At 45.7% G+C, this 141829-nt stretch overlaps 1 protein-coding gene and 1 long non-coding RNA gene across 8 annotated transcripts; both read left to right on the top strand.

Annotated features, from left to right (window-relative positions):
• The first annotated feature begins 1356 nt into the window (after positions 1–1356).
• Positions 1357–102127, top strand: MTSS2 (MTSS I-BAR domain containing 2). Of its 4 annotated transcripts, none has more exons than XM_082269659.1 (15): positions 1357–1813; positions 66016–66077; positions 70789–70862; positions 71337–71421; positions 72120–72211; positions 72545–72619; positions 86793–86804; positions 90521–90678; positions 92829–92936; positions 93288–93385; positions 93865–94063; positions 94162–94236; positions 95539–95700; positions 97365–97530; positions 100398–102127. In XM_082269659.1, the coding sequence occupies exons 1-15, from the start codon at positions 1742–1744 to the stop codon at positions 101180–101182; spliced, it is 2223 nt and encodes a 740-aa protein (XP_082125785.1). In that variant the 5' UTR covers positions 1357–1741; the 3' UTR covers positions 101183–102127. The 4 variants fall into 4 exon arrangements, with proteins under 4 accessions (XP_082125785.1, XP_082125787.1, XP_082125786.1 ...); XM_082269661.1 differs by having other exon boundaries at positions 93937–94063; XM_082269660.1 differs by lacking the exon at positions 86793–86804.
• A 15959-nt stretch (positions 102128–118086) lies between these two features.
• LOC309566079 lies at positions 118087–119411 on the top strand. Of its 4 annotated transcripts, none has more exons than XR_014225845.1 (3): positions 118087–118154; positions 118535–118580; positions 118745–119411. It is a non-coding gene; the product is annotated as an uncharacterized lncRNA (long non-coding RNA). The 4 variants fall into 4 exon arrangements; XR_014225846.1 differs by having other exon boundaries at positions 118088–118154; positions 118535–118648; positions 118722–119411; XR_014225847.1 differs by lacking the exon at positions 118087–118154 and adding an exon at positions 118440–118489 and having other exon boundaries at positions 118535–118648; positions 118722–119411.
• The last annotated feature ends 22418 nt before the right edge of the window (positions 119412–141829 follow it).

Raw genomic sequence — 141829 nt, forward strand, 5'->3', positions numbered from 1 at the left:
TTTTATTATCGAAAATAAAAGAGGTTAATAAAGTTACGAAAATTCCCATACGACAAAATAAAAATTTGGAAGTGATGTAATGTATTATATTTTCAGGCGACCACTGTACTGATTAAACAAAAATCGTTTGATCTTGTATTGTGCGAGATCAATTTGAATGCTTGTCCCTTCGGATAATATCGGATGAACTGTTGTGATCGGCTCTCGAAAGCTGTGTACTAACTCAGATTATAGTGAGATTGCTTTGATCATGTGTGCCTTTAGTGGGTGACCTCCCTGGTACTTTGTGTATGACCCCCCCTCCTCCATACTCTGTGTATAATCCCTTCGGCACTCGGTAAATAACCCCCCCGCTACCCCCGGCCATCAGTGAATGACCTACCCCAGTACTCTGTGGTTAACCCCCCCAGTTTTCTGCAGAGGACCGCTCAGGCCCCCCAAGGTGAATTACACCCTGATATTCTGTGGATGATCTTTCTAGACTCCCCCAGCACCCAGAGAAGGAACCCTCCATACTCTGTAGATGGTCCCCCAGCTCTGACTTCCCTATCAGTGAATGACTTCCCCCGGTAGTCAATGGATGTCTAGCTTCCATTAAATGACCCCCTCCTGCACTCAACCCTCTCCCCCCCCCCCCCCAAATACCCAGTAAATGACTATTCCCAGCACCCAGTAAATGTAAATGACCCCCTCCTTTACTCAACCCCCCCCCCCAAATACCCAGTAAATGACTATTCCCAGCACCCAGTAAATGACCCCCTCCTTTACTCAACCCCCCCCCCCCAAATACCCAGTAAATGACTATTCTCAGCACCCAGTAAATTACCCTCTCCTTTACTAAACCCCCCCCCCCCAAATACCCAGTAAATGACTATTCTCAGCACCCAGTAAATTACCCCCTCCTTTACTCAACCCCCCCCCCCAAATACCCAGTAAATGACTATTCCCAGCACCCAGTAAATTACCCCCTCCTTTACTCAACACCCCCCCAAATACCCAGTAAATGACTATTCCCAGCACCCAGTAAATGACCCCCTCCTTTACTCAACCCCCTCCCCCCCCCCAAATACCCAGTAAATGACTATTCTCAGCACCCAGTAAATGACCCCCTCCTTTACTCAAACCCCCCCCCCCCCCCCAAATACCCAGTAAATGACTATTCCCAGCACCCAGTAAATGACCCCCTCCAGTACTCAGTAAATGACCCCCCCTGCCCTCTCAGGTGGCACATTGTCTGACAGCCGTCTGCAGGTTGGAGATGCAGCCAGTCCTCCTGTCCCCCCTACCACATCTCAGTGTGTCCCCCCCCTCCCTCCTGGTCCATGTGACAGATCTGTACCTCCCCTCTCCTGTAGCCCTGTGTGCTGCACTGCAGCCTCTCCGCCTGCACAAGACTGCTACATCCTCCTCGGTGGGCAGCCTGCACTCCTTTTCCCTCCCCATCCCTGCCTGGTCCATGCCTATCCCAGGAGCCAAGGCCACCTGTGCGGGGATGATTGTGGGAGGCTCCCCCTGGACATGGGGCATCTGAATGCTGCAAGTGACATCAACTAGAAAGGACTGGTTGGGGGGGACAGAAGGGGTGGGGGGAGGTGGGTGACATCGATTGGCGGGGGAGGAGGTCCCAGCAGTTGTGGATTCTCAGGAATTTGCTGTCTATTTCACGCTCTGATTTCCCATCTGGATTTGGCCCAGAGGGGCGCACGCTGGATTTCACCCCCTTGGCTGCGGCTGGATTGTCATGATGGAGGCGGTTGACAAGGAGTGCGGCGCTCTGGGGGGTCTCTTCCAGGCCATCATCAATGATATGAAGGTAAGAGATGCTGAAGGGGGTGGAGGGCGGGAAGACGCCTCCTCCGATCGATAAATATAATCTGCATAGCGATGAGGAATACATTGGAAGAGCTCTGGGGACACGGCGCCAGCGGGGGGCCAATGCCCACCTCTGCCAGGAGACGCCGGTGCCATTTTCTGGGGCTTTGTCACCCAGCGCTCTGTGATGTGTCATTTCTTTTCATTTAAAGTCCTGGGAGATTGGGGGAGGGGGGCTGCCATCTTTGTGTAAGTTCTGGAGGCTCTGGAGGAGGCTGGGCTCCCTACCACAGCTGTAACCCCTTCCATGCCAGCGGGGTGCTGAAATCTGGGCAGATGCTCTGCAGAGCCTGGCAACACCAGAGCATCAGCCTGTAATCCTCCGCCAGTGGCCCCTAAGCACAGGGAGCTTAACCCTTCCCTTCCCCAGACAATGCTGGAAAGAAGGGGGGGGGGAGTGTAACCCTTCCTAGACAATGCTGGAGAGGAGCACTGACTGCAGAACACAACATGTTATTGTAAAGAAATGTCACCCGTAAGATGGAAAAAAAACTCTGTGACAAGACCTGATTAGAGCGTCTTCATTACCCTCCTGATCTGATCCTTTCTATTGACCCCCCATACACTGAGCGTACATAATATACGTAAAGTGGCAACAAAGTAGCGAAAAAGCAATGGCCTCGCGCCAAGTGTTCTGTACGCTGGATGTACACACTAAAAGAAAATAAGTGTAAGTGATGGAAGGTTGGTGGGCAAGAATGACGCTAAGGTGTGCAAAAAGGCTGATGTTCCAGTTGGTGTCTATAACATGGAATGTGATTTGGCATTGATATACAATTGGTCAAAGAAGCGGAAACTGCAGTTCAATGTTTCTAAATGTGAAATAATGCTCTGATAAAAATGGTACCCTGGGTCAATATTGGGGGTACAGTGCTGGCCAGATCTACAGAGGAAAAAGATTTGGGGTATTTATTTCAGATGGTTGCCAAATGAGCAAACCGTGTTTCCAGGCAATGGGGAAAGTGAATAGAATTCTGGGGTTGATCAATATAGGGGTCACTATCAGCAGTAAGGAGGTCCTGATTCACCTATAATAGATCTTTAGCTGTCACAAGAGGGATCACCAGCAGGAGGATGAAGGTCCTGATTCCTCTATATAGATCTTTATATCACCAGAGGGATCACCAGTAGGATGAAGGAGGTCCTAATTCTCCCATATAGTTCTTTAGGTATCACTAGAGGAATCACCAGTAGGAGGAAGAATGTCCTGATTTCTCTATATAGATCTTTATATCACTAGAGGGATCACCAGTAGGAGGAAGAATGTCCTGATTCCTCTTTATAGATCAGTGGTTCTCAACCTTCCTAATGCCGTGACCCTTTAATACAGTTCTTCATGTTGTGGTGACCCCAACCATAAAATTATTTTCGTTGCTACTTCATAGCTTTAATTTTGCTACTGGTATGAATCGTAATGTAAATATCTGATATGCAGGATGTATTTTCATTGTTACAAATTGATGCAGGGGCTGCGGGCATGGTGCAGGAGCTGCAGGGGCTGCGGGCATGGTGCAGGAGATGCAGGGGCTGGGGGCATGGTGCAGGAGCTGTGGGAATGGTGCAGTAGATGCAGGGGCTGCGGGCATGGTACAGGAGATACAGGGACTGCGGGCATGGTGCAGGAGATGCAGGGGCTGCGGGCATGGTGCAGGAGATGCAGGGGCTGGGGGCATGGTGCAGGAGATGCAGGGGCTGCGGGCATGGTACAGGAGATACAGGGACTGCGGGCATGGTGCAGGAGATGCAGGGGCTGGGGGCATGGTGCAGGAGATGCAGGAGCCGTGGGCATGGTGCAGTAGATGCAGGGGCCGCGGGCATGGTGCAGGAGATGCAGGGGCTGTGGGCATGGTACAGGAGATACAGGGACTGCGGGCATGGTGCAGCAGATGCAGGGGCCGCAGGCATATTGTAGGAGATGCAGGGGCTAGGGGCATGGTGTAGGAGATGCAGGGCTGCGGGCATGATGCAGGACTGTGGGCATGGTTCAGGAGAGGCAGTGATTCGGGCATGGTACAGGAGATGCAGTGCTGCAGGCATGGTACAGGAGATTCGCAGCACTGCATCTCCTGGAGATGCAGGGGCTTACTTACCGTTTGGTGAGGCGCCTTTCATTTACAACACATCACCACGCATACGCCGTCTGTCCGAGAATAGCCGAGCGTGTACGGGCTTTCCCGAGTGGCTGTGGCACATGCGCAGTGTACCTGTCGGGCTGGCCGTGGCCATTTTTTTTTGCAGGTGGCGGTGCATTTCCTGCCTAAGACCATTGGAAATATGTGTTTTCCGATGGTGTTAGGCGACCCCTGTGAAAGGGTAGTTCAACCCCCAGATTGAGAACCGCTGATATAGATCCTTATATCATTAGAGGAATCACCAGCAGGAGGAAGAATGTACTGATACCTCTATATAGATCTTTATATCACTAGAGGGATCACCAGCAGGAGGAAGGAGGTCCTGATTCTTCTATATAGATCTTTATATCACTAGAGGGATCACCAGCAGGAGGAAGGAGGTCCTGATTCCTCTATATAGATCTTTATATCACTAGAGGGGTCACCAGCAGGAGGAAGGAGGTCCTGATTCCTTTATATAGATCTTTTTATCACTTGAGGGATCGCCAGCAGGAGGAAGGAGGTCCTGATTCCTCTATATAGATCTTTATATCACTAGAGGGATCACCAGCAGGAGGAAGGAGGTCCTGATTCTTCTATATAGATCTTTAAGTAGATCAAATTTACAATAACTTTGTCCAGTTCTGGAGACCTCACGGGAACTTCAAGTGGTTCTAAAGGCGGAAAGTTTTTTACCTTCATGCATTCTATCCATGAAGGTAAATAACCTGTGTGCAGCTCCCCCCAATCCTTACCTGAGCTCCCCCCAATCCAGCAATGTTTCCGATAGCCTCAACTGTCCCAGGACTCTACCTTCTTATTGGCTGAGAGAGCAGCGGAAGCCCATTAGTTTCCAGTTCTGTCAATCACTGCCATTGAGCCAATAAGGAAGATGGGGTCGAGCCACAGCTCTATCTGTCTTATGGACGCATAGGGCAGCGGCTTGGAACTAAGCATGCAGCAGTGCCCCCAAGGCAAAAGGATTTCTCTGGGGGTGCTGCTCAAGGGGGAGGAGCCAGGAGCACCGGCGGGGGACCTGAAAAGAAGAGGATCGGAGCTGCTCAGTGCAGTATACCATGTTTGTTATTGAACAAAAAACAAAAACAAAGCTTTAATACCACTTTAATATGTAAAGTCTGGAGGAAAGAAGAGAAAGGTGGACATGCCGAAACCATTAAATACATGAAGGGTGTGAATAAGGTTTAGGAGGGCAGGATTTCAGAACAAAATGAAGATCAAGAACACGGGGACATGACCTCAAACCAGTAGGAGGAATGTACCAAACTAACCTTACAAAGTATTATTTTACAGAAAGAGTAGTTGATGCGTGTAACAGACTTCCAGCAGAGGTGGGTCAGTCAACAGTAAGAACATATAAACACGTTTGGGACAAATGTAGAGCTACACTTTTCTTTTCAATATCTTTATATAAATAACATGGAAAATGGCCCTTCTCCTCCAGCTCAAACTGGAGATCATGAATCAGTACTAAATCACTGGCACATATTAGTGAGTGAGGAGTGTAGAGGAGAGAGATACATAGTAGTGAGTGAGGAGTGTAGAGGAGAGAGATACATAGTAGCGAGTGAGAAGTGTAGAGAAAAGATGTACATAGGAATGTAGAGGAGAGATGTACATAGTGGTGACCGAGGAGTGTAGAGGAGAGATGTACATAGTAGTGAGTGAGGAGTGTAGAGGAGAGATGTACATAGTGGTGAGTGAGGAGTGTAGAGGAGAGATGTACATAGTGGTGAGTGAGGAGTGTAGAGGAGAGATGTACATAGTAGTGAGTGAGGAGTGTAGAGAAGAGATGTGCATAGTAGTGAGTGAGAAGTGTAGAGGAGAGATGTACATAGTAGTGAGTGAGGAGTGTAGAGAAGATATGTACATAGTCGTGAGTGAGGAGTGTAGAGGAGATATGTACATAGTAGTGAGTGAGGAGTGTAGAGGAGATATGTACATAGTAGTGAGTGAGGAGTGTAGAGGAGAGATGTACATAGTAGTGAGTGAGGAGTGTAGAGGAGAGATGTACATAGCAGTGAGTGAGGAGTGTAGAGGAGAGATGTACATAGTAGTGAGTGAGAAGTGTAGAGGAGAGATGTACATAGTAGTGAGTGAGGAGTGTAGAGGAGAGATGTACATAGTAGTGAGTGAGGGGTGTAGAGGAGAGATGTACATAGTAGTGAGTGAGGAGTGTAGAGGAGAGATGTACATAGTAGTGAGTGAGGAGTGTAGAGGAGAGATGTACATAGCAGTGAGTGAGGAGTGTAGAGGAGAGATGTACATAGTAGTGAGTGAGGAGTGTAGAGGAGAGATGTACATAGTAGTGAGTGAGGAGTGTAGAGGAGAGATGTACATAGTAGTGAGTGAGGAGTGTAGAGGAGAGATGTACATAGCAGTGAGTGAGGAGTGTAGAGGAGAGATGTACATAGTAGTGAGTGAGAAGTGTAGAGGAGAGATGTACATAGTAGTGAGTGAGGGGTGTAGAGGAGAGATGTACATAGTAGTGAGTGAGGAGTGTAGAGGAGAGATGTACATAGTAGTGAGTGAGGAGTGTAGAGGAGAGATGTACATAGCAGTGAGTGAGGAGTGTAGAGGAGAGATGTACATAGTAGTGAGTGAGAAGTGTAGAGGAGAGATGTACATAGTAGTGAGTGAGGAGTGTAGAGGAGAGATGTACATAGTAGTGAGTGAGGGGTGTAGAGGAGAGATGTACATAGTAGTGAGTGAGGAGTGTAGAGGAGAGATGTACATAGTAGTGAGTGAGGAGTGTAGAGGAGAGATGTACATAGTAATGAGTGAGGAGTATAGAGGAGATATGTACATAGTAGTGTAGAGGAGAGATGTACATACTAGACATGTATATAGTAGTGAGTAGGAAGTGTAGAGGAGATATGTACAAAGGAGTGAGTGAGGAGTTTAGAAAGATGTACATAGTAGTGAGTGCAAAGTGTAGAGGAGAGATGTACATGATAGTAAGTGAGCAGTATAGAGGAGATATTTACATAGGATTGTAGAGGAGAGATGTACAGTGGGTACGGAAAGTATTCAGACCCCCTTACATTTTTCACTCTTTGTTATATTGCAGCCATTTGCTAAAATCATTTAAGTTCATTCTTCTTCCTCATGAATGTACACATAGCACCCCATACTGACAGAAAAACACAGAATTGTTGACATTGTTGCAGATTTATTAAAAAAGAAAAACTGAAATATCACATGGTCCTAAGTATTCAGACCCTTTGCTGTGACACTCATATATTTAACTCAGGTGCTTTCCATTTCTTCTGATCATCCTTAAGATGGTTCTACACCTTCATTTGAGTCCAGCTGTGTTTGATTATACTGATTGGACTTGATTAGGAAAGCCACACACCTGTCTATATAAGACCTTCCAGATCACAATGCATGTCAGAGCAAATGAGAATCATGAGGTCAAAGGAACTGCCTGAAGAGCTCAGAGACAGAATTGTGGCAAGGCACAGATCTGGCCAAGGTTACAAAAAGATTTCTGCTGCACTTAAGGTTCCTAAGAGCACAGTGGCCTCCATAATCCTCAAATGGAAGACGTTTGGGACGACCAGAACCCTTCCTAGAGCTGGCCGTCCGGCCAAACTGAGCTATCAGGGGGGAAGAGCCTTGGTGAGAGAGGTAAAGAAGAACCCAAAGATCACTGTGGCTGAGCTCCAGAGATGCAGTCAGGAGATGGGAGAAAGTTGTAGAAAGTCAACCATCACTGCAGCCCTCCACCAGTCGGGGCTTTATGGCAGAGTGACCCGACGGAAGCCTCTCCTCAGTGTAAGACACATGAAAGTCTGCATGGAGTTTGCTAAAAAACACCTGAAGGACTCCAAGATGGTGAGAAATAAGATTCTCTGGTCTGATGAGACCAAAATAGAACTTTTTGGCCTTAATTCTAAGCGGTATGTGTGGAGAAAACCAGGCACTGCTCATCACCTGTCCAATACAGTCCCAACAGTGAAGCATGGTGGTGGCAGCATCATGCTGTGGGGGTGTTTTTCAGCTGCAGGGACAGGACGACTGGTTGCAATCGAGGGAAAGATGAATGCGGCCAAGTACAGGGATATCCTGGACAAAAACCTTCTCCAGAGTGCTCTGGACCTCAGACTGGGCCGAAGGTTTACCTTCCAACAAGACAATGACCCTAAGCACACAGCTAAAATAACGAAGGAGTGGCTTCACAACTCCGTGACTGTTCTTGAATGGCCCAGCCAGAGCCCTGACTTAAACCCAATTGAGCATCTCTGGAGAGACCTAAAAATGGCTGTCCACCAACGTTTACCATCCAACCTGACAGAACTGGAGAGGATCTGCAAGGAGGAATGGCAGAGGATCCCCAAATCCAGGTGTGAAAGACTTGTTGCATCTTTCCCAAAAAGACTCCTGGCTGTATTAGATCAAAAGGGGGCTTCTACTAAATACTGAGCAAAGGGTCTGAATACTTAGGACCATGTGATATTTCAGTTTTTCTTTTTTAATAAATCTGCAACAATGTCAACAATTCTGTGTTTTTCTGTCAGTATGGGGTGCTATGTGTACATTCATGAGGAAGAAGAATGAACTTAAATGATTTTAGCAAATGGCTGCAATATAACAAAGAGTGAAACATTTAAGGGGGTCTGAATACTTTCCGTACCCATTGTACATAGTAGTGAGTGAGGAGTGTAGAGGAGAGATGTACATAGTAGTGAGTGAGAAGTGTAGAGGAGAGATGTACATAGTGAGTGAGGAGTGTAGGGGGGGAGATGTATATAGTAATGAGTGAGGAGTATAGAGAAGATATGTACATAGTATTGAGTGAGGAGTATAGAAGAGATTTTTACATAGGGGAGTGTAGAGGAGAGATGTACATAGTAGTGAGTTAGGAATGTAGAGGAAAGATGTACATAGTAGTGAGTGATGAATGTAGAGGAGATATGTACGTAGTAACGAGTGAGGAGTGTAGAGGAAAGATGTACATAATAGTGAGTGAGGAGTGTAGAGGAGAGATGTACATAGTAGTGAGTGGGGAGTGTAGAGGAGAGATGTACATAGTAGTGAGTGAGGAGTGTAGAGGAGAGATGTACATAGTAGTGAGTGATGAGTGTAGAGGAGAGATGTACATAATAGTGAGTGATGAGTGTAGAGGACAGATGTACATAGTAGTGAGTGGGGAGTGTAGAGGACAGATGTACATAGTAGTGAGTGAGGAGTGTAGAGGAGAGATGTACATAGTAGTGAGTGATGAGTGTAGAGGAGAGATGTACATAGTAGTGAGTGGGGAGTGTAGAGGACAGATGTACATAGTAGTGAGTGAGGAGTGTAGAGGAGAGATGTACATAGTAGTGAGTGAGGAGTGTAGAGGAGAGATGTACATAGTAGTGAGTGATGAGTGTAGAGGAGAGATGTACATAATAGTGAGTGAGGAGTGTAGAGGAAAGATGTACATAGTAGTGAGTGGGGAGTGTAGAGGAGAGATGTACATAGTAGCGAGTGATGAGTGTAGAGGAGAGATGTACATAGTAGTGAGTGATGAGTGTAGAGGAGAGATGTACATAGTAGTGAGTGAGAAGTGTAGAGGAGAGATGTACATAGTAGTGAGTGGGGAGTGTAGAGGAGAGATGTACATAGTAGTGAGTGATGAGTGTAGAGGAGAGATGTACCTAGTAGTGAGTGGGGAGTGTAGAGGACAGATGTACGTAGTAGTGAGTGAGGAACATAGAGATGTACGTAGTAGGGAGTGAGGAGTGTAGAGGACAGATGTACATAGTAGCGAGTGATGAGTGTAGAGGAGAGATGTACATAGTAGTGAGTGGGGAGTGTAGAGGAGAGATGTACGTAGTAGTGAGTGAGGAACATAGAGATGTACGTAGTAGGGAGTGAGGAGTGTAGAGGACAGATGTACATAGTAGCGAGTGATGAGTGTAGAGGAGAGATGTACATAGTAGTGAGTGAGGAGTGTAGAGGAGAGATGTACATAGTAGCGAGTGATGAGTGTAGAGGACAGATGTACATAGTAGTGAGGAAGGGATGTAGAGGAGTGATATACATAGCAGTGGGTGAGGAGTGTAGAGAAGAGATTTTCATAGCAGTGATGGAGAATTTCAGAGGGATGTTACACCCCCGATGTTATTTTTACACACCCTGTAAATAGAGGCGAGTGCTGTCACTGCACACTATGCTCTTTCTCTTTGCACAATGTGGTGTCTGTATAATGTCTTCATTGTATTCTCCTCAATGAGGAACTGCATAGTGTAAATAGTTTGGGGCGCGTGTTGTGTTGTTTCACACTGGAAAATGACATCCTGAGATAAATGTGATAATGAGTGACAGGACGTTGGGGGACGATGATTGGACTGCGATGAGCTCCCATCTAGAGAACCGGCCCCGTAGATGCTCCTTGGAGAGGTTTATGTAAGGACAAATTCTAAGGCCGCTCTGGCATAACATTGAGCAGATGGGTCAAGTCAACCAAGAAATTTGGATCTATTCTGACAGCCAACCATACGCAAGTCAAATCTACGATAACATCACTGACATCTCACTTAATGAAGCAAAAGGCAATTTGTAAAGTGTGGAAACCAACAGCAACAGGATCTCATCTCTGGCTAGCGAAGGCTGGAATGGCACTGTTGGCAGAAGTGACCCCCACGTTTCTTACAGGTCATAGAAGCTTGACGACAGAACAAATCTTCATCACAATTTTCTCCTTATGATACCATTATTTTATGATGCTCCCCCAAATTAGATGGATTGTTCATATTAAAAGTTATAAAACTATAATTTGGCTTTTATTTTAACAAAAAATGATGTGCAAAATGTAGCAAGCTGAAAAGAAACCGGTTACTGTGTTTAAAGCTAATGTGTAGCCTCTCCACATTTTCTCCATTGACCTCAACCTTGGACTCGCTTCTAGTTCTTATTTCAGTAAATGTGACAAGTGAGGCTCACAAGTGCTGCAAAGACTTTTTACTCAAAAACAGCCAACATAAATATGGGTACCTGTAGCTGTAGAGAAGACTTCTTGTACTGGAGGCATAAAGTCAGTATGCTGGGATTTCCCCTTCAGATGCATTGGTATGGAACCATCTCAATGGAGTCACTCTTCCAGCATCAAATTGGCTCCACTTCCTTCACTAAATGCTGCCCCTTTAAATATGGCCACAATGGTATGGTTGGGTTTTGGAAGAGTCTGGTGTCACAGCTGAAGTTCTGAGCTGCTAAACGACAGTTGTGTTTTTCTGGAGCCCATCCTTCAATAAAGAGAAAGTTTGTCCTTCATTGTAAAGGGATTATGGAAGTTCAAGAACTAGACATGGTATGGAAGGTGAGGTCTGTCCATCACTGGAGATAAAGGAAATCTGAAGGATTGGACATGGTATAGAAGGGTAATAGGTCCATTATTCTTTGTAGATAGAGAAAAAGTTGGATGACTAGACATGGTATGGAAAGTGAGAAGGTCTGTCCTTAATTGGAGAGTGATGAAGCAAAGGTGCATCACTGGACATGGTGGGAAACTAGAGAACATCTATACTTCATTGGAGATAGAGAACTGGACATGGTATAGAAGGGTAATAGGTCCATTCTTCTTTGTAGATAGAGAAAAAGTTGGATAACTAGATATGGTATGGAAAGTGAGAAGGTCTGTCCTTAATTGGAGAGTGATGAAGAAAAGATGCAGGACTGGACATGGTGGGAAACTAGAGAACATCTATACTTCATTTGAGATAGAGAAAAGGTGGAGGACTGGACATGGTGGGAAACTAGAGAACATCTATACTTTATTGAGAAAAGGTGGAGGACTGGACATGGTGGGAAACTAGAGAACATCTATACTTCATTTGAGATAGAGAAAAGGTGGAGGACTGGACATGGTGGGAAACTAGAGAACATCTATACTTCATTGAGAAAAGGTGGAGGACTGGACATGGTGGGAAACTAAAGAACATCTATACTTCATTGAGAAAAGGTGGAGGATTGCACATGGTAGGAGAGTAGAGAAGATCTGTCTATCATTGGAAATTGAGAAAAGGTGCATGACTGGACATGGTGGGAAACTAGAGAACATCTATACTTCATTGGAGATAGAGAAAAGGTGGAGGACTGGACATGGTGGGAAACTAGAGAACATCTATACTTCATTGGAGATAGAGAAAAGGTGGAGGACTGGACATGGTGGGAAACTAGAGAACATCTATACTTCATTGGAGATAGAGAAGAGATGCATGACTGGACATGGTGGGAAACTAGAGAACATCTATACTTCATGGGAGATAGAGAAAAGGTGGAGGACTGGACATGGTAGGAGAGTAGAGAACATCTATACTTCATTGAGAAAAGGTGGAGGACTGGACATGGTAGGAGAGTAGAGAAGATCTGTCTATCATTGGAAATAGAGAAAAGCTGGTGGGCTCGACATGGTGTGGTAAATAGGGAAGGTCTGTCCTGGCAAGATAAGGAAAGCTGTAGGACTAGGCAAGGAAGAGAAGGAGAGAAAGTTTATCTGGCACTTGAGGGAGTTGTGGAAAACAGGATTCTTGAGTATGGCAGTGAAGTAGAAAGGATCTGTCCTTCAATGGGGAAAAATGAAGGAGTGAGAGAGATTGGGGACTGGACTTGCTCGGGGAGCAAGAGGGAGACTGACTGTCCTGCACTGAAGTGAGTTGAGGGCAGCAGGGAGACTGGACACAGTGAGCAAGGTGAGGGGTCAACCTTGTAGGGTTATACAGTAAAGAGAAGGAGGAGCATTGGACAGGGTAAGGAAGAAAAGGAGTCTACCCTGCACAGGCAATGGGAAACTGAGCAAAGAAAAAAAAAATCCAATGTCCAACAATAACTGCAATTAAATATATGACATCTGGGTGGTATTTCTGGAAATTATGGGTGTTCTCATCAGCTGTAAAACTTATCAGTAGTAGTTGTAAATGTCCATGGACATTCTAAAGTACTCATGGATGGTCTTCCTTATAAAGATTAGGATTTGGTTTAGTTCCAGACTGGACAAATTCCAGAAGTCAGGACATTAGCACACCTTAAAAGTAAAGCTGAACTCTCCTTACAGGCACCCATGTGACAGTGATAATGTACCACATTGCCACAAGGAGCTGGTGCTACTTCAACAGCACTAGCCACCTTCCAAGTCCACTACTAGCCACCTCCCTAGTCCACCAATAAAACTCCCCAAAACATCAATTGCAAATTCTGACATTTTTAAAAAGAGCATGCACCCCCCCCCCCCAAAGACAGTGCTCAGGTAAAAAGGTTTGAGTTTTAGGAGGTGAAGTGCACTGTGTATGTGTATACCAGGGATGTGCAGTCAGAGGAGGCAGAGCCTCATCTGCCATGAACATAAAAAAAAAAGAAAAAAAAAATAGATTGAGCTTCGAGGGTCATGAGTTGGCAACCTGGGGTCACAGAGAACCGAAATTTGGGAAGTAGGTACCAGAAATCCTACCCCACCACTGGTCTGCTCCTAGCACCTATGGTTCCAGAGATGCAGGGCTCCGTGCGCAGTCCGTCAGAAGTGATTTGTAGTAGACTGAGAGGATGAGCTCACAGTGCCTCTGATTTCTTCTCAGAGCCACTGAGCTCAATGGACCGCTTCAAGCCTTGGACCAACGGTAAAGCACCCATGGTCCAAGCGGTCTTAAAAAAAAATTCTGCAGTGGAGGCTCTCTAAAATACATATGCTCCCTTCCAGCCCAGCCCTCTTATCTACAAAGAAAAAACATGGGTTTATGGGTATAAGGTTTACCCATAATTCCATGTTTTTCTCACACAGCTAAGAGGGAGAATCTGCCGCTTACTGGAAAGGTAGTTTTTTAATCAAGCAAAATAATATATTATCATGATATATGTTAAAACATAATAATTTATTATTTATCCATTTACTGTGAAATTACTGGTTTGAAGTTATAACTCCAAACTTCAGTAATTTGTCTGTTAAGCCAACTGCTTAAGTGCAGTTTTTGAAAATATAGTAAATTACCTTAAAAACAATATATAATATTTATTTGTAAATTACTTATGGTAATTAACCACTTGCCACCCAAGCCAATTCTGACACTTCTGTCCTACATGTAAAAATCATCATTTTTTTGCTAGAAAAATACTCAGAACCCCCAAACATTATATATATTATTGAGCATACACCCTAGGGAATAAAATGGTGGTCGTTGCAACATTTTATGTCATGTATTTGCGCAGCAAATTTTCTAGCGCATTTATTTAAAAAAAAAAACGATTTTTTAGTATAATTTGAAAGATAATGTTACACGGAGTAAATAGATGCCTAACATGTCATGCTTTAAAATTGCGCACACTTGTGAAATGGCGGCAAACTTTAGTACTTAAAAATCTCCATAGGCGACGCTTTAAAATGTTTAACAGGTTACATGTTTAGAGAGTTACATGGTTACAGAGGAGGTCTAGTGCTAGAATTATTGCTCTCGCTCTAACGTTTGCAGCGATACCTCACATGTGTGGTTTGAATGCAATTACATATGCTAAAATAAGTTCTTATGCTGGTTAAATTAGTAAATTATGAGAACTAATGAAGGTGCCATATATATTCTCTATAATCAGAGAATGGTTCAGATTCTATTTATTTTATTATATAGATTATATATGGCATTTTCATTAGTTTTCACAGTTTACTAATTTAACCAACATAAGGACTTGTTTTAATAAAATCAGGACTGTTGGTGGCTATACGTATAGAGCTCAGTGTCATTTTTATTTAGCCCTGTACTTGACCAGTGAAATCTCAGCATTTACAGAACTGTTACAGAATGCAGAAATAAAAAATAAAAATCTGCTGTCCAATAGATTCCTTTCACCAGACACTTATATGTCTGGGGGAATCTGATTGACTGCCTGCGTCCTGACATGCGGGTTTTATATTGGTTGGAGATGAAGATGAAATTTTTCAGCTCACATCGCTCGGCTATGCTGTGGGGGTTTATTCACTAAATAATGTGGGGGTTGTATCTGGCTCTGATACTGGTCAGTGCCTCACCAGCCACTGACCTCACCGCATGTCCTTGGTGTATACTATATCTGAAGTTTGTTAAATTAGTGCAGCCTCAGGTAAGAGTATACTAATGTTACAGAAATGGTGACATCATTCCTTGAAAAAGGCTTCTTTTAGCCGAAACGCGTAGGGACGCAGGAATTATCTCTGATCAAACTTCCAAGCCACATAGCATGGAGGGACAGAGACTTATTTTCCTATAAAAGTCACCCAATAAACACATGTCACAATCTTTCTTACCTACAAGCACTTACTCACTTGGGTCTATAACCCACCACCAACAATGAATATGTACACCACCTCGTATATGTGATGCAACAAATTTATTTTATTAAACAGTAAATAATTTTATATCTGGTATATAATTTACCTGCCTTTAAAAGTCCCACATAACTTGGCGTGAGGTACCAACCCATATACACTGAATAGCATCTCTTACTTTGCTGCCTATAAGGAACTTGACTATATAAAGTGTTACAGGTCAGGCCTTTTCTCTTGTTGACCATATATTAAACCTGCCTCTTTATATTAAACCTGCCAGAAACATCAAGGTCCTGAGAGGATTGTGACAGTACACTGCAGGTACTTTGTGGTGCCTGCAACTAACTTTAGACAACCCCTCCAGCACACTGAAAATAATCCATGCCAGTTTTAACACTTGAGGTGGCATGGATTATTTTCACCTGCCTTTGCCCCCCCTATGTTTCTATAAAACAATGAGTTTGGCCACCATAATAAAAGCCAATGGGAACATGTGAGAGGTGTCAAAACGAGCATTTTCCAGTTGCCAGGGATTGTAGGGCACTGGAGGGTAATACTTTGTACTACCGCAACCTTGTGTGCATTGCCTAGTTTGGACTGATTGGCTCCTAAGTGGTACATTAAGTTGTGCATTTCCGATATACTGTACATCATACAGTCACAAGTATGTGAACCCTACTCCCAATGATGCGTTCAGGTATATTCAGTGAGGGGTATTCCTAATACTGCAAAATACGCTGCTCAAAAAAATTAAAGGAACACTTTTTAATCAGAGTATAGCATTAAGTCAAGTAAACTCCTGGGATATTGATCTGGTCCATTAAGTAGCAGAGGGGGTTTAGTAATCAGTTTTAGGTGCTTTGGTGTTAATGAAATTAACAACAGGTGCACTAGATGGGCAATAATGAGAAAATCTCTAATACAGGAATGGTTTTACAGGTGGAGGTCACTGACATTTTTCTCCATACTCATCTTTTCTGACTGTTTTCCACTAGTTTTGCATTTGGCTAGGGTCAGTGTCACTATTGGTAGCATGAGGCGATACCTGGACCCTATAGAGGTTGCACAGGCAGTCCAACTCCTCCAGGATGGCACATCAATAAATGCCATTGCCAGAAGGTTTGCTGTGTCTCCCAGCACAGTCTCAAGAGCGTAGAGGAGATTCCAGGAGACAGGCAGTTACTCTAGGAGACCTGGACAGGACCGTAGAAGGTCCATAACCCATCAGCAGGACCGGTATCTGCTCCTTTGTGCAAGGAGGAACAGGATGAGCACTGCCAGAGCCCTACAAAATGACCTCCAGCAGGCCGCTGGTGTGAATGTCTCTGAGCAGACAATCAGAAACCGACTTTATGAGGGTGGCCTGAGGCCCGACATCCTCTAGTGGGCCCTGTGCTCACTGCCCGGCACTGTGGAGCTTGATTGGCATCTGCCATTGAACACCAGAATTGGCAGGTCCACCACTGGGGCCCTGTGCTTTTCACAGATGAGAGCAGGTTCACCCTGAGCACATGTGACAGACGTGAAAGGGTCTGGAGAAGCCATGGAGAACGTTATGCTGCCTGTAACATCGTTTAGCATGACTCGTTTGGTGGTGGGTCAGTGATGGTCTGGGGAGGCATATCCATGCAGGGACGCACAGACCTCTACAGTCTAGACAATGGCACCCTGACTGCCATTAGGTATAGGGATGATATTCTTGGACCAATTGTCAGACCCTACGCTAGTGCAGTGAGCCCTGGTTTTCTCCTGGTGCAGGACAATGCCCGGCTTCATGTGGTGAGAGTATGCAACCAGTTCCTGAAGGATGAAGGAATTGATACCATTAAATGCCCCCCACGCTCGCCCGACCTAAATCCAATATAACACCTCTGGGACATTATGTTTGGGTCCATCTGACGCTGCCAGGTTTCACCTCAGTCTGTTCAGAGGCTCAGTGATGCCCTGGTCGAGATCAGGGAAGAAATACCCCAGGACACCATCCGTCATCTCATTAGGAGCATGCCCTGATATTGTCAGGCATGCATACAAGCACGTGGGGACCATACAAACTGCTGAGTACCATTTTGAGTTGCTGCAATGAAATTTCAGCAAAATGGACTAGCCTGCTGCCTCATTTTTTCACTTTGATTTTTGGGGTGTCTTTGAGTTTAGCCCTCTGTAGGTTGATAATTTTCACTTCCATCAAACTATGTGGCATCCTTTCATTCCTAACACATTACCCAGTCCATATCAGTATAGATATCTAGCATGATATTTTTCCCCATTGAGATCTGATGTGTTTTCAAAGTGTTCCTTTAACTTTTTTGGCTCTTTAGGGTTGGAGATCGTGCTGGACTGGCTCACTTAGTTGAGGGTCTGTGACTGGGTGATGGTTGGGGCGGGTGGGTAAAGTTCATTCCCAGTGGTTCTGGCCCAACTGAACGGAAGGATGGTGGTGAGCCCCTTTTGGGAGGACTTAGGCTGCTACCTCTTGGTACGGCCTTGAGGGTCATTACTGCATATATTTGTAAAGGTAGGTGGAAGGAGCGCCTGATATCCAATGAGAAGCAGAGTGGAGGTGATTTTATAGTCGTTTTATTGAAAGAAACAACAAATGGTCGATCCAACACGTTTCGGGGGAACAGAGACTCCCCCTTCTTCAGGGCTGTTGTTGTGTGCTTTTGTTGAGTGGGGATATATCCCAAACTGCTGTGTCTATGACTGATAGGTGAGCACAGCCAAACCACATATGTGAAAGGAAACAGGGTTGAAAAACACTGCAGCAAGGAGATTACAGTGTCAAAGACACAGCAGTTTGGGATATATCCCCACTCAACAAAAGCACCCAACAACAGCCCTGAAGAAGGGGGAGTCTCGGTTCCCCCGAAACACGTTAGCTCGACCATTTGTTGTTTCTTTAACTTTTTTGAGCAGTGTACAAAGACTTTGTAGACAGTTGTGCTCTTCCAACCTTGTGGTAACAGTTTGCGGAAGGCCTTCTTCTGTGCCCCTGTATAGAAAGCCAGCTCCATAAAGACAGAGTTTGACCAGTTTGGTGTGGAGGAACTCGAGTATCTTGCACAAACCCTGACCTCATCCCTACTGAACACCTTTGGAATTAGTTGGAACACCGATTGTGAGCCAGGTTCTCTCATCTAACATCAACACCTGATCTGACAAATGGTCACAACTTACAAAGGCACCCTCCAAAATCTTGTGAAAAGCCTTCTGAGAAGAGTGGAGGATGTTATAGCCATAAAGGGGGCAACTCCATATTAAAAGCCATAGAGGGAGGGGGGCAACTACATATTTATGGCCATGGGGTGGATTGGCAAATGCCTAATAATGGCTAAGGTGTGGGAGGAAACTGCAAATTAATGGTTAAGGAGAATGCGGCAACTTAGTAATAATGGTCATGGTTTTGTTATGGAATGTCCAACAAGCTCATATAGATATGATGATTAGAGATCCACAGGCTTTTGGCCATCTACTGTAGTTTATAGATACAGTATACATTGTACACTAGAATATACCTTTTGTCTTTTTTTAAAGAGATTACCACATGCAGAGTCCACACAAGATGTGGCTGGGGTGGGTGTACAGCTCAGCCTCACCGATGCAGAAAGGGTTAACATGTATTGCATCAGATTATCTGCGGCAGTGCCGGCTCAGCCACGTTCATTGACTGCTTTTCACACGAATTCTGCTTTGACAAATGTCAGGATCGCTTGGTGGCAGATGGAGACTGAAAACACATTCACAGCCATGTCTGGCACATTTGGCAGCAGACATCTAAGTTGTGATACGTGGGCTCAGACATTCCTTCTCTCCAGTAAAAATATAAAAAAATAAATACATGTGTAATCCAGGAAATATGAGGAATAGACTATGTCTGAGCTCAAATACGCAGAGATAAAGAACTGGGAATATTGGGCCCGTACAATCAAGTTGGCGTCATCAGTCCAGTCTCTGGTACCAGTCTCATCGCAGTGCAATTCCCATCGGCTGTAACCCCTCTCCTAAAAATAAAAATGTGTGTAATTCCAGATTATGCTGAATAAATGACAGGGCATCACAAAATACTGTCAAATGATGTTATTAAAATGCGAGAAGGAGCTTAGGAATACCCTTAATGTTCTTAGTAAATGTGGAGCCTGACTAAATCTAGTTTTCACCTACTTGGTGTACCATAGTGTTCACCAACCTGGCATCTCATAGTATTCACCAACCTGGTATCCTATAGTGTTCACCAACCTTGCGCCTTTTAGTGTTCACCAACCTGGTGTCCTATAGTGTACACCAACCTGGTGTCCTATAGTGTACACCAACCTGGTATCCTATAGTGTTCACCAACCTTGAGCCTTGTAGTGTTCACCAACCTGGTGTCCTATAGTGTACACCAACCTGGTGTCCTATAGTGTTCACCAACCTGGTGTCCTATAGTATTCACCAACCTGGTGTCCTGTAGTGTTCACCAACCTTGCCCCTTGTAGTGTTCACCAACCTGGTGTCCTATAGTGTTCACCAACCTGGTGTCCTATAGTGTTCACCAACCTGGTGTCCTATAGTGTTCACCAACCTGGTGTCCTATAGTGTTCACCAACCTTGCGCCTTGTAGTGTTCACCAACCTGGTGTCCTACAGTGTACACCAACCTGGCATCTCATAGTATTCACCAACCTGGTATCCTATAGTGTTCACCAACCTGGCATCCTATAGTGTTCACCAACCTTGCGCCTTGTAGTGTTCACCAACCTGGTATCCTATAGTGTTCACCAACCTTGCTCCTTGTAGTGTTCACCAACCTGGTGTCCTATAGTGTTCACCAACCTGGCGTCCTATAGTGTTCACCAACCTGGCGTCCTATAGTGTTCACCAACCTGGCGTCCTATAGTGTTCACCAACCTGGCGTCCTATAGTGTTCACCAACCTGGTGTCCTATAGTGTTCACCAACCTGGTGTCCTATAGTGTTCACCAACCCTGCGCCTTGTAGTGTTCACCAACCTGGTGTCCTTTAGTGTTCACCAACCTGGTGTCCTATAGTGTTTACCAACCTGGTGTCCTATAGTGTTCACCAACCTGGTGTCCTATAGTGTTCACCAACCTTGCTCCTTGTAGTGTTCACCAACCTGGCGTTTCATTGTGTTTACCAACTTGCATTGCATAATGTTCAACAACCTGGCGTTCCATAGTGTCCACCAAACTGGCACATACCACATCCTATGTTCCTATGTTACAAGCCTGGGATACATTGGACTAAATCTTCCAAAACACAATTAGTCTTCTGGATGACCAATTAATGGGGAAAATGGGGCATTTGATACCAGCATGTTTTAAGTTTTCTGAGTACTACTGAAGTGTCAGTGGAAAATGAAGAATGGATTCCATTGTTATATAGTATCATAGTATCACCTGGTAATGTACATGGAGAAAAGTGGTGCACTCCAAATGTTGTCTGACCTTTAAACAGCAAAAGAGCCAGGCGCATGGATGTGTCCAGAAAACCTTGTGAATGTGAAGGGTTAAAACCTGGCAGCTGCTGCCAAACTCATAAGACCAAATGAGAAAAGGCAAAACAATTCAACAGGGGGAACGATGTTTCGGTAAACAGATCAGGTAGGTTAATTCAAACATTTAAACCTGCCTGATCTGTTCATTGAAACAGCGATCCCCCTGTTGAATTGTCTGACTTTCAATCTTCAAGTGCTTCAGGCACTGGTGCTCAAAATTTTTTTTTGGGGGGGGGGGGGGGGGAGGGCACAAACAGAAAAATGCATAAGGCATTGCTTTGCGGCAAAAAACGCTGTAAAAAATTGTGTGACTTTGAGGTCGCAAAAGTGTAAAAGGGGCCTTCAGTGATTAAGGTATAGTGTGCCCCCTTTCAATGCAGAGAGACCAGCGTGCCCCCTTTCAATGCACAGTGACCCCCCTTTCAATGCACAGTGACCAGCGTGCCCCCTTTCAATGCACAGTGATCAGCGTGCCCCCTTTCAATGCACAGTGACCAGTGTGCCCCCTTTCAATGCACAGTGACCAGTGTGCCCCCTTCAAAACAGTGACCAGCATGCCCCTTTCAAAACAGTGACCAGCGTGCCCCCTTCAATGCAGTGACCAGCGTACATGCCCCCTTACAATGCAGTGACCAGAGTACATGCCCCCTTTCAATGCAGTGATCAGCGTACATGCCCCTTTCAATGCAGTGACCAGCGTACATGCCCCCTTTCAATGCAGTGACCAGCGTACATGCCCCCTTTCAATGCAGTGATCAGCGTACATGCCCCTTTCAATGCAGTGACCAGCGTACATGCCCCTTTCAATACAGTGACCAGCGTACATGCCCCTTTCAATACAGTGACCAGCGTACATGCCCCCTTTCAATGCAGTGACCAGCGTACATGCCCCCTTTCAATGCAGTGACCAGCGTACATGCCCCTTTCAATGCAGTGACCCGCATACATGCCCCCTTCAATGCAGTGTGCCCCCCCCCGAGACCAGTGCACTTACCTGGAGCCCCCCTGGAGCAGCCGCGACGGCGCCTTCTCCTCAGTGTCCCGGCAGCAATTTCTCTTCAATCCCCCGGCGTCTCCACAAGTCCTCCCGCTCCCGCCAATGGTATGGGGTTTGCCTTGCGGCCAATCAGGAAGCGCGTATCGGATGCCCTCCCTGATAGGCCAGGAGGAGGATCCGTGTCACAATAGCAAATTTTCATTCACTATTGTCACACAATGGGCGGGCTTGGGACGCACTGCTCTGCGCCCCGGGTCCACCCTTTGCATCGCCTGATTAGAGCCTCTGGCTCTAATCAGGTGATGCCAAAAAAAAAGCCTAATTGAACTCCATGCGTCCGGCGCCCCTGCATGCAGATTAGGGGGCCTGACGCATGGATAGGGGGGCAGCGCCCTTGCGCCCCCAACGCACTGGCCGCCACTGGCTACAGGGATTTACAATGGATGGCGCAGTTGCAAATTCATGAAGTGAAAGTATATCTCCAGAATATTACCCACTCTTGTTATTCTTCATTATTTGCAAAAACCTAGCTATGTTTCCGAGCTCCTCGGTCAGGTCCTTCATCAGGTAACATTAACAATTATGGCATAGACCAGTGTTCCCTCAATAGCACACACAACCAATCAGATAAAAACCCAACCCCACAGGCAAAGTATCCACTCCAAAACAACTGAACAAACCTACCAAATACATGACCACATATATTGCTAAGGTCTTTTATGGTTACAGGAAGGGTATGCCAAATGTCTCAAAGTCCATGCAGGCAAAAGTGTGATTTGAAATATTTGATCAGTAAGTAGCCAGGAGCTGGCTAAACTGCCTGTGTTATCAGAAGACACTCTACAGCATCTGCCACAGTGAGGCTGATCCCTCTAGTGCTCAGAGTGAGTGAGAATTTACAGAAGAGCGGAGGATCTTGGGATATGTAGTTCGGAAAGCCAAGTTTACATTGAACCTGGATCATTGTGGACTACAATTCCCCAGCCTGCTGGAATAAAAGAACAGAACCCTGGGAGAGACAATAAAGAGCCTGTGTTTGGGAGGAGTCGGTCTCTAGGGACCACGGCCTTCATCTGGGAGGAGTGGTCCGGACGGTCAGGAAGAACGCGACTGTGCTGTGGCCTAGGCGGCAGGGAAGAGCCTCCGAAGAGCGTGTGTGGATGCACCTGTTGTCGCCAGGGTCTAGTCATCGGGTGGCACCTGGGAGGTCACCCACATCACTTGCATCCCCCTACTAGGGACAGGAACATTGGTCATCTATCTGGCCCATATCACCTAGGACAGTGATGGTGAACCTTCAACCTTGGCACCCCAGATGTTTTGGAACTACATTTCCCATGATGCTCATGCACTCTGCAGTGTAGTTGAGCATCATGGGAAATGTAGTTCCAAAACATCTGGAGTGTCAAGGTTTGCCATCACTGACCTAGGAACTCCCTTTATTTAGAGACCAAGGTAATAGACTTTAGATACAACTTGCTATACTGTGTTAAAGGGGCTGTGGTGTCATGAGATTAAAGGGAGTAAGTTTGATTCCAGGTTGGTCATTCTCCTACCTTTTTCTAGCCTGCAACCATAGACCATGTTTGGGAAGCAAAAAATCAGCAAGCTTAACCAAAGAGACTTTGTTGATCATTCATTTGCTTGTTCACATAAGAATAAAACAATAACCGTATTTCTCCTGTCTGATCCATTTGCTGTTGAGGGTATTAACTGCAAAATCCTAAGTAAAACGTAACTAGCTTACTTTGGACTATTCTGTGTCTGCATCCATATTTATTTACTGAAATGTCTTAACCCAGGGTGTCAGAAGTGTCAAGAGACTTGCAAGGTCAGGGCAACCGATGGGGTACAGTATATTTAAGCGGCCCTCACAGGGGTAGCGCTACAAGTATAAAACAAAAATACAGCCAGAGCAGAGCTTTTTTACCAACATTTTTATGGTCAGATATTGATCTATTCACCAGGCTACTGAATGCAACAGCCCTCATTGGGAAATGGCAACAGCATAGGTGACTCATGTAGATGCACATCTGGTACTGCTCAGTGCATATATGGATGCACTTTGAGTTTGGCCTATCACAGATTACTGTGGGCTGTCAAGCAACTAAAGGATGCTACAGTGGGGCAACAGGATCTAGGGACTACCAGGGGTAAGCAACATCGGCACATCAGCTGTATTGAAACTACAAGTTCCACTTTGTAACTACAAGGCATTACAAGACTGACAGCCAAAGACATGACTCCCAGAAGCAGAGGCATGATGGGTTTGGTAGTTTCGAACACAGGAGTGCCGAGGTTTCCAATCCCTAGAATAGACACTTACAGCCAGAGAGTCTGGCTAATCAAGGCTACCAATTGGCTGCCCAGCAACCAAAAATGCCAAAGCAAGACATAAATTAGTTAGGGATTTTGAAAACAGCTCTGGACTCAATGAAAGAGCTTTAGAGAGCAGAGAGAGAGAGGAAGGTGATCAAATTTATGCAAAAAGCTAAAGAAACAGAACTAATTCAAGCTATTAAACCATGTTATAATAAAAAACGTGAGAATCACCATATCTAACCCAATAACTTACACTGTGTCCTGTAGTTTACCTGGACACAGAGCAATATACATCAACTCTTTCCTGCCGGCTCAGGCCATCCACATGGCTCCCACAGGTTCTCTAGCATGGGGCCCACCACAGTACTCATAGTTACTGGACAGAAACCTACGGACCTCATTGCTCTTAGCCACCCTGTGGGCAACCTATGCTGGCATGACCAGAACTTAGTATCTCCATCCTGCCCAGTCTGCCTGCTGGGGCTTTGTCCTGTCTCTTTCCATGGACACAAGTCTAAGTACAGGTGTAGTCCCCCATAGGGCAGAATAAGTTTAACCCACACCAAGTTTGCTTTAGAAACGGTGGAAGAACTTTGCTGTACAAGGATGTGGCAGAGACAAACGACCAGAATGATTGCAAGAGCCTGGTAACATTTTATAAACAATCCTCAAAGAGGAGTGAGAGACCCGCATTACACAACTAGTAAATAGTCATTATCCCTGCTTACCCCTATATAAGGGGAACCTGAAGGATTATCTTTCAGTGGGGAGTCACCCTGGGAGTCTCCCAACAAGGGGAAGAGTGTACTGGAGAGCCCTGTTTCTACATGGTGTCCTCTGGAGTGTCTCAACACAAAAAAAATAACTAAACTGGCCCCAAGGAGAGATGGCTGCTTCCTCTGCCCTCATTCCCACCAGCCACCCACTGTATATACCCCCCTAAAGGGCCTGCATTCCATTCTAATAAACTGGTGTAAAATGTGCGAATGATGCGCTGGTAATTTACATTTTTCTATCAGGCTGGGTTAGGCATGGTGATCCCCACATTACTAAGAATTGGGTTAGGCATTGTGACCTCAAATTGCTCATGATTGGGTTAAACATGGTAATCCCCATATTACTTAGGATTGGGTTAGACATGGTAATCCCCACATTACTAATAATTGGATTGGGCATGGTGGTCCCCGCATTACTCATGATTGGGCTAGACATGATGATCCCCACATTGCTCATGATTGGGTTACACATGGTTGGTGATCCCCACATTTCTTTTTTTTTTTTAATTATTTTTATTTCAATATGTGCATAAAACGTCCTTTCAACAAAGGGACAAAACAGTATAAAATAAAAAAATTATACAATATCCAAATAATTATATGTTTACTTAGTATTCATAATCTCTTTATGCCAAGGTATATCCATTTAGCTTAATTGATCGCCGTTGTCCCGGTGTGCCCCAACCCCTTGCTCCATCGCAATCATAGATTTATTTCCTCATCATACTATGTACATCCCTCTATATCCTCTTGGTTATCTCCTTATATTCAACCATTGGTCAATGTTAATTGACACCAATTATCCCAAATTATATTATATTTCGTTGAGCATCCTCTATGCATATACAATACTTTTTCAAATGGTAAAATCTGATTTACCGCTCTTATCCAGTTCTTAACAGCAGGGGGTGATCCCCACATTTTCTAAGGGTTAGGTTAGACATGGTGATTCCAACATTACTCATGATTGGGTTACACTTTGTGATTCCCACATTACTCATGATTGGGTTACACATGGTAATCCCCACATTACTAATGATTGGATTGGGCATGGTGATCCCACATTACTAATGATTGGGTCAAACAGGGTGATCCCACAATAGTCAAGATTCGGTTCGAAATGATGTTCCCCCACATATTATGATTGATTGGGTTGGACATGGTGATCCCTACATTACTAATGACTGGGGACTGGGTTTAATATGGTGATACCACATTACTTACTAATGATTGAATTGGACATGGTGATCCCCACATTACTAATAATTGGGCTAGACATGGTGATCCCCACAATATTAATGATTGGATTAGACAAAGTTATTCCCCCATTATTATTAATTGGGTAGGACATGATGATCCCCACATTACTAGTGATTGGGTTAGACATGGTAATCTCCACATTATTAATGATTGGATAGAACATGGTGCCCTCCATATAATTAATGATTGGGTTAGGCATTTTGATCCCCAAATTACTAAAATCTGGGTTAGACAGGGTGATCCCCACATTATTCATGATTGAGTTAGACATGGTGGTCCCCATTTCCTAAGTTTTGGGTGGTAGAGAAACATTTCTAGAGTTCTACACTAACAGGACGATTACAAGCAATGCCTGGAGAGCCTAGGGCTGCATCAGCACCAGATGGTGGGACGCAGAGGAATTCAGAGGGTGATATAATAACCGAGGGTGCAGAGAATTTCAGGGGGTGCCGAGAGATTCAGGGGTTGCAGATGGATTAGCGTACAATATTAGGGTGTGCAGAGAGATTCATGTGGTTGCACATAGATTAGAGTACAATATTAGGGGGTACAGAGCGATTTGGGGGTGCAGAGGGATTAGAGTACAATATCAGGGGTGCAGAGAAATTTGGAGTTGCAAAGTGAATCAGGGGGTGCAGAGGAATTCAGAGGAGTTTGAGTATGTAATAACAGATCGTGCAGAGAATTTCAGGGGGTGCAGAGAAGTTTGGAGGTGCAAAGTGAATCAGGGGGTGCAGAGGAATTCAGAGGATTTTGAGTATGTAATAACAGATCGTGCAGAGAATTTCAGGGGGTGCAGAGAAGTTTGGAGGTGCAAAGTGAATCAGGGGGTGCAGAGGAATTCAGAGGATTTTGAGTATATAATAACAGATAGTGCAGAGAATTTCAGGGGGTGCAGAGAAATTTGGAGGTGCAAAGTGAATCAGCGGGTGCAGAGGAATTCAGAGGAGTTTGAGTATATAATAACAGATAGTGCAGAGAATTTCAGGGGGTGCAGAGAAATTTGGAGGTGCAAAGTGAATCAGCGGGTGCAGAGGAATTCAGAGGAATTTGAGTACAATATCAGAGGGTGCAGAGAAAGTCAGGGGATGCAGAGAGATTCAGGGGGTTCAGATGGATTAGCGTACAATATCAGGGTGTGCAGAGGGATTTGTGTGGGTGCACATAGATTGGAGTACAATATAAGAGGGTACCGAGAAATTTGGGGGTGCAGAGGGATTAGAGTACAATATCAGGAGTGCAATGAAATGTGGAGGTGCAAAGAGATTCAGGGGGTGCAGAGGACACAACTGCCCCCAGCATAAGAGGGACATGCAGCCCTGTGCGGTGGATTTGTCTTCGTCTTCTGGTCTGCTGGCTGAGGAAGAAAGTGGACCCCATTTTATTAGTTGGCACCAAGGACTAAATAGAAACCATAGAAGAATCAGCCTGAGCGTTCAGGGTCCGTCTGACTGCCATTTTCCTCCTCTTGTATTACGGGCTCTTTATAGGATTCCAGTGTGGATCACAGTCAGTATTTATTTCTGCCTGATCTCCCAATGCCGTGACAGGCAGAATAGGACTTTGACAGCTAAAGCCTTTACATGCTCTCCAGATGAAATGTTCATAGATTATTCATCAAGCGGCCTGATATCAAGCAGCAATCCCAGGAGAGCTCTGCTGCCTCCAACTCCATCTCACCACATGAATAGATTTATTATCAACAGAGCCGCCACTTATCCCCAGCTTCATCTCCAGGCATGCACTGGAAAAGCGGGGACAGCCTGGAGCAGCGGCCGCTGTATTCACGCACTCACTGCGTCAGAGTGTAAGCTCCTCTGGTGCAGAGACTGATTTGACTGGCTAAGTGTTCTCTGTACAACACAGCGGTATATGTCAGAGCTATATAATGTATAATAATAGTGCGCGACTGTGGGGGAACATTAGAGTGTAAGCTCCTCTGGTGGAGAGACTGATATGAATGGCCCAGTAATCGCTGTACAGCACTACCATATTTTTCAGAGCTAATTAAATGTCTAACAGTGTGTGACTGTGGGGGGGGGGGGGGGGGGGGTAGTTTGTAAGCTCCTCTGGTGCCGAGACTGATATAACTGGCTCAGTGTTCTTTGTACGGCACTGCAGTATATGTCAGAGCTATACAACGTATAATAATAGTATGTGACTATGAAGGGACATTAGAGTGTAAGCTCCTCTGGTGCAGAGACTGATATAAATGGCTCAGTGTTCTTTGTACGGCACTGCAGTATATGTCAGAGCTATATAACGTAAAATAATAGTTTGTGACTATGAAGGGACATTAGAGTGTAAGCTCCTCTCGGGCAAATATGTATATGAATGGCTCAGTATTCTCTGTACAGCATTGCGGTATATGTCAGAGCTATAGAAATGTATAAGGAATAGTGTGTAACTGTGGTTGAACATTAGAGTGTAAGCTCTTCTGGTACAGAGATTGATATGACTGGCTCAGTGTTCTCTATACAGCACTACGGTATATGTCAAAGCTATAAACATGTATGAAAATAATGTTATTGACTGTGGTGGGACATTAGAGTGTAAGCTCCTCTAGGGACCGAATATTATTCGTTTACTGGACACCTTCCAATCAATACACATTAACCCTTCACCGTCTAATCTCTGTTCCATGATCATTATTATCTCTCTACTCTGTAACCTCCACAGCTCACTAACCCTTTACTGTGCTATTTCTATGCATTGTACAGTAAGTCAGTAATCCTTTGTTGTCCAACTCACATTCACTTTACATTAAACTCTTTTCCAGCCTCTTTCCATAATCTTTGCATAAGACTGTAGTGAGCAATTCACATTCACTCCATCAAACATTTAAAATGCATTTTACATTCATGATATATTTTATATGCCCTAAAATGCCTTTACGCTTGAAACTGCATATGTCACACTGATCCACTGTATACACTATCTGCTGCATATTATATGCTTCACACTGGAATAATTATGCTGTATGTTACATACTCCCATGATATTGACTGCGCACACTGTGCTGTGTATTATATATACTCCACACTGCTCAACTGTATATATTGTGCTGTATATGATATACTCCACACTACTCAGCTGTATATATTGTGCTGTATATGATATACTCCACACTACTCAGCTGTATATATTGTGCTGTATATGATATACTCCACACTACTCAGCTGTATATATTGCGCTGCCGCTGTATATGAAATACACCACACTGCTGAACTGTATGTATAGTGCTATATATGATATACTCCACACTACCCAGCTGTATATATATAGTGCTGTATATGAAATACACCACACTGCTCAACTGTATATATAGTGCTGTATATGATATACTCCACACTACCCAGCTGTATATATAGTGCTTTATATGAAATACACCACACTGCTCAGCTGTATATATAGTGCTGTATATGATATACTCCACACTACCCAGCTGTATACATTAGGCTGTGTATATAAAAAAAAGCATTTCCCTGCTCCAACGCATACACTGTACTGCATATAATATACTCCACACTGCTCAGCTGTATATATAGTGCTGTATGTAATATACTTTACTCTGCTCCAATTTACGCACTATATATATTATATACCCCACACTGCTCAGCTGTACAGTATATATTGTGCTGTATGTAATAGTGATCGACCGATATCGGTTTTTTGTTGCCAACACCGATATTTTGGTTAATGCATATCGGTATCGGCCGATACGGGCCGATATTTTCGTTCATTTAAAAAAAAAATATTTTTTTTTACTTTGAACTGTACTTTTGTGGAGGGATCTGGGGTCTAAAAGATCACTTCCGGGTTTTTGCATGGAGACCCGATCAGAGCGAAATGCGTCTTTGATCGGGACTTCAGCTGCCGTGCAGGCTGGTTGCCCGAGTCTCCGGGTGGGACGCGAGACCCGGGCGAGCCGTGGAAGGTGTCGGGAGGGGGGGACGGACGTCCCCTCCCGCTCCTTGTAATGACAGCCGAGCGGCTTCATAGCCGCGTCGGTTGTCATTATAAGACAGCCGTCGGTCGGCTATGGACGCCGGTCCCGCGGTGATGCCTCTAGCTGCAGGCATCACTCCGGTACAAGCACTTTCCCAAAATATCGGCAATATCGGTCACCTTGGTGGCCGATTCCGATATATTGGAGAAAGTGCAGATCGGCCCTCGATATATCGGCTTTGCCGATAATCGGTTGATCCCTAGTATGTAATATGTATGTAATATACTTTACTCTGCTTTAATTTATACGCTATATATTATATACCCCATACTGCTCAGCTGTATATATTGTGCTATATGCTATATACTTTACTCTGCTCCAAATGATGCAATATATATTATATATCCCACACCGCTCAGCTGTATATATTGTGCTATATGTTATATACTCCACACCGCTCAGCTGTATATATTGTGCTATATGTTATATACTCCACACCGCTCAGCTGTATATATTGTGCTATATGTTATATACTCCTCACCGCTCAGCTGTATATATTGTGCTATATGTTATATACTCCACACCGCTCAGCTGTATATATTGTGCTATATGTTATATACTCCACACTGCTTAGCTGAATTTACTGTACTACACATTAAAATAAAATACAAAACTCACTGTGCTCAACCCAGGTACCCCAAATGAGGCTGGGAGAGTAGTCTGTACTGCGGCTGTAGCTCCTGTGCGCTAACAGGAATAACTGTATGATAAAAGCTGGTACTCAACCTCGGGTTGCAAACTTCACTTTAGTGGAAACCAGGTATAAAATTCATGCAAAAAGAAACAAAGAAAGGGCGCACCGACCTAGCGCATTATCCTTAATAATAGGCTTTATTAATGCAACATATAAAATGGCTACTCACAAACACAGGTGAAAAATTATCATATCAAGCTCAATTGCTCCAGTGTCAGGAGTAGTCCATATGTAAGTCCATAATCCGATAAGATGACGGCTGACGCGTTTCGAGGCTCAGCCTCTTCCTCAGAGCCACCAAAAAACAACATAAAATTCATGCAGTACAGCTGTGCTAACGCATTTCAACCTAAAGAGACTTTAATAATTTGATTAAGGCCTCTTTTGGCTGAAACACGTTAGTGCTGTTAGTGCACGTTAGTACTGCATGGATTTTCTACCCTATTTCCAATAAAGTGAATTTTGCAGCTGGAGGTTGAGTTCCAACTTTTATCATACTGCACATTATATATTCCACATTTCTCTGCTATATACATTGTATGATAATGTCAAAATGATAAGCAGTTTTTACTGTGCTGTACATGGATTTTGCAGAAATTATGCTGTATTTCACATACAGAAATGCACCCACACAATATTATCCTGCAGTAATACCATTATTTTTATTACAAATTTTTCCCCCTATAACATCCCCTCCTCCATTCATGATTTTTAAGCACAGCAATCAGTGGAGGGGTCGTGATATGACTGTGGCTACAATGCAGGAGCGGGGCGTAGAACTACCTTTTCCAGCATGATTTTGAGCCTATACTGCATGTTTGTCTATTAGGATAATAATACAATATAACTGAACTGACAGAGTATGTAGAAGTATACTGAGGTGTCACTGGAGAAACTGGCACCATTTGTAGATGTTGTCACCTGGCTGGATGGTTAGGAATGGGGATCCCCACATCACTAATAAGGGGATTCTGGAAACAATGCCATTACCTTTACGATCAGTACCTGAAGGGTCAAGGACTGGATCAACATAAGATACCGATAGACTAGAGTAGAATTTCAGGCCATTGCGTTGGGTGTCAGATTGATCCAGCATACCAAGGACAGCTGTGTGCCCAGAATACATTCTGTACAGAACAAAGCTGCATTTGTCTTCTTCACATCCCTTGTCTCTTCATCTGCTGGCTGAGACACACTGCTCAGTGCTGTATATTATATACTCCCAAGTGTCCCCCTTTATACACTGTGCTGTATATTATATACTCACCACAGCTCTTCTTTAAGCCCTATTGTAACGGAAACCCACAATGTATTTGTGTGCTTCTGTCACAATACCGCTTCCTTCAGTCTTGAACATAGATATCAGATATTCTAGCCGCCCCCCTACAAAACTAGTCGGGAATAGCTTGTATAGATCTGGGACAACAACTTTTATTTAACAGACTCACACACAATATATACCACACAGGAGGACATCCCCCCTCCTGATCAGATTACCCCACCAGGTCAGGTGCCTGATTACATTACCACATGCAGATGAAATTGTGTACAGAAATAAAATTAACATATCTAAGGAACAACCAACACAAACAGTATTCTACTTTCCCCTCAGCAACTAACAGATGACAGGGATTTAATTAACTTGAGTTAATTAAATAGGTGAGTAAATCAGCACAATCAACAATATGTGGAAGACGGGTGGTTGAGCTGATCATATTAGGATCTGCAATGAGTCTAACTATGCGGGGCAGTCCCCTATTGGCAATAGGCAGCTAGGCCTTTAACATGGATCCTAGGCCTAGAGCCCCAGAGTCTTCATATATTCCTTTAAGTATATATACTGTCCCATTTGAAGTAATCCAAACTATATTCTCAGTGTCCATTAAGTACCTGTCCATCATTGTCTCAGTCATCCTGTGCCCCTAATAGAAACAGGGTGACTTACACATAAGAGGGGCCTAGAGTGCTGAGAGAGAGATTTCTCAACATCTCGAAGGTAAGCTGGGTTCCACGGGAACCCCAACCAAAGTGACTCCTGTCACACCTGTGCTGTACATTTTATACTCCCCTCTGCTCTGCTTTATACCCTGTGCTGTATATTATATACTTCCCACTGCTCTTCTTTATACCCTTTACTGTATATTATATACTCCCAACTGCTCTTCTTTATAACCTGTGTTGTTTATTATATACTCCCCACTGCTCTTCTTAATAAAATGTGTTGTATAATATATACTCCCCACAGTTCTGCTTTATACTCTGTGCTGTATGTTATATACTTCCCACTGCTCCTCTTTATACACTGTACTGTATATTATATACTCCCCACTGTTCTTCTTTATAACCTGTGTTGTTTATTATATACTCCTCACTGCTTAGCTTTATACCCTGTGTTGTATAATATATACTCCCCCACAGTTCTGCTTTATACCCTGTGCTGTATATTTTATACTCCTCAATGCTGTGGTTTATACCCTGTGCTGTACATTATATACTCTACACTACTATGCTTTATACCATGTGCTGTATATTATAGACTCCCCACTGCTTCTCTTTATACCCAGTGCTGAATATTTTATACTCCATACTGTTCTGCTTTATACCATGTGCTGTAAATTATATACTCCCCAATATACCCTGTGCTGTATATGAAATACTCCTCACTGCTCCCCTTTATACCCTGTGCTGTATATTAAATACTCTTTACTTCTCTCCTTTGCTGTATATTATATACTCCCCTGTGCTTCCCATTATTACCTGTGCTGTAAAATATATACTCTCCACGGCTAAGCTTAATGCCCTGAGCTGTATATTATATAATTACCACATTGCTGAGCTGTATACTCTGTACTGTATATTACCGTGTATACTTCCCATTGCTCAGCTTTATACACTGTGCTGTATAGTGTATATTTTACACTGTTCAGCTTTATAATTTTGCCTTTGCAATGAGCAACATAGGAAAGACAGGGAGAGATTAGAGAGATGAATGCATGGCTAAAGACCTGGTGTAAGAAGGCGGATTTTGGGTTTTTAGAGCACTGGGCTAACTTTTCATTGGGGTGCAACCTATGTGCTAAAGATGGTTTGCACCTAAACGGAAGAGGGTCTGCTGTGCTGGGGTAGTATTTAAATTAGGATTGAGGGGGGAGGGTGAATTAGATTATAATGGGGCAGACAGGTCAGCCCCTATTGGTGGATGGAATGGGGAAAGATGGGGGAGAGCTACGGCAGAGGATAAGAAGGTTCCAATGTTACAAACAAACATTGGAAATTGTACTATATGTAATAAAATAAAAAATATGCAAAATAAGTGTGCAAAATGTGACAATTAATTCAAGTGTTTGTTCACTAATGCCAGAAGTCTGCCAAACAAAATAGGTGAATTGGAAGCTCTGGTTGCCCAAGGAGAACTATGATTTAATTGGTATTGCTGAATCTTGGCTTTATTCATCACATGACTGGGCTATTAATATTCCTGGCTATGCTCTCTTTTAGACAGGGTAAAACAGAGGGGTGGTGGTGTCTGTCTCTATGTGAGAAGTGATCTCAAAGTGAGTGTGAAAGAGGACCTAGTTAATGGAGAGTGTGATGAGTCTGAAGCAGTATGGGTGGAAATGTACATGGGTGTGCGTAATACAAAGATTATCATTGGAGTTTGTTATAGACCTCCCAGTATTAATGAGGAGGTGGAGATTCGGCTCCTTGTACAGATAAAAAAAGCTGCAAGGGCTGGGACAGTGTTAATAATGGGGGATTTTAACTACCCAGATATTGACTGGAGTAATGGCACTGCTGGAACAGTTAAATGGCAAAAATTTGTAAAACCTATCACCACAAGACAATGTTATGGTGCATTTTATTGAGACCCCGTCTAGAAATGATGCTCTGCTGGACCTAGTAATATCAAACCATGCAGAGCTTATTACCAATATTCATATAAAGAAACATCTGGGTAGCAGTGACCATAATATGATTTCATTTAATGTTAGCTGTAAGCAACAAACGCATACAGGAAATATAAAAACACTTAACTTTAGGAGAGAAAATTTTCCAAGGATGAGGGTTTCTCTCCAAGATTTAGACTGGGAGAAAGTATTGGAGTGGATGAACACAGGACAGAAATGGGAATTCTTAAAAAAAAAAAAAAAAAACTGTATGTGAACTCACTGCAAAGTATATTTCCATGGGCAATAAGTTTAAAAGGCTAAAAATAAAACCTATGTGGCTCATGGCCAAAGTTAACAAAGCTATAAATAATAAGAAAAGTGCTTTTAGAAAATGTTAGAATGAAGGAACACTATCATTGTTTAATTGTTACAAAAAATATAACAGAATATGTAGAAAGGGAAAAATTGAAAATGAAAGATTGCAAAAGATAGTAGGACAAACCCCCAAAAATTTCTTCAAATATATTAATAGTAAAAAGTTCAGGTCTGAGCATGTAGGCCCTTTACAAAATAATCAGGAGTGAGTGACTGGGGACAAAGAGAAGGCAAATTAATTTACATACTATCTTCAGCTCTGTGTATACAATGGAGTAAGGGGAAGCTCATTACCATAATGAGGATGTATTGACACAACACCAAATGATCAACAATGGCTCAAAAGTGATAGGGTCCCGAAATATTCAGACAGAATAAAGGTGAATCTAGACCAGATGGCATCCACCCACGCATCCTAAAAGAATTGGGCTCTGTCATTTCAAAGCCTTTGTTTCTAATTTTTAGGGACTCGTTAAGGATTGGAATAGTACCACCGGTTAGTTTAACTTCTATAGTCGGGAAGATACTGGAGAATTTAATAAAAGACCACATAGATGAGTTCTTGCTGGAAAAAAATATTTTAAGCAACAGACAGCATGGATTCATGAAAGACAGAAATTGTCAAACAAACTTCTATTTATGAGGAGGTAAGTAAAACCTTGGACAGAGGGGTGGCTGTGGACGTAGTATACTTGGATTTTGCAAAAGCGTTTGACACAGTTCCACACACACGGCTAATGTGTAAGGTAAAGTCTACTGGCTTGGAAAGATCAGTTTGTAAATGGAAGGAAAACTGGCTAAAAGATAGAATTCAGAGAGTAGCGGTTAATGAGTCTTACTCTGGATGGTCTAAGGTTATCAGTGGTGTACCCCAAGGTTCAGTGTTGGGACCCTTACTTTTTAATATCTTTATAAATGATATAGGGTCTGGGATTAAAAATACAATTTCAGTCTTTGCAGATGACACCAAGCTATGCAGTGGAATAACTTCTTTACAGGATGTCCCCAACTTACAAGCCGACCTTAATGCACTGTTTCATTGGGCAACTATGTGGCAAATAAGGTTTAATGTTGACAAATGTAAAGTTATGCACTTGGGGGCTAAGAATATGCATGCATCATACATACTAGGGGGAGGACAACTGGGGGAATCCATAGTGGAGAAAGATCAGGGTTTTCTGGTAGATCGTAAGCTTAAAGTGACTGTAAAGTCTCCTTAAAAAAAAAAATAACAAACATATACTTACCTCCTCTGTGCAGTTGGTTTTGCACAAAGCAGCCTGGATCCACCTCTTCTCAAGTCCCTCTTTGCTGCTCCTGGCCCCTCCCTCCTATCGAGTGTCCCCACAGCAAGCCGCTTGCTATGGGGTCTCCCAAGCCGAGCTGCAGCTCCATGTGTCTATTCAGACACAGAGCTGCCAGTCGGCCTGCCCCCTCTCTCTCCTGATTGGCTCATTGACTTTGATTGACAGCTGCTGGAGCCAATGGTGCCTCGGCTGTATCTCAGCCAGTCAGGAGGGAGAGTCTCAGGATGGCCAAGGGACTCGTGGACATCGCTGGGCAGAGAGGGACACAGGTAAGTATTAGGCGTGCTGGGAGGCTGCTACACACAGAAGGCTTTTATTTTAATGCATAGAATGCATTAAGATAAAAAATCTTCCTGACTTTGCAACTCCTTCAATAATAGCATGCAATGCCAAGCTGCGGTTTCCAAAGCAAGCAAAGTCCGTTCTTGTATTAAGGGAGGCATGGACTCCAGAGAGAGAGATATCATTTTGCCCCTGTACAAATCATTAGTAAGGCTTCATCTGGAATATGCAGTTCAGTTTTGGGCACCAGTTTTCAAAAAGGATAAAAGGAGAAAGTGCAGAGAAGGGCAACCAAACTGATAAGAGGCATGGAAGAGATCAGCTATGAGGAAATATTAAAGGGACTGGATTTATTCTCTTTTGAGAAAAGGAGATTAAGGGGGATATGAATACATAAGGGGTTCATATAGTGAACTTGGTGTTGAGTTATTCACTTTAAGATCATCAGGGGACAGGGGGGCACTCTTTATGTCTAGAGAAAAAGATATCTAGTCTCCTAATACAGAATGTTTTTTTCACCATTAAAACTGTGAAAATGTGGAATAGACTCCCTCCAGAGGTGGTTCTGGCCAGCTCAGTAGATTGCTTTAAAAAAGGCCTGGATTATTTCCTGGGTGTACTTAATATTACTGGATTCTAATATTTATAGGTAAAGTTGATTCAGGAAATATCCGATTGCCTCTCTGGGGATCAGGAAGGAATTTTTTCCCGTGCTGTAGCAAATTGGATCATGCTTTGCTGGGGTTTTTTGCTTTTCTCTGGATCAACTGCGGGCATAGGATTGTGTATATGGGATTGTATGGTTGTGTTTTCATTTTTGTTTTTTATTGGTTGAGCTAGGTGGACTTGTGTCTTTTTTTAACCTGACTAACTATGTACCGTAACTATACACTGTGCTGTATATTATATACTCCCCACTGTTCTGCTTTTTACCCTGTGATGTATATTATATACTCCTCACTGCTTAGCTTTACACCTTGTGTTGTATATTATTTACTCACCACTGTATGCTTTATACCCTGTGCTGTATATTATATACTCCCCACTGTTCTGCTTTTTACCCTGTGCTATATATTAAACATTCCACACTGCACTGCATTATACCATGTTCTGTATATTTTATACTCCAGGTTGCTGAGCTGTATACACAGTATGGCACATAATATACTGCACACTGCCCATCTATATACACTGTACTGTACATAATATACTGCACAGCCCTTAGCTGTATATGTTGCACATCACATTTTATATCTCCCACTGCTCCACATTTTACTGCTCCACCATAAATGTTGCTGCTGCTTCGGTACACAGGTTCTAAGCGATGGTCTTTCATTTGATGTAATAAGTTCAACATAAAAGTTTACAGCTTTGGGACCAGCTCAGTATTCTCACTATAGCACTGTGGTATATGTCAGAGCTATATCAATGTATAATAATAGTGTGTGACTTTGGGGGACATTAGAGTGTAAGCTCTTCTGGTGCGGAGTCTGATGTGACTGGCTCAGTGTTCTTAGTACAGCACTGTGGTAGATGTCAGAGTTATATCGATGTATAATAATAGTGTGTGACTGTGGAGGGTCATTAGAGTGTAAGCTCCACTGATACAGAGGCTGATGTGAGTGGCTCAGTGTTCTCAGTACAGCACCGGGTTGTATGTCAGAGCAATATAAATGTATAATAATAATAGTATGTGACTGTGGGGGGACATTAGAGTGTAAGCTTCTCAGGTGCAGAGGCTGATATGAGTGGCTCAGAGTTCTCTGTACACAGGGCTGCTGTTAGAAATCATGGGCCCCATACAGCCTACCTGACACCCCTCCCCCAACCCCGGCCGAAAGTGACTGAGAACATAGATTTATCAGTCCCTTTTTCTACAGCCTCAGCTGCACAGATGAATGAATAGGAAGCCCTCTGAGGCTCCCGGCTCATTCACAAACTGAAGCATAGTGAACACAGTTTACCATGCTTTGGTGATGAATAAACACAGGAGTGATTGGAACCGATCACTCACTGTGTTCATTCAGGAAAGGAAAGGGCCAGTAAATGACATCCTTAGTGTGTCTGCAGCAGCTGCCGGCAGCGCTGTGGGAGAAAGTGGGACACAGGGGGACCCGGACAGCAGAAGGAAGGGGGCATGTGCTAGAACTGATCTCCTTGCAGTGCAGCTGTAGAGAGAAAGAGGAGGAGAAGCTGGCAGCCCTGTAAGGGGAGGAAGAAGAGGATCGGTGTCTGCAATAAGACAGTACAGCCAGCCTTTCTGCTCAGCAGGTGCCTGGGCCCCCCCTTTTGAACTGATAGGGCCTGGGCCCAGTACAGGAGGGCTGGCTGTACTGCCTTATCAACGGCCCTGTATGCACAGCACTGCGGTATATGTCAGTGCTCTATCAATGTATAATTATAGTGTGTAACTGTGGGGGGGGGCATTAGAGTGTAAGTTCCTCTGGTGCAGAGACTGATGTGAGCTGCTCAGTGTTCTCACTACAGCACCGTGTTATTTTGTCAGAGCTATATAAATGTATAATAATAATATTAGTGTGTGACTGTGGGAGGACATTAGAGTGTACATTGTTGTTTATTAAAAAATTTACAAACATGATAAAAACATATTTACATATATACAGAATAAATAAAATCCTATATAAACAAAAATAGCTTACATCAGCATAGCAACAGAAAATAGCTTTTTGCCAGAAAAAAAAAAAAAACATAAACAAAACTAAATATACCAACCAAGACACATTTTCATAATATTATTATTACCATGATTTAACTCAACAAAGCCCTACCCTCCATCTAAACACCCCCTCAGGCTAAGAAACAATTACACATTTATCCCTTGCATGCAGCCTTTTTACAAAAATCTGAACTTATAAAAAATCTAGGGGATGTGAAAAGGACAGAAAGAAAAGCTGCACACCCAGAGACTGACAGACAGACAGCAGCTGCGGGGACCTGACATTCCTCCACACCTTTGTCTAGGCTCCCGGCCGCCACCTGTCCTTCTCAAGACCCCGAATCTTCCCAACCTTACTCAGAATGTTGTGCACCACTACTTTGACAGGAAGGACTTTTTTCCGAGTGGAAACCTGACGCCGTGCATTCCACAAGAAGTAACAGACTACAAAGCTAACTAGAAAAAGTGTCTCAAAATCAAAATCCTGATGCATCTCAAATTACCCGTATGACCACTCTGCATAACTCAAGGAAGGAAAGGGAAACCCAGAGCCCCACTCACCCACTTATAGACATCTATATTAAAGGGACACTGAAGAAAGAAATGGTCCACCATCTCCTCCACACCACCACACTCCACTCTTGGACAACCATGGTTCTCCGCAAAGCGATGCTTCAAGTTGCCCTTCACATAGAGTCTGCCATGGAACGGAAGCCAGGCCAAATCCCAAAATTTCGAAGGGATTCTCTCCAGATTAATGAAACACAGACCCTCCCTCTTAACAGGGCCTGGGCAATCCCTCAAGGCCAGTGGCTCGCTACAGGCAGATTTAACAACCCTCCTCTCCAGGGACTTCCTAGGAAGAGACTTAATTTCCTCCACCATCACTCGCCACTGCCAAAGCATTTTCAGGCATGGGGCAACCTAAACTGGGAGCTTACTATGTCAGACCTTCAGGATTTTCACTGGCCCACCATTCTCCCAGGTTTGCAGTCCTGAAACAAGACTGAAAAATATCAACCCACATTCCTATGCCAGCATGTTACCAAAATTATGTTTCAAAAACAGAGAAAAAAATACCACTAGGCCACCCATCCGCCTGGGAAGGTAGGTTACAAACCTCTTAATGAGGTTCAGTTTGTTCCCCCATAACAGCTGGAAAAAAACAGGTGTAGATCTTCGAATAAAGAGACACTAGCAAAACACAGACAAAGCTGACATACAGAAATATCGAGATCAGGTAAGTTTTAATCAGGTCACTCCTTTCCCTCTAAGAGAGTTTTCATTCCTTCCAGCTGGCAACCTTGGCATCGGCATCCTATAGCCTGCTTTCCCCATTTGCTAGGCTGTAATCGCTGGAACCAAATTTGATTAATTTCCTGTTGGGCCTCTGGGAAGGTGTCCGGAAGCTCGGAGCTATCGCCTTCCTCTCCCATCCAGAAAACTTCACTTTTACCCTGCTTCATCTTTGAGCCGGATGCCTCAACATACTGCTCCATCACCGAGACCACCTCCTCTACCTCCTCTGTCCCAGAGATGAAAACAGACATGTCATCAGCATAGGCCAAAGCCCTCAAAGGGGGCTTACCAGGAATGCCCAAAGGCACTGATGAAGGATCGATTGTGAACACGTATAGCAGAGGACTCAAAGGACACCCCTGACGCACACCTGAGCCAACCTCATAGAGCCATCCGATTCAGCCCCTCTGTACAAAGTCTTCAGCCAATCGATAAAGCCCCCCCCTTGTTACTTGTGATCCCTCTTCCATGGAAATCACAGACTCATCACCAGAAGAACCCTCATCCTCCACCTCAGAAAACACTTCAAACTTATTGGACACCTCCACCCTCCCAGGTTCAGGTACAGGGACATCCTTCTTACATAGTAGGTGAGGTTGAATAAAGACAATAGTCCATCCAGTTCAACCTGTGTAGGTGTGTGTGGCCGTAATCATCTCGCATACCCCTGAATGTTCTGATTCTTGAGATGTACGTCTAAGAGTCTTTTGAAAGCCACCATACTTCCCGCAGAAACCACCTCTTGTGGTAGAGAATTCCACAATCTTGTAGCCCTAACAGTAAAGAACCCCCCTCGTTGCCTGAGGTTAAAACGCTTCTCCTCCAGATGCATTCTATGCCCTCTAGTCCTCATGCAATCCTTTCGACTGAAATTCTTCTTTTTCTTCTTCCCAAATGTTTTTTTTTCCTCCAACCATACCATATCTTCATGAGACAACTCTGACTGCAAAGCCCCCCCCCCTCCCCTTCCATTCTATCATTACCCACAACATCATCTACCCCATTCGCTCCACTCACCATAACAGGCCCCCCACCCTTCACCCCAGCACCCCACCATCATTCACTCTATCCCCCCGGCGCCTCCCCCCCTCCAGTCTTCAGACGCCAGGGAGTGGGGGTCAGTGCAACCTTGCTCACAGGTCCGACTCCCTCCACAGCCCCCACTACCTTTGTGGAAACTGACACAGGAGGATCAGACACAGCATCCACTGACACCGACTCAGGGGGCATGACCCAAGGGGATGACACAACATTGGATGGACCATCAGACACTGATTGCACTGAGACAACAGGGACAGAGACATTGGGGACCCCTGGCACTCCTCCATGTTCAGGCGAAAAAACTCTTCCACCAAAGCAGACTGATTATACAAGGCCTCAGGACACTGGCTGTACGCATGCCCAAACTTATCACAAAGATTGCATTAAACATTAGAGTGTAAGCTCCTCTGGTGCAGAGACTGATGTGAGTGGCTCAGTGTTCTCAATAAAGCACTGTGGTATATGTCAGAGCTATATCAATGTAAAATAATTATAGTGTGTGACTGTGGGAGAACATCAGAGTGTAAGCTCCTCTGGTGTAGAGGCTGATTTGACTGGCTCAGTGTTCTCTGTACAAAACTGCTGTATATGTCAGAACTATATACATGTGATTTATATAGTGATGTACATATATGAGATTAAATAGGCAGTAGGCGGCATACAGCACGGTTATGGTGTGGTGCAGTGTTTGTATGTGATGTGCATTGTGCAGCACACAGTCACCCTGGAGATAATTAGAGATGATAGGTATGGGTACCTGGAGATCTCTCTGCACTCTTATAGAAGGTGATGGAGAAACGCCCAGCCTGGTCCCCCTGGGAACCTCAGAAAAGCCCAAGTGTACTCATCTACACAAGTCAGGAATCCTTAGCTGATCATACAATGGGATAATATTTTTTTTTTAATTCTTTTTATTTCAATATGTGCATAAAAACGAACATTCAAAACGTCCTTTCAACAAAGGGACAAAACAATATAAAATTAAAAAATTATACAATATCCAAATAATTATATGTTTACTTAGTATTCATAATCTCTTTATGCCAAGGTATATCCATTTAGCTTAATTGATCGCCGTTGTCCTGGTGTGCCCCAACCCCTTGCTCCATCGCAATCATAGATTTATTTCCTCATCATACTATGTGCATCCCTCTATATCCTCTTAGTTATCTCCTTACAGTATATTCAACCATTGGTTAATGTTGATTGACACCAATTATCCCAAATTTTATTATATTTCGTTGAGCATCCTCTATGCATATACAATACTTTTTCAAATGGTAAAATCTGATTTACCACTCTTATCCAGCTCTTAACAACAGGGGCTTCACTTGAATCCACTTAACTGGGATTGTTTTCCTTGCCATAAACAGCGTTTCTCTAAGCATTATCTTGTGATATCTAGACCATGTTATTTCATCTAATATACCCAGCAAACAGGTTTCTGGTACAGGCATATTCAGGACAGAGGATAATATTTGAATTATTTCCAGCCAGAATCTTCTGGGATAATATCTGGGATAAAATTTATACTGCCTATTGATAGCACATTACCAAGTGACCCTGATGTGATCGGAGGATGATAGAAATTAAATAAAATCTCTACAATTCAAATCCAAAGTCTGCCCTGAGCACAATGTCCAATCTGAAGGACGATATGAAGAATCTGAGCTTCATGGAGCGCATTCAAAGCTCAATTCTTATATATACTAAATCCTGTATTATAATAATAATAATAATAATATACTGTAGGCCTGCCATTGTTTGATGATCCTCAGAGAATAGATACAGGGACTCCCCACTTTTGAGTCTCCCCTGGTCTCCGTCCCTACCCACCTCTGGCCACCGTCCCTTGCTTCCACCCCCTACGCACCTCCCAGTAACCACCTCTTTTAGAGAATGCAGAACCAAGTATAATTTTGTGGTGCTAAATCATTTGTATGAAATTTGCTAATAACAAGAAAAGCAGTAAAACAGATCCCCTCCAGTCAGCAACAATAGATAACCCCCAGCAACAATAGATCCACCACACAACAATAGACACCCCCAGCAACAATAGATCCCCCACACAACAATAGACTACCCCAGCAACAATGGACTCCACCCCAGCAACCATAGATCCCCTGCAGCAACAATAGATCCCACCCCAGCAACAATAGATCCCCACACAGCAATAGACCCATTCCCCACACAGCAACAATGGACCACCTACAGCAAAATACCACACTCAGCAACATTAGACACACCCCAGTAGCAACAACAGATCTCCCAGCAGCCAGCATTAGGAGACCCTCCAGCAGCCAGCAACAATAGACCTCTCCCTCAACAGTAGATCCATCCCTACTAGCAACATAAAAACAGATCCCCACCAGTGACCATAGATGCCCCAGCACTAGCATCAATACACCCTCCAGCACACCCCACACCCTTTGCTATTACATACATTCAGAGCTGGAGGTGCTAGAACTGCGTTCCTGCAGAAAAAAAAAGCCATGGATGGTGTTGACTGATATCTGTGCGGGTTTTGGCTGGAGAAATGTATTACTGTCCGAATTTCTGATCAGCTCTACTGATGACCCACCAAAACCAAAATCCAGATCCGTATTCTGTGATCAGCTTCCTGGTCTAGGACGGAGTTAGATCATTTTTACTTCTCCAGCAGACATTTCCTCCATTAGGAGAGATTTATCAATCATAGACGAAGGTAATTAAAGAAACATTTCTAAACATTTTCAGCCGAGGAAACAATTAAATCCAAAACATTTATTATGTTAAAGACTAGAATTCAGGTTTACGGAGAATTTAAATAGAATTATTGTTTTAATTGTAATATTTAAGTTAGTAAAAAGGTTTAACCATTTAATAGTAAATAGAAATCTGCCAGAAATGACAGAGAAATAAATCCTGATCCCAATAAGGGATTCCTTATCTGGATTTAAAGAATTCAGAAGCCTTATTACAGTCCTGTGCTTCCATAATCTCTGATATAATCTCTGATATATATACATCTGTCTTTACTATGTTGACAAAAGTATGTGAACCCCCCTTCAAATGACTGACTGAGTTGAGGTGTGAAGGACAGTTGTAGGTAGGTGCAGTCTGCTTTCTTCACTGCAGGTAGTGCTCAACTGCAGCAGCTTTGCAGAGGGAGAGGAAGTCAAGAGGAACTTGGTTCCTCTATGGTTTTTCTGGGTCACAGGGGGCAGCTATCCAATTGGATGCTGGCGCCCCATGTGACACTGGTTGCCACCTTGGGTCAGGCAGAGTCTATTTAAGACTCTGGCTCCCGGTCTTGACATCCATTTCTCATGTGGCTAAAGTAGGGACAGGTCAGCCGTCTGGCAGGGAAAGTCTTTAGCGTCAGGGAGAGGTTTCCAGAGGGGTAGGAAAAGTGCAGGGACCCGCCATCCTTGTTGGAAGCCTCATTACTTGGGTACGGACCAGCCAGACTGTATTCCACCCCTCGAGACAGACACTGTCAGCACACCTGAGACTTACTTCTAATGACACTTCGCTGTTACATGCTGTCAGTGTTCCTGGTCAGGATAAAAATAAGTTATATCGGCGCAAACATAGAATAAAATCAAAGCTGCTGAACACCCAGGTACAAAAAACAACACCAGGTCAACTGCAATGGAGAAAATATGGTGCAGCGCTGCATACACAATAAGGATAAATAAATACGTATATATAAATTAATTCTTAAAAGTCCATAAATAAATTAGGCATAAATAAATAGCTGAAATCTCCAATGAACAAGAGAGAGTCCATCCAGGTTAATAAGACCCAAAAGTGCGCAGTGCTGTAATCTAGTCCAAAAGGTGCTCACACACAGTGAATATCCTCCACCTGAGAGCTGTGTCAACACAGCATAAAGTAATATCCACACACTGGCCTCTGGATGTGACACTTAACCGGTTACCGACCGCCGCAAGTACATATACTGCGGCGGTCAGCCCCCCGGCCAGGCAAAGTGACGTACCGGTACGTCACTAGCCTGTCACTAGCTTGTGAGCCAATAGCGGGCGAGCGAGTGCCCGCGGAGGCGCGCGCCCGCCCCGGCTCGTTCCAAGTCAGTGCGTGTGACCGGCGGACCCGATGTCCGCCGGTCACTCGCGATCGTTCGCCGTGAAAGGAGAAAGGCAGGCGGCTAATGTAAACAAAGCCGCCTGTCATTCTCCCCTGTGTAAAAATGGAGATCACATGGTTCTACTATGTAGGACCGTTGATCTCTGTTCTTACACCAGTAGCCATGTCCAATGACAGTTAGAAACACTCCCCTAGGGACATACTTAACCCCTCCTTTCCCAATAAAGTTAACCCCTTCCCTGCCAGTGTCATTTTTACAGTAACAGTGCATAGCACTGATTACTGTAGTAATGTCACTGGTACCCCTCAAAAGTGCCAAAAATGTCAGTCAAGGGTCCGATCTGTCCGCCGCAATGTCGCAGTCCCACAAAAAAAAAAAAAACGCAGATCGCTAGTTAAAAAAAAAACAACAAAAATGACAAAAATCTTTCCCTTAGTAAACGCAATAACTTTTGCGCAAACCAATCAAAATACGTTTATTGTGATTTTTTTTTACCAAGCATATGTAGCAGAAAACAAATTGGCCAAAAATGTTTTTGATTTTTACATTTTTTTGGGGGGAATTTCATATAAAAAAAAAAGGGAAAAATATTGTTATTTTTACAAAATTGTCGCTCTTTTTTTGATTATAGCGCATGATCAAAAAATCGCACAGGTGATCAAATACCACCAAATGAAAGCTCTATTTGTGGGAAAAAGGACGTTAAATTTGTTTAGGTACAGCGTCACACGACCGCGCAATTGTCCGTTAAATTCACACAGTGCCGAATCGCAAAATACCCCCTGGTCAGGAAGGGGGTAAAATCTTCCGGGGCTTAAATGGTTAAAATGGTGAGAACGCAGGTATCCACTTTCCAAAAATTGGCTCCTTAATCCTCTTGTAAGTCAGCAGATCATGGTCCCCCATAAGATGCAAAAATAAGGCAGAACCATAGCGTAATATTGTCAAACAATACAACTTTATTAAATAGGTTAAAGCCTCTTACTTGCATTCAGAAGTTCAAAAGCGTATCAGCATATATAGCCTGTCAGCGTATCAGGTGCTCGCAGTGCGGCCGGCTACTCTGGCTTCCGTCCGGACTGCGGGTGACGTCACGTACTCCTCCCTCCCTCCGCACGTGTTACGTCCCTAGGGGCGGGACTTCCTCAGCGGTCCGCGTGCGGAGGGAGGGAGGAGTACGTGACAACTGCATATTCTTGACCATGGGGAGAAGGGCAACTCAAATCGCCATGGGGGAGCAACTGCATATTAAAGGAAATGGGGAGGGCAACTCCATTTTAATGGCCATGGGGAATTAACGCTATATTAATGGCCATGGGGAAGCCCCTCCATATTAATGGCCATGGGGAATCATCTCTATATTAATGGCAATGGGGGGGGGGGATCCATATTATTGGCCATAGGGGAGCAATTCAATATCAACGTCATATTTATGGCCATGGTGGAGCGCCTCCATATTAATGACAATCGGGGGGGGGGGGGGGGGGCAAGAACAAAATAATGGTCGTGTCGTGTGTGATAGTCAGGTGGCCATATAGCAAGCCTCTTACAATAATGAATATTCATCAGTCATAGTGGGATATTTCTACCCCGCTGACACAGGTTCTTGAGGCCATATCTTAAGGTGTCATTTTAAAGGCTGGAATGTTACATTGTTTTATCTATCATACAGAGCAATCCAGACATGAGTTATGTGATAAAAACATTGTAGGCAATGAATTCTAAGCCTGGTTACTTTATAGTGGGGGAACATAACTGGTTGATGTACAATGTTGCAGAAAAAAACACCTTACAAGCTGATATATAGCATGGCAGGTGAACACATTATGTAACAAAGTATTTTAGATTTGGTAATAAATAGGGATGAACAAAACTGGAAATGTTTGCTTTGCCGAAATATCAGCAAGTAATTGGGACATTCTGACAAAATTTGCCATTTCCCCAAAATGCTATGGAGTCATTTGGGGGTGACCAAATAAAATGTATCTAAACCCAGGAACAATAAATGTCATATATTGCAGTTTACCGGACCTTAGATGTGATGGCTACATTAGTGTTCTTTTTCAGGATCCTATTTCCTTAACCACTTAAGCCCCGGAGGATTTGGCTGCTCAAAGACCAGGGCCTATTTTGCGATTCGGCACTGCGTAACTTTAACGGACAGATGCTCGGTCGTGCAACACTGTACCCAAATAAAATTGACGTCCTTTTTTTTCCCACAAACAGAGCTTTCTTTTGGTGGTATTTGATCACCTGTGCGATTTTTACTTTTTGCGCTATAAACAAAAAAGTGTGACAATTTTGAAAAAATAATAATATTTTTCAAATTTTTTTTATATGAAATCCCCCCCCCCCAAAAAAAAATGTAAAAATCAAAATGTTTTAACATTTTTGGCCAATTTGTTTTCTGCTACATATTTTTGGTAAAAAAAATCACAATAAGCATATTTTGATTGGTTTGCGCAAAAGTTATTGCGTTTACTAACTACGGGAAAGATTTATGTCATTTTTATTGTTTTGTTTTTTAACTAGTAATGGCGGCGATCTGCGATTTTTTTTGCGGGACTGCAACATTGCGGCGGACAGATCGGACCCTTGACTGACATTTTTGACACTTTTGGGGGCACCAGTGACATTACTACAGTAATCAGTGCTATACATATGCACTGTTACTGTAAAAATGACACTGGCAGGGAAGGGGTTAACTTTATTGGTGATCAAGGGGTTAAGTGTGTCCCTAGGGACGTGATTCTAACTGTGGGGGGCGTGGCTTGTGATGTAACCACAGAGACATACGATCCTACATAGTAGGATCGTATAGTCTCTGCAGTTACATCAGGGAGAATGACAGGCGGCTTTGTTTACATCAGCTGTTTGATAGCCAGAGGACATGTCAGTGGACTACAAGAGCACCCATCAGCACCACCGCAACCCATTGAAGCTACAAGCCCGTCTGCCATGGTGGTATGGATGCACATATCTTTGAATTGCTGTACTCCTTTGTACTTGTGTAAATGCTCTTTTTTTTTTTTCTTGCATTGCCATTTACAACGCATGCGCGTATGACATACTCCCCAATATGGCCTTAATGTTCATCTAAAAAGAAATACACTAAAAACATTTGTTATATTCTTTTGATAGCTCAGCTCCCCATAAATGTCTCCCATGGCAGTACTCATCTCCACATAAATGTCCCTATGGCAGCACCCAGTTCCCCATAAATGTTACCCATGGCACAGTATGCAGCTCCCTATAAATGTCCCCCATAGCAGTGCCCAGCTCCCCATCAATGTCCCCCATGACAGGACTCATCTCCCCATAAATTTCCCCCGCATGGCAGTACCCCTCCCCCCTAAAAAAAAATGACCCCCATAGCAGTACTCAGCTCCCCAGAAATGTCCCTCAAAGCAGTACTCATCTGCCCATTAATGTCCTTGATGGCAGGGCTCAACTGGATTCACTGCTAAGTTCAGGTTTTGTAAATTTTAACCAGGATTTGATGACCCCCCCCGCACATGTAGATCCTGGGCATCTTCACCCATCTCCAGTTTGTAGCAGAATTGCAATGTCAGATTTATGTCCTGTGCCCTCATTATATTCTCTGTATATGATCGCAGATGATGTGTATAAATGTGGGGGGGGGGGGGGGGTGGAATAAATATTTTCTGATTAAATCAGCAGACGTGGGTGATTTACACACACAGCTGAGCGCCATTATACAGTATTAGCTGCACTCCCAACCTTGGCCCTCTTTACATCACCATAAATGGGCCGCGTGACAGCTCCACCCGTAAATCTTCATGTTAATACAGACATACAACGGAGATGATGACTATAAAGTAAACTGAAATGATCCGTCATGTTAATGGACTTCAGATGACAAATATATACGGAGAATCAGATCCCATCATTGGTTCTGCCGTGACAGCCATAAAACACAAGACGGCAAAACAAAGTTCTCCTATCCACACAAAGGGAATGGGTGGAGCTATGACATCAGTGCGTTGTACACGGCAATCTATGCAATATATATAAAACTTTGTGCGTTCATGTAGTATGGCACCCCAACATCCTACTATGGTGGTTGTCCATGCACTGACTGTGCCGCATGCGGTGTTACAAAATGGGCGCAGGTAATTTTTTTTATATAAATTGCGATCTGCTGGGAACCAATTGAAAATGAACAAACCTCTTCGACAAAATGCATATTTTTTAGGGATGCACCGAAATGAAATTCTTGGCCGAAGCCGAAGCCGAATAATAATGAAATGCTTGGCCGAAGGCCGAAATACCGAACGCGGTGTTTCGCATTTTTTCCATTTATTTTGCCAATTTTTAGGGGGCAAGCTGATGGGCACATTTTATGTTAGGGGGCACGCTGATGGGCATATTTTGTTAGGGGGCACGCTGATGGGCAAAACAAAACATTTAAATCAGCGTTGCTCTTAACATAACATATGCCCATTAGCGTGCCCCTGAACATAAAATATGCTCATCAGCATGTCCCTTAGCATAAAATAAGGGGCACGCTGATGGCCACATTTTATGTCAAGGGAGCACTCTGTTGGGCACATTTTTTTTCTTTTTTTTTTAAGGGGCACTTTATAGGGCACTCTAATGAGCATGGCAAGTGGCAACATATGGCAAAATATGCCAGTCTGCACACTAATGCTTGTGCAGCTACCGTATTCTCCCCCAAATGTGCTCCACATACCTGAACTGCAGCCAGGTCGGAGCCAAAAGCCGCGAACAGGTGGGCGGGGCGTGCACATAGTGTCACGCTCGCTGGACCGAGTGTGAAGGAGCCGCAGTCAGGAGCAGGGGGCGGGACGCGCGCGTGACGTCACACCCCCTACTCGCGGCCGGACAGGACACCGGCGGCATGTGAGCAGGGAGCTGCAATGAAGAAGGGGACTGAAGGACTCCTAGGTAGCGGGCTCGCGGTTCGGGCGGAAGCATCGCGCGGGCCGCCATTTAGTGACCGCCGCTGACATTGTTCGGCACAAATATATTCGGCCTTTTTACTTATTCGGCCGAACACCGAAAGTGCTATTTTTTCTATTTTCGGCCGAATAATGTTCGGCCGCCGAACATTCGGTGCATCCCTAATTTTTATAACACACAGCAACACCGCAGAGAAATACAAAGAGGCCTCAATGTATTTCTATATGGAACAAATGTGGTATCAGCCTCTTTCTATGCCTTATATAGCAGTACCTACACATTGAAAGGATTGGGGTGAGCTAGGAGACATCCAAATAGGTAGGGGACATGCTAGGAGCAAACCAGATTGGGAGGGGATGTGCTAGGAGCCAATCAAATGGGAAAGAGATGTAGCACTACTCCCAAGGGAGCTGCTGAGTGTGGGTTACCATTAGCAACAGCAGAACATTCTGACATATTTCCAAGTGTTTTACCTCAGGCAAGGACCAGTCCAGTTTCTTTGTTTTTTATATTTTTCATTAGGAACTTGGATAGGAGAAGGGATGAGTGGGATACTCCAACTGAACTGAACTATCACAGTAGGCAGGGACGATCTGAAAAATTGCTGATTAACGCTGGTTAACGCTATGTTGAGCTAGTCACGGCTAGGCCACTGATTCACTTTGCCCTTGGCTGTGAAAGAGTCCTTTAGGGCCCTTTCACACGGGCGCTCCGTATGTACGCAATTCGTCCTATTTTTTTGCGGATGATTTGCGGACATAATGTAAGTGAATGGCATTGCGGATGTCAGCGGAATATCATCCGCTGACATCTGATTTTCTTCCTTTCAGTTCTGTTCCGTTTTTTGGAAATGAACAAAACCCTATTTTTTCCTCCGTTCAAAAAAAACGGAAAGGAAGGAAAATCGGATGTCAGCGGTGTCATCCGCTGACATGCGCAAACCCCCATAGACTTACATTATGTCCGCATATCATCTGCAAACGGATGGGATGATATGCGGGCATACGGAGCGGATGACAGAAATGTCATCCGCTCCGTGAAAAAAAAAAAAAAAAAAAGGACCGCATCGGAGCTCTCACACGGAGCGGCCGTGTGAAAGAGCCCTAAAGATTCCTGAGCAGTGGCGGCTGGTGCTCAAAATTTTTGGGGGGGCGCAAAAAGAAAAATGTAATAGGTATTGCTTCGCGTCAAAAAACGCAGTAAAAAATTGCGTGACTTTGAAGTCATGGTACAGGCATGGCACAGGTGATGGTACAGGCATGGCACAGGTGATGGTACAGGCATGGCACAGGTGATGGTACAGGAGATGGTATAGGCATGGCACAGATATGGTATAGGCATGTCACAGGTCATGGTACAGGAGATGGTATATGCCCCCTTTCAATGCAGTGACCAGCGTACATGCCCCCTTTCAATGCAGAGACCAGTGTACATGCCCCCTTTAATGCAGAGTTCAGCGTGCTTGCCCCCTTCAATGCAATGAACACTGTGCTGTGCCCCCTTCAATGCAATGAACACTGTGCTGTGCCCCCACAATGCAGAGTTCAGCGTGCATGCCCCCTTCAATGCAACTGTGCTGTGCCCCCTTCAATGCAATGAACAATGTGCTGTGCCCCCTTCAATGCAATGAACAATGTGCTATGCCCCCTTCAATGCAATAAACACTGTGCTGTGCCCCCTTCAATGCAATAAACACTGTTCTGTGCCCCCTTCAATGCAATGAACACTGTGCTATGCCCCCTTCAATGCAATGAACACTGTGCTATGCCCCCTTCAATGCAACTGTGCTGTGCCCCCTTCAATGCAATAAACACTGTGATGTGCCCCCTTCAATGCAATGAACAATGTGCTATGCCCCCTTCAATGCAATAAACACTGTGCTGTGCCCCCTTCAATGCAATAAACACTGTTCTGTGCCCCCTTCAATGCAATGAACACTGTGCTATGCCCCCTTCAATGCAATAAACACTGTGCTGTGCCCCCTTCAATGCAATAAACACTGTTCTGTGCCCCCTTCAATGCAATGAACACTGTGCTATGCCCCCTTCAATGCAATGAACACTGTGCTGTGCCCCAACAACGCAGAGTTCAGCGTGCATGCCCCCTTCAATGCAATAAACACTGTGCTGTGCCCCCTTCAATGCAATAAACACTGTGCTGTGCCCCCTTCAATGCAATGAACACTGTGCTGTGCCCCCTTCAATGCAATAAACACTGTTCTGTGCCCCCTTCAATGCAATAAACACTGTGCTGTGCCCCCTTCAATGCAATAAACACTGTTCTGTGCCCCCTTCAATGCAATGAACACTGTGCTATGCCCCCTTCAATGCAATGAACACTGTGCTGTGCCCCAACAACGCAGAGTTCAGCGTGCATGCCCCCTTCAATGCAATAAACACTGTGCTGTGCCCCCTTCAATGCAATAAACACTGTGCTGTGCCCCCTTCAATGCAATAAACACTGTTCTGTGCCCCCTTCAATGCAATGAACACTGTGCTATGCCCCCTTCAATGCAATGAACACTGTGCTGTGCCCCAACAACGCAGAGTTCAGCGTGCATGCCCCCTTCAATGCAATAAACACTGTGCTGTGCCCCCTTCAATGCAATAAACACTGTGCTGTGCCCCCTTCAATGCAATGAACACTGTGCTGTGCCCCCTTCAATGCAATAAACACTGTTCTGTGCCCCCTTCAATGCAATGAACACTGTGCTATGCCCCCTTCAATGCAATAAACACTGTGCTGTGCCCCCTTCAATGCAATAAACACTGTGCTGTGCCCCCTTCAATGCAATAAACACTGTGCTGTGCCCCATTCAATGCAATGAACACTGTGCTGTGCCCCCTTCAATGCAATAAACACTGTTCTGTGCCCCCTTCAATGCAATGAACACTGTGCTATGCCCCCTTCAATGCAATAAACACTGTGCCGTGCCCCCTTCAATGCAATAAACACTGTGCTGTGCCCCCTTCAATGCAATAAACACTGTGCTGTGCCCCCCTTAATGCAATAAACACTGTGCTGTGCCCCCTTCAATGCAATGAACACTGTGCTGTGCCCCCTTCAATGCAATAAACACTGTTCTGTGCCCCCTTCAATGCAATAAACACTGTGCTGTGCCCCCTTCAATGCAATAAACACTGTGCTGTGCCCCCTTCAACGCAATAAACACTGTGATGTGCCCCCTTCAATGCAATAAACACTGTGCTGTTCCCCCTTCAATGCAATGAACACTGTGCTGTGCCCCCTTCAATGCAATAAACACTGTGCTATGCCCCCTTCAATGCAATAAACACTGTGCTGTGCCCCCTTCAATGCAATAAACACTGTGCTGTGCCCCCTTCAATGCAATGAACACTGTGCTGTGCCCCCACAATGCAATGAACACTGTGCTGTGCCCCCTTCAATGCAATAAACACTGTGCTGTGCCCCTTCAATGCAATAAACACTGTGCTGTGCCCCCTTCAATGCAATAAACACTGTGCTGTGCCCCCTTCAATGCAATGAACTCTATGCTGTGCCCCAACAATGCAGAGTTCAGCGTGCATGCCCCCTTCAATGCAACTGTGCTGTGCCCCCTTCAATGCAATAAACACTGTGCAGAGTTCAGCGTGTGTGCCCCCTTCAATGCAACTGTTCCGTGCCCCCATCAATGCAGAGTTCAGCGTGCGAGCCCCTTTTAATGCAGAGCGCCACAGCATTGTCCCCAATCACTGCAGAGCGCCACAGCATTGTCCCCAATCACTGCAGAGCGCCACAGCATTATCCCCAATGATTGCAGAGTGCGCCACAGCATTGTCCCCAATGATTGCAGAGTGCCACAGCATTGTACCCCAATGATTGCAGAGCGCCACAGCATTGTACCCCAATCACTGCAGAGTGCCACAGCATTGTACCCCAATGATTGCAGAGCGCCACAGCATTGTCCCCCAATGATTGCAGAGCGCCACAGCATTGTCCCCCAATAATTGCAGAGCGTCACAGCATTGTCCCCCAATGATTGCAGAGCGCCACAGCATTGTCCCCCAATGATTGCAGAGTGCCACAGCATTGTCCCCCAATGATTGCAGAGTGCCCACAGCATTGTACCCCAATGGTTGCAGAGCGCCACAGCATTGTACCCCAATGATTGCAGAGCGCCACAGCATTGTCCCCCAATGATTGCAGAGCGCCACAGCATTGTCCCCCAATGATTGCAGAGCGCCACAGCATTGTCCCCCAATGATTGCAGAGCGCCACAGCATTGTCCCCCAATGATTGCAGAGCGCCACAGCATTGTCCCCAAATTACTGCAGATCGCCACAGCATTGTCCCCCAATGATTGCAGAGCGCCACAGCATTGTCCCCCAATGATTGCAGAGCGCCACAGCATTGTCCCCCAATGATTGCAGAGCGCCACAGCATTGTCCCCCAATGATTGCAGAGTGCCAGCATTGTACCCCAATAATTGCAGAGTGCCAGCATTGTACCCCAATTATTGCAGAGTGCCCACAGCATTGTCCCCCAATCAATGCAGAGTGCAGCGTGCGTGCTCCCTTCAAACTTACCTGGCGGCGGCGCGGCTCAGCTTCTTCCTCCTCTTCTGCGGCGGGTCCTTCTCCCTCGTCTCGGCGGCGGGAACCGGCGGGCGGCCTCTCCTCTTCTCTGAGCGGCGGTGACGGTAAATGACTGACGCACGCACCGGCACCGCCCCCATTGCGACATCAGCGATATCCTGGATGATGATTGGTCCAGGCTGTAGACTGGACCAATCACAGCCAGGATATCAGAAAGTGGGGGTGTCCAATCGCAAAGACTTGCGCCCAGGTTACCCCCAGGCACCTTCTTTACTGTATCATTCTGGGTTAGCTGGCTACTTGATCCTCTAGACCCCGAAGGAGTGGTTCCCCTCTCTTAGGCAGACCCCTGGGCAGATGCTCAAGTACTCACAACACTGTTTTTCCAGAAGTATTTTGCCCAGCAGCTCCACTTGGTCAGCACACACTGGATCCTTCTGCAGCACAGCTCAACCCCTGGTCCCTCGGCCGACTGCCTGGACCACCTTCCTCACTTCAGCAGGAGGAGAGACAGCCGTCCACCTCCTCCTGGGACTTTGCTCCCGCCAAAAGACACCCTGTCACATGCTCCTTCCAGATTTATTTCCAATCCCAGGATGCATTACGGCAATGCCCACCCACTGGGACAGTCATAAACCCTGGTGTGCTATTGGCTAGGTTTCCTCCAATGTCCAACAAGGTCCCTCATTGGATACCATGACTCAACAGTCACACCTGAAAGCATGCAACATGCTAACTAACAGATCAGACCCTCCTGATAAGCAGAACAGGGCCACACATATGCTTTGCCTCGCACCTACCTGGGAGGGTGCTGCAGGTTTGCTAGGAACCAATCAGATGTGCTGTAGTGCATATGGAGCTTTCTGACAAGAGTAGAGAGCAGAGTGAGAAAAGAGAGGATATTGATAGGGGCCTAGTCAAACCCTTAGAAAGGGGCATTCCACCCACAGAACACCCAAAGGAAGGGGTACTATTCCACCCACAGAAAGAGGTGCAATACTACCCTCGGAGAGGGGTCTAATTCCACTTACAGCGGATCCACAGAAAGTTGACACTATTCCAGCGGCAGTAGACACACAAAAATGTGGCATTATACATCGCAAGTTCACAAGTATTTTTTTTTTCATTAAATCAAAAAGGCATGACATGCAGTGCAAATTAAATAAAAACATCGGCTGAAATTTACATCAAGAACTTTATAAAAAAATAATATTTTAAACATTGTTTACAAAAGTGCAACAATGGAGCAACCATGACAATTTCTCCAGCTAGAAGTGACCTCTTCTAGCTGGAGATATATATATATATATATATATATATATATATATATATATATATATATATATATATATATATATATATATATATAAAGTTAAACTTGGATAGGAACATAAAAAATAAAAATGTTTAAAAAAAAAATTATATATATGTATATATATATATATATATATATATATATATATATATATACATACATATACACACAGTGTATATATATATATATAAAATATATATAGTAAAGTTTTCTTTCGTTTCCACAACATAAACATAGGCAGCAGCATAGAATTGGGCCAAAAACAGAACAATCTAGTAAAGAGCACTTTCAACCGCTCTAGTAGGCCATACATTTAAAAAAAAAAAAACATTTTTATGAATGTATGACATGATGGATTTAATAAAGAAGAGCAACACAGCTAAACAGCTATTTTCAGGCCATAGATTTCCACATGGAAAAGACACAACATGGATTGCCAAGCATCATGAATTTGAGAAGGTAGTTCAAATTTCAATGCCTCCGAATACAGATTACTGTAAAAAAAATATTCAATTAAAACATTGTTTTTTTTGCAAGAGAAAAATACCAAACGTGTTAAAATGTAAAATGTTATAAGGAAATGACCTTAACCGATTGCTGACTGCCCGCCGCAGTCCGCAGATTTACTGCGGCAGGCTGGCTCGGCTGCGCAAACCGACATAGGGGTACGTCAGCTCGCGGGAGTGGTCCTGGGGCGAGCGAGCGCACGCCGCCGGCAACGTTAGCCCACCCCCACAAGGCAGCGGGGATCCTGATGCACTGGACCAGTGGCACCGATTGCCGCCGGGCACAGTGATTGCTCCCCACTGAGAGAGAACACCGGTCAGCTGTTGTAAACACAGCCGACCATTTTTCCCTCTGAAATGATCACAGAGCTCCTGTGATCCTCCTACATAGGAACACAGGTCTCTGTGATCATTTCACAAGCCCCCCCCCCCCAGTTACAAAACACCCCCTAGGCTCACTTTTAACCCTTTGATCACCCCCAGCTTAACCCCTTCCCTGCCAGTGTCATTATTACAGTAACAGTGCATATTTTTAGCACTGATTACTGTAGTAATGTCACTGGTCCCCCCAAAAGTATCAAAAATGTCAGTTAGGGATCCGATCTGTCCGCCGCAATGTCGAAGTCCCGCTAAAAATCACAGATCGCCGCCATTACTAGTAAAAAAAAAATAAATAAAAATTACATAAATCTTTCCCGTAGTTATTAAGCGCAATAACTTTTGCGCAAACCAATCAAAATACGCTTATTGCGATTTATTTTAACAAAAATATGTAGCAGAAAACAAATTGGCCGAAAATATTAAAAAAAATTTGATTTTTTAATTTTTTTTGAGAATTTCATACAAAAAAAATGTGAAAAATATTGTTATTTTTTCAAAATTGTCGCTCTTTTTTTGTTTATAGCGCAAAAAAAAAAAAAAAAAAATGGCACAGGTGATCAAATACCACCAAAAGAAAGCTCTGTTTGTCGGAAAAAAAAAGGACATCAGTTTAGTTTAGGTACAGCGTCGCACGACCGCGCAATTGTCCGTTAAATTCACGCAGTGCCGAATCGCAAAATAGGCCCTGGTCTTTGAGCAGCCAAATCCTCTGGGGCTAAAGTGGTTAAAAAAATAAATAAATAAAATATGTAGCAGAATACAAATTGGCCTAAAAGAATGAAAAAAAATAGATTTTTACATTTTTTTTTTTTGGAGTGTTATATAGCAGAATGTGAAAAATATTGTATATTTTTTTTTTTTTCAGAATTGTCGCTCTTTTTTTGTTTATAGTGCAAAAAATAAAAATCACACAAGTGATCAAATAACACCAAAATAAAGCTCTATTTGTGGGAAAAAAGGACATCAATTTTATTTCGGTACAATGTCGCACAACCATGCAATTTTGCGTTAAAATAACGCAGTGCCGAATCGCAAAAAATGGCCTGGTCATTAAGGGGGTAAATCCTTCCGGTCCAGAACTGGTTAAACAACCCTTAACCACCGACACATTAGGAAATGCGGTAGTTACCGAACAATCTTAAGAATACCGCATTCGTTATTTAATGCTAAATTCTTCGTGAATTGAACTGATTTACCGCATGTGTTGTTTTACCGCATTTAATTTGCCATTATTTAACTCTTAGTAAATTGACCCCAAAGTTACAAATCTGGAAATTAAACTGATACAATTTTCAAAAACTAGAAAAAACTGGCAACGGATCTCACCGGCTTATCGTCAAAATTACTGGGAGAAAACACATTCCCCACAGTGACAATATAATAAATTTGATCCATAACTGTCCCCAGACTGCGGACACTCAGAGTGTGGGGCGGGGGAGGGGCGCTTCACCCGCAGGGGAAAATGGAAATCAATGGCGGCTGTGGCAGTATTTGGGTCAGCTCGCTATGCAGAGGGACCAGAGTGGAAGATGAATGCCAATCCCTGCACTTAGTCTACATAAGCATTGAACATTCTCCGCCTGATGACACATGTGGATCACATGCGGGAAAACATGTTAATGCTTTATTAAAGGACTCATCTACTTCTTTGTAGTGCGCTAACGCATGTGTAATGTTGTAAGTTAAGGTCCATTGTGTTAAGGCAGCCTATTCAAAATGAATGGGTGACCAATGCACCCTAACGTGTAGCCAGGGGCTGGGCTACAGCAATATGGAAAAGGAGACATTGCCTTTTACCCTTCTCCTCCTCTGCTGAGATATTGATGTTATGCTGCATCATTCTCCTCTGACCAGCAGGAGGAGAGCTAATGCCAAGAAAGCCCATAGAAGGCTGAGAATGCTGGGAGTTGTAGTTTAGACAGCAGCCATATAATGGCTACACTATAACGGTTACACTACAGATCCCAACATGCACTGTGCAGTAGGAGGAGTGGAGAAAGGATTTTTATTAAACTGCCTGGGAAAGTTCTTCCTCTTGGCACCAGGGGAATTAGAAGGGGAATAACTCTGTCTGTTTCTTCACCTGAGAGCTGGAGACAATACCAGCCGAGATCTGAGCCTGAGACTGGGAAAGAGGACAGCCAGGGGCAACACAACACCGCCAACTTCACAGCACCTGCAATAGGGAGACTGGAGCACTCACCCTCTGCTTCTTACCGCTAATGGGAGGCTTTTGGGGAGAGATGGAGGGGGGGCCCCCTATTACAGCGAGAGGTCACTGCAGTATCCCCTTGCTGATACTGCTGACAGGGACTGAGCCACTGAGAGCAGGACTCCAAGTGTACCCAATTCATACCGCACCAATACTTCACTCTGTACTGTACTTATTCCAAAGCTAGACTGCACCTATACCAACCCTATACTGCATTATACCAAACCTTTTTTTTATACCAGAAATTTGTTTGCAATATACCAAACCTTTACCACATCTAAACCATATCTACCTTGCACCTGTGCTGGGACTATACTGTACCTATACTGCATGCAGGTTAACTGGGACTGTTGTTAAGTGCAAAGGGCCCCAACGATAGCCAGCTGAAGAACATCTCAAAGGACTGTCCCTCCCGTAGTAATTATTCTGAAAGCCTCTTTTGTTCGACTGCTCCCTCCACAGTGCATACCCAGTCAGTCTAGGACTAACATCCCCGCCATAAATGTGTTCTGGCAGTATAATTCCAGCACTCGTTGGATTAGACTTTTTCACTGCTCATTGCTGCATTAGAGGTGGCCTGGCTACTGTTTATGCTGATCTGGATGCCAAATGCCATTTTATGCCTAATCCTTACTGTTAATCACTTTAAATTGTGTTATTATCTTATTTAACCTATTTTATGCTTGCATAGTTACCAACCATATTAGGTGACAATATATAACGTTTGCCTTTACTACTTGGTTGGGTGTCTGTTTTCATTGTTATAGCACTACTATTGGGTACTAAGTATTCCTTTTAGTGATTTCCTGTGATATCATATGTTTGTACATTCAACATAGTGTTTCAGAGGGGCTGAGGTTTAGGCCCCTTTCACACTTGTGTGACTTGTCCTGCGATTTGGGACTGCAAAATCGCATGACAAGTCGTTCTCCATTATTTCTAATGAGTACCGTTCATATCTGTGCGACTTGAAGTCACGCGAACTTCAAAGTAGTCCCTGCACTACTTTAACCTGATTTTATTGCGTTTTGAGGTCCAAAGACGTAGGCATTGCTTCAAGCCCAGTCAAAATCGCATCATAATCGCGGCAACCAAATCGCAGTAAAATCGCAGCAACCAAATCGCCGTAAAATCGCATGACTTTTAAGGGGCCTTTAGGCATTAAAAAAAAAAAAAAAAAAACAGGGCCCATCCTATCCAGCAGCTCCTACGAGGGTAGCGCATGCTTAAAGCATGACTTTTTTTTTTCTTAAAAAAGTTCTTAAAAAACAAATTTAAATCAGTAATGAACAGAACTCCTGATAGTCTGGAGAAGCCGCCATCGCACAGACAGTCTTTTAATGCTCATAGATTAGCGTTGATCCTCCCTGACATGCAGTGGCATTAAACTGGTCATTAGTAATTTTCCCCTTTAGCTAGTTACTGGTGCGCATTAAGACAAGATGGCAGAGCAGAGAGGGACGGGAGGCTGTGTGTACTGAGGCGCCGCTTGTGCAGACTGGGACATTCTGCTCTGCACATGATAGATGACAATGGGATTCCGAAGGAAAAATTCCTTTTAGTAACATCTAACCTGCTGACCCTCACCCCTCCCATGCACACAAATGATAATCTTCTTCCTTTCCAATCACAATCATCCGAAATCTGATCCCACCAATCCAGGATGATGGGTATTTGATGCACTGGACTGGAAAATTGGAATAGTCAGACAGATACAAGGAACGGCGAGATCTATTATAGAGAGAGAGCAGATGAGAAGGGGGAGACTGGAAGCAAATATAAATGTGCAAACAGGGAAATTCCAAGGCTGTGGATAATAATAATTAATGAATTTCTGGTCTGAAGTTTTTAGATTTTTTTTTGGTATTTGTTTTAGTTTTGGCACCACAGCTTATTTATTTTCTCTGATTTCCCCAGATCACAGGCAAAAAAAAACGCGTACTGTGTCCGATGCAGGGTGAGCACTTCACAAATAAGCATCTCCACCCATAATACACAGAATCTTTGATAAATGACCAAATGATGTATGCGTTATTGTTTCCAAGAAAAGTATCATAAAAATAGCATTGTAAACAAGTGATGTGCAATAGTCAAAGCAGAGATCTTTGACCCCGCCGAATACAGTGGCATCTTACATGGTGACATTTCAGGAATTTTACAAGGCCGGGGCCACAAAAAGGAGGGGATGAAGGGTCAGTGTTTTATGGGGTCACATGACTCCTGTAAATTACAGAAATTAGTTACTGTATTTATTCTGTAGCAGGTCCCCTGCCCAAAACCCATTCTCATCTGCCATCCCCGACCCATGGAGCTACACTGATTTGATACTTCTGATCCATGGAGCTCCACACTCATCTGAAAAACCCAACCCATGGACCTCCACTCTCATTTGACACCCCCAACCCATGGAGCTCCATTCTCATCTGACACCCCCAACCCATGGAGCTCCACTCTCATTTGACACTACCAACCCATGGAGCTCCACTCTCATCTGACACCCCCAACCCATGGAGCTCCATTCTCATCTGACACCCCCAACCCATGGAGCTCCATTCTCATCTGACACCCCCAACCCATGGAGCTCCACTGTCATTTGACACTCCCAACCCATGGAGCTCCATTCTCATCTGACACCCCCAACCCATGGAGCTCCACTGTCATTTGACACTCCCAACCCATGGACCTCCACTCTCATCTGACACCCCCAACCCATGGAGCTCCATTCTCATCTGACACCCCCAACCCATGGATCTCCACTCTCATCTCACCAATTGAGCTACACTCATTTGACACTCCTGATCCATGGAGCTCTACTCTCATCTGAAAATCCAAACCCATGGACCTCCCCTCTCATCTGACACCCCCAACCCATTGATCTCCACTCACATCTGAGACCTCTGACCCTAGGGGCTCTACCCTCATCTGTCACCCCAACCGATGGAGATACACTCATTTGACACCCCCAATCCATGGAGTTCCACTCTCATCTGATACCCCCAACCCATAGAGCTCCACTCACAACTGAGACCTCTGACCATTGGAACTCCATTCTCATTTGACTCTACTGACCCATGAAGCTTCACTCTCATTTTACACTCCCAACCCGTGGAGCTCCATTCTGATTTGACACCTTCGACCCATAGAGCTCCACTCTCATCTGACACCCAGATCCATGGAGCTGCACTCATCTGAAACCCCAACCCATAGAGCTTCACTCTCATCTGACACCCCTGACCTATGAAGCTCCATCTATTCTGACACCCCCAACTCATGGAGCTCCACTCTCATCTGACATCCCTGAGTCATGAAGTTCCTCTCTCATCCAGAATCCCTGACCCATGGAGTTCCACTCTCATCCAACATCCCCGACCCATGGAGCTCCACTCTTATCTGACATCCCCGACCTATGAAGCTCCACTCTCACCCGACATCCCAGACTCATGGAGCTCAATTCTCTTCAGACCCTCCTGACCCATGGAGCTCTACTCTCACCTGATGGGATTATCCTTCCTTCAAAGGGTGTGATGATATACATATATCAGTGGAGGCCTAACTGTAGGGCACAATGGTCTTCCTAACTAACTCCATGGCAGGATATGAATATGACGCTGCCTTCGCTTCTACCCCATAGGAACCTCTCCCAGATATTCTGAGGCTGATCCAGTCGACGTGTCTCTAGTTTGTCCTCGCCTTGTAGGACTGAAAAAGGTGTGCAAACCCCTCTCCTTACCTAGCTGCAAAAAATTTGTGGCTGATCACCTGTCATTCCCCAAGTGCAAACACCACTTTATAGGCTCTTAATTAAGGCTCTCTGTGGAGGTGTTGTGGCCAGTGCTTGACTGTTGTCTTGCTAAATGCAGCTCTGTTTCTACAGGTGATACCGTGGCTAAACAGCTTTCTGGTTGCCAGATTTTCATGTCTTTTATTGCCTCTGAGTGCAGTGGCGTATTTAGGTTTTGTACTGCCCTAGGCCTGACTACACTTGTGCACCCCCTAATTTAAATATGACCCATCCCTTCCTGTAAAGGCCACACCCCTTCCTGTTTATGACCACAGTAAACAGTAAACCACAGACCACAGTCTATCAGTGCAGCCTCATCAGTTCCCATAAGTTCAGCCTCATCAGTGCCCATCAGTGCAGCCTTATCAGTGCCCATCAGTGCAGCATATCAGTGCTGCCTTATCAGTGCCCATCAGTGCAGTTTATCAGTACCCACCATTGCCGCCTCATCAGTGGCCATCAGAGCAGCATATTAGTGCCCATCAGTACAGCCTATTAGCGCCCATAAGTGCAGCATATGAGTGCCCATCAGTGCCTGGGGGCAGAGGAGAGTAGGCGGAGCATTTGGCTGCAGTGCCACACTTATTAGCATTGGCGGCCTTCGGGCCAGTTGTATTAAGTGGGGTCGGCGGCCTGGGGTCTGTCTGAATGTTCTGACCGGCCGCTATTATCATACTGGTAGGTAGCAGTGTGACCGCTTTATGGGGGTACCAGACTGATTTGCCTCCTGGACCCTGCCCTCCCTCCGGCCCAATTCACCACATAAGACTGGCACTATACAAAAAGTGTAGAGCAAGCCGGCAGGGTCCCTATTCATGCTGGGAGGAGGCTGGGTTTTTTTTTCGTGCAGGGTGTCGCTTTTTGCTGCCCCCCCTGCAAAGTGCCGCCCTAGGCCTGTGCCTTGTTGGCCTAGGCCAAGATACAGCACTGTCTGAGTGTGCCTCCTGTGCATCTGATTTTCCCAACTAAAACTATGGATCTATCTTTTGTTAAAAAAAAAAAAAAAAACTATGGATCTAATTGATCCCCTTATGGTAGATTGAAGACTTTGAGTACCACAGCAGCCTGGGGCAGAATGAAAGCTCCTACCTGAACATCACACTGGCTATCTGAAGTGTAATTCCACTTATGGAAAATGATGATGACAGTCCCCTCTGGGTTATCTATGTACATTGCAGAATGTTATTGAATTTTTCGTAGATGCTTACCTTTGTTTCTGTTCTGAACTGATCACTGTTTCATCATGTCCTGGTCTCGGACCATTCCAGTTCATTAACCATCTGGTGAAATCTCTAGGCTCGGCTGTGGGATCGGAATCCCTTCAGCAGTAGTTAACCCTTTAGAGGTTTCTTAGCAAACAACCTAAAATTATTTACATGGAGAAAAAAATATATATATTTATGTACTTTTTTAGGATATTTATTAGTGACATCAAAGGTTTACATTTTATTTTTCTAAAATAATAAACACATTATACTTACCTGTTCTGTGCAATGGTTTGGGTCACATAGGGGGCCTACCCTGGGGTGGGTTCTTCTGGGCTACGCTGCGCACCTTGAACAAGGTCACTTGCTATAAACATGGGGTACCTTTACTTGAACAGATGACTGAACTCTAATGCCTCGTTTCCACAGAGGGGTACGGTTCAGTTCAGTACGGTATGCAATTTTTGCCATTTCCATTGTCAAAAGTTGTGAATGGTACCCGAATTCTGAACCGTACCGTACCACTTTTTTGGGACCCTTTCATGGGGGTACCCAGCACAATCATACTGTACCAACAGGGTGGAGCTACACTCTGCAGAACGTTGATTGGTCTATCATCGCCTATCACCATGCCTATCAAGTGACGTCGGTCACTACTTTCGGGCTACACCACTCCTATCATGTAAGGGTACTGTTGGTGGTGGAAACGCAAGCCTGATCAAGGTGTACCATTCCGAACCGTACTGAACTGTACTGAACCGAACCGTACCGCTCAGTGGAAACGAGGCATTATTAACTCTCTAATAAGACCACCACTGTCACTGTTGCATTTAGGAGGGACACACAGAGCCGATGCCCTTTCTACCTGTCCAGCATATCTCTGGTGTGTTCCTCGGCCTTCATGATGCTGTTTGTTTACTAAGGTTCTCTAACAAACCTCTGAGGGCTTCACAGAACAGCTGTATTTATACTGAGATTAAATTACATAAGGTGGACTCTGTTTACTAATTAGGTGACTTCTGAAGGCAATTGGTAACAATAGATTTTAATTAGGGATGTCAGAGTAAAGGGGGCTGAATACAAATGCACGCCACACTTTTCAGATATTTATTTGTAAAAAAATTTTGAGAACCATTTATCATTTTCCTTCCAGTTCAGAATTATGTGCCACTTTGTTTTGGTCTATCACATAAAATAAATTTACGTTTTTGGTTGTAACATGGCAAAATGTGGACAATTTAAAGGGGTGTGTATACTTTTCCTAGGCACTGTATATGGAGGATATTTATTATTGTGTTATATTAACTCTGTATCTCTGTCACTTCCAGAGCTCCTACCCCATCTGGGAAGATTTTAGCTCCAAAGCCACCAAACTGCACTCCCAGCTCAGGTGAGTCCCTTATCTCATTATACTGTCCCACCCTATGGGCTCATTGAAAGGGGTCTTTAAGCTGTAATTGTGGCTTCAGAAATAAAAAACAATTTTCATAATAATATAATATCAATAAAGTTACAAATAGACTTGCGTAGAACAAAAGTTTTTTTTTTTTTTTTGACAATGAGAAGAATTTCTTTATGGAAAAGCCAACCCAGAATGTAAAATTTACCAGGGTCTCTGACAACCTACAAATACCTTCCCGGATCTCAGTTATCAGTGTGTCTAAAGGAAGAATTATTACAGACAGGCTACTCTGTCCAGAGCAACCAATCAGAAGCTTCCTTTCCATCGCTGATGCTGTACTGAGTGAATCTTTGGATGTACTCCCATCTTCCGGGGGGCATCTGATCAGAAAATTATCAGGTGATCCCTGTTATATGGACACCTGAGAGATGGCATGGTGAAAGGCACTGGAGAAATACTGGGCTGCCACTGCTGAAGTCTATATATATATATATATATATATATATATACACAGTACATAGTGTGGCTGTATTGGTTTGGTAGGTAAAAGCATATTCTGCTCAGTGTGTTCAGCTGCTGTCAGTCTGGTCTGGTCTATAGCTTTCTCTGTATCCAGGGAACTTAGAAGTTGCTGGATGATAGCTGTGGAGCTATGCAGATGGCAGCATTAATATTTATACAGCCCTAGCCTATCCCAGAAAGGCAGGCTCAGAGGCATGCTGGGAGACTGTATTTATTCTGTGAATACACTGAGCTCTGGGTTTTTCCCCAGAGTGGATTAGTCCAGCCTGGGAGGGGCATGCTGCCCTCCCAGGTGGAAACTGTTGTTGGTGATACCTCAGGTGGGCAACCTACGGGGCTTGAATGCTGAGACCTGGGAGCTAAAGAGAGCTGACTGAGGGGGGCTGTTGGCTGAAGAATCTGGTCTGCTATCACAGGAAGGTTTTTGTTTGGAAGTTAGATGAAAGCTACCAGCTGTCCTTGGGTCTTCTGAGTACAGACACTTGAGAGATTTTTGTGACCTTTGTGCTTTTGCTACCCCTCTGGTGGTGGGCAACAACATGGCAAATGAGGTTTAATGTGAGGAAGTGTAAGGTTTTGCACTTGGGGACTAAAAACATAAAAGCACAATACACGTTAGGAGAGGAACCCTTGGGGGAATCAAAAATGGAGAAAGATCTGGGAGTCTTGGTTGATGATAGATTAGGCAACAGCATGCAATGTCAAGCGGCAGCTGCCAAAGCCAGCAGAATATTAGCATGCATAAAGAAAGAATGTATTCCAAAGATAAGACTATAATCCTTCCACTTTATAAATCATTGGTCCGACCGCATCTGGAGTATTCTGTCCAGTCCTGGTCGCCAGTCCTCAGGAGGGATGTGTTGGAGCTGGAGAGAGTCCAGAGAAGGGCAACTAAACTGATTAGGGGATTGGAGGACCTTAACTATGAAGAGCGTCTGCAATCGCTCGATTTATTCTCCCTGGAGAAGAGACGCCTGAGGGAGGACATGATAGCAATTTATAAATATCTCAATGGGGATCTCAGCTTAGAAAAAAAGCTGTTCAGTCGAAGGGATTGCATGAGGACAAGAGGGCATACAATGCGATTAGAGGAGAAGCGTTTTAACCTCAGGCAACGTGGGGGGTTCTTTACTGTTAGGGCTACAAGATTGTGGAATTCTCTACCACAAGAGGTGGTTTCTGCGGGAAGTATGGCGGCTATCAAAAGACTCTTAGACATACATCTCAAGGATCAGAACATTCAGGGCTATGTGAGAGGATTACGGCCACACACACCTACACAGGTTGAACTGGATGGACTGTAGTCTTTATTCAACCTCACCTACTATGTAACTATGTAACTATATAGTCAGCCGTGGGTCTGTTTATAGGGTACACCAGCTAAGGTCCTGAAGAGCTTTGTCCCTCTAATCCCCTACTTAAAGGGACTCTGCTCTTGTGGCTCTTCACTACTACTACTAGGCTGAAGTCTACTAATTGTTTCAAGCCCAGAGTTCAACATAGCATGTCCTGAAGAATACCTAAGTCCTCAGTTATACATAGTTCTTGTTTTTGGGGAATCCCACTACTACTCTCAACCCTATTCACGTTCTCCAAAAATAAAAACCACAAAAACAACATCCCCTATACTGGTTATTGAAGAAACGTGTGACGCGTGCCTGGCTGCGGGGCAAAGCCTGTGAGAAAGACCTGGACAGTAATCCTGCAGCTCCTATAGGCGTAGCGATACAATTGGATGTAGCCTGACCCAAATCCTTCTGTCTCTTTATGTAATCCCAGACAGACTTAATGATGTTGAGATCAGGGCTCTGTGGGGGCCAAGCCATCACTTCCAGGACTCCTTGTTCTTCTTTACGCTGAAGACAGTTCCTAATGACATTGGCTGTATGTTTGGGGTCATTGTCCCACTACAGAATATATTTTGGGCCAATCACACGCCTCCCAGATGGTATGGTACGATGGATAATAATCTACCTGTATTTCTCAGACTTGAGGATACCATTAATTCCCAATTTTTTTCTGCAGAAGGGAAACAACCCCAAAACATACAATCAATGTCATTAGGAACCATTTTTAGCATAAATAAGAACAAGGAGCCCTGAAAGTGATGGTTTAGTCCCCACAGAGCACTGATCTCAACATCATTGAGTCTGTCTGGGATTACATAAAGAGACTCCAAGGTGTTTGGAACAACCTACCTGCCGAGTTCCTTCAAAAACTCAAAAACTTCAAAAACTGATTGCAAGTGTACCCAGAAGAATTGATGCTGGTTTGAAGCCAAAGGGTTGACACACCAAATATCAATTTGATTCAGATTTTTCTTCTGTTTATTCACTTTGCATTTTGTATGTAAATTGATAAAAAAAAAAAAAAATTCAAATATATATTTTTGAAAGCATTCTTACTTTACAGCCATTTTCACACCTGCCTAAGCCTTTTGCACAGTACTGAATATACATATGTCATTATCTGTATACATGTGCCAGGCCAGAGACATGGATTGTTTTGAATCCAGAGAAATAGTTTTACAGTATCCCCCATACTCTCCGACCCTCTGTGTGTTTTTGGGGTAAGCCTCACACTCTGACCCTCTGTGTGTTTTTTGTGGTTCACACCCTACTCTAACCCTCTGTGTGTTATTGGGGTATGCCCCATACTCCAACCCTCAGTGTGTTTTTAGAGTATGGCCCATACTGTGACCCTCTGTGTGTTATTGGGGTATGCCCCATACTGTTGACCCTCTGTGTGTTTTTGGAGTATGGCCCATACTGTGACCCTCTGTGTGTTTTTGGAGTATGGCCCATACTGGGACCCTCTATGTGTTATTGGGGTATGCCCCATACTCTGACCCTCTGTGTGTTTAATGGGTATGCCCAATACTCCAACCCTCTTTGAAATTTTGGAGTATGGCCCATACTCCAACCCTCTGGGTATTATTCAGATATTCCCCCATCTGTGTATTATTGGGGTATGCCCCATACTCCAACCCTCTGTGTGTTATTAGGGTACCCCCCATACTTTAACCCTCTTTGTGTTATTGGGGTATGCCCCATACTCTGACCCTCTGTGTGTTAATAGGCTATGCCCTATACTCCAACCTACTGTGTGTTATTGGGGTATGTCCCATACTCTGACCCTCTGTGTGTTTTTGGGGTATGCCCCATACTCTGACCCTCTGTGTGTTTTTGGGGTATGCCCCATACTCTGACCCTCTGTGTGTTTTTGGAGTATGCCCCATACTCTGACCCTCTGTGTGTTTTTGGGGTATGCTCAATACTCTGACCCTCTGTGTGTTTTTGGGGTATGCTCAATACTCTGACCCTCTGTGTGTTTTTGGGGTATGCCCCATACTCCAACCCTCTGTGTGTTATTAGGGTATCCCTCATACTTTAACCCTCTTTGTGTTATTGGGGTATGCCCCATACTCTGATCCTCTGTGTGTTTTTGGGGTATGCCCCATACTCTGACCCTCTGTGTGTTTTTGGGGTATGCCCAATACTCTGACCCTCTGTGTGTTTTTGGGGTATGCCCCATACTCCAACCCTCTGTGTGTTTTTGGGGTATCCCCCACACTCTGACCCTCTGTGTTTTTGGGGTATGCCCAATACTCTGACCCTCTGTGTGTTTTTGGGGTATGCCCCATACTCTGACCCTCTGTGTGTTTTTGGGGTATGCCCCATACTCTGACCCTCTGTGTGTTTTTGGGGTATGCCCCATACTCTGACCCTCTGTGTGTTTTTGGGGTATGCCCCATACTCTGACCCTCTGTGTGTTTTTGGGGTATGCCCCATACTCTGACCCTCTGTGTGTTTTTGGGGTATGCCCAATACTCTGACCCTCTGTGTGTTTTTGGGGTATGCCCCATACTCCAACCCTCTCTGTGTTTTTGGGGTATCCCCCACACTCTGACTCTCTGTGTGTTTTTGGGGTATGCCTCATGCTATGACCCTCTGTATGCTTTTGGATAGGCCCTATACTCCAATCCTCATGTGTCTTATAAGGTACGCTCCATACTCTGACCCTCTGTGTGTTTTTGGGGTACGCCCCATACTATGACCCTCTGTATGTTTTGGAATAAGCCCCATCTTCTGATCCTTTGTGTGTTTTTGGGGACACCCTGCATGCTTCCCCTTTATATCTTGCAGTTCTATTACTGACACATCCTCTACCCCCACAGGACCACAGTGCTGGCTGCTGTTGCCTTCCTCGATGCCTTTCAGAAAGTGGCAGACATGGCGACCAATACTCGGGGTAAGGGAATATCTCCTTTGAATCAGTGGCACAGAGAGTGGTCTTTTATATAGAAATCCAACGTATGCAGAGATGGATAGATGCAGACAGAATAACAAGGCTTGACAGATTAGGAGTTCAGGACCCAGTCCGGCAAACTTTGCAATGAGGCACCATCATCGCATGGCATATGTGTTGTGCTGTACTGCAGGTACCAGATGCTGTATTCTGTGCATAGGGGGAATAGACACCATGCCATACATAGTACTGTGCGTCAGTATACATTGGGTTCTACCACGTGTTACTGCAATGCACAGGAGTGAAGCTAAGTGCAGTATTTCAGATACATCTCTATAGACATTTCCTGATGTCTGGTTCCCCATTGGGGACGGAAATCTCCCACAGAAGGAGAGATACTTTAACATAATGATTGCACAATTGATGAAACTCATCAGGAGATTCTGACTTCAAACCAATTTTGTGATTTTTTCACAGGGGCCACACGTGACATTGGATCCGCACTGACCCGAATGTGTATGAGACATCGAAGCATCGAGAGCAAACTTAGGCATTTTACCAAGTAAAGAGCTTAGATATATTCTTTGAAACACATCTGCCCTGCCTAAAAGAAAACCCCCATAATCGGGTCAGAGACTCCCCCCATAACTGGGCCAGAGCCTCCCTTAACCTGACCAGAGTCCCCCAATAAGCATGCTGGAGGTTCTCCATAACCTGATCAGAGCCCTTCATACCTGGACCAGAGACCCTCCATAACAAGGCTTAGAGACCCCTCCATAACCTGATAAGATACCCTTTATAACTGGACCGAAGTCTACTCCACCCCCCCCCCCCCATAATATGGAAAGAGGCCCCTCTCCCATAACCTGACTGGAGTGAAATCCAAAACCCGGCTAGCCACAATGGCAGCTCAAGAGCCACAGTGTCTCCTGATGGCTAGATTGCTGTTCTGTGACCAATTCTAATGTCCTGTTATTATAAAACTGACCCCATCCAACATCTACCACTGGGGTATTACCTGACTTTCTAAAACTGACTACACCCCCATCCTGGGTATTCTTTGACCACCTCCCCATCCTGAGTATTCTATAACTGACTACACCCCACATCCTGAGTATTTTATAATTGATGGCTACCCCATTCTGGGAATTCTTTACCTGACCACAGCCCCCAACCTGGGTATTATATAACTGACCACACCCCCATCATGGATATGATAGAGCTGACCACATCTCTCCCTCTGTTTGTTTTCTCCTGCAGCGCTCTCATGGAGAGTCTCATAACTCCTCTCCAGGAAAGGATTGAGGACTGGAAGAAAACTGCAAACACACTGGACAAGGAGCACGCCAGAGGTGACTCAATGCACAATTACCACTCCATCAGGGACCACATTACTTTATTTGGCATGAAGCTCCTATGGTCGGAGACCACATTTCTGTATTCAGGACAGAGCTCCCAAGTTCAGGGACCACATTGCTGTATTCAGGACGGAGCTCCTGTGATCAGTGACCAAATTGTGGTATTCGGCATGGAGCTCCCATAGTCAGAGACCACAGTATCATGAGAACTCTAAGGGAGCCCTAATCACATCTACACTGTCATACACAGCACAATCCACATCATCCGTGTCTCCCCTTCTCACCTCATTTTTGCCTCTCCTTCTCACCCTGTTTATGTTTCTGCAGAATACAAGCGAGCTCGCCATGAGATCAAAAAGAAATCTTCTGATACACTGAAGCTACAGAAAAAGGCACGAAAAGGTAATAAATCTCAAAGAAACCCCCCCCCCCCCCTCTTCTCCCTGTACTCCTATACAGTATATAAACAGGCAAATATCTGTTGAGAGTTTCAGAACACCACAATGTAAATGTGATTTATTGAAGCCGCTACATGTCCAGAGACAGACAGTGCTAAAAAGAGAGTGCTAGATATTAGAAGATAGTGCTATATACACAATACACTTCTAATGTAAGGAGCCAGTACTGGAATGGAGGACAATGCTATACAGAGAGTGCAAGGTATTACTGTTGGTTATGTGATAAGATGAGGCACTGAGATCTGAGAACAGCATACATGTGTGAGAACAGCATTACAGGAGAGAGCAGAGAGAGAAAAAACTTCATTTTTGTGCAGAACATAAAAGCATATATAAACACACAGATGCTAATATATCACTACGGTGCCATCTATAGTTCAGAGTGAATAGCACATGCTGTTGCACTTCCAACACCCCCTCTCAACAGCATGTGCTTTGCTTTATGAGGCTGAGGTTCTTCTGAAGAAGACTCTGATGTTACTTTACCAATAGCTTGGTGAGTGCACCCACGGTCATCTCTTCTGACAGGCAATATTGAATGTCGATAACACCCTGCTCTTGAGCAGGTGATATTTCACGTCCATGTGCTTGGTTCTAGGATTGACCCTTTCTGACTGTGTCAGCTTTATACATCACTTGTTGTCTTCAAAAATGGGAATGTGTTTTTACATGTCTACACCCATGTCCATTAAAAGTTGGCAAATCCATATTGCTTCCTGACATGCATGTGCTGCTGCAATGTAGATAGTGCGTCAGTCACTTTCTTTTGGCTAGATCGACTTATGGTTCCTTCCTCGTATTGGTGTAACCACTTGTAGATTTTAGTCTTTACAGTCTCAGCAGCATCCATCTACCCAATTTGTTTTGGATTTGATGCTGCTGGTAGCCATAGCTCCAACCCGAATTGTTCCCTTTAGGTACTGTATCACCCCTTTTACTACATTCCTGTCACGCTGATAGGGCACTGAAACTTTTTTAGAGAGTATGCTCACTTCTGCAGCCATGTCTGGTCTTGTCACAGTGGCAGTGTATAGCAGCTTTCCGATAGCTCTGCAGTAAATGTCATTGTTCAGTACCAAGTTTTCTGCTTCATTGTTCTTTTGGTAGTCTGTCTTTCCTTTTTTTTTTTTTTACATCTTCAATGTGGAACTGTTCAAGGACTTCTGCAATTTTCTGACTTTGGTTGAGAGGATAACTTCCATCTTCTTCTCTCTCTATTTGGATCCCAAGATATTGGCTGATGTTGTCCAGCTCCTAATTCCAAAGCTCTGTTTCAGCTTGCAAACTATGTAATCAGGGCCGGTGCTTCCACTAGGCAAACTAGGCAGCCGCCTAGGGCGCATTGCCACTTAGGGGCGCAGCCACGAGTCGGCACTCTCTCTCCATCATGAATGATTACTGTGAGCTGAGGGGAGGGGTGGCAGTGGGGGAGGAAGAAGGGACAGAGGAAGATGCCAGGTGTCTTGGGCAGTGGCGGAACTACCAGGTCCTGGCTTTCCACCACTGTTGGCTGGAGCTGTGCGGTCTTAACCCCAGGCAGGAAGAGACTCTCTGCACTGAGTTGGTAGGCAGCCGTTCATTTCCCTGGGTCGGTATTAAGCAGGGAGCAGAGGAAAGCTGAACCTGAGCCAGAGCTCGGCACTGGAGGGCGGAACCTTTACTGGGGCAGAAGCGACGAGGCACCGGAATGGTCTGAGGAGGTTGGTGATGAAGGACATGAGGAGCTCTCTGACTGAGCTCTGAGTGCGGGCCACTCTCTTCATACTGTCCAGTGAGTGTCCCCAGAACAGGGGATCGGGGCCCCTGGGTGTTACATGGAGCATCCCTGGTATGAAAGGGAATCGGGGTCACCAGGTGTGCCATGGGGAATCGGAGTCACCAGGTGTGACATGGGGGATAGGGGTCACCGGGTGTAACAGGGGTTCGGGGTCACCAGGTGTGCCATGAGGAATTGGGGTCCCTGGGTGTGCCATGGGGGATTGGGGTCCCCAAGTGTGACACGGAGGAACATCAGGGTCCCCAGGTGTGACATGGAGGAACATCAGGGTCCAAGTGTGACATGGAAAAACATCAGGGTCTGACATAGAGAAACATTGGGGTGACTGGGTATGACAGCATGACATTGAGGAACACGGGGGTCCCTGGGTGTGATATGGAGGAACATCACGGTCAGTGAGTATGACAGCATGACATGGAGGAATATTGGGGTTTCAGGGTGTGACATGGAAAAACATCAAAGTCCCTGTGTGTGACATTGTAGCGGTCAGAGGAGTAGGGGACCGCAATGCAGAATTAAAGTACGGTACAGCAGACAGAGAGGCTGAAGCAGATACCGGCTTTATTAACCAACAGAGTATAATGGCCGGAGAATGATGTTAACAGTAAAAACAGATTACATAGGTTTACAGCAAAGTTAACTGCAACGTGATACTTAAAATGGCGTTCCCGCCAACGCACACACAGAGATACAGGCTACTCTGTTATATGATCCTATCTGATTCCCGCTAACCGGGACACGTTGCTGCAACGCTCTGTCTACAGAAACCTGCTCTATGCCCTACCACAGGTTAGCACCGGTGCAACTCACAGTTCTGTAGGTACAGCTGCTTTATCTCAGTCTCTGTGATGGTGGATGCAGTCAGGTCTCTGGATCTGTCCCTTGCTGTCTGTAGCTGCAGTCTCTTATGCACTGGTCTGGGTTTCTTTGCAAGTAGTTTATCTTGTTCTGTCACTTGGAGGTCACTGCAGTCTGGCCCCTTGCTCTGTAATTTGCTTGAGGTGCTCTGGGATGTTCTCTCCTCTCTTTCTCTGGTTCTCAGCTACTGTCCGTTGTATCACAGTTCAGTTCTGTCTCCTCTGGCAAGATCCTGTTGTTCTGTCCCAGGATTATACAGTCTATATCCCTCTCAAGGCCACAGCATGCAGTACCTTTCCTCAGCTCAGCACAGCCATAGAGAGCCGAACACCACACACTTCCTGGAACTTCCTGCTTCCTCCCTTCACCTAAAGCAACAACAGTGACCTCTTGTGGCTGGAAGATGCATGACAGTCTGTGGGAATTTCTCAATAGAACTACAGTGTACTGAAGTTAGTCATTCAAGGGGCTGACCCCCTACATGCCTCCCCACTTAACGATGGCCATCCTATATAGTCCATGGGGAAGAAAGTGATTATTACAATCTCTAACAGCAGCACAACATTGTCCACAACACATACAGGTGGACCAAATGAACTGATCAGCATTGTACCTGTTTGGTGGAACCCCTGCAGTAGACCTATTGGATCTCCGGAGGTCTTGTGAGGGACTGACTTTCCTCATTGGGAGCTGCCAACCTGGGTTCCTCCTCATTGCGAGCCGGTGGTGGTTCTGTAGCATAAGCTTCATCCCCTGTGGCCTGGGGACCTTCCGTAGTGTCAGGAACAATCCACCAGTCTTCATCATTGTTTTCATTGAAGATAATGAGTTCTGAGGATTGGACAGGAAGTGTTGTTTCTTCAGCAGGTTTGGGATCTTCAGACCGACATGGCCGTAACATATTCCTATGTAGGATCCTTGAGGCAAACTCCTCATTTTCCACCCGTACTTCGTAGACCGGGCCATTGGGGTACACTCTCCTGATCACTTTGTAAGGTTGTACCTCCCAACGCTCACTCAACTTGCCTCTGGGACGTTTCTCCCGCACCAATACCTGGTCTCCAGGTTGCAGCGGAACCTCCTGGAGGGGAGGACGGTCAGTATGAGTTCTCTCTTGCAAACGCTGGCCTGCTAACCGGCGGATGGTCTGGAGCCGCTGACGGTGTTCTTTCACCCATGAGGTGGTCGATCGTTCTATTAAGTCCTGTGGTTGTTCTAAATTCAGTTCAACAATTTCCCGGCCAGCTCTGCCGAACAATAGCATGTACGGAGTATACCCGGTTGTGTTGTGAACCCGATTATTGTAAGCCCAGACTAATTCATGGAGGTAGTCTGGCCAGTGCATCCTTTTGTCTTCCTCTAATGTCCTCAACATCTGAAGCAGGGTCCGGTTGAAGCGCTCACAGGCCCCATTCCCTTGGGGATGATATGGAGTTGTCCTGGATTTTTCAATGCCATACAGTCGATGTAGCTCCTCCATCACTTTCCCTTGAAAGCACGCTCCTTGATCTGAATGGATCCGCTTCGGACACCCGTAGACTCGGATGAAATCTTGACAGATGGCCCGAGCTGCAGACTCAGCCGTCTGGTCTCCAGTTGGGGTGACCACTGCAAATTTAGATAAGTGGTCAATCATGACCAGGCAGTATTGTGGACCTCTGGCGGATTGTCCCACGAGAAGATAATCTATCATCAATACTTCCAGCGGTTCTTTGGTCTGTATGGGCTGCATGGGTGCCCTCTGTTCGGTGCTTTTGGTGAGTTCACACATTCGACACTGCCGGCAGACTTCCTCAACCGTGGCCTCCAGTCGTGGACAATATACATAGCGTTGCAGCCACTGGAAGGTTTTAACTGGCCCGAAGTGAGCTCCAAATTCATGAGCCTGTTTGGCTACTTCTCGTGCCATGCTTCTGGGTATTACTACCTGCCACCTTGCCTCTATATCAGCAGGCTGCTGCCACTTGCGGTACAAAACAGCTCCATGAATTTCCAGTCTATCCCATTGGTGTAGAATTGACTTCATCTCGGCATCAAGCTCAGTCCTTTCATCTCTGTCAGGTTTTCTTTGCTGGGACACCCAACCTTTCATCTGCCGCAGTCCGACATCTTCATCCTGTATTCGGCCCCATTCTTCATTGGTTCTTCCTAATGCCTTGGGTAGCACTCGGGCCTCCCCACTTGTCTGTGCTGCAACTGCTGGAGGTGTGAACCTGCGGAAGTCTGGAGTTTCATCCTCTTCTTTTTGTTCATCCAGATCCCCTACTGGAGTCTCAAAAGTAACCCTCGACAGACCATCGGCATTAGTGTTCTCTGTAGCAGAGCGGTAGCAGATCGAGAAGTCATACTTGGCAAGGCGAGCTGCCCAACGTTGCTCCAGGGCTCCCAGCTTGGCAGTATCCAGATGGGCCAGGGGGTTGTTATCGGTCTGTACAAAGATCTTAGCCCCTGTCAGGTAGCCCGCAAATTTTTCTGTCATGGCCCACACCAGGGCAAGGAGCTCCAGCCGGAAGGAACTATAGTTATGAGGGTTTCGCTCTGTATCCCGCAACGACCGACTGGCATAAGCGATAACTCTTTCACGTCCTTCTTGTACCTGTGACAGTACCGCCCCAAGTCCATAGAGGCTGCCATCAGTCGATAAGAGGAATGGTTTGTCAAAGTCAGCATAAGCCAAGATGGGGGCCGATGTCAGGTTTTCTTTCAGGGCCTGGAATGCCTCTTCCTGCTTCTGTCCCCAGGGGACACTTTGACCCTTGGGCCTCCCAGCTGTTCCTCTCTGCAGCTCATTCAGAGGGCCCGCTATCTTTGCGTAGTCTTTGATGAATCGCCGGTAATATCCGGTCAGACCGAGGAAAGCCTTCAACTCCCGCAGTGTTCTGGGCGCTGGCCATTGTTGTATGGCAGCCATTTTGTCTTGAGATGGCAGCACCCCATCTTGGGACACCGTATGGCCTAGGTACTCTATCTTCCTCTTGAAGAGATGACACTTCTTTGGCTTTATCTTCAGGCCATGGGATCGCAACCGCTTGAGTACCTGTCCTAGTCGGTCTAGGTGTTCTTGAAAAGTAGCGGAGTATACAATGATATCATCCAAGTATATCAAGGTTGCTTCAAAATTCAGGTCTCCCAGACACTTCTCCATCAGCCGCTGGAAGGTGCTCGGGGCATTGGATAGCCCGAATGGCATTCTGTTAAATTCGAATAGTCCCATGGGGAGTATGAATGCAGTCTTGGCCCGGTCCTTTTCGGCCACCGGTACTTGCCAGTACCCGCTTGCTAGATCCAGGGTGGAGAAGTATTTAGCCCGCCCTAGGGCTGTCAGGGACTCCTCGATGCGTGGCAGAGGGTATGAGTCTCGTGTGGTGCATGCATTCAACCACCGATAATCCACACAAAATCGAATAGTGCCGTCCTTCTTTTTGACAAGCACCACTGGGGCTGCCCAAGGACTTTGACTACCTCGTACCACTCCTGAATCTATCATCTGTTTCAACAATGTCTTCACTTCCTGGTACAACTTGGGCGGGATCTGTCGATATCTCTCCCGGATTGGGGCAGCGTCCCCGGTCGGTATCTCATGTGTGATAGCATCTGTGCAGCCAAAGTCATCGGCATGGCGGGCAAACGCAGCCTGATTCTCCCACAGCATGGCTTCAACCGCCCGCAAACGGTCTGGACCGAGATTCTTCACATTTATCTCCATTTGGTCCACAATGGTTCTCCCATTCCATTCTGGGGTCGGAACCTCTTCGGGTCGGGCAGTAACTGCCAGTGTCCATGCAGCATTGCCTGTTGGAGCTAAAGTCACTTCTTCCCGACTTAGCACTTCTCCCCGATGTAAGTACACACGGGCCAGTTCTACTCCAGGTGCCAAAGCGACTTCCAGATGTCCCACATTCACAGCTCTTATGGGTACTCGTCCATTCTGGACCACTGCCAGTGTCCGGGCCACTAGGGCATCCTGACCTAGTTCTCCTAGACCCCCTGGTTCGATGATCACCTCCATACCTTCAAGGTTGCGGAAGGTTCCCACAGGCAGTGTCAGTATAGTCTCCCGACCCGGAGGAAGACTGAGGGTCGCCTTTCCCGGCACTCGGATAGTTCCCACGGACTGGTGTACTGGGACACTCTTCTGTGTCCCACAGAACCGGATCAACCGTTGGAAAGCTTTTTGCGTGGGTTTGTGTGGGGTGGCTTGCTTCCAATAGCCAGGTCCCCGTTTAGTGAACATGATCTGATCCAATTCTCGTAGAATATTCATGCCCATTATCACCGGTACATCCTCCTTGAACGTCTCGGGGACTAGCAGAATACCTTTTCTTCCCACTTCCTGTCCACACAGCCGTACGTTCATCCACACGACTCCCGTGACCGGAATTTGCTGATGGTTCGCAGCTGTAACTCGGACCAATGTCTCTCGTTCTGGCTTAGCCAGTGCTTGGAAGTAACGATTGAAGTATGACTCAGGCATGGTCGTCACCTGTGATCCGGTATCTACTAAGCAGTTGACTGGAATTCCTTCAAATTCAGCTTGTATGACGGGGCACCCTGCGACCAGGTGTTCAGAGCTGTGTTGGGTGTCTTGACTCTCCACCTTCCCCGCAGTACGCCCCACTACTGCGGGGGCCGGTAGTTTAACGCCGGCTCTGAGCATCTAGATAGATCACTCTGACACTCTCTGGCGAAGTGTCCTCCTTCTCCGCACCGCCAGCACTGTGTCCCTGGACGATAGTCTCTCCGCCTGCGCGCGGGAGGCGCCCTGGCTGGCCTTGTTGGAAGATATTGAGGAACTTGGTGTGACGGTGAACTCGGGTAAGGATGCTGTGGTGTAGGAACCAGTGGGGCAATCTGATAGGGCGGTTGTTGGGCCGGATAGGCAGCCCCAGGGGAATAGCTCGACTCCATTCGCCTTTCCATTTGTGTCAATTTTTCGTGCATAGCACTCAGGGAGTTTTGCAGGTCTTGTACCACTTTAACTAGGACCTCTTCCTTCCCCACAACCCCAAAGGGTGTGGCGGTCTGGGTCCGTATCACTCCGGAGGCATAACTTTCTTCTTTACTGCGTGCCACAGCCTCCGCCAATATTTGCCGAAAGTTCAGAGTAGGGTCCACCCTGACTCGCTCCCGCAGAACCTGTCTCAGGGGAGAGCTGAAGAGTCCCAGAATAAACTGTTCCCGCAATATTCGGTCGGCAGATCCCATGCCAGATACTCCGTCTGCCTCCTTTTTCTGTACCTCAGCCAATACTTCTTGTAGAGCCATCGCATATTGTGAGACCCCTTCATTTTCTTGCTGAACCCGGTAGAAGAATTTCGCCCGGAGGTGGCCCGCACTAGCTGTTTCACCATATATTTCTTCCAGAAATCGCACAATCTCTTGCAAGGTGCTGCGTGTGGCTTCTGATTGTAGAAACACATTCTTTCGGGCCTCACCCTCCAGGGCAGCCAAAGCGATTTCTACCTGTAACTCTGGGCTGACATTGTAAATTCTTGCAGCGCTCTGTAATCTTGTCACCCAGTCTGACAGTGACATGTTCTTGCCATCAAATTTTGGCAGCAAGTTAAACAGCATGCCCATAGGGAGGGCCCTTGCAGGGGTTCCACCATTGCCTGAGGTACTCACATTAGCATCATGCACATTTCCTTCAGCCGCCTCCATCTCTGTAACCGTACCCTGCTCGCAGCGCCACTTGTAGCGGTCAGAGGAGTAGGGGACCGCAATGCAGAATTAAAGTACGGTACAGCAGACAGAGAGGCTGAAGCAGATACCGGCTTTATTAACCAACAGAGTATAATGGCCGGAGAATGATGTTAACAGTAAAGACAGATTACATAGGTTTACAGCAAAGTTAACTGCAACGTGATACTTAAAATGGCGTTCCCGCCAACGCACACACAGAGATACAGGCTACTCTGTTATATGATCCTATCTGATTCCCGCTAACCGGGACACGTTGCTGCAACGCTCTGTCTACAGAAACCTGTTCTATGCCCTACCACAGGTTAGCACCGGTGCAACTCACAGTTCTGTAGGTACAGCTGCTTTATCTCAGTCTCTGTGATGGTGGATGCAGTCAGGTCTCTGGATCTGTCCCTTGCTGTCTGTAGCTGCAGTCTCTTATGCACTGGTCTGGGTTTCTTTGCAAGTAGTTTATCTTGTTCTGTCACTTGGAGGTCACTGCAGTCTGGCCCCTTGCTCTGTAATTTGCTTGAGGTGCTCTGGGATGTTCTCTCCTCTCTTTCTCTGGTTCTCAGCTACTGTCCGTTGTATCACAGTTCAGTTCTGTCTCCTCTGGCAAGATCCTGTTGTTCTGTCCCAGGATTATACAGTCTATATCCCTCTCAAGGCCACAGCATGCAGTACCTTTCCTCAGCTCAGCACAGCCATAGAGAGCCGAACACCACACACTTCCTGGAACTTCCTGCTTCCTCCCTTCACCTAAAGCAACAGTGACCTCTTGTGGCTGGAAGATGCATGACAGTCTGTGGGAATTTCTCAATAGAACTACAGTGTACTGAAGTTAGTCATTCAAGGGGCTGACCCCCTACAACATGGAGGGACATTAGGGTCCCCGGGTGTGACATGGAGGGACATTAGGGTCCCCGGGTGTGACATGGAGGAATATGGGGGTCACTGGGTATGACAGCATCAGTTTAGGGTTACTGGGTATGACATAGAGGAGTTTTTAACCCCTTCCCTTTTTTTTTGGGGGGGGGGCGCAAGTAGCTGGTCTTGCCTAGGGCGTAAAATAGTCTAGCACCAGCCCTGTATGTAATTGTAATCCCCTTCTAGTTCAAAATCAGGTTATAATGTCATCAACATAAATGAGGGTGTATAGCAATCTGTCTTCTTGACTTCTGGAATAGAGACAGGGATCTACTTTGCTTCTTGAGAATCACTTCCTCGTGAGTACATTTACTTTCTCATTTCATGTCCTTGCAGATTGCTTAAGACCGTAGATACTCTTTGAGGTTTACACAAGTTTGTGTCTTTGCTCAAACCCTGGTGGTTGCTCCATGTAGTGATCTTTCTTAATGTCTCCGTACAGGAAAGCGGTTTTGATGTCTAGGTCCGTCACTCACAAATTCGCAATGCTAAGAAGGGTTCTGATGGTGGAGCATTTTAAAACAGGAGGGAATGTTTCATTGTAATCTAAGCCAAATTTATGGAGTAGCCCTTGGCAACTAATCTGGCCTTATATTTGTGGATAATTCCATAGCATTGAGCTTCACTTTAAAAATCCACTTCCTTCCTATAGTTTTGGGGGAAGTTCCAAGAGTGTCCAAATTTTGTTTTCCTGAAGAAATTTACATTTTTTCTTATACTACCTTTCTGTATTTATTAGCTTAACTTTTTGGTATTTTTATTATGTCTTCCAAGAATGTTGGTTCAAGTATGATATGTGTCTTAGCAGCATATGACAGCTTGCGGTGTGGTATCCCCTTTATCGCCCAAGTGGATCTTTTAATTTCAGGCTGTTCAGTAGGATATAGTGGGGAATCTAACTTATCTATTGAGAGTTCCACCCCTTGTTCTGACTCCTGCATGGCAGAGCCCCTCTCAGACCCAGGGGACCCTCCTATGCCACGGACAGGCTCCTCAACACTCCATCCTCCACCTGAATCCCCTGCTTGCCTGGCTCCTCCATTTTATAGGCTGACCTAGCCACCCTGGCAGAGCATTCTGCTTGGGGATTGGCCAACTTTCCTCAAGTATGCAGATCAGTCCTCTTTGCCTCCGCCCACTAATTTCTAGAAGTTTCTCCAAACTTCCAGATTCAGAGAGAGGTCGTGTGTGCCTTTGCTGGAAGCCATCATGAGCTCGTAAGAGCAATGTTTATGAACTAAAGCAGGGGAATTCGACACAGTGGGAGGTAATGGGTGTTTCCAAGATCTAGTGATGTTGAGCCTAGCTGCCACGAGGATCTGGGTAACAGAGTGCCTAGCCTAGATCCATTTCCATCCGACTGTCCCATAGAGAAGAGCTGGTTGTGCCCACTCAGCATTGTGGAGCGGACACTGACCTGTCCTGTCATCTATCTGCTCAGCATGGATCAACGAGCAGATTCCCCGTTGAGCAGTCAATCCACTTGATGGAGTTCGCTCCATCTGAATGGGGCCTTTCTCTTGTGGCTCTCACTGCTCTACTTTCCAGATTGAACAGTCCTTTTTCAGGTGACTGCTTTTTTTTTTTTTTTTTGAATGCTGGTCTTCCTTTGCTTTGCGCCCTTGTGCACCTTCAGAGGTTTCTCAGTCTCTTTATTGTGCATATTTTCCTTCCTTCTGTTATATTCATGCATCAGTTTTCCTTTGGTGCATTTCAGTGTTACTTCTTGCTTAGTTCTGGTTTCTTAAGCGTTAATAAGGCTATATATCACTCTGCATAGCAGTAGCGCCACCACTTGGTTATCTTTAATTTTCTTAACAATTGAACGTACAGTAGCTTTGATTTCTGGCATGGCCTTCGCATGTTTACACAATTCCTGGTCTTTTTCTAGCCTCATCTTATATAGTTTGCTTAGTAGATACAGATATAGTTTACTGTTTAGGTTTGAACGTTAATGCAGTTTTTGTAGTGCAGTCCACATACCTTTAGCTGTATTTTCCTTTATTATGTGGATGAGCTGAACATCTTCCATTAGCAGGCTTATGATTGCTCTCGCTTGTTCTTACTGTCCCATTCCTCCGTGGGTTTATCTATAGTACTTGCCACAAGTCATCTTGGTTTAGCAGCATTTCCAGCTTGAATTTCCACAGCCGGTGGGTGGTACTGTTGACCTTTGCAATTGCAAAACTCAGATCTTGCATGCAGCCCTTGCCAGCTTGTAGTGTTAAGTTTAGTACTTGGGCCAATAACCTGTTGGTTATGTGATAAGACGAGGCACTGAGATGTTGAGGAATGTAGAGTTTAGCATTGTTTGCGTAGGAAAACAACATACATGTGTGAGAACAGCATTACAGGAGAGAGCAGAAAGAGAATAAAAACGTCCTTCTTTGCAGAATATACAAGCATATTTAAACACACAGACACTACTATATCACTGCAGCACCATTTATAGTTTGGAGTGCATGCTGTTGCACTTCCAACAGTTACAACAATAGAATGCTATACCCGCTTGCTGACCATGTCACTTACATGTACGGCGGCAAGGTGGCTCTTCTGCACTGGATTGCGTGGGGTAGGGGGTGCACGTGCATCGTCATAGCCCCAGCTGTGCTGTGATTAGACACAGCAGTTGCCGATCAGCAGGTGCCGGCCAATGGATGGCCACCAACACCCACCAATCGTCGGGAAGATACACAGGACAGAGCTCTGCCTATGCAAATGTGAATTGAAAACTAGTGCACTATCTGTAAAGAAAGTAATAAAAATGGGAGAAAATTCACAAAACATTAGTGCTAATACTGAGTATGAACATGCGCGGCTGATCACTATGTAAACAAGGCAGAGCTCTGTCCTGTCAGTGAGGAAGTGATGGATTTTTTAGGGAAAGAAAACCCATCACTTCCTTAGTAAATGCAGCACACAGTGTACACCAAAACACTGGCTAGGCACACATTTAACCCTTTGATCGCCCTAGCTGTTTAACCCCTTCCCTGCCAGTGTCATTAGTACAGTGACTAGTGTCACTGGTTCGCAAAAAGTGTCAGTTATGTGTCTTAATTTTCGCCGAAATACCGCAGTCCCACTATAATTCGCTGATCGCCAGTACTACCAGTAAAAAAGCATATAAATAAATAAAAATTCCAGTATATATCCCACAGTTTGTAGACACTAACTTTTTGTGCAAATCAGTTATTATACACGTTTTCTTTTTTGTTTTTACCAAAGATATGTAGCAGAATACACATTGGCCTAAATTTATGAAGAAATTTGATTTTTACATTTTTTTTCCTTGGATATGTTTTAAAGCAGAAAGTAAAAAAAAAATATTGTGATTTTTTATTTTTCAAAATTGTCGCCCTTATTTTGTTTAAAGCGCAAATAGTAAAAATTGCAGTGGTGATCAAATACTACCAAAAGAAAGCTTTATTTGTGGGGGAAAAATTATATAAATGTCATTTTTGAACAACATTGTGCAATGGTCAGGTAAAAAAACGCAGTGCCGTATCCCAAAACATGGCCTGGTCACTTCACTTCATATGGAAGGAGACAGTACTGGAAAGGAGGACGGTGCTATATACAGTGCTAGATATTACAGCAAGAGAGTGCTATATAAACGCAACACTTCATATGGAAGGAGCCAGTACTGGAAGATCTCTCCATACATTGTTATAATGAAAAAAATAAATGTAATAAAGGATCCCCCCATACATTGTTATAATGTATAATAAAAATGTAATAAAGCAGCCCTCAAATTTTCCACTTGCCTGCTCGCATTTTGCGAGTGGAAAATGATTGAGGGTGAGTGTGGGGCTGCCTCGGGAGCCGTTCTCCCAGCAATTGCCCAGGGGAAGAGAGAGGAGAAGAAGAGGAAAGCCGGCTGGATCATCACAGAGCGGGGATCGCTCCGCTGTAACATCTTTCATTTGAATTGCTGGGCGCTCACCGTCACACACAGCACCGCCTCCTGGCCCGGCACTATTGATAGACAGAACACCGGTCCAATGCTGGGATGTGTGACGTCTATCATAGGAGCCAAACCAAGATGCGGGACTATATGTGATGGCGAGCGCCCGACAATCCAAATGAAAGCTGTTACAGCGGGGCAATCCCCGCTCTGTAATTATCCAGTCAACTTTCCTCTTCTTCTCCTCTCTCTTCCCCTGCACTGGTCAGGTTGTCTTTGTGGGCACAGGTGAGGCTGAATTGATGGGCACGGGTGAGGCTGCATTGATGGGCACAGGTGAGGCTGCATTGAGGGGCACACGTTAGGCTGCATTAATGAGCACAGGTGAGGCTGCATTGATGGGCACAGGTGAGGCTGCATTGATGGGCAAAGGGGAGGCTGCATAGATGGGCACAGATGAGGCTGCATTGATGGGCATTGATGGGCACTGATCAGGCTGCTTGGATGGGCACAGATGAGGTTGCATTGATGGGCACTGGTGAGGCTGCATTAATGAGCACTGGTGAGGGGGCATTGATGGGCACAGATGAGGTTGCTTTGATGGGCGCTGGTGAGGCTGCATTTATAGGCACTAGTGCTGCTGTTTCTCCTCCCAGACCAGTGTACTGCTGTTTCTCCTCCCTTAGCCTCCTAAGCTCCTTATGCAGCTGAGAACAGAGGGTATGTGATCACTTATAAAAAAAAGAAAAATGTATTTATAATGTTTTTTTATATGTATAAACAAATGTTTTGTCCTTCATTTATATTTTAAACGGTATGGGTTGTTTTACAAGGTGAGGGTTCACATTTACTTTAACTGTTTCCTGCCTGCGGGAGGTCTGGGAATAAAGTCACTCTCCTCTCTGATATTTCTCTCCTTTTTCTTGCATGGCTTCTCCTTCTACTCCTCCGACTCCTTCAATCTCCTAGTAGAAGTTCTCGGTAAGTGGTGGGGGTTCCTTTGTCTGTCCTAATATACACTTATTATTTTTATTCTTTGATACTCATTCAGCATGTTAAACAATATCTAAAGACAAAGACAACATTTTTCTATATTGCAGCCAATGCCAATCCTTAGATGTGGTGTCTGCATTCGATTTCTTTTATCGGGCTAAGCATATTTTCAGCAAGTAAAATAAAGACACCTGTTGATCCTGCCAGAAATCCAGTGGGTTTGTGTCACTCCTTTTGAGCTGACCTGAAATATCACATAATGTTATCAGCTTTCCCATTTATTCTCTGTAAAAAGAACACAGATGAGGATAGGGGAAGGGTTTGTAGTCCAAACCAGAAGAGCAGCCTTAGGTGACAACACTGCTCCTCCATAGAAACAGTGCAGTGAGTGTTGTCACCTTAGGATAGGGAGTGTGTTACTGGCAGGATCACCAGGTGAAAATAAAGGAAAAAAGGAAATGAATGCAGCTGTCACATCTAAGGACAGGAATGCTGTGATACAGTTTTGTTTTTGGGTTTAGATACGCTTTAACGTTCTTGTTTCCTTCTATCGCCTGATATCGCTGTCCTCTGCCACACAGTGAGGAATCCTCTGCGCCTCCTTCTAGAGGCATTTTAATCAGACAAAGATCAATGTATGGTAACCAATCTGAAATAACCAATCAAAGTGTCTGCCATCAGATTAGTCTGTGCTTGGATTGTAGAACTTTCCAGAGATTCTCCCCCAGAATCCGTCAGACCAGATATTCCCACTGACTGTATGTGGGCCCGGGACCCATCAGTTTAGTAGGGGGGCCCAGACAGCTAACAAGTAGGGGGATTGGATCGTGGACAGGGAGGGTGATGGGTGTGACAGGGCAATAATTACTGGAACCAATCCCCCAGTGTGGCTTACCCTACTGCAGCTGATAGGTGGCTTCTCCTTCTCTCCCTCCTCTGCTGGATCCAGTAATTGGCACCCCCCCCCCCTTACACCAATCACCCCCTCCTGTTGATGATCTGTCTGCTGCCCAGGCCCCCTGTGTGCCCCCTTTTCCTGCAGCTCTGCTAGCTTCCCCTCCTCTCCCTTCTGTCGGCTGCTGCAGGCACACAGGTATGTTTTATGATAGAGAGTGTAGAGAGTGTGTTGGGGGGTTGATTTTTTTTTTTATTTAAATCAGATTTTTTTTATTTTTTATCAAATTTATTTTAATAAAATGCTTTTGGAGTAAAAATCTATCTAAAAACAGTTTTCTATTTAAGATTAATAATTAATTTACATTCATAATTTAGTTTATTCAGCTTGAAATGGAGCTTAGTTATGTAGCATGAGGCTGTATATTCTGCAATCTTTACATGTTATGGTAAACTCATTCAATGAATCCAAGCTCTGCAAACTGAGATAACATGCGCTGCATTGATGCATTCATGCAATTTCACAGTAACCATTAATAAAACAAAGCTCAGGAATAATAATTTATTCCATTGTTTTGCAAATCTATGTACACTACAAACTGTATGATTGAATCGCTTCTGATATCGCTGTTTTACTAACCTGACAGCCTATTATTCTTAATAGGAAACCTTATTTTTGTATGAAAAAATTAAAAATTCTAACTACCAGCAAGAATAAGTCCTTACATTTAAAGAGCACCTGTCATTTCAGATCCATCATGGCAGTGTCTGTTAGCGGGCATCTCCATGTCCCTCACCTTGTTGTGTCACTGCCGCATCTGTATGATGATTGAATCGCTTCTGATAATCGCTGTTTTACTAACCTGACAGCTTATTATTCTTAATTGGAAACCTTATTTTTTTTTGAAAATATTAAAGATTCTAGCTACCAGCAAGAATAAGTCCTTACATTTAAAGAGCACCTGTCATTTCAGATCCATCATGGCAGTGTCTGTTAGCGGGCATCTCCATGTCCCCCACCTTGTTGTGTCACTGCCGCATCACCAGCCGTCCCATTAAAGTGAATGGGACTGTCGGTGAGTCAACAGCTGGTTAGAGGAAGAGCCGCTGTGGGACAGAGATGACAGTTGCTCTTAAAAAATGATGATTTAAATCAACCCTTTTTACTAGTGATTTAAATTGTGATTTAAATCGACTTGATTTAAATTAAATCCACCCTGCTTATTAGTGCTGATCACTCACTGTGTTCATTCATACATGAAGCATAGTAAACTGTGCTTACTATGCTCCAGCTTATGATTGAACAGGGAGCTTTTGTATAGAGCCCTTCCAGTTCATTCATCTGCAATGCTGCTGAGGCTGCAGAGAAAAGATTGGGGATCTATGTCCTCAATGCCTCTCTCTGTCTCAAAAGTGAGACATCAGGGGTCTATATAGACTCCCGGGATTTCACCAAAGCCCCCCATAAGTGTTGCAAAAAATATTGTAGAAAATAATCAAAATATAGGAGGGCTCTTCAAACAGTTTTTGCATTAATTTTTTTTTTATATACATTTCGCAGCTTTCTTCACCACAGTGCGGTTGATTTACTAAAACGAAAGAGTGCAAAATCTGGTGTATGGTAGCCAAACAGCTTCTTAGGCTCGGTTCACACCTATGCATTTTTTGGTGCTTTTTTCAGAAACGCACTACAGTCCATTTACCATGATTTCCAATGGGTCACGTTCACATCTATGCTTTTTTAAGCTGCTGCGTTTTTTGAAAAGGTTCAGGGACTTTTTTCAAAGCAAAACGGTGTGTTTTTGGTTCAATAGACTTTAATGGAAAAGCTGCAGAAAAGCATGTAGTGTAATTTTACCGCGATTTGCGTTTAGTGTTTTTTAATCCACCCAACAACAAATTGGGCCAAAAAAAAAATGCATAAAAAAACGCTCGAAAAATGTGTCCAACACGTGTGAAAAAACGCAAAATTCACCGCAAAAAGCACTGCAGAAATGGATCCAAGGCAAACTGCATAGGTGTAAACCAAGACTAATTTATTGTCTACTTCATGGTCCAGCTCAACCTTTACTTTCCTCAAATTAATTCACATCTATGACTCTGTATGGTCCACTGCTGATGGAATGATGATTTCCTTTCTCATTAACATCAATAATGTTATTACCTGTCTGGTTATACTGCCACCTAAAGGAGGATTTGTAGATGGCACTCTAACCCAACAGTTATTGGCTTCCTGTGTCCCTCAATGGACGCTAATGCTGGCCATACACTATATGAAAAATAGTTCAAACTCATTTTCGAAAAACGAACACTCGGCCGCGAGAGAAAACGATTGTGCCATCATGTAATGGCCAATAAATCGTTCAATGGACATAAATTAATTTGTTTTTTGTTCTTTTCTTCACATATACCTAGTGCACACAGTTTGGTCAGGAAACACATTAACCTTTCAATTTATCGTTCATTCGGCAGAAAATTTCGAAACTTGTCCTTCGTTTTTTTTATCAAGTCAAAAACGCCACAACCGATTACCGATTTGTGCCCATTAACTAGCCGAAAAACGAAAGAGCTGTCCAAATGACCAAATTTTTGCCAATTTTTCTTATAGTGTATGGTCACCATAAGGAAAGGATTTTAAAGTGAAAACAAATATCCCATTTTATTGACTATCCCCACCCCTGAGGAGTTACAGTTGGGCTCTAATTGGTTGTCCTAGGCCTGGGTATAATTTAGCGCCATAGATTGGCACTAATAGCACAGATCCCCACTGTGGTCCTTGATGTGACAACGGTTGTTTTTTCGGCACACAGGAAAGGGTGATTTACAGCCCCAGCTGGACCACGCTCTACAGGACGTGAATGACATGTACCTGCTGCTGGAGGAGACGGAGAAGCAGGCTGTGCGCAGGGCGCTTATTGAGGAGCGCGGGCGCTTCTGTACGTTCATTGCACTCTTACAGCCTGTGGTGGTGAGTACCTAACATCACACATGACTGAAATCAATATCTGTCCAAGGCCCGTAAACAAAGCCATGTGCAATTGGGTTATTATTAGGTATTCCAAACAAATAATCAGCCAAGCGCTCACTCCGAAGGGGAAGACTGGCGTGCTGCTCTCCTCAGGCAGGGAACTCCAAACGGATGCATAAAGGAAAGAAAAAGGAGGCGCAAACACCTAGTGCATTACCCGTGGTACTGTTTAAAATGATTTAATAAAATGCTGAATGCATACTCACAAACATGAAGAATTAAAATCGTACTGCAAATTCCCGTCACCCATGTGTTGGACCATGTCCCCGAAACGCGTTAGCGGTCGCAATTTCCAGGACATGGTCCAACACATGGGTGACGGGAATTTGCAGTACGATTTTAATTCTTCATGTTTGTGAGTATGCATTCAGCATTTTATTAAATCATTTTAAACAGTACCACGGGTAATGCACTAGGTGTTTGCGCCTCCTTTTTCTTTCCTTTATTATTAGGTATGCCTACTGGTCAAACATCCAATGGGACTGATGCAGCTCAATGCATTAAACATGGAAACATGGTCAAGGGGTTCAGTTATTGTCCAACCAAATGGTACAATGTAAGATGCATGTATTAAAACGGGGTCTGTGCTAATAACATTTCAGATGGAACATTTCACAAACTGAAAAATAATTTCACCCGTTTTATTGGTCCATAAAGACATGGTTTGACCAGTTTGGTGTGGAGGAACTAAAGTGTCCTGCACAGAGCCCTGACCTCAATCCAAAGGCAAAACTGGAGCCTTCAGGGCCCCAGTGCAAGAATCCATGAAGGGCCCCTCTGACCTCCCTCCCTCTTCCCTCCGAGCCCAGGGCCCTTTCCATTGATCCTGGGGTTCTTTACTTCCCTTGCAGGGCCCTTTTGGTATGCTCCATCAGCGGACCCCCTTTTCCCACCTTGCCACCTTTTCTTCAAGCCAAACCCAAACACTTTAGTGGCGCACAGTAATTTTTTAAAGTAGTATACACTATACATAACATCTGTGAATAAATAACATTTCTAATAATATGGATTTAATCACAAGAGTCCCTCCTTCTATCAGAGTCCACAGAGTTCCCACTGACATCAGAGTCCGCATAGTTCCCCCTTACATCAGAGTCCACAGAGTTCCCCCTTACTTCAGAGTCTGCAGAGCCCCTCTTACATCAGAGACTGCAGAGTTCCCCCTTACAGCCCCCCTTACATCAGAGTCCACAGAGCCCCCTTACATCAGAGTCTGCAGAGCCCCCCTTACATCAAAGTCCGCAGCGCTGATGTTGATCCTTTTCTAGATATTTACATGAAGGCTTGTACTTGCAAACAACTTCTTTACATAGTTACAAAGTTGGTAAGGTTGAATAAAGACACTAGTCCATCCAGTTCAACCTGTGTCCTTTACTTGATGAAATCCAAAATCTTGTGGAATGCCTTCCTAGAAGAGCAGAGGATAGTATAGTCACAAAAGGGGCAACTCCATATTAATGTCTATGGGGCGGGGGACTCCATATTATTAGCAATTGGATGAGGGAAGGCAATTCCATATTATTGGCCATGGGAGAAGGGGAGCCAACTCAATGTAAATGGCCATGGGGGGGGGGGGAGAGAGGCAACTTTATATTAATGACCATAGAAGAGGAGCAACTCCATATTAATGGCCATGGTGAAGGGGAGGGAGGCAGCTCCATATTAATAGCTATGGGGGGGGGGGTGTACGGGGGGTTCGCAACTCCATTATAACATAAGGGTGTGGACAACTCCTTATTATTGGGTATGGTAGGGGGTGGACAACTCCATATTAATAACCATGGGCAAGGGGCAATACTGTATTGATTGCTATGCTGAGGGGGATGGAACTCAATATTAAAGCTTATGGTTTTCGAATAGGGTATCCGCCAAACTCATATAGTGTATAAACTGAACGATCCCTGTTCAGCACTGTAGTTATTGCAATCATGTAACAAAGAGAATTTTGAGCACCGAATGGGACTCTACCTCGAGCAGCATTACAGGCAGCTGAGAGCCACATAAACATTGTGAGCCCCCTGATGGAGACAATATGCCCTGTTCCTCCACCCAGCTGTTCTCACATCAAACACATTGTTCTATTGTTTCAGACAGGGGAAATTCATCTTCTGGGAGAGGTGACCCACCTTCAGGCAATCATTGATGATCTGATGGTGCTGAGCGATGAGCCACATAAACTTCCTGCTGCCAGTGAACAGGTGAGATGAGGACAGTGCCCATTAGATTGTAAGCTTCTATGGTGCAGTGACTGATGTGACTGGCTCAGTGTTCTCTGAACAGCACTGGGGTATATGTCAGAGCTATTTAAATTTATGATAATAGTGTGTGACTGTGCAGGAATATTGGTATGTAAGCTCCTCTACGGTTAATGTTACTGGCCCAGTATTCTCTGTGCAATGCTACAGAATGTGTTAGAGCTATATAAATGTATAATAATGCAAGACCATGACAATAAGAGCCTGTGGAGAAAACAATACAATGATAACGAGGTTCCTTTATTCCTCCTGATTAAATAATGAGACATACTGTCAATGTGTCGTGTCCTGTAGGTCATTAAGGATCTGAAGGGATCAGACTACTCCTGGTCCTATCAGACACCTCCGTCTTCTCCCAGCAGCTCGGGATCTCGCAAGTCCAGCATGTGCAGGTAAGTGTGCCTGAGCACCTCTAGTATGCTCCCCCTCCCCCCCACCATCCAAACATATATTGAAGCCAGAACCAGGCTGGTCCACCAGCATCTACCAAAGACGCCGGGGTTTGCAATGGCTTCTGTATCGCCACCATAGCTGGAGAGCAGCAAATTCTCCTGCCTGCCCCTCCTCATTAATACACACTGTTAACTAGGGCAGTGCTTCTCAACCGTGCCATGGCAGGGCTCCTGAGAAACATTCCTGCTATCAATTAATTTTGCGTAGGTGGGTTTGTAAAACAGTTCCTTAGTTTTGTTACATTTTGGTTGACTGATAATGTCTATGGAAAGGTTTTAGACCGGAAGCTTATATTGTATGATTTGGAGTTTGGCGCAGACCCATTGGGGGGGCTCACGATTGAAAAGCACTGACCTAGACCCCCTGTATCCAGTACTCACCTCTCTTTCCTCACCAATGCTCTGACCATTTATCACAGTACAAAAACTACCCCCTCCTGGCAAGCTGCCTCGCACCCCCACTCACCGGGTTCCACGTGTCGATATCGCAGCCTCCCACAGACCGTCGGAGGTGGCCAGCGCTTGGTCAGTGCGTCCTCCCAGGATTCGGGATGTAGTTCCCATGAGACCATCTACTCCAAGCCACCATCGCCTATGCCGTCGGATATTACGAGTCAGGTAGGTACCTTGGGTTGCTATGCGGGTGTCTTGTGCCATTCTGTAAATACCAAGCGCCCACTAAAATCTCTCTCCAACATCTCTTTTCTGCTCATCAGAAGTCATCGAGTTCGGCATCTTCAGAGGCCTCAGAGACTTGTCAGTCTGTCAGTGAGTGCAGCTCACCCACTTCAGTAAGTGTCTCTTCTTTATTGTTCTGAATTGGGATTATGGGGTGGGGGTCATTTAGTCCAATCTGTGAGTCAAGGGGTGTTTTGTCTATGTATAGGAATCAGCAAAATGATTAGACAAATAGAAATGTGAAATTTAAAGTTAATTGCATGAATGTAAGATAAATTGACAGTGTCAATAAAATGGTAACAGGGGTATGCAAAAAGCAAAAGTATAACAGGTAATTAAACTATTGTAGTACAGGGCTGCCTAGGGTTAGGTCCCACAAAGGCCGCTAGGTGGCAGCACAATACAGACCTCTATCAGGCTCATTCTTGACTCTGGTCATTATTGGACTACACAGATATACATATTAGACACCCCACACACGAAAGTGGCGGTAACACGATGAACAGGGAGGTTGTCAGTACAAAGCTGAGCTGACTGAAAATGTATTCATGTGACTTTATTTGCACTCTAATAATTACTCTTGGGAGGTGTTGTACCAGAATCACCCATGGGCGTCTGCAGGTAGGGGCAAGGGGGGAAATGCCCCCCTCCCCCCGGAATCTCAACCTTCCCTTTCAAGTGGTTGCTAAGCCACTTTATACCATCCTGTCTGGTCTGTTTAATAATCCTGTGTTTCGGTGTTTTAAAAAAATAAGCTTTTCTTTACCAGTTTTCAGAGGGCCAAGCGCCGCTCACGGGGATAGGAGGAGAGAGGCGGGTCACGTGAGCGGCGAGTGGCGCTCTGAAAACTTGTAAAGAATGGCTTATTTTTATAAAACACAGACAAAGGGGCACACAGGATTATTAAACAGACTGTAGACAGGATATGAAACTTTTAATAAAACTACAGCAGCAGGAGGGGAGGGAGCGGGCACTGACACAGGAGCAGACAGGCAGGGAGAGAGGGGGGAGAGAGGACAGAGGAGGACAGGAGGGCTGTGGATGACGGAGTCACGCAAACTGACCACAGTGTCAGGGCTCAGCAGCCATGGTACCGTGGTCAGTTTACATAGCCAGGCAGGATCAGCCAGGTATTTTAGATAATATAAGGGGCCAAATTACACAGCAAAGCACAGTGCTGTATAACATGCTTTAAGGGAACAGGATTAATTTTTAGGTTAACAAATGCTTTAAAAAATAAATGCTGCTGTTTTCTCTTTAAAAAGAAATACTCAAAACAAGTATGACTAAGCCCCTCCCCTTCATGACATTGTTGCAAAGGGGCGGAGCATGGGTGACCTTAAAATGATGCCCCCCCCCCTGAAAAAAGTTCTGCGGACGCCCATGCAATCACCAATAATCGATCTCTGTTATAGGATTGGTCCCGCTCTGGTCAATATGAAACTCCTCCGGCCAGTTCGATGCAGCGCAGGAAGGATCGCGTAGAACACCTCCGAGAAGCGGAGCTCGGTCTCGGTTATCAGAGTATGGAGGATCCTTACCGCCCTCGGATGTCCCCCGCTGTCATTGCTGCTAAGGTGGGCTTCCAATGTGTGAGTTGCGATTAATGACCAGGGCTGCAGGGACCATACATAGACCCAGAAGGACTAATCCGCTTCAAGGGATCATAACATAGTCTGTCCTGATAGGAGAGGTAGGCTTCATTTACGGGGATGGCTGGGACAGGACTACCATTATTCCTGATATTACCAGTCAGGATCTTCCTTTCTCCAACTATCCTTCTCCAGGGAAGATTTGAATCGAATTGGCTGCTATGGAACAAAAGACAGGCCGAATCTACTCTCTATGTCAGCAGCTTACAATACATCCACTTAGTATGTGACACCAATGGTGGTGTGCCTAGTGAGGTCTGATGGGTGCAAGAACCAACCTCCACCATTGTTGCTGTGGGATAGGGGGATCATTGCTGAACTGGTGTTGGGGGAGTTTTCTGTATATTGTAAAGATTGCCTGTTTGTTACCTGCACACTTTAACAACTTTGGAGTGCACATTTGGTGCAACTTTGATGCAACTTGGATGGGTGCAACTTGGATACGACTTTGGCTTAAACCAGTGATAATGGACAACTGTTGCACAGAACTTGCATTGTATAACATTCAGGTAAGACTTTCATGCAACTTCTGAGGGTTAACATTGAAGTTTATTGCTCCCAAGTTGCATGAAGTACTTTAAGTGCCGGTTCACATTATTGCGGCTGCGGAGATCGCATGTAATTCGGAGCACACTGCACCTTCATTACATTCGATCTCATGTGCGGATGCGAATTCAGCCATACGCTTTGTATGGCTGAATTTGCACTGTATCTGCACCAAAGACGCACAGGACCCTTTTTTTTCAGCCGCATCAGGATCGGATCGCACAGTGGTTCACACTTGTGCGATCCTATCCTGTGCGAACTGTCAGATCGCACTGCGATATGCGATCAAACTGGGGGTGTCGTTAACATTTAATTGACACCCCCTGCGTATCGCATATGGCAGTGTGAACTGCCAGATGTGCGGATGCGATGCGGGAACAGGCTGCAAATTCGCGGCCTTCCCGCATCGCACAAGTGTGAACTGAGCCTCAAGATGCTGCAACATTAAGTCATACATATATAAATGGTTATCATTGGAAAACATGGGTAGCAAGCTCTTGACACTAGTCGCACAAGTGTGAATGGTGCCTAAATCTGCTGTATAAATATCTCAAAGAGATTTCAAGAAGCATAAACCTAGAGCGCTCCTAAATAAATGAATCTAAAAAGAAATACTCAATTTATCAAATGAATCTCAATAAAAAATCCAGCTCCCAAAATAAATACATAATGGATAAAAATCATATCAATAACTAAATCAATTGAAAATTTAAATACACAGTGTATCAAATGATAGCAATAAATAAATCAATCTAAAAATAAATACACAATGTATCAAAATAATAAAAATAACTAAGTCACTATCCCAAAATAAATACAGCGTATTATAATAATAGCAATAGTGTAAAATACACTAGGTACGTCAGAGACCATCAGCCAACTGTGATCTTCATTGTGGCCTACCCATAGAAGGACGTTGCCCTCTTTTTACTGCCAATGCCTGGTACAAGCCAATGATTTCTCAGTCATTTTAAATATCTGTGTTAGAGTTACATGTTCAGAGGTGTGAAATTAAACGGTTTCCTTTTGTCTTGATGTGGCAGCATGGAGAGGAGGTGTCCCCGGCCGCCAGTGACCTGGCCATGGTACTGACGCGTGGACTGAGCCTGGAGCACCAGAAAAGCAGTCGTGATTCTCTGCAATACTCTAGTGGCTACAGCACCCAAACTACGACCCCATCCTGCTCCGAGGACACAATTCCATCACAAGGTAAAAACTTTTGGTGTTTTCCCACACTATCCTATCATAATGTCTGCTGATACTTCATTCATACCCCACCAATCCAGCACCAGCCAAACACTATGGCAGGCACATATATGTTTAAAGTGATTGTAGTGTAAATGCATGTGTATGTGGATGGCCCGAAATCTGGCAGGCCAGTATCATGGCATTGAAGCAATAGAACCTTCTGGCAAAGTCAGTAAATATATTCCTTGTACTACAGCGTCATCAATTGTTAAAGTTCAAAAGAGTATGGCACAACTCTAAATCTTCCAAGAGCAGGCAATCTATCAAAACTCTGTGACCACACACGAAGGAGACTTGTGAGGGAATCAACCAAGAGGGAGAATAGTGAGCGAGGTCACCAAGAGGGAGACCAATAAGAAAGGCTACCAAGAGGGACACTTTAAAGGCAGCCAATGAAGGAAACTTCTGGGGAAGGCCAAAAAGAGGAAGAAAAGTGGGGGAGGCCACCAAGAGGGAGACTAGTGAAGAAGGCCACCAAGAGGGAGACTAGTAGGGAAGACTGCCAAGAGGAAGGCGAGTGATGGAGGTGATCAAGAGGGAGATGAGTGAGGGAAACCACCAAGCGGGAGACGAGTGGGGGAGGCCACCAAGAGGGAGATGAGTGAAGGAGGCCACCAACAGGGAGACAAGAAGGGAGGCCACCAAGAGTGAGAATAGTGCGAGAGGTCACCAAGAGGGAGACCAATGAGAAAGGCTACCAAGAGGGAGACTGTTAAAGCAGCCAATAAAGGAGACTTGTGGGAGAGGCCATAAAGAGGAAGACAAGTGGGAGAGACCACCAAGAGCGAGACTAGTGAGGGAGGGTACTAAGAGGGAGACTAGTAGGGAAGGCCACCAAGAGGGAGACTAGTAGGGAAGACCACCAAGAGGAAGGCGAATGATGGAGGTGACCAAGAGGGAGATGAGTTAGGGAGGCCACCAAGAGAGAGACTAGTGAGGGAGACCACTAAGAGGGAGACTAGTAGGGAAGAACATCAAGAGGAAGGCGAGTGATGGAGGTGACCAAGAGGGAGATGAGTGAGGGGGGCCACTAAGAGAGAGAAAAAATAAGGAGGCCAACAAGAGGGAGATGAGTGAGGAAGACCACTAAGAGGGAGATGAGTGAAGGAGGCCACCAACAGGGAGACAAGTAAGAGGGAGGCCATCAAGAGGGAGAATAGTGAGAGAGGTGAGGGACACCACCAAGAGAGAGACTAGTGAGAGAGGCCACCAAGAGGGAGACTAGTGAGGGAGGCCACCAAGAGGGAGACTAATAGGGAAGACCACCAAGAGGAAGGCGAGTGATGGAGGTGACCAAGAGGGAAATGAGTGAGGGGGGGGGGCCACCAAGAGAGAGACAAAATAAGGAGGCCAACAAGAGGGAGATGAGTGAGGAAGACCACTAAGAGGGAGATAAGTGAAGGAGGCCATCAACAGGGAGACAAGTAAGAGGAAGGCCATCAAGAGAGAGAATAGTGAGAGAGGTGAGGGACACCACCAAGAGAGAGACTAGTGAGAGAGGCCACCAAGAGGGAGACTAGTGAGGGAGGCAACCAAGAGGAAGACTTATAGGGAAAAACACCAAGAGGGAGGCAAGTGATGGAGGTGACCAAGAGAGAGATGAGTGAGTGGGGGGGGGGCACTAAGAGAGAGACAAAATAGGGAGGCCACCAAGAGGGAGATGACTGAGGAAGACCACTAAGAGGGAGATCACCAAGAGGGAGATTAGTGAAGGAGGCCACCAACAGGGAGACAAGTAAGAGGGAGGCTATCAAGAGGGAGACTAGTGTGAGAGGTCACCAAGAGGGGGGACCAATGAGAAGCTACCAAGAGGGGGGCTATTAAAGCAGCCAATAATGGAGACTTGTTGGAGAGGCCCTAAAGAGGGAGACAAGTGGGGGAGGCCACCAAGAGCAAGACTAGTGAGTGAGGCCACAAAGAGGGAGACTAGTAGGGAAGGCCACCAAGAGGGAGACTAGTAGGGAAGACCACCAAGAGGAAGGCGAGTGATGGAGGTGACAAAGAGGGAGATGAGTGAGAGAGGCCACCAAGAGGGAGACGAAAAAGGAAGGCCACCAAGAGGGAGATGAGTAAGGGAGACCACCAAGAGGGAAACGAGTTAGGGAGGCTACCAAGAGGGAGGTAAGTGAAGGAGGCCACTAACAGGGAGACAAGTAAGGGAGGCAACCAAGAGGGAAACTAGTGAGGGAGACCTCCAAGAGGCAGACTAGTGAGGGAGGCCACCAAGAAGGAGACTAGTAAGGAAAGCCACCATAAAGAAGGTGAGTGATGGAGGCAACCAAGAGGGAGATGAGTGAGGGAGGCCACTAAGAGGAATGTGAGTGATGGAGGCGACCAAGATGAAGACAAATGAAGGAGGCCACCGAGAGAGAGAGACAAGAAAGGGAGCCATTAAAGGAGACTGGTGAAAAAAGACAAGAGGAAGACGAGTGAGGGAGCTAAGATAAAGAAGACTAGTAAGCCTCAGGGCTGTGTACAGTTTGGTGTGGAGGAACATGAGTGTCTGGCATAATGCCCTGACCTCAACCCTACTGAACAACTTCTCATAAATTAGCACAAATTCCCACAGACACACTCCAAAATGAATTTTCCCAGAAGAGTAGTGGATTATAAGCTCTATATTATTGGCCATGGTTTTGGAATGGTATTTTCAATGAGTTCATATAGATGCGATGGTCTTCAAACGTTTGGTCATATAGTATATTTGTGTATCGACCATTCATATCAGAAGATATAATGTGAGTTTTTCTCATCTTGTTATCTGCTGAGTGTGGTCTGTAATTATGTGTGATATTGTATATTTAGGTGAACTCCTCTTGTTTTTACAGGTTCTGACTACGACTGTTACTCTGTGAATGGCGATGCAGATGGTGATGGCTCTGCTGACTTTGACCGATCCTCCACTGTTCCACGAAGCAGCAGTTTGGCCCAGAATTACCGCCGTATGCTCCAAACCAAGCGTCCAGCTTCTACAGCAGGCCTACCTATTGCCATGCCTCCTGCTGGCTCTGCTCCACCACCACCACAAGCTGGCTCTACCCCTGGCGTGGCAACAATACGCCGTACTCCATCAACCAAGCCCACTGTAAGACGCACCTTATCCAATGCTGGACCCATTCCATGTCGCCCTCCGATTGTGCCAGTAAGAACCCCCACTGTGCCGGACTCCCCAGGAGGAGGACTGGGAGGACGTTCCCGTGTGGGGAGTGAAGAGTGTGTTTTCTATCTAGGAGGGGAAGACGGGAGCCCCCTTGACTATGCCAAGTCATCCCCAAAGCGTCTCAGTCTCCCAAACGCAGCCTGGGGAGGAGCGGGGGAGATGTCTGTGTATGGCGGTGGAGGAGGGGATGAAGAAGACATGGGAGGAGGCCTTCTGGCAGCTAATCGACACAGCTTGGTTGAGAAGATTGGGGAGCTCGTGGCAGGGGCTCACGCTCTAGGGGATGGCCAGTTTCCATTTCCATCAGCCCCTGACAGGAGTCAGATTCCCGCCCCCACAGGCGGAGGGGGCGGATCAGAACCACCAGCTGGCGATATGCTAGCATCAATACGCAGAGGGGTGCGGTTACGCCGGACCCAGACAAATGACCGTTCCGCTCCTCGTATCTTGTGATTTGAGTTGGAAGGTTGCTAGGATCAAGGATTGGTGCTCCAGATGGGGAGGGGAGTGACATATACTGTGATGCAGGAAAATTGCAAACCTAGAAACCAAGGGGTAAAAATGCAGCTGTATCCACAACCACAAGGGTTACATTTGGTTCCAGACCAAAATGTCCAAACCATTCCATGCTAGACGCATGCAGACCAAAACCGAACACACCACGTTATTTTCCATTTGTGAAAACAGCATTTCTGGAGTGATCGAGTAGATGGTGTGTATGGTCCCCCACGGAATATTACTCCTTAACATAAAATTCTAACGAACATCATCTGAGTGGACTGAGGAACACCCCTGAGGTTCACAAGTCAGGAAATTGTCACCAACACAGCCGGATAACCACTACCAACACACAAACCGAAACAGAGAGATAACCACATTTTGTGTAGGGTCCAAGCATGGCTTCTGTATTGTCCATTGGCTGCAATGAATGAAGAAACACCCCCCCCCCCCCAAAAAAAAAAAAATCACAAAATATAGTGGGCCAGAAATAATCAAATAATTACAAGCGGATATCCAGTAGGACTTGCCGCCAAAAGTAAATGTACAAACAACGGTCCTCTTTTTTCTGCTCTTATTACATCCAACTCAAGATTTAGGGTGCTAAATATGAATTTTAGTTATTTTTAACAATCTGTGGCATTAGTTTCTTGTCTGCTGAATTTTTCAACGTAATAGTTACTCATCGTCTCGGCAGCCATATTGGAAAGAGAAATGGATGCGCCAAGAATTATTCTAGAGAGCTGGAACAAGTAACATTCCTGAAACCGGTTTCTGTGATAATTCTCTCCGTGGTCCGGCTTGTGTGAGATGCTGGTTCAGGCAGGTGGTGAAAAACTGATCACAATGGTGGCCTGAGCACTACTACTACTCCTGACATCCACAGAACTTGGGACCCTTATTCCATGCCTATATCATGTGAAGCCAATGCTCAATTTGTGCCAAACAGAAGATGTTTCAGACGCTAAGCAGCTGCTGGGTCAATGCAGCTGACCAATACACGGATTGTGACAATGACCAACCCGTCGTGGCAGAATAAAATACGGAAACCAGTTGGTTGAGACTGCTGTACAAAGCACACTGAGGCAAGGACAGCAGCTCTGGGGACATTGTGTTGGGCTAATGGAAACTTGCCTCTGGTCCTTTAATCATTGGAGCTTCACACGAAAGCCTCAAGGAGATGAATTGTTCTGACACATGCCTTTAATGATCACAGAGGCCTCTATGACAACGTCCTTCAGATCAAGCCTTGTGTTATCTCAGTCCCAACTCTCCCCCCCCCCCCCTTTCCACCCTGCTCTATGCTAGGCAATAGGCAGCATGCACTTCAACCACTGAACTCACTGCCACCAGTCAGCCACCGATCACTGCATGCCACACAATCTGCTGACATCTCATCCAATAATACTGCAATAAGGCACATCAGTCACACTGATAGCCTATAGGAAATAGCACTTAGGAAAAAAATATATTTTAGAACCATTAATTTAAAGAAAAAGTGAATAACTGTAGATATTCTAAGCTTACCCGTTTCTCTAAGACTAAATCTTATAATGTAAGGTGCAATCCTTCACAAGGGACCCCCCAATCCGCCCCTGGGCGCTGCCATTTCTATAAAATAACACAAGGTGGCAGTAGAAGGTCAACATTTGGCTCATAAATTGGTGGTTGATTCCCAACATGGGGAGGGGGGTCCCCCTTATTGCTCTGACATGTTTCAGGCATTGTTCATGACTGTAAAATAAAAACAAATGACAGCCCATAAAACATCTTTTGGGTTACTTTTCAGTTACCTGGAGATGTTTTTTTTGGATGGGTAATTCAAGGAAAATGATGTATAAAGAAGGATCCCTACAGATAGAGGGTGATTTCAGTGACTAAGATGTAAAAATTAACTATAGAGTGATTTTTTTTTCCCACATAGGAAATGAAAAAATAACTATATCTCCCTATAGTTTGTAGAGGGCAGAAGCGGAGATTTAGCAGTGAGTAGATAGAAGATATTTTTACCCAGCTACTGGCTGAGCCAATGGCAGATAAAAGAAGAATATTGCTCACAAGGAGACTTGTGACATATGTAGCTATCTAACACCACCTGCTGGTCGGGTGGAGAATTGCATGGAGCTCTCCCATTGCAACATTGTAGCAGAAATTTAAATAATTCTTGTTAACTTAGACTTTGTTACATATGTTTCCTGTAATGCTAAATAGATGAATTTATTTACAGCACAGAGAAGCACTTTCCAGGACACAGGGGCTTGTTTACACTTGCGGTGGATCACTTTTCAGAGGATGTTTTGGCGCTTTTCCACTGCATGGAACCGAAAGGTTCGGCTCGCTTTTGTGCTTTTCCACTGCTGGTACCGCATGGTACGGTGTAGGTACGGCGGCGCTTTTCCACTGCATGGAACCGAATGGTACGGCTCTCTAAAACAGTACCGCCTCGATTGTGGTTCCAAGAGGTACCATACCGGTACCATATCCCACAATCCTTTGCTTGCAGTCACTACTAGCCACTGATTGGTCAGAGAATCGTTGTTATCCCACCCACTTAACTTTAGTACTACTTTAGTGGAAAAGCAAACCATACCGTACCGAACCGAACCGTTCCAACACCGTACCATGCGGTACCAGCAGTGGAAAAGCAAACCGGGACAAGCAGAGCCGAGTAGTGCCGAGCCAGTACTTGCAGTGGAAAAGTGCAATTTGACAGGCAGCTGGGAAGCTATACATTGCCTCCTCATCGGCTTATTTTAACCCTGTAAAGCCTGCACCACTGCGTTGCAACCCTGTACATTGCACATGGTTGCAGGGCAGTTGCCACGCAACCCCATATACTTAAATGGGTCATGTTGAGCAGCAGTACTGCCAGCCAGGTGAAACAGGAGTTATCATTTTTGCAGCTGTCGCAAAGCATGGTGACCGCAGCAAGCAGGCAACCCCTTATAGTCGCTGTGTTCCATTAAGGGATTGGTCAGGGGTTGGTAAAACCGTGGCCCAGCTGCCTGTTTTTTACCACCCCTCGACCGCAAGTGTACACTAAGCCTAGGAGAGGCTACTGGGACCAAAGTGAGGCGCTACAAGATTACTGCATTACCAGACTGGAATATGTTTGCAAAATGTAACCTATTATAGCCCAACTCCAGGAAATAAACAAAATCTACCCTTATATTGGAGCCCCCCCTCCTCACCTCCCTTCTAAGGGGCTCCCAGCCATGGTTGCACTGCTGCATCCTCCATGCACAGTCCGCCCAGATAGCAAGGATAACTTGCCCCAAATTTGTGGCAGTGTTGGTAACTTGCTGCACATTTTCACTGGCAAGTTGTACACTTGCGGAGCACTTGAAGTACAAGTTCCAGTTGACACTTTTCCAATCTGTAGTAAATTTGCATGGCAAGTCTCTAGCAAGAACAAAGTTGCAGTGGTGAGTCTACAGCAAGAGCTTTGCAAGTCACAGTGACCCCCGGTGGTGGGATGACTATTGAACAACATAACTGAACCAGAACTTGCAGCAGACTTGCGTAATGTTTGCAAAGAAAGTTGATCTGGAGTCATGCAATGCAGACTTGCTGCAATTGTGCAAGAAACTTGTGAAGCCTGGCAAGTCTAACAATAGCTTAGCAAGTCGTTTTCAAATTGGTAGCTCAATTGCTTGCTATCTTGACCAATGTAGAATAGATGTCACCCCCAAACTCTTAGGCTGCTTAAAGCCAAAGGCTCCACCCCCATGCCATAAACCTTTCCCTTTACCTAAATAATTGAGACCACACCGTGCTTGGAGTTAATTGGCCACAGCAGCCATTTTATTAACCCTTTTACCTTAAAATTAACATAAGGAGAAAAAACATTCCTTACAAACATAAAACAATCAGTCATTAGGCCTGTTGGTCTTTGAGGCTCCTCCAAATAATTCCAAATCCTGCACTGCGGGACCTGTGCCCTGATAGGCCTCCAGCCGCGTCACCGGCTCGGAGACAAACCACTCCCCGCAGTGCCACCATTTTGAATTCCATTTAAACTGACATTAAATGGAATGCACCATAGGGACCCATACCAACGATGAGTCCCAACCATACCCTTATCCTAAACTGTTCACCTCCCCCGCCAGCAAAGACCAACAAAACGCCCAGCTGCCATGACAATATAAAATTCCCCCAGAAAGGACAGAAAGCACAAAAGACATGAATAAAAATCAGCCATAACAGTCCCAGAAATTAGGGAGGGTGGGTGGGAAGCTTCTTCTTCCTTCGTCCGTTGAACTTCCACTGACCTCCAATCTGAGGGGCCACCCCTCCTAACTGTACCTCAACCCCTCCCAAACCTGATACACCAATCCCTGAATACCCCCCAACTCAAAACAATTTAATTTAACTCACACCTGCCCTGTCTCCCCTCTTCACATGGTCATGTCTGCCCTGCGCTATTTTTTTTTTTTTTTTTCTCGCTTCGGGCCTTGCTTGACCAATGTAGAATAGATGTCACCCCCAAACTCTTAGGCTGCTTAAAGCCAAAGGCTCCACCCCCATGCCATAAACCTTTCCCTTTACCTAAATAATTGAGACCACACCGTGCTTGGAGTTAATTGGCCACAGCAGCCATTTTATTAACCCTTTTACCTTAAAATTAACATAAGGAGAAAAAACATTCCTTACAAACATAAAACAATCAGTCATTAGGCCTGTTGGTCTTTGAGGCTCCTCCAAATAATTCCAAATCCTGCACTGCGGGACCTGTGCCCTGATAGGCCTCCAGCCGCGTCACCGGCTCGGAGACAAACCACTCCCCGCAGTGCCACCATTTTGAATTCCATTTAAACTGACATTAAATGGAATGCACCATAGGGACCCATACCAACGATGAGTCCCAACCATACCCTTATCCTAAACTGTTCACCTCCCCCGCCAGCAAAGACCAACAAAACGCCACCAGCACCCAAGGGTGACACCTTACCCTTGCGTGCCCCTCCAAACCCTCAAGGCTCGCTGGATCCCATCCTGTAATCCCAGGGCCCATAAATCTATACCCACCGCATTGAGGTGGACTCCATCATCCCGCAGATACCGCCATGTGTCCACTTCCAACTCCAGGTGGCGAACCACCAACCCCCCATTCCGACACACAAAGCGCCCCACTTCCTTGTTCAACTTAATCCGAGCCTCATTAAGGCGCGCGACCGACCTGGCCATGCGCCAGGACGTGCGGGCCACCATATCCGACCAAACTACAAGCAGCGCCGGAAAAGCCGTGCGCAGCCGAAGGAAATCCAACTTTATGTCCCTGATCAAGGCCCGCGCGGACCTGGCCCCCAAATCGTTGCCCCCGGCATGCAGCACCAAAACATCTGGCTGCCTGTCCAACCGGGCGAAACGATGCACTTCGGGAAGGACCCTGCCCCAAGTAAGCCCCGGCACCCCCAGCCACCTGACACAAGCCTCGTGCCGAGAAAAACCAAGTTGTCTACCATTAGGACGCAGCTCTCCGGGCCCCCCAGAAAACATACGAGTGTCCCACGATCCAAACAAGGCAGGGTTCCAAACCTACAAGAAAAGGGGACAAAAGGAAAAGAAAACCAACCAACAATCAGATAACCAGCCGGGCCCACACCCCCCCAACGCCAAAACCACCCCCCGTACATACCCTACACCAACAGCTGTGGACGAACGTACAACAAGAACCTCCTAGACTCCCAGCGCCCAATGCGTTTGACCGCATCGTCGTTCAATCCCCAGCGTGCAGCCTCAGTGGCCGCCCCGATCCGAAAGGAATGAGATGCAAACCTACTGGCATCCAAACCCAAAGAGCCCACACACCTTCTGAACACCGATACAAATTGAAAACGAGATAACGACGACCCGTCCGCATGCATTAAAAATGAACCGGGCCGCGAAGGGCGGATTGCCCAGTAATCCCGAACCGCCCCTACCGGGCACAGCGGTGAAGACGGCACCGCGAACAACCGGACACGGACCCCCTTGCCACTCTGGTCCGTTTTGGACCGTCGAAGGAGGATAGTAACCCCCTCCCGACCGACAGAGACATCCTGACCCAATAGGCCCCCCGACACCGTCCGGGAGGAGCTGACCAATTCCCCAATCCGGAAAGCCCCGAAAAAAGCGAGAGAAAAGGCCGCCTTAAACAACACCACCTCGTAACTCGAGGCGCAGTGCTCCCCCAATTGCCGGCAGACGTCCTGCAAAAGAGCGAAGGACACCGGGCGCCTAGTGTCCCTCCTCCGATAAGCCCTGGAATAGCCCCGTAACGCTTGTCTCACCACGAAGTCCTTCGTGTAATCCTGACAACCCAGAAATTTAAACAGAAAGGCCAAGCCGGACAACTTGCGAGCCACAGCGGAAGCCGACGCGCCCCTCTCAAAATGATCAGAGACAAAAGAAAGTAACACCCACCTGACCTCCGGACCCAGAGGATCCACCGATGCCACCCGCAACACCTCCAGCCACTCCCACCATACCTTGCAATAAGCCGACCACGTGGACTCGCTCACCGACTTCCTGATCCATCCAGCGAGGACCCCAAGGCAATCCCCCATAGCCACTCCGGACACGTGACTCCGCGTTGCTCCGCTGCCATTGCCAACTCCCGGAACCTGTCCCACTGAAAACGAGACAGCGCGTCAGCAATATCATTCTTAACCCCCGGAATGTGCACAGCGTACAGGAAAACATTCAACCGTAGACACCGCAACACCAAATACCTGAGGAGGCGCACCACCGGCTGAGACGAAGCCGACGCGCGGTTGATCACCTGAACCACCCCGAGATTGTCGCAATGGAGGCGAACCTTCAGGTTCCTGAACTCCGCCCCCCAAATCTCCAGGGCCACCACCACCGGGAACAGTTCCAGCAACACCAAGTTGCTGACCAGCCCCGCTACCTGCCATGCCCCCGGCCAAGGGGCGGCGCTCCACGCCCCCCGGTGAAAAGCCCCGTACCCCGCCGAACCAGCAGCATCGGTAAACAGTTCCAAATCAAAGTTGCTGATCGGCCCGGCCATCCACAAGGATCTACCATTGTATGTGGCCAAAAAACCGTGCCACAGACGCAAGTCATCCCTGTGTTCCCTGTTGAGCCTGACGAAGTGAGTGGGCAACTTCACCCCCGAAGTCGCCGCCGACAGCCGTCGGCAGAAAACCCGGCCCATGGGCATAATGCGGCAGGCAAAATTCAATTTACCCAGCAACGACTGCAAGCTGCGCAACTGAATCTTGCGCAAACCCAGCACCCCTTCAATTTCAGCTCTCAAAGCCCCCAATTTATCCTCCGGTAGGCGACACTCCATGGCCTCCGAATCCACGACAATGCCCAGGAAGCTGAGCACCGTGGTCGGGCCTTCCGTCTTGTCGGGGGCCAACGGAATGCCGAAGCTCCCGGCCACATGCTGCAACGTGGCAAGCAGGATCGCGCACCCGTTGGAAGAGGGCGGGCCCACACACAGAAAGTCGTCCAAATAGTGGATCACCGAATTCACACCGGAAACCTCCCGAACCACCCACTCCACAAAGGAACTGAAGGTCTCAAACAGCGGGCACGATATGGAGCAGCCCATAGGAAGGCAGCGATCCACATAATACGCCCCTTGCCACCGGCAGCCCAGCAATCGAAAACTGTCCGGGTGAACCGGGAGCAACCTGAACGCCGCCTCAATGTCCGATTTGGCCATCAAGGCCCCCCGCCCATAATGTCGCACCCAGGCCACCGCGGCGTCAAAGGAAATGTAAGACACCGTACAGGCATCCGGGTCGATGGCGTCATTCACAGACCCACCCTTTGGGAAGGAGAGGTGGTGAATGAGGCGAAATTTGTTGGGTTCTTTCTTGGGAACCACCCCCAACGGCGAAACCACCAAGTCACGCACCGGCACCTCCGAGAACGGGCCCGCCATGCGACCGAGAGCCACTTCCTTGTGCAACTTATCCGACACCACCAAAGGGTGGCGCAATGCCGAACGCAAATTCCTCGCCACCGGCGGCACCGAGGCCAAAGAGCAAGGGATACGAAAACCCACCGCAAAACCCTCCCCCAGAAGTCGGGCAGCCGCCCTATCGGGGTACCTATCTAGAAAAGGCCGCAGCCTTTCCACCCTCACCGGCGTCGTCCCCTTTGTGCGAAGGCTCTCCGGACCGCCCTTTTCCGGACTTAAAACACCGAGCCAAGGAATGGGAACCTCCGCAACCGGAGCATTCATGTTTGAAGCGACATGTGCCACCGAACTTACAGGAACCCTCATTAAATTGCCAGCAGAAACCCCTCCTCTTTGCGGCCGGCTGTCCCGGGGTCGCAGAACCACCGGCCCCCCCTGGAAAAAACTGATTCGGAGCCTTCGCAGACGACATGAGCCGCATCCACAGGCTGATGTCCTTGTGGTCCCACCGCAAGGAGGGCCTAACCGCCTTCCGCTGCCGGAACTGTTCGTCGTACCGCAGCCAGGCCGACCCCCCGTAAACCCGATAGGCTTCCCCTACAGCGTCCATGTAGCAGAACAGGGCCGAGCAGTTTTCCGGCGCCTTTTCCCCTATGACGCCCGCCAGAATGGCAAAGGCCTGCAGCCAATTGGCGAAGGTCCGAGGGATAAGCCGATAGCGTCGCGCCTCCTCGTCCTCCTTCTTGCGCTCCTCCGGTTTAACCCTGTCCAGGTGAAACTTCTCGAGGGGCAACAGCGTGAAGATTTCCACGTACTCACCCTTCCAGATCTTCTCCCGGACTTCCTGCTTCAAATGTGCCCCCAATGGGCCCTCAAAACAAACATATACCTCACCTTTCGCTGAATCGTCCAGGCGAACAGCGTCCGCCTTCCCCTCCTTCGCCGTCCCGGTCTTGTCCCCCGCCGCCCCGGCCGTCACCGCCACCACTGCCGGCGCACCAACAACCTGGGGAGGGGCCCCAGCCCCCCCCGCAACTAGCCCCGTGGAAGACGGCCCCGCCAGCCCCGGGGCCCCCCCCGGCTCCGTGTCCGAGCCCCCCGCCGGAGGCACCCAAGCCGCCGCTGGAGACAAGCGGCCCCCGTCCCCCGGGGGCAAACGCCCCAAGAGGTCCCGTAGACCCAGGAGGAAGCCCCTCAAACCCCCATCATCACCCCCTTCCGGGGTCCCCGCCCCCACTGGCCGGGACACCCCCACCCCCCGAGCCCCTCCAGCACTCCCACCCCCCACATCAAACAAGCCCCGCAAATCAGACAAAGCCAGAGAAGGAATTGTGACCTCACCTGTCTGCCCAGGGGGGGCGCCCCCAGCCGCCGATCCAGCCTCCCTCGTCGCCGACCGACCACCGACATCCTCTTCCACATCCGATCCGGACACCTCGCCTTCCGAACGATCGTCCCCGGGCACCGCCGACATCCGTCCACCAGGTGTCGCACTCCCGCCATCTGCAGAGCCGAGCGACAGGCGTCCACGCCCCCGTACTCCAGCTCCGCCCGACGGAGACCTCTGTGAACCAGCCGAACTTCCGATGACCCGGCCACGTGACTTGCCCCGCCGCGTCATCTCTCTGCGCCCAGCCGAGGCCGACTCCGAGTCCCGCCGATCACTGCTGCCACCGGCCGCCATGAAGCCGCTCCCACGCCGAGGCACCCCTCCGACCGGAGCATCGCCAGTAGGGGAGCCCGCCAGTCCAGTAGCACCCCGGCGAGAGGGACGGGGAGAGACCGAAGGCCGCCTCCCCCCACTACCCCCAGAGCTCCGTCCATGCAGAGGATTCCTCCCAGAGGCGCGCACGGCCGCAGCAGGAGTACGCTTAGCCGGCGGCCCTGAAGGGTCCCTGTCGGGGCTCCTAGGCAATGTTCCCTCTAATTTTTTACTGTGCTGAGCAAATAAAAAAATTTCTGAGCGCCAAACTTTAGACTGAGCAATGGGGGGATGTCAATGCAGAGTGACCAGCGTGCCCCCAATAAATTGCAGAGTACCACAGCAATGCCCCCAATACATTGCAGAGTACCACAGCAATGCCCCAATACATTGCAGAGTACCACAGCAATGCCCCAATACATTGCAGAGTGCCCACAGCATTGCCCCCAATCAATGCAGAGATGCCAGCGTCCCGTCCCAGCCCCCCCCCCCCCCCCGAATCCCCACTGCTCCATTTAGCTGACAGGAGTGAAGAAAAAACCTAGTAATTCTGGGTATGAAGGTGCAGGTGACATCCCTGGTGATTGGTCTAGTGCCATCCTATGACAGTTTTGACCAATGACTGCTAGCTATTGGCAGAATTTTGCTGCTACTCAAACTATGGGGACTGATGTATGGACTTTAAAAGTGTACAGATCGATAGATGGGAGAAGAGTATTTGAACATCAGATAAGTGCAGTACTTCTGGGTATGGAGGTGCGTGTTACAACCCTGGAGCTTGGCAATCGGCCTAGTGCCCTCCCAGGGGGTGGGGAGACAATTTGCAGCCTTGTGTAAGCTCCAGCCAAAGCAGCACATGCTGGCAACAAACTATTTTTGGAAAACCACTGGTGTATTTACCATAGAAAAAAAAAAAAAAGCCTTCGCTAATTCCCAAATGTTAAAAAAGGTGATGGGAGCACTGGCTCACCCACCAGTGTAGAAACCGTTTGCAACACCACACAGCAAGTGTGTATAATATACTGAACATAGCAATGCACAGAAATGTTTAATGAACTCTTAGTAAAGAATGCACTGTATAAATATTTTAACCAGTGTCAGATCTTACAGATACCCAAGAACCCCGAGTAAGGAAGTGAGGTTTACCAGAACCTGTAAATAATTTTGCATTGGATATACAGAAGAGGAAACAATGATAAAATCTTCCACCTACGACCCGTGCACTTACCTCACGAGTCGACGAGTCACAGCAGCTTCTCTTTAGTCCCGGCACCCGCGTCCCTACATCTTCTCAGTCCTCCCGCCTCCTCCTCGGACCTCGGCCAATGGCATGGGGGTGGTATGCCTTTCGGCCAATCAGGAAGCGGGAGGACCCGCTCCCTGATTGGCCAGGAGGAGGATCCGTGTGACAATAGCGAATTTTCATTCGCTATTGTAACACAATGGGCGGGCTCTCGCGGCGCACTGCGTGGCTGCGCCGTCTGACATTGTACTGCGCGGGACCGTCATTTAGACTGCGCTGCCGCGCAGGCGCGCAGTTTAAAGGGAACATTGCTCCTAGGATGACGCTGAGCTCGAGGGGAAGGGTCCGGTGAAAAACGCTCCGGCGGCCGTGACCGCCGAGCCCGCGGGACCGCAAGCCCCTCCGAATCCTGTGCAGAGTCCTGAACCCCCATCAACGTGGAGACCTGGGACCGGAGCCACTCAGTCCCCTTCACCGCGGCAGCGGCCTTAATTTGCTCCAGCAAAACGTCCAAATCCGCCATCACAGACCAGGGAAGCTGAGGTGAGATACTCTGCAGGGAAAAAGGTGGGTGACCAAGCTTCTTCTTCCTTCGTCCGTTGAACTTCCACTGACCTCCAATCTGAGGGGCCACCCCTCCTAACTGTACCTCAACCCCTCCCAAACCTGATACACCAATCCCTGAATACCCCCCAACTCAAAACAATTTAATTTAACTCACACCTGCCCTGTCTCCCCTCTTCACATGGTCATGTCTGCCCTGCGCTATTTTTTTTTTTTTTTTTCTCGCTTCGGGCCTTGCTTTGTTGGGGCTGCCCAGAGCACTGGAGGGAGAGCACCAGAGCTGGAGTGGGTATAGGGTAACTGATATCACCCCTTCAGACCCCCCCCCCCCAGATCTAACAAGCATTTAACTCTTGCAGCATAGGGGAAGGGCCCATTGTAAGGTTAGATTTTGTCTAATTTCTGGACTTGGGCTTTAAGGATAAAGGCCTTAAAGCTGGCCACACATGTAGCAATTTTCAGCCAGTTTTTTGGAGCAACCAGAAATTGCAACTACGATCCCATCTCCTTGTGATTAATCAAAGCCACAATGTTCTGCCTTTGATTGGTTTGTGATTTTAAATTGCTGTATGTATGGGCAGCATTTGAGTTGGGCCCTATGATGGTCCCGCTGACTTTAACTTTTATATCATAAATGTTTGGCAGCCTCTCCTTCTAATTTGGGAAAAATAATCGCTGGTTTGTGTGAATGGACCAATACGATCGTCTGTTTCACTTACAATATGACTTGCTTATATAGAACAAGTGTGAATTTATAAATCCGCTACAGAAGCCACAATTCTCAAAGCTTTCACACAAGGAGAAGAGTTTTATTTGAACCATGTGACTTGCATTTTCGAGTCCTTATTGGATTGAAAATAACTGTCATTAAATAAGGATCCTTAGCCTGGAGTGTAAGCTTTATGAATTGAGACTAAAGTATCTCTAAATAAAAAAAGCAGCAAAAGATTTTTAATCGTATGTGTAGAAACAGATAAATGGCTTTTTCTGGGCAGAGTGCAGAATCCCTTTAATGGAATGCGGATCGCAGCACGCCAGAGTGACACGACGATCCTGAAATGGATGGAAGTAGCTTTGTATGTGGGGGAGGGTATAGGGGAGGATGAAGTATGTGAATTATGGTGATACAGGGACCTATGGATGATCTTTCATATATGATGTGCCAAAAAAAGACGGAATGTCCTAATATTGTGTGATCCAGCCAGTGAATTCTCATAGTCACATAACATTCAGTGGCATCCATTATATCATTCATTCAGGGCTGTGCCAAGGGGTAAACAGAATAGGTGGCCACTGTGGGCGAGGGGGGTGCAAAAAGGACAGAACGTGCATCCTATACTGCTAAAGTCCTTTAAATCACATGGGGGTTGGAAGGTGGGCGCAGTTTGGCCTTTTTACCATAGGTGCTAAAGAACTTTGTCTTGGCACTGAGTATGTTCATGGACAATAGTAAACACAATATAGGTGGGGGTGACATACATTCTACCATAGCTTGCATTAGTTTGTAAGGCACGGGGCACCACACATCCATATTATGGAAACCCATCCCCCCTCACTCTCTGTAAAAGGTGCCTCACCTCTGTGGAAATTACCTGAGAAGAAGAAAACTTCCTCCACACATTGCCGCTGCCAACACAATGTCATAGAAATACACATGCACAGTAAATGCAACTCCTGAATCCATCCAGCTTTCAGAGCACAAATAACTATGTGTGTACAGGTATCCATCACTGGAGCCTCCATTCCAAGCAGAAATATATAAAATCGTGTACACGAAGTTGCCGTGGCACTATTGCACATGTGCAATGTATCCCCCCCAGCACAATGAGCACTATGACTTATGGTAGGCACTGTGTATGCAGACTTTTGTTCCCTTCAGGATTGCTTTTCCCTCTAAATAGGATTGGAAAAGCAGCTTGATGCCGCTAAGAAGGAGGTTACAAGCAGCTTTGAAAGAGGTCATGAGCAGCTGAGAAGTAGGTCAGGAGCAGCTTCGATGGAGGTTGGGAGCAGCTGGGAAGAAGGTCGGGATCAGCTCAGAAGAAGGTTGGGGGCAGCTGAAAAGATAGGCAGTCAAGAGCAACTTAAAAGGAGGTCTGGAGCAGCTGAGAAAGAGGTCAGAATCATCTGAGAAGGAGGTTGGAAGCAACTTCAAAGGAGGTCAGTAGCAGCTGAGAAGAGGTCAGAACCAGCTGAAAAGAAGGGCAGGAGCAGCTGAGAAGAGGTCAGAATCAGCTGAAAAGGAGGGCAGGAGCAGCTGGGAAGAGGTCAGAATCAGCTGAAAAGGAGGGCAGGAGCAGCTGAGAAGAGGTCAGAACCAGCTGAAAAGGAGGGCAGGAGCAGCTGAGAAGAGGTCAGAACCAGCTGAAAAGGAGGGCAGGAGCAGCTGAGAAGAGGTCAGAACCAGCTGAAAAGGAGGGCAGGAGCAGCTGAGAAGAGGTCAGAACCAGCTGAAAAGGAGGGCAGGAGCAGCTGAGAAGAGGTCAGAACCAGCTGAAAAGGAGGGCAGGAGCAGATGAGAATAGGTCAGAACCAGCTGAAAAGGAGGGCAGGAGCAGCTGAGAAGAGGTCAGAATCAGCTGAAAAGGAGGGCAGGAGCAGCTGAGAAGAGGTCTGAACCAGCTGAAAAGGTGGGCAGGAGCAGCTGAGAAGAGGTCAGAACCAGCTGAAAAGGAGGGCAGGAGCAGCTGAGAAGAGGTCAGAATCAGCTGAAAAGGAGGGCAGGAGCAGCTGGGAAGAAGGTTGGGAGAACCTCAGAAAGTTTGGGAGCAGCTGAAAAGGCAGGTGGCCAGGACCATCTTGAAAGGAGGTCTGAAGCAACTAAGAAAGAGGTCAGGGACAAGTGAGGAGGATGTCAGGAGCAGCTTAAAAGATGTCAGAAGCAGCTCAGAAGGAGGTCAGGGACAAGTGAGGAGGATGTCAGGAGCAGCTTAAAAGAGGTCAGGAGCAGCTCAGAAGGAGGTCAGGGACAAGTGATAAGAAGCAGCTGAGGAGTAGCTAAAGAGCAGCTAAAAAGAGGTCAGAAACAATTAAGGAGGAGGTCAGGAGCAGCTCAGAAAGTCAGAAGTAGCTGAGAAGGAAGTCAGGAGCAGCTCAGAAGATCAGAAGCAACTGAGAAGAAAGTCAGGAGCAGCCCAGAGGGTCGGAAGCAGCTTAGAAGGAAATCAGAAGTCACTGAGGGCGTCAGTAGCTTGGACGCATCTCAAATGCCAGCTGAATATACCTAAAAGCTGTTGCATTTGCCCATCTCCACAGTCCCTACTTTTACATTATTTTTATGTCCCCTCAATAAGTATCAGTGCTCATTTAATCTGGTTTTGTTCCTGCATGAGATTATGTGAAATCCCCAACAGAGGTCAGACAGAGACCATCTGACAAATCACAATTTTGTTTTCAGCACACCATGAGTTAGCTGAAGAACCTTAGAATGTTGCAGGAAAAAAATAAGGTTGAAGGATTATAAGAGGTGCATGGAAGTCAGCCAGGGCCCAGTCTGATGTACTCACCCTCCAGTCTGTCACCAACCAAATAGACCTGTCTCATGATACAAAGAACAGGGGTTTAGTTGACACACATTTGCAAACGCATGTGTAAGCTGCAGAGCCACTACACGGCACCCTGTTTTATCTGCAGTTCTAACACTTCCTAATTTATTGTCTCCACACTGGGAGCACATGGCTGCTAATGGGGGAACAGGTGAAAGGAAGACAGCCCAAACCTTCCCCAACCCACCCCCATCCATGACTGGTCTGTTATTTGAGTTTTGAGACAACAGACCAGTCATGGATGGGGGTGGGTTGGGGAAGGTTTGGGCTGTCTTCCTCCCACCTGTTCCCCCATCCATCCATTAGCAGCCATGTGCTCCCAGTGTGGAGACACTAAATTAGGAAGTGTTAGGACTGCAGATAAAACAGGGTGCCGTGAAGTGGCTCTGCAGCTTACACATGCATTTGCAAATGTGTGTCAACTAAGCCCCTGTTCTTTGTATCATGAGACAGGTCTATTTGGTTGGTGACAGACTGGAGGGTGAGTACATCGGACTGGGGGCTGGCTGACTTCCATGCACCTCTTATAATCCTTCAACCTTATTTTTTTCTTGATACAAGGATGGAGATGCCGGGCACTACCTGCTGGGGTCTAACTTAAAGTCCCACCTAGCCTATTGTGTTTTAGAATGTTGCAGTGTACTCGCCATAGAAAACCGTATTTGTTAGTAACTCGTCATATATATGCTGCAGCCTTTACACACACATAAGAAAACTCCATCAGGATGGGATTTAGTGATTCATGTTATTGTGCCTGTGTACTCACATTAGCTTCAGATAATCAGACCCGCCGTGCAAGGGAGGAGGAAGTTTTGAGGGAGACAGCCAAGTTTCCAAGGTGATGATGAGGCCTCTTTTTGCAAATCAGAGAAAAGAAGGAGCCATACAAACAGAGTAACTCTGATTTTATTCACTGGAGAGGGGGGCTTTCCCAAGATAAAGTAATACATGGGTCCCACAGGGCCTGAGGTCTGCCCTGCACCTAACAAAACAAAGTGTGAAAGATCCTACTATGTGCTGAGGAGCTCAGGGTTCTTGAAGTGAGAAAGTTCAGAATGAGGAGCAGGTACATCCCATGTCTTGATCATCACATGTACCATCAACACCTCTGTGATGGCAATGGCCATCTCCTGATACAATTCACTTTTTGTTTTGTGCTGCTTATTTTATAGGTGAGGACATTTTAATCTCCCAGAGAGCTGGAGAGAGAGAGACTATAAATGATACCAAATCTAATGACAATACAGATATGCACCTTGCTGAAAATAGACAAGACAATGACGCTGTATTTGAACACATACAAGCCAACAGAAAGTGGAGGCCCTCTTTATTTGGTTGCATGTGAGTGAAGGTCAGGAAAGTTCCAATGTTGTGGGTAGTGCAAGTGATCTAGAGACGGTTAGGTGATTAATGATTGTATGGCTGTTCCAGGAATGTTCTACCAGTCTTGGCTTTGGAGGCCCATAAATCTTCGTGAGTCATGAAGAGTCATAGATCAGACCACACACAGGTCAGGTATATGGTTATATATGTGAAGCTTCTCATCTAGTAGTAGTTATTCATTTTAATCTGAACTTGTTATGTAATATTAAAGCTGTTTCACCTCTCAGTCAGTATGCCAGGGATGTTTCACACACTCAACAGAACTAAAGAAGCTACTTGGATGAAAGGTAAAACATCTTCAGTATTACAGGACATGGTCAATCGAAGACTAACCACTATTAGCCAAGTCTTTGGCAAATCAAATCACTAAATATCTAATGCGAAAATAACTAGGCTGCATCACCTGCCCCAAATAAAATGTATGAGATCATCATAGGACTGTGTGTGAAATCATCATAGGACTGTGTATGAGGTCAGCATAGGACTGTGCGAATGTGAGGTCATTCTTTGACTGTGTGTGATCATCATACGACTGTGCAGGTGGTCATCATGGAACTATGTATGAGGTCATCATAGGATGTGTATGAGGTCATCATAGGACTATGTATGAGGTCATCATAGGATTGTGTATGGTTGTCATAGAATTATGAATGAGGTCATTACAGGACTATGTATGAAGTCATCTTAGGACCACTTCCATCATTACTTACAAAACCCAGAACTTTAGTACACATACCTAATGGTAGTTTGTACAGATCAGGCCATATACACAAGTGGCCAAGTTTGTGATTCCCAATGTGATAGCTTTATATTTTTTGGGTGCGGTCATTGTAAAACCAGACTGTGTATGTGGTCAGCATAGGACTGTGCGAAAGTGAGGTCATTCTTTGACTGTGTGTGATCATCATAAGACTGTGCAGGTGGTCATCATGGAACTATGTATGAGGTCATCATAGGATGCGTATGACATTATAATAGGACTATGTATGAGGTCATCACAGGACTGTGCATGAGGTCATCATAGGACTATGTATGAGGTCATCATAGGATGTGTATGACATTATAATAGGACTATGTATGAGGTCATCACAGGACTGTGCATTAGGTCATCATAGGACTACCGTATGTATGAGGTCATCATAGGATGTGTATGACATCATAATAGGACTATGTATGAGGTCATCACAGGACTTTGCATGAGGTCATCATAGGACTATGTATGAGGTCATCATAGGATGTGTATGACATTATAATAGGACTATGTGTGAGGTCATCACAGGACTTTGCATGAGGTCATCATAGGACTATGTATGAGGTCATCATAGGATGTGTATGACATTATAATAGGACTATGTGTGAGGTCATCACAGGACTGTGCATGAGGTCATCATAGGACTATGTATGAGGTCATCATTGGATGTGTATGACATTATAATAGGACTATGTATGAGGTCATCACAGGACTGTGCATTAGGTCATCATAGGACTATGTATGAGGTTATCATAGGATGTGTATGACATCATAATATGACTATGTATGAGGTCATCACAGGACTGTGCATTAGGTCATCATAGGACTATGAATGAGGTTATCATAGGATTGTGTATGGTTGTCATAGAACTATGAATGAGGTCATTAAAGGACTATGTGTGAGGTCATCATAGGACTATGTATGAAGTCATCATAGGACCACTTCCATCATTACTTACAAAACCAAGAACTTTAGTACACATGCCTAACAGTAGTTTGTACAGATCAGGCCATATACACAAGTTGCCAAGTTTGTGATGCCCAATGTGATAGCTTTATATTTTTTGGGTGCGGCCGTTGTAAAACCAAACCTCTTGTAATACTTAAGATGACCTTATTTAGAGGACTAATGAAAAAAAAAAATCTCTATAAAAGTGGGGTATGATCTTTTTCCAGTACTAATAGTAAAGTATCAAGGAATTAAAGTTAGATCAGAAAATAACCAAATTGTTGGCCAATGGTTTGGTAGGCCTGTTGGGAGAATAGAACCCTGGTGACCTGGAAGTTTGGGAGATTGGAACTTTGGTGACAAGGAAAATTGGAAGATTAGGATTCAAGTGACTATGAAGATTGGGAGATTAGGACTCTGGTGGCCTGCAAGATGGGAGAAAAGGACGTTGGTGACAAGGAAGATTGGGCGTTGTGTGACCAGGAAGCTCAGTACACTTCTGATGTATTTGGAGTGTCTGGGGATCCTAGTGGATGGGAACAATTCTGAGTGTTGGGTCTGGTTACAAGCCGTGTTAGAAGATAAACAGATGGTGCAATGATGGAGGAACAAACAATGGCTCTTGTAAGGTTTAAAGTATGATTGCAGATCTGGGCATTTACAGAACTCCAAGTATTCAAAGACAGTTTCTGGACCCCAAATCACTCAGAAACGGATAAAGTACACCTGTAAAGTCCTGGGAAAACGATTTGCTGTAAAGGAGGCAGGTTAGGAAAATTAGAATTGTCTTTATTTTTAATTATGAAGGTTATAAAGCTGAACTCCAGCCAAATGCAACAACATATTTAAATCCAATGATGTAATAATTAAAATTATTATTTCATGTAATTCACTTAGAATGAGGCTAAATGCCCAACTCTGCCCTTATATCAGCTTCTTATGATCTTCTGCATAGCAGCACTCACAGGAAGAGGGTCGATGGTCTAAACTAATCAGTGCTTTAATACTGTGTACAGTGCTGTCAGTCAGTAGTCTGAACATGTTGACAGGATGAAAGATCAGAGTGACAACTTCATCAGTATGCGCATTTCCTTCATTGTCCAATTAATGACTAAGGAAGGGTCAGGAATAATAATGTATGGCTTAAAAACGGTGGAGAAAATGGAGGTCACTGACCTGGTTATGACGTCTGGCAGGACTACCTGGATCCCAGAACTGGCTGAGCACAAGTACAAATTCTTCATAGGTTAAAATATTTAAAGCGTGTATATTTAAAAAACTTATTTTGCTATTTGCCTGGAATTCAGCTTTAACTGATTTTGTAAGCAGGGCCATCTTACCGAATGGGCATGCTGGGCAGTTGCCCGGGGGCCCCACTTGCCTGGGGGGCCCAGCCCCAGTCAAGCATTATTCCCGATTCCTGTGTGCATTCCGCCACTAAACTTAGCATGTGGCAAGCGCCTGTCGGCCCTGCGCTGCTGCCAGGTCACTTGGCCCGTGGAGGGGGAGCCCACAACTGCAGGAATGCCTGTCCACCTCCACGGGAACAGGCACACACAGGACAGTCGAGTCTGACCCCCGTCCGTGTGTGTGTTCACCAGACCCAGCCGCCCAACTTGGAAGCTGTCATTAGCCTGGCAGTGCTGTACCAATAAATATCGCCTTATCGATGATTTGCATTTTTATTCTCGTGGGTGATTGTGTTGGCGGGGCCCCAGTGCACTGCATTGCCCGGGGGCCTATAATGCTCTTAAGATGCCACTGTTTGTAAGGGTGAGATCAGGCCATGCTTCTCATACAGGATAAGCCTATCCCCTTCTCCATCACTGGTCCTACTTGTACATGACTTCCATGACATGACTATGACAGTGTCTGACATCACAGTGATATCCTGAGTCACGGATGACCTGCACTGCCTGCCATGGCACTCCACACTCAAGTGGGCCTGAAATACAAGACTTCCAATGAAACAAACTTTCATTTCTGAGAACATAGGCCATGGGGCTTCTACCTCTCTGTGCGCCATATAAAAAAAATTGAACACAACTATTCACCACAAACTAGTGACATGATCGTGCATCTCTCTGAGGTCATTTTACTTGTCTGTGTATAGTCAATGGCAGTTTAATATGGAAATCATCAGTCACAGATTGAGCAGCCTCCATTGAGTCAGTATATGGCCTGTACAACATTCCTGGTGGGAGTGTATTTCCAACCAATGTGCCGCCCATGATTCACAAGTCCCACCCAGGCGGAGCTCTTTATGACTAAAGGCTAGATTAAACAGGACCTCCGCCCTCCCCATGGGAGTGTCACTGTTTTGCTTGTAGAGAATAACACTGGCTTTAAAGGGGAAATCTTTGACCAGTTTGGGAACCGCGTAAAGCGTTAAAACCAGTAATACCAGTAGATAAGCTATGTTAACCAGTTTTACCAAGAGCTATGCATTACACAAGAGCGGGATGGAGTACCCCCCTTGGTGATAGATAGGTAGGATACCAAGGAAAGGCTAATGCAAGCACAATACACTCCCCTCGCCCTGTCCTCTTTCCGCCTCTCTCTTTTCTTATCTGGCATTGTGTGGGAAGGCTAGGAATCCCATTTCCTTTCTATTAGCTCCCTCTGTGTGTGTCTAGTACACAAAGCACTGTTGTCGTTGTACAGAGAAGCCCTATTTACACTGGATATGTGTGTCTACGTTTGTGTGTGTAACTTTCACATGCCTATATCTCTAACCTATCTGGCTAGATGCCGCCGTTTGCTTACTTTTCATGTTTTTTGCCTCATTTTTGTATGATGTAAGGGGGGCTCCCGCCTCCGCCACCAACTGACGTCTCACTGTGTCTTTCAGATGTGCAAATGTTTTTTCTGCTCTTGCCGTTTACTGTTTTTTCTAAAATCTTTTTTTTAAGTTATTTTTGGGTTACGTTCTCTTCCTCTACTCACTCATGCCTTTTTCTTTTTCTTTTTTATTAATTTAAAAGCCAAATGATTCTTTTTTTTATAGTCATCCCTATTTTTCACTCACAATCACGCTGATTGGTAACTCCGCACTGTGAAGATCCAGTATTAATAAAACTTGTACTGTAATAAGTTGTCTCTGTGATTTTTGTGGTGGTGGGGGGGGGGGGGGGGGTATGGGAGAACCTTAGAGGGGGGATGGAGTTATTTAGGGGGGAGTAAACTTCCACAACAAATTCACAAATTTGGGCTCGCAAGAGCTTTTTGCCACAATGTTGAAGTATGACATATTTACGCATTATGACAGACTGTATATATAAGGGGAATCTAATGAAAATCTGACATAGAATTCCAGTAGCGCAAGGATGGTGGCCAATGCTGTATCTTGGCCTAGGCCGACAAGGCCCAGGCCTAGGGCGGCGCTTTGCAGGGGGGGCAGCACCAAAAGATGACCCTGAGTCTTATGTGGTGGACTGGGAGGAAAATCTGTCTGACGCCCTCATCAAGCCCCATATTATACATGGGGGTCAGTGTATATATAATATTTGGGGGTCAATGTATATATATAATACAATGGGGGTCAATGTATATACAATACAATGGGGGTCAATATGTGTATATATAAAAAATGGGGGCCAGTGTATACATAATACATGGGAGTCAGTGTATATATAATATATTGGGGTTCAGTGTATATATAATACATGGGGTGATGGGGAAATCAGTGTATATATAATGTATGGGGTGTCAGTGTATATATAATACATGGGGTGATGGGGGGATCAGTGTATATATCATTTATGGAGTGTCAGTGTATATATAATACATGGGGTGATGGGATCAGTGTATATATAATATATAGGGGTCAGTGTATATATAATATATGGGGGTCAGTGTATATATAATATATGGGGGTCAGTGTATATATAATATATGGGGGTCAGTGTATATATAATACATGGGGTGATGGGGAGGCAGTGTACAATAAATAGGGGGTCAGGGGGCCGTCCACCAGTCTGCCTGCCTGCAAGGAGAACTGGGGGCTTCAATAATAATAACAGATGAAGGGGTGGATCTTAAACAGGAAGGGGTGGGACAAAATTAGATGGGGGCGCCCAGTTTGAGCACAAAATACACCACTGATGGTGGCACCCTCTTGTCACAACTCTGGCCTAGAAATCACTATATAATGATTCCCTTTACCAACAATGCAAATAGGACTATAGGAGTGATGGCAAAAACCTCACCCCTTAATAAAATCAATAAGCATACATAAATGTGTAATATTCAAACACAAAATTATTATTTATAAAAGTCCTTTAAAAGTCCATAAAAGAAAACAAGACATCCAAGGAGTTTTGATTTGAGATGAAATTATGGGTCACCAATCTCCACCACCACCGTGCCCGGGGAAGATCTGAAATGCTCACTCACCAAATGTTGTTGCTTACCCACTCTCGTGGCTCAGCTAAAAGGCATAAATCTCAAAAATCACCCTGGAAAGCACTTCTATATATTATGACAGACTGACCTAGCAAAGTGATCTTCAGCAGTGCTGAGATGTCCACCCTGTGCTCCATGGCTGGCGCTTCCATCTTAATCAGGTTTTCTTTCAGGTTCGAAGTCTGGCCACCTTGATTGGATGGGCCAGGATGCACATGGGAATTACTTTGTCCCCTACAGAATTATGTCAAGGTTGTACACTGAGCAATGAGCTGAACACGTAATGGACATTACTTCACCCCCATACAGACTCATGCGCAGACTTTACACTGAGCTGGTATACACTGAGCATAGGTGCACGGGGGTTGCTTTGTCCCAGTACTAAATCTTTGCAAAGACTTGACTAAGGTCAGGGCTTTTTTTTCTCGGAGAATAGGTGCAGGAACTCACCCCTTCTGAGTCACCCATTGTCTCCACCCACTACCCACCTCTGAGCATTGTCCCTTGGTTCCACCCCCTACCCATCTTCCACGCACAGCAGCAAAATAGCTCACCCAGAAACAAAAGATCCACCCCAGCAACATTAGACCCCCTCCAGTAGTAACAACCACTCTCCCAGCAACCAGTATCAATAGATAAGCCAACAATAGACCTCTACCTAAACAGGAGAGCCCTACAAACAACATAAGACCCCCCAGCATCAATAGACCCCCCAGCAGCAACAATAGACCCTCACACAATACCAGATCCCTACCAGTAACAATAGATCCCCAAGCAGCCAGCATCAAGAGACCCTCCAACACACCCCACACCACTTGCTATTACATACATTCAGTGCTGGAGGTGCCGGAACTGCGTTCTACCGCGTTCCTGCTGAAAAAAAGCCCTGACTAAGGTACCACTGATGTTTACAGCCCCACTAAAGTACAACTGATACCTTTCAAAATACACCTTATGTAACCAAATAATGAGAACCACACAAATATGGAGAACATTTGGCTGCAGTGGCCATTTATTAACAAAACCACAAATTTTAACATTCCTTATAACAGAAACAATAATAATAAATAATATAAAAGTTGCCGGTCTATATATAATACTATAATAATAAAAATGTAATAGTGTATTTCAGTATATAAGGTGAATTTACTGCTAAAATAAGTGTGAAATTGAAGACTTGGCTGGGTGTATGAAGATGTCCGCTGCTGCCTTCGTGTTCTGTCAGATTAGAAAACCTATTGGAACGCATAGCGGCCATGTTGGAATGCATGACGCATGCGCAGTAAGCATTTTTTTGCTCAGAACGTCCTTTCCATTACATTTCCTGATGGGTAACGGTATTCTGACAGAACCATGCCAGGACTGTGTATTGAACTTAACATTACTTCTATTGGTGTGCGCAGCCTATTGCATTAGGGTATGCACCCCAGAGCACAAACACACATGCGTGTATATCAGCAGAGCAGTGGACGGTGTAAGTAGAGAAAAGATTGGTATCAGTAGGGCAGTGAATGGTGTCAGTAGTTTTTTATTATTTTTTACAATATTTCTTTTTTTTAAATAATTTTTTACAATATTATTTTTTGGTACTTTTTTACATTTTTTTAGGGCTTTGGTGAAATATCAGGGATTTCCTAGTCCCTTTCTCTGCAGTTTTCTATGCTTCGAAGACAGGAGCGATCAGTACAGATCACTCACTGTGTTCATTCAGAAAAGGAAGGGGCTGGTTATTGAAATGTTAGAGGTGAGGAGGGAAGCTGGCAGCACTCAGGGGAGGACTGGGTTAGGGGGCAGAGGGGCAATTGCCCCCTGGGCAGCTCTGATGCCCTGTAAAAAGACATGGCACAGACATGCTTAAAGGATTCCTGGTGAAGAGAAGTAAAAAGTCCCTGCTGCTGACCTACTGATTGCGGGATGAAGACAAGAACAGAGCGCAAACCCCCCCCCAGCATAGATGGTGAAAACTGTGTCTGAGCAGAGGTCGGTTCCATGCCCCACTGGAGACTCCCCCCTAGCCAGCCCCAACTGAGCTGTCCCAGCTCCCCCCAACTGCTCCCTGGTCAGGTTGGGAACCCGGGTTTGGCTGGTGGGTAGAGAGTACCTGGAGCAGCCTGGAATGGGGGTCAGAAGGAGGCCAGGAAGAGGAAGGCTGTGTGTGTGTGTGGGGGGGGGGGGGGGAGTTGCTGCACATTGGGTCTCTGGATTGTACTGAAAGTTGCAAGTCAGCCCTGGCAGCACTGCAGGGGGGAGACAGGAAGCAGGGGGAATCCGCACCACACGGGTGATTAGGGTGTGCCCAGGCACACCCGGCACAACCTGTGCGCACACCTATGATTACTTAATTTCTGTACAGATTCATGGTGAAACTGTACTCTGTGCATGTGCGTGGGAGTTACTTCATCCCATCCTTGCCAAGACCAGACCATAGTATGAGCTGCACATGTGTGGCTCAATGTAGAAAAAAAGGCATTGATGACAGCAGAGAAATTCAGATTCTTTTCTGTTATAAAGATGCAAACTGTCAATTATTATTATTTTTTTTTTTTTTAAGTTTATCCAGCTACAACAACTCTGTATCTGACTCACCAAAGAAAGTCAGCAGAGATTTGCAGCTGCTACAAAGTTGCTCTTAGTTTATGGCACTAATCTTCAAAATCTATCACATTACATCACTCTGAGCAGAAACAAAACTCTAAACAAATATCAATGAGCCAAAAAACCAAAAAAAAAAACCAAAAAAAAAAACAAAAACATAATCTGGGATCACTTGGTCTCTCCACGTTATTTATAAACATAGGAAGTATACAGTATAAAACCTAAATGTTTTATTATTTACTATCCGTTCATAATAACAATTATGTCACTGTACAATAAACATTCAAACTTCGTAATACTAAATAAGGAAACCTCGTACATTCTCGCTGTAATAAATCATACACAAACATGAGCAAGGTGGTCCCCCCCCCCCCCCCACTGTGCTCCCTCCCCTCTCTTCACAATAGAGAACCAGGAGGGGGTCGGTAAATATGTAATTTACCAGCTCCTTCCTTTTCTGAATGGACAGAGTCATAGTCAGTGACATTGTAAAAAAATAAAATAAAATGATAAAAAATAATACAACTAAAATACCAAAAAATAAAAAGTACTAACATCAGTGGGTGAACTTCCAGGATCACACTTGCGACCAGGGGCTGGCATTCCACCACCGTGGGGAGGACCCAAGAAGGCAGGAAGGGGGCCCACTGCAGAACTTGTGAAAGGGTCCCGCTGCAGGACCATAATAAAGGTAGAGGGCCCCAGGATCAGTGGGAAGAGCCCCAGGCTTGAAGGGAAGGGCCCCGGGTCCAGGGGTTCCGGTGGGCCCTTCATTGTTTCTTGCACCGAGGCCCTGAAGGTTCTAGTTACGCCTCTGGTCTAGTCACCTTGATGACTTGATTAAGTGCATAGCGCGAAACATGTAGTCATGGCAACCATATAGCTTGTGTTCAGGGACGGTGCTACCACTAGTCAAACTAGGCAGCCACCTAGGGCGCACTGCCACCTAGGGTGCAGCCATGGCCAGTGCCACATTCCTCTCCTGTCACCTCCTCATCCCCAGTGGACGTCAGCACTAGAGAGGGGGTGTATACAGTAAGGGGGATTGTAGGTTAAAGGGGGGCAGTGTGTATAGGAAGGAGGGTGTAGGGTTAAATAGGAGCAGTGTGTATAGGAAGGAGGGTGTAGAGTTAAAGGGGGTGTAGGGTTAAAGGGGGCCAGTGTGTGCAGGAAGGGGGTGTAGCATTAAAGGGGGGAAGTGTGTGCAGGAAGGGGGGGTGTAGGGTTAAAGGGGGCAGTATGTATAGAAAGGGGGTGTAGGGTTAAATGGGAGCAGTGTGTAAAGGAAGGGGGGTGTAGGGTTAAAGGGGGAAAGTGTGTGCAGGAAGGGGAGTATAGCATTAAAGGAGAGCAGTGTGTGCAGGAAGAGGGGTGTAGCATTAAAGGAGGGCAATGTGTGCAGGACGGGGGTGTAGCATTAAAGGGGGCCAGTGTGCGCAGGAAGGGGGTGTAGGGTTAAAGGGGGGCAGTGTGAGAAAGAAGGGGGTGTAGCATTAAAGGGGGGCAGTGTGTGCAGAAAGGGGAGAGTAGCATTAAAGGAGGGCAGCGTGTGCAGGACTGGGGTGTAGCATTAAAGGGGTATAGGGTCGGGGGGCATAATGTGCAGGAAGGGGGGCAACGTGTACAGTTTTTTTTTTGGGGGGGGGGGTGCAATTGGCTGGTCTTGCCTAGGGCGCAAAATTGTCTAGCACCGGCCCTGCTTGTGTTCCACCCTGGTTCCTGGTATTTCCCCGCAGGTGGTGCCTGTCCGGCTGATGTCACCGCTTCGGAACTACAGCAGAGTCCATTCATCCTTGCGCCGGCTGGTTTCCAGCTTTGTGCACACACTGCTCAGCGGTCCTAGGAGACTGACCTCCTCGTGTTGCTTGCTGCCAGGTGCCCTTGTCCACTCCAGCCCAGGGGGATGTAAGCATTTTATGTACTTTGTTTTTCGGTTATCAATACCACAAACTGTTAACCCTTTCTATACTGGATGTTCACCTGACTTCTTTATCCACTGCATCCCGGTGTGGTTCATGCGCTGCCTTCCTCATATACTTTTTTTCTGGCTCCCCACACCACTCCAAGCTCCTTTCTTAGCCAGTCAAGAGCCAGTGACCATATAGGACACTTACAGGAGACAGAGGAACGGTAAGCAGACTGATCAACTGACCTTATACCAGCTCTTGAAGTCCATCAAGTCATGTGTAAGATTAATACAGATATTTATTACCTTTTAAAGAGATCCCAGTACTCCCTTCTTACATTGCTTCCATCATCTTTCACCCTAGGCTGGTACCATCTTTTTTTTTGGTGTCTTCAGTTCTATTCTGGACAAAGGTGCTGGTCCAGGGATGACACTATATAAATCTCTCACTTTGGCTGCCTCTCACTCTGTGACCAGGCACTGGAAAAAATCCATCACATTCTTACAAGGTCATTCTGCTGCCTTTCACCCTGTGACCAGCTAGCGTAAAAATCCATCACAGTCTTACACAGTTTCTCCATTATCTCTCACTTATCAGCTCTTATATTCATATCCATGAGGCCATGAGTGGAGCCCTTCTGGATAGATGTCTGGAGGTTAATAGACCATTAGGAAGCAATCAGACATGCTGATGTGAGCAGGAGGGGGGCCGCGCTGTAGATGTTAGTGAGGGAGATTGGACCTCTAGATGGTGGTTGTACATGATATGAATATATAATGGTGCTATATGGGACATTATGGGGATTACTAAAAGGGGTGAGTGCAAAATCTGGTGCAGCTGTGTACAGAAACCAATCAGCTTCCAGGTTTTAGCCCTTGTTCACATTGGAGGCGGATTTCAAACCCTCATTTCATTGCAAGTTCAGGGGTGATTTGAAAGACATCTGTGTGGGTTTATGCACAGAAGTCTATTGAATTCGCCCCCGAAGCCACCAAAGTAGTGCAGGAACTACTTTTGGAAATTGGTGCGGTGTCTCAAAGTCGGCGGCGCACCCATTAAGACGGTGCTGTTGCCGGCAATAGGCTGCGATTTGGAATGTGATTTGACATGTAAAATTGCGCTGATGTGAACGGGGGCTTATTGTCAAAGCCTAATGGAACAAGCTGAAGTTAGAAGCTGATTGGCTACCATGCACAGCTGAGCTGCACCAGATTCGGAGTGCACCAGTTCTAGTACAGTAAATCTTCCCCTATGTGTCCTTTATACCCTTGGTCAGGTACCCTGGAGGACAGTCACCCTGGGATCTCTGATATATTTGGGATACACTGAATCTGAGCTGTATTAAAACCAAAACCCAAAGCTCTTCACTTTGTACACTGTGTACTGCAAATCTTTCCCCAGACAGCTAAACTCTGTACACTGAGCTGTATAATGATCCCACCAGGAATAATCTCCGGAATGTGGAATTTCCTCTCCTTCAACCACTTATGCATGTATGCTAGTTAAATATAGTAGAAAAGAGTGGTGTTCACTGGCTGGCAGTGCCTGAGATTCCTCCCACTGACTGGCATTGGCTTGGGATTCCTCACACTGACTGGATGTGCCCAGGATTCCTTTGACTGACTGGAAGTGTCCAGGATTCCTCTGACTGGTATTGCCTGGGAATCATCTAATTTACTGGCATTGCCAAGGATTCCTGTCACTGACTGGCATTGTCTGGGAATCCTCTGACTGGTAGTGCCCAGAATTCTTTTCACTGTCTGACAGTGCCCACTATTCCTCTAACCAATAGGCAGTGCCCAGGATTCTTTTACCTGACTGGCATTGCCTGGGATTTCTCTCATTTACTGGCAGTGCCCAGGATTCCTTTGACTGACTAGCAGTGCCCACAATTCCTTATACTGACTTACATTGCCTGGGATTCCTCTCATTTACTGGCAGTGCCCAGGATTCCTTTCACTGACCAGCAGTGCCCACAATTCCTTATACTGACTTACATTGCCTGGGATTCCTCTCATTTACTGGCATTGCCCAGGATTCCTTTCACTTACTTGCAGTGCCTGGTATTGCTCTCACCAACTGGCAGTGCCCAGGATACTGTTAACTGACTGGCGGTGCCTGGCATTCCTCTCATTTACTGACAGTGCCCAGGATTCCTGTCACTGACTGGCAGTGCCTGGGATTCCTTTAAATTAATGGCATTGCCCAGGATTCCTGTCACTGACTGGCAGTGCCTAGGATTCCTCTCCTTTACTGGCACTGCCCAGGATTTCTGTCACTGACTGGCAGTGCCTTGGATTCCTCTCCTTTACCTGCATTGTCTTTGGCTGCACTTCCCACCAATTTTTTCATGCAACACATGCGCATCTTTTTTTCTGCGTTTGGGGTGCCATTAACAATGAATGGCACCGCAAGCGCATCAGCTGGTTTTCACGTGTTTTGTATACATGCATAAAATCGTGCTATTTTGCACGCATTCGTGAGATGTTACTGTGTGAATAGTGTATAAGCTGTGTTACTCTTGCGCTATACATTACCAACACAGCAAATAGATTGGTGGGGAACACTACAGAGGACACCTAGTGGTGAGCAGGATATACAGCAACAGCAAAGGGGAGATAATACTACATTCTTACTTTAAAGCCCCGTACACACGTACCGATCGTCGGCCGAACGATCGGCCGTCTTTTGTCCAGGGCTGTCGTGTCTGTTGAAAACTGCAAAAGACTGCACATTTTGTCGGCCAACAGCAGCTGACTGCAGAAGTGATGTCATGTGATGGTTAACTTTCCGTGTGTTTTGTCTTTTCTGAGCATGCCCAGTCTTGCAAATCTGCTGTTTGTTGGCCGAATTCTGTACTGACTGGCGAACAATCGGCCGTTCTGGTGTTGGCCTACAAAAATTTTAAAGCATGCACATCAGATTCTTTTCGGCCGAAAGTGCGCTGTCGGCTGTCGGCTGTCGGAAGCATCATACTAACAAGCCTACAATCGGCCGATCAGTCGCCTAAATTTAGGTGAGAGGCCAGATACCACAGTGGTGACACCTGGATGAAGGAAAGAATTCCAGATGGACACTTAATATTAAACAGTAAAGGGATACACCATGGATATACATTATGGACTTTTTTTACTTGTCATTGAATACTCTGCATTTTCTTTTTTATTAACCACTTCTGGATCGGAAGACTTTCCCCCTAATGACCAGGCCATTTTTTGCGATTCGGCACTGTGTTATTTTAATGGACAATTGCGCAGTCGTGGAGCGCTGTACCCAAATAAAATTAATGTCCTTTTTCCCCCACAAATAGAGCTTTCTTTTGGTGCTATTTGATCACCTCTGTGATTTTTATTTTTTGCGCTGTAAACAAAACAAAAAGCAACAATTCTGAAAAAAAAAAAAAAAAAACAATATTTTTCTTTTTCTGCTATATAACATTCCCAATAAAAAAAATTTAAAATCAAAATGTTTTCATCATTTTAGGCCAATTTGTATTCTGCTACATATTTTTGTTAAACAAAATCCCAATAAGCGGATTTTGATTGGTTTGTGCAAAAGTTATGGCGTCTACAAACTAGGGGAAAGATTTATGTCTTTTTTATTTATTTATTTTTTACTAGTAATGGTGGCGATCAGTGATTTTGGGACTGCGAGATTGCGGCGGACAGATCGGACCCCTAACTGACATTTTTGACTCTTGAGGGGATCAGTGACATTACTACAGCAATTAGTGCTAAAAATATGCACTGTTACTGTACTGACACTGGCAGGAAAGGGGTTAACCCAAGGGCGAGCAAAGGGTTAAATGTGAGCCTAGGGGGTGTTTTCTAACTGTGGGGGGTGGGCTTGTGAAATCAATACAGAGACCTGTGTTCCTAAATAGGGGGAGCACAGAAGCTCTGTGTTGATTGCTGAGAAAACAACGGTCTGCAGTGTTTACAACAGCTGTCTGCTGTTCTCTCTTCACGGGCAGTGATCACGGGTGCCCGGTGGCAATCGGGGCCACCGGCTCCGTGGATCGGCTTCCCTGCTGGCGAGTGGGTGTGTGTGCCCTCAGGATCGCTCCTGTGAACCGCCGTACAGGTTGGCAAGTAGTTAACCATTATATGGTCTTATCTGTGAACATTTTGAATGCAATATTATCGGCTCTTTTGATATTTACATGATTGCACGATGCACTTTGGTGGCTTTATGTGTGATTTATATGCACCTGGATTATATTGTAGCAGGATGTGTAAATCTGTATAGGACTTTATAGCATTTTATTTCAAATTAGTTACGGTGGGACTGTCGCCTAATGCATCCACGACATCTAAGGGCTGGCAAGCTACAATACATTACACTTGTTCTTGGATTTAGATACACTTTAAAATTGAAACAAAGTTTAATCTGGCAGATCGTTGATATGTAATGTTTTCATTTCACCTGACAGTAAAATAATTAATTTGATGAGGAATAGCCAGGAGGCACAGCTGCAGTGCTTGGTAGGCAAGGCAGAGCAGGGACCAGCAGTGGTGGCCCATCCATTGGGGGCGCCGCCCCCAATGGATCCATGCGTCCGGCCCCCTAATCTACATGCAGGGCGCCGGACGCATGGATTCCAATAGGGGATTTTTTTTTTAAGCACGTGATTAGAGCCAGAGGCTCTGATAGGCTTCAAAAAAGGGTGGGCTTGGGGCGCAGAGCACTGCACTCTGATCCCACCCAGCTGCATGGCAATAGCAAATAAATATTCGCTATTGTCACACTGACTCTCCTCCCAGCCAATCAGAAAGAGGGTTGTGAGACTCCTTTCCCAATTGGCCAAAAGGAGAAGCAATCTTACTGGCCAGTGTGCACGAAGAGGCAGAAGACACACAACTGGAGGAGAAGGACAGCGGCTCGACCATCCAGCACTCCCTGGCTCGGACAGGAGGAAGAAGGAGGTAAGGAGGCAGACCATTCGGGGGGGGGGGGGGGATTTGTCATCTGCCAGCTGACTGACCGACCGTGGGTGGGTGCACATTGGTTTGCCCCCCCCCCCCCGAATTGCCGAGCACCAGGACACGTTCAGTATTGAGGCTATCTAGCTGCTCAGTTCCTCCAGTTTAGTATCTTCACCCTGGGCACTGGATGACCTTGTCCTGCCACTGGTCCTGACCACAATAAACAGAACCCTCTTACATTCTGTTGTAGGGGGTCATCAGGTTCTGGAATAGAGGAAGAACGTGTATAGAGAAGTCCATCCCTTAAACTGAGTCTGAGACTTCTATCTCAAAATTTGGAACCTGAACTTTAGTAGAGCTAAAGGCAAAACTTTTTTAAAAAGTTTATGGATAGAGTAAGGGAGGGTCAGGTTATTTTTGCAATCTGTATCTCCATTGGATAGATTTTATTTTAAATTCCCGCCTCTCAGCCAAAACAGAAAGTGAGAGGAAATCCCTTCAAAGTGAAGGAATATCTGGTTGTCACCAGGACTAGTGTCCCCATTGGAAGATTTCCCCTTGATTCCTTTTCTGGTAACAGCCCAAAATTTGGGATCTTCCGTTAGTATGGGTGACAACAGTCACCAGGACAAGGTTAATTTCCCCAAGGCGGGACACAGCAATAAAAACCTGACAGGGGTTCTATACAGCGCCAGTGCTTGACTATCGCACACCCTAGGCAAGACTACTACCAGGGGGGGTTGGTGGTAGTAACCTTGCCCAAGGCGCGGGTGGCTACAGCTGGGTGCTGTTGATCACCGGGGCAGACAACAGACAACTTCTGTACAGCCCCGAGATCACAGAGCGCAGCTCGGCTCTGGAGGGACAGATCACACACAGGCCGATCGCTCACCCGGGGCAGCTTGTCCTCCATCCTGAGACATGGTGCCCACTTCCTCTGCCGCCCTAGCTGTCCCCTGACTCCCAGAAGCTGGATTGGTGTCGCCCCCCTCACAGGCTGAGCTGCTGCTGACCTCTGCTGGATGTCCTCCACAGCTGCTGCTTTCTCTGGATTGGGCAGCAGGGAGTCAGTCAGCGCCCCAGCCCTGTAAAAGGGTGGTGGTCTTCAGCCCCTCGTGTTCCCCGGCCAGGCTAGTAGGGAAATCAGCGATGGAGGCTGCGCCCCCTAAGCAGCAGTGCGCCCTAGGGGGCTGCCTAGTTTGCCTTCTAACTCTATCCAAAACTTAAAAAAAGTTTTGCCTTTAGTTATACTTACTAGACTACGTTTCCTTTTCTGTTACTGTATTACCCTCACCTACAGGTATATCTATTGTCATATTTTCCTAGGTGGCCATTCACACTTAAAGTGTTACTAAACCCATAACAGTAAAATAAGTCTATATATGCAGTAAAGCATACTTGTTATACTCATTGTGGAACCTAAGGGGTTAATCCCCTGCACTGTGTAAAAAGGCTGTTTGATCCTTTCTTCCCTATTTCTCCCCTTCTTCCACAGTCCCCAATCCATCTCCTGATAAGACAGAGCCTTTGGAGTCACTCTGCACATGCTCAGTTTGGTGTGTATTGCTAGTTTTTTTTTTCCTCTTGGGAGGGTGCATGTAGCATCAGCACAGGGCCAATCAGCACTGTCCAGACAGAGGGTCAGGGATCATGCAGCCTCATAGGACAGTCAGGGGAGATGAAAACTCTTCCTACAAGTTTTAACCAGACACTGATAGAAGTCACAAGACTGCTAAATACTGCTGATAAGAAAAGGTATTTAGCAGTTTATATTTACTAAAATATTTGCATTTCCAAGTTCTGTGTACTGTGGGAGACCAGATATAGTGAATGCAGGGTGCTGGGTTTCATAACACTTTAAAAAATACGCTGCACTTGACAATTGACACTTGTACATTTACGCACATTACAGCGCACGTTAACTTGCATTGAGTTAAGGCAGTCAATTCATTATTACACAAAAACACACGACTATTTATAGTCACATAGCGCACCCCAATGGTCAGTATGTTCCTTGCGGTGCACTGCAGTGCGTTGCACTTTTCTGTACAGCACGCTGGGGTGCCAATCATCATATATGGCACTGCAATGCGCCACACATAGAACAGGTACATTGCCGTCTATTGTGGGAACACATGGTAATGCACACGTCTTCCGCTACACACGTGTGTGAATGGAAATGAATACAATACATACTGTAGATGACAAAATAACAATGACCAGCCAGGAGACCAGAGAGACGTAACATTGGATTATCAAAACTTTATTCTGTTATAAAATGTTGTCACACACAAATAATAATAATTGTAACGTACAAAAATACATCACCCAAGTCCAATACATACTCTATAAATATATATTTATGAGACTTTATGTTACATTCATTTATTTACAAAGTTTACCGGGAACGTCTGCTGCAGGAGCGACTCTTAGCCTGGGTTCACACTGGGGCGGCTTCAAAGTTGCCCGACTCTGAAGCCGACCTGTGCAGCGCGACTTCAGCGGGGCTTTCATACGACTTCTCTAATAGAAGTCAATGCAAGTCGCCCCCAAGGTAGTGCAGGAACCTTTTTCTAAGTCGGAGCGACTTGAGTTGCTCCGATTACAACGGTTCCATTGCACTGAATGGAGCGCGACTTGTCGGGCGGCTAAGTCGCCTGACAAGTTTCCCCAGTGTGAACCGGGACTTACTGTGTACCATGAATCCTACACTGGTGATAATTTGATGTGCCCCTGAAACATGGAGGGACACTGGGAAATCACTGGTGAGCGCAGATACTGCACACAGCCTGCGTGGGATCTGTCGCTGACTGACTGCTTCTGTCCATTACTGGGCACCTGCTGATTCCATAGTGGTGATTGTTTCAGAGGACACCTCTGTAGCATCTCATTCAATGTTATCTTGGAAGTAGCAGTGCACCCAGGGACTGGGCAGAACCAGCCTTTAACCCAGCCATTGTGACAGGTCCCCTATAATACATTCAGTGGTTGGCACTTTACCTTCATGTCTCCAGCTTTCATCTGCATTTCTCCAATTTGAGGTCAAAAAGAATACTTTCAGATTTGGTTTATAAAAAAAAGCTTTTAATAACATTCACAGGTCAATATATAAAAATTTCAGTAGTCTTCTGGACTGGACAGTGACCTGGTTGGGTCATGGACGGCTCACTGGTCACAAGCTCTGGCATGTCCACTCCACTCCAGTCTAGATAACACCTTTAACTGCTAATGCAGAGATTCTATATGCAGACCAGAGAAGATTCCTGGGGTGAGTTCACTTCATGGATGATATTCAGTAACCTGATCACTATAACTGCAGGTGATTCATTTCTAATAGTATCTGTAAAGATTATCATTGTTCTTGGTCATGGTAGGTCTAGTAGTAGACGTCACATTCAACTGGACTTGTTCTGAAATGTTCTCCAAGCAACTTCTTCAGTTCTAATTAATGTCAGGAATATACCCCAATGTTTCTATCCACACAGGTAGTCCCAACACCTTCATTTATTCACTATGAAATGTGTCAAGGCAAGTGCTGATTGTCCAAGAACAGGATGGGAGGTGTGAAGGTTGTGGAACCCCTCTGTTCTCGTTACAGCATCCCATCCTTGGTGTCAGGAAGTCTGCAGAGGTGCTGATGTCCATGAACAGTATGGGAGGTGTGAAAGTTGTGGAACCCCCCTGTTTTAGTTAAATAATACCATCCTCTGTGTCAAGAAGATACCCCAGTATTTATAACCATACTGGTAACACAGACCCCTGCATTCAATAACCCTGGAATGTGTCAAGGCAGATGTTGATTGTCTAGGACCAGGACAGAGATGTATAAAGTACTAGAGACCCAGACTTGAGTAAAAGTACAAGTGCTCTATCAAAAAAGTGACTTGAGTAGAAGTTGAAGTGCTCTTTAAGCACCACACTTAAGTAGAAGTACTAAGTATTCAACATTTTTTGTACTTAAGTATTGCAAGTAGTTTATTTTAAAATGTACTACTCAAGTACTGAAAGTAAAAGTACAAGTATTGTGTTATGTAGTTATTAAAGAAAGTAGTCAAAAGGCCAGGGCCCCCCTCCCATTTTAGATCCCCCTTAGAGCAGGCCAGGGTCCCCCTCCCATTATAGATCCCCTTAGAGCAGGCCAGGTTCCCCCTCCCATTACAGATTTGCCTTAGAGTAGGCCAGGGTCCCTCTCCCATTATAGATCCCCCTTAGATCAGGCCAGGGTCCCCCTCCCATTATAGATCCCCTTAGAGCAGTCCAGGGCCCCCCTCCCATTATAGATCCCACTTAGAGCAGGCCAGGGTCCCCCTCCCATTATAGATCCCACTTAGAGCAGGCCAGGGTCCCCCTCCCATTATAGATTCCCCTTAGAGCAGGCCAGTGTCCCCCTCCCACTTTAGATTTCCCAAATCCGGAGAGGAGGAGAGAGCTGGGAGAAGGTTCAGGCTGTGTTATCTCTCCCCTCCAAGTTCTCCCTCCTGTCACAGCCCTATCAGGAGTGTCCTATAGGGACTGAGCAGGGTTTGCTTACCTGCCCCCATCTCCACCCGGTAAAGAATGTGGATAGGGGGTGGGTAAGCAAACCCTGCTCAATCCGATGTGACAGCTAGTGGCATCTCTTTTGTGAGTCCCTGCGGCCGCGATCCCATACCCCGCACCTCTCACTGCCGGCTGCCTGTCTACCATATATTTGTGCTGGGGATTCAATTACTTATGCTAGGAGGTGGAGGGAAACGTGGATTAGTGCTAGGACAAGGGGTTTGGTGGGGGGGGGGGGGGGGGGGTTGCTTAAAAGGGGAAACTGTTGGAATTTGTGCTATGAGGGGGGATTGGGAAAGAGGATTTATGCTGGAAGCCCAAGATTTGTTCTAGGAGGGGAAATTTGGGGAAAGGTAGGATATTTGTGCTGGGGGTTCTATTTAGAGGATGTGCTAGGAGGGGTGATATGGGCTGTGCAGGAAAGGGGGGGGGTGCTGGGAGGAGGAATTTGGTTTAAAGACCAGGATGGGAGGTGTGAAAGCTGTGAAACCACCTTGTTCTAGCTACTTCATCCCATATTTGGTTGGGATTCAGGGGTGTTCTGCAACTTCCACATCTCCTCTTCTGTTCTTGGACAATCAACATCTGCCTTGACACATTTAATGGTGATTGGATGAAGGTGTTGGTCATAGGTGTGCACAGCCTATTGCATTAGAGTGTGCACCCCAAAGCTCAAACATATTTGCCTATGTGTGCATGTGTATATATACTGATGGTGTCAGCAGAGCAATGAACGGTGTCTGGAGGGAAGAGAGTGGCGTTAGTAGGGCAGTGGATGGTGTCAGTAGTTTTTATTTTGTTTATTTTTTTAGGAACCCCATTAGGGGGTATTGGTGAAATATCAGGGGTCTATACAGGGGGAATCTGCGTCACACAGAGTGTGCCCAGGCACACATGACACACGCGCACCCCATGGTGTTGGTGCTACCTGCGTTAATATAAATGTCAGGTTCTTTTTCAAACACTCATTAGAACTGAAGAAGTGTCTTGGAGAAGCTAAAACACCTTCAACATTACAGTCCAACTGAATGTGACCAAGTACTACCAGATATAATTTCTAATACTAGTGATCAATTGATAGGCTCATGGAACGAATAGTTCCCTATAGTGCAAACTACACAATTAACATGTAGCAGTGATAAATCTGAATGTACAATGCTCCCAGGGGAGGATTGAGCCAGGGGGCAGGGGGGCAATTGCCCCCCGGACCGCTCTGATTCCCCCGTAAAAAGGCTGCACCGCTTATGCCTAAAGGATTCCTGTTAAAGAGAAGTAAAAAGTCCCCACTGCTGACCTACTGAGTGCAGGATGAAGAAAAGGACAGAGCGCAGGCCTCTTCTCCCAGCATGGATGGTGTAAGCTGTGTCTGAGCAGAGGCTGGTTCCATGCCCCACTGGAGACTCTCCTCCCCCAGGCAGCCCCGACCGAGCTGACCCATCTCTCCCCAACTGCCCCCTACTGGCCAGGTCGGGAACCCAGATTCGGCTGGTGAGTAGAGAGTACCTGGAGCAGAGCTGTAGCCTGGAATGGGGATCACGAGAAGGCCGGGAAGAGGGAGAGTGGAAGGGGGGCTGAGTCGCTGCACCATGGGCCTCTGGTTTGTACTTGCCCCCTTGGTCGAAAGTTGCCAGTCAGCCCCTGAACGCTCCAATTGTGTGCGCTGGATCAATACTACATGCATTTTGTGTGATCAATAAAAATTATGAATATTCATAGAAGTTAGGAGCATGACTGAGCTACTAAAGATCACCCAAGTATCTACAACCAGAGCTGACATCTCAGATCCCCTCTGATAGAATGCTTCCCCCACCGGCCCCCACTGTGTCTTCTATTCTTTTCTCCTTATTCCCCCTTCCTATATCTGATACAAATTAATTCTGTAAATTACATTGTTTCTTCCATGATCTTATTTACACATCTCACCCTTTTCCTGCTTTCTATCCTTTGCTATGTGTATGACCAAGGAGCTACCTTATTTAAAGGCACTGGAAAATAACATCTGTCACTATTGTGAAATCCATTCTCGGGAGGCTCTGCTGTTACATTCGTTCTGCGCTAATCTTGGCACATTGACTTAAAAAGACTTTATAGGCATTTTGTATGTTGTCTCCTCTCTATTAAAATATATACATGGAAATCTTATGGAAGGATTGGTCAGAAGTGAAATCCAATGGGAGATCTTCCACGGGAAGGTCTCAACTCTTCTTGCCGGGATGTATCAGGAAATTGGGTGTTTGGGGAGACAGATATTTAACATAAATCAGACAAAGATTGCAGTGTCATGTACATGTAGATCCTTTGAACCCATCCGCACATTCCTATCATGGACAAAAGAGTGTAATGACACTTATTGCAAAAGCAGAGGATGGTGTGTTGTTAGTTGCGTGCAAGACCAGGACCTTCGCTGTGTTGGCTTGACAAGCAATTGGACATTGGCTACAAGTCATGCAATTCTGGTCATGCAATTCTGGTCATGTAATTCTGGCCGTGCAATCCTGGTCATACAATCCTTTTAATACAACTCTTGATCATGCAAAATTGGTCACATAATCCTGGTCACGCAGTCCTGGACATGTAATCTTGGTCATGCAGTCCTGTTTATGCATCCCTGGTCATGCAGTTCTGTTCATACATCCCTGGGGTCATGCAATCTTGGTCATGCAGTCCTGTTCATACAATCCCCGTCACGCAATCCTGGTAATACAATCCTTGTGATACAACTCTTGATGTTATATCAGTTATTCAATTCTGGTCATGCATTCCTGGAGTATGCAGTCCTGGTCATGCAGTGGTGGGAGCTTACAGAGCCATTATGATGCTGTCATGCAAATGAAAGACAAAAAGAAAGATGTGAGGGACATGTACCTGCACCATATGAACACATTCAGCATATAGGTAATACAGCGAGGGAAAAAAGTATTTGATCCCCTACCGATTTTGTACGTTTGCCCACTGACAAAGAAATGATCAGTCTATAATTTTAATGGTAGGTTTATTTTACCAGTGAGAGACAGAAGAACAACAAAAAAATCCAGAAACTCGCATTTCAAAAAAGTTATACATTTATTTTAATTTTAATGGAGTAAAATAAGTATTTGATCCCCTATCAATCAGCTACATTTCTGGCTCCCAGGTGTCTTCTATACAGGTAACGGGCTGAGATTAGGAGCACTCTCTTAAAGGGAGTGCTCCTAATCTCAGCTTGTTACCTGTACAAAAGACACCTGTAAACAGAAGCAATCAATCAGATTCCAATCTCTCCACCATGGCAAAGACCAAAGATCTTTCCAAGGATGTCAGAGGCAAGATTGTAGACCTACACAAGGCTGATATGGGCTGCAAGACCATCGCCAAGCAGCTTGGTGAGAGGGTGACAACACTTGGTGCGATTTTTCGCAAATGGAAGAAACACAAAATAACTGTCAATCTCCCTCGGTCTGGGGCTCCATGCAAGATCTCACCTCATAGAGTTTCAATGATCATGAGAACGGTAAGGAATCAGCTCAGAACTACATGGGAGACTCTTGTCAATGATCTCAAGGCAGCTGGGACCATAGTAACCAAGAAAACAATTGATAACACACTACGCCGTGAAGGACTGAAATCCTTTAGTGCCTGGTAGGTCCCCCTGCTAAAGAAAGCACATGTAGAGGCCCGTCTGAAGTTTGCTAATGAACATCTGAATGATTCAAAGGAGAACTGGGTGAAAGTGTTGTGGTCAGATGAGACCAAAATCAAGTTCTTTGTCATCAACTCAACTCGCCGTGTTTGGAGGAGGACGAATGCTGCCTATGACCCCAAGAACAACCTCCCCATCACCAAACATGGAGGTGGAAACATTATTCTTTGGAGTGTTTTTCGGCTAAGGAGACAGGAGACAACTTCACCACATCAAAGGGACGATGGACAGGGTCATGTAGCATCAAATCGTCAGGGAGAACCTCCTTCCCTCAGCCAGGGCATTGAAAATGGGTCGTGGATAGGTATTCCAGCATGACGACCCAAAACACATGGCCAAGGCCACAAATAAGTGGTTCAAGAAGAAGCACATTAGGGTCCTTGAGTGGCCCAGCCACTAAGGCACAGGTGTCAAACACAAGGCCCGCGGGCCGAATGTGGCCCCCCAGGCCATTACATGTGGCCCTCGTACCTCGCCTGAAGCTGCGGCACCCCCCTTGTCTCTGCCCCCGCCTTGTCTCAGTAGTCGGCAGCAGAG

The sequence above is a fragment of the Pelophylax lessonae genome, assembly GCF_965119305.1.
Source record: "Pelophylax lessonae genome assembly, chromosome: 10".
Lineage (NCBI taxonomy): Eukaryota > Metazoa > Chordata > Amphibia > Anura > Ranidae > Pelophylax > Pelophylax lessonae.

Coding starts and splice junctions, on each gene's coding strand:
- MTSS2 (XM_082269659.1), top strand. CDS start 1,742: ATGATGGAGGCGGTTGACAAGGAGTGCGGCGCTCTGGGGGGTCTCTTC. Junction 90,679..92,828: donor CACTCTTACAGCCTGTGGTG/GTGAGTACCTAA, acceptor CTATTGTTTCAG/ACAGGGGAAATTCATCTTCT. Junction 93,386..93,864: donor CGCAAGTCCAGCATGTGCAG/GTAAGTGTGCCT, acceptor CATTTATCACAG/TACAAAAACTACCCCCTCCT.